Genomic DNA, 144,179 nt, shown 5'->3' on the forward strand with positions numbered 1-144,179 from the left:
TTTTAGGTTAGATGCAAACCATAGGTCACTGAGATCCAGTTTCTGAAGTTCATCCCAATATCTGTGGGTGTTACATTTAACAGTTAAAGCTAACTTAGTTCTATGCCTTCACCAAGAACTGGATTAAAACAATTAATTTTGTGCAATTTCTTTAAGCACGTGTGCATTTCATTCACTGCTGTTCATCCTATAGCCCTACCAATGGTCAGATCATTCACCTGCTTATTGTTTAAGAACATCAGGGACTTATGTAACCCCGAGAATTACAATGAGGACTCTGCCTTTTGATGATACTAAATCAGTCTGATCTGGCATAATGTTAAGGTCCCCATTTATGTATGGGGGTACAAAGAGTTGTCTGGCCCAAATGGGAATGATCCTTACAAGATGCTAATGAAAATGGGCTGGCCAACGATCTCATCATTTTGTGAACATTGGAAACTAGTCACTGGTTTTGAAAGCTGCAAAGCACCATTACATATCTCAAATTTTTAATTTACTGCCTGTTAATATCTTTATCTGGCTAAAGGGATCAGGGGGTATGGAGAGAAGGCAGGTACAGGTTACTGAGCTGGATGATCAGCCATGATCATGTTGAATGGCGGTGCAGGCTCGAAGTGCCGAATGGCCTACTCCTGCACCTATTTTCTATGTTTCTATGTCTATGTTTTAATCTCCAATTGTGCAACTCAAGATAATGAATCTACTGAACTTCAGACAGTGTGTTCCTTCAAATCTATTGAAGTGCCTCAAATTCTTTGGCTATCTGTACAAGAATTCTACTTATTTAAAAATATTTTACAGATCTAAATTGTGCTTGTTAGAAAGATTCAACGGACTTGACTTCCGAGTTTTCATTGCATTCTATATTGTGTGCAAGTATTGCCAACATCACCGCATAGTTCACTGTAATTAAAATACATAATATGTGGCTACTATAATTAGGGTAGAATATAATCATGACTACGTACTAATGGATAAACTGGATGCCTGCAAATGCTGGTGCAGATTATAGAGGAGAATGAAAATAATTGAGCCTTTTGGTATTAGATGACAAGCTTTGCAGAATATCTAAATATTTAACTTTCTTTCATCTTGAGTTTATTCTCATGCTTTCATGACAGAATTTTGCAGCTGATTGATATTTAACCAACTTTGAAGAAATAACCTTCAAAATATGAAGCACAGCTTCAGAAGGTCATCGCAATCTGAAGGGCATTTTGCAATTTTTAAAAAATACTTCTTTTCCATGAAGTAACTAATGTTTATTTTGCATTTAGTGTCTGATGCACCATAAAAGGTGCATGATTCTCTGAAATAAATGTAAGCCATAGCTTCTTCCAGAATTCCAGTTCTGGGCAGAAACATAAAATGCTTCAATTGAAATATTTTACATTCTCTCAGAACCAAATAAGGTGTGGCAGGATTCTGAATGTCATTCCAGCAACAGGTCATCAGAGATGCTTTGATGACTCCACTGTAAATATAGGATCAGGGTTTAACCATTAAAGGTAAAAGCCATTTAGGAACCTTTTCCGCACACTAGAAAATATTGAATGCTTCTGACAAAACCCCTTGGGCTGCACAATAAATGCTGAATGATGAGACACATGCTTGTGGTAGCAAGTAATAATAGTCAGCAGCAAGGAGCAAGTTTCATAATGGAAGAGGAAAAAATAATTTAAAAGGCAAATGAAAACCAATGTTATTCCTGCACGAGTCATTGAAATAAAAATCAAATAGCATTGAGATGACTCTGAGTGGGAATGAAGAGCCTCAACATCCTGTGAAAGGGGGATGTAGAAGGGATGGAAAAAAAATGTTTCTTGTGTTCAGTGGAGTGAGAACAGATGGACCAGGTGTTGCTTGAGCATGAAGGTGCCATTTACAGGCAGTGATGGTGTTGACACTCTACCAGACCTGGCATCTGGTACTGCAACATATGGTAAATGTACTTAAATAAAGTAAGTGCAAAGTATCTGTAAAATAGAACACACAATGAGGGATTGTAGGTTCCTTGGCCTCTGTTCAAATTGCCCCTAGTGTGTTGGGAATGGATGAGAAAGTGGAATAACATAGATCTAATATGGATGGATCATCAATTGATGGTCGGCATGCAATAAGTGAGACAAAGGGCCTGTTTCCATGCCGTGTCTTTCAATTCAACTAAGCTGAGCAAAAAGAATTTATCCCAGAAAATCAGAATGCAGAATCAGTATGGTGGAACTACGAAATAACCATGTTAATACTTATTTATTCACAAAATGCTGGAGTAACTCAGCAGGTCAGGCAGCATCTCAGGAGAGAAGGAATGGGCGACGTTTCGGGTCGAGACCCTTCTTCGGACTGATGTCAGGGGGGTTGTCAAAGGAAGGATATAGGTGGTGACAGGAAGACAGTGGGAGATCTGGGAAGGGGGAGGGGAAGAGAGGGACAGAGGAACTATCTAAAGTTGGAGAAGTGAATGTTCATACCACTGGGCTGCAAGCTGCCCAGGCGAAATATGAGGTGCTGTTCCTCCAATTTCTCCCTGACAGAAAGGTCAGACTGGGGATGGGAGGGGGAGTTGGAGTGCTCAGCCACCGGGAGATCAGATTGGTTAATGCGGACTGAGCGCAGGTGTTGAGCGAAGCGATCGCCGAGCCTGCGTTTGGTTTCGCCGATGTAAATAAATTGACATCTGGAGAAGCAGATGCAACAGATGAGGTTGGAGGAGGTGCAGGTGAACCTCTGACTCACCTGGAAAGACTGTTTGGGTCCTTGGAAGGAGTTAAGGGGGGAGGTAAAGGGACAGGTGTTGCATCTCTTGCGGTTGCAGGTGAAGGTGCCCGGGAATGGGGTGGTTTGGGTAGGAAGGGACAAGTGGACCAGGGACTCACTATGGAAGAGGGGAAGCCCCGTTTCCTGAAGAAGGAGGTCCTCATTCACCTCTTCCCCTCTTCCATTCACAATGGTCAATTAACCTGCTAACACTCATGTCTTTGGGATGTAGGAAAAAAACCAGAGCATCTGGAGTATACTCTTGTAGTCACAGAGAGAATGTGTAGACTCCACACAGACCTGCAGTAGAAATCATGACTTGAACTGGGTTATTGGAATTGTGAGGCAGCAGCTTTACTGGCTGAGCAATGGTGTCTTTAAAGCAGTCAGCATTGTAATGATCCTGCAGCTGTCGTGTGTAGAATGCACCAGTGAACTTTCTTACATAATGCTGATCAATTGAAGTGTGATGCTGGCAAATGCTGAGCACAGGAAACTGAAGTCAAAGTTTTAACTTTTAAATTTTCTTCTCAATAATGATCCTTGCATGATGTGCCTCTAGTTTCTCCGTGAGAGAAGAAGGAAGGTGGTAGGTCGTACATAAAATGTTCAATTTCTGTCACTGGTGGAGAAAATGTGGACTACACGACCTGTGACATAATTTGGTGAATAACTTATACCAGGCAGGTATTAGCTGTGCTATAGTGAGTTATGACGCAGAAGTAATCAAGTTAGTCTTTTGAACTGAAAAATTGCATCCAGAAGTGAATATTGGATGGATAAAACTGCTTTTATGAATGATTTGCATCTGAGAAACATGCTTTGTTAGTCCTATTTCCAAGCTCAGCTATTTAAAGACGAATTAGTGATTTTATGGTAAAAGATGCTCCCAGGAAGAGTATCCATTGTACGTGGTCTTGAAACCCTGATGTCTGAAACCAGGGTAATGAACATATTAGCGGAGGGAAACTTGGAATTTAAATTACATTGGCATAAATAAATGGCAAATACTAAAAAAGATATTTCAAAATTAACAATGAATGTTCATTCCTTTGAGGAGTTGCGTTCAGGTCTCTGAAGTCAAAAGTGTTTTAAAGCAAAATTCAAAGTAAAATATAAGGCTTGCAATATTCTCAATAAAAGTGTAGTTAGCATAAGGATCAAAGGCTTGTATTGATGAGCAAAGGATGACCAAGAAAGTGACCATGAGGGGATAAGGAAATGGCAGAGATGTTAAACAAATTTTTTTTTCTGTCTTCACAGTGGAAGACACGCAAAACATATTGGGAATTGTGATGAACTAGGGCTCTAATGAGAGTGAAGAATTTAATGTCTTTAATATTAGTAGAGAAAATGTCCTGGAGAAATCAAAGGGATTAAAAGTGGATATACTCCCTGGAGCTGAAAGCTTAGACATACGTTTTAAAAGAGATGGGTGCAGTGGAAAAGAATGCATTGCTTTATGACTTTCAGAATTCACTAGATTATACATGGTCTTCTTTGGGCATAACATAGCAATTGTAATGGCACTGTTTGAGACAAAGAGAGAAAACATGAAACAAATAGTCTTGTTTGTCTTCATTAATTTGGAAATTGCTAGACTTTTATGAACATAGTCAAAGACAATTCAGACACCCATAATATAATTCAATAGATTTATTGTGCGTTATGAAAACTAAATTGAATTTTAGTGTGTAACTTGTACTGAGTTAAGGAAATACCAAGTATCAAAAAAATATTCATTCGAAGGTGAAAAATTACACGAGTATAGATGGGAGATTGTGTTTCAGGGAATAACGAGGAAAACAGGGATAATCAGGCAACATCGCAAGGTTTCACTAAGAGAATGCTGCAAGGATCAGTAATTGGATCTCTGATATTTAAAAATCTTTATTCATAATTTAGATGAGAGAACCAAGTGCAATGTGTGAACATAGAGTCACAGAGTCTTCAAGCATTCAAGAGAGAGCTAGATAGAGCTCTTAAGGATAGCAGAGTCAGGGGGTATGGGGAGAAGGCAGGAACGGGGTACTGATTGAGAATGATTAGCCATGATCACATTGAATGGCGATGCTGGCTCGAAGGGCCGAATGGCCTCCTCCTGCACCTATTGTCTATTGTCTATTGTCTTATAGCAAAGAAACACCCCCCCCCCCCCCATTACAACTTGTCCATGCTGCACAAGATGCCCCATCCAAGCTAATCCCATTTGCAAGTGTCTGCCTCATATCCCTCCAAACCTTTCTTATCCATGTGGCCAAATACAACAGAGTATGATACTATTGAATATTGGGACACTGAGAATGTATGAAGAATTGTTGCACCGTTTTTTGTTCTGTATGTGTTTTTTTATTCTCAATAAGGTTTAATTTGAGGGGTGGGGGGGGAGTGTATTTTAAACAATACAAAGCTTGGAATGAAAGTCAATTCTCAACGACTGGTGATTCTCCCAGCCTCTAAAAATAACAAACTTATGCTCAAATCATCTTTTCCTTTCCCATCATAAATATTCATCATCTGTAGACCCTTGTCTAGGTGCATTTTCTCTCAATGTCTCTCAATTTTATGAATTTATTAAAGCTATTTTCAACACGCAGCTCGGAATAGAGGCACAATCAGTGCCTTGATATCCTTTCCAGAGTTTGGACAAATGGTGGAGTGCAGATTTGGCTAAACAGTGCATGAAACAACAAAAGAGCATGCTTCATGATTTAGTGAAAAGGGACAAGGACAGCAAATTCTAAGGATTTATTTTTTAAAATGTCAGTCAGCTATCTCATGCATCCGTGGCATTTAAATAATGTCTTGGAGCATTTTGATCTTGACTGCCAGTCTGTGGAATTCTGTGCATGTATTTCAATGCACATTTTGAAACTACCACTTTACCTGAACAAAATGGTGAAGGAATGGCATTGTAGCAAAATACTATTCACTTGCTTAGAATATAACTCGTGGTGTATCTTCTGTACCGTAAACTAAATTACCAGCTAAGCTCTTTATTCAAGTTTGCTGGTGATTTTTGAAATAAATGCATAATGTTTTGTATGATACTATATTCAACTAATAAAAAATAAATATTTTTAATGTTGGTTTATGCTGAAATGTCCTCAGCTGGAAAGACAACAGAATTCTATACCTATTCTTGGTCCCTTCCCACGATAAAGGTCGAGCCTGTGTTTCCATCCCTTTTGCTCTGCAGAAAATTACTGCAAAGTGAACAAGTGACAATCACGTTTATCTGAGAAGATGACCAAAGGCAACAACACACCAATAGTCATTACTCAGTTTGACAAGGTTGGTATATCAGAGGACTTTACCTAACCCCAACTACTGCAGCAGTAATCAGTGCCTAAAGGAGATGAAAGGAAAAAAATAGAAAATTCATGCTCTGCAATAGTACATTGTAGTAGCTCAGTGGTAGAGTTGCTGCCTTACATGGTCCGAAACCCGGGGTCGATCCTGACTGTGATTGTGTGGGTTTTCTCCGGGTGCTCCTGTTTCCTCCCACACTCCAATGACGTACACATTTGTAGGTTAATTGGCTTCTGTAAATTGTAAAATGTCTCTAGTGTGTAGGATGGGGCATATGGGCTGATTACCGGTCGGCGAAGACTCGGTGGGCCGAAGGCCCTGTTTCCACGCTGTATCTCTTAAGTCTGAAGATCTAAAAATAAAGTTAACAGCATGATTCATAAACATAATCTGAGTAAATCTTTTCTGGCGCTTAGCCTTAATAATAGATAATGACTTGTAGTGGCTGTTTTTTTTAAGAATGGCAGATTAATTCATTACGCATGGGTGAAGCCTATGCCACTATACTAACATATGGTTGGTTGCGTTTTGAATCCAGAATTTGCTTTACTCGGTCTTTCCAGATTTCCAAACCTTTGACTGGTCTGAAACTGAAAGGGAAACCTTTTTACTGGATCTCTGGATGCTGACCATCCATGTGATTATGGCATCTACCAATATCCAGTTCAATTGTGTAAGAAAATAACTGCAGATGCTGATACAAATCAAAGGTATTTACTCACAAAATGCTGGAGTAACTCAGCAGGGCAGGCAGCATCTCAGGAGAGAAGGAATGGGTGACGTTTCGGGTCAAGACCCTTCTTCAGACTCTAGAAGGGTCTCGACCTGAAACGGCACCCATTCCTTCTCTCCTGAGATGCTGCCTGACCTGCTGAGTTACTCCAGCATTTTGTGAATAAATACCTTTCAGTTCAATTGTGATTAGGTGACAGCCTTCATTTAGGTTTGAATAGGTAGACTTGGATTGTCCATTGCAGTGTCTTTGGTATCGATCAAATTGTTGGAAAATTGCTGACTGAGTAAACAGAATGTTCTGAGATGTGCTTCAATATGCAGCAGGAGGGTTGAAGTAAAAGAAAATCTAGATGACTGCAATAACCCAATCAGTGCAATATGTGAAATAGGTTGGGCAGGGTGCAGACTCAGGCTCAATTTCTGAGTTCTCTTTGCCGGTTATTAATGCAAAATAGGTTATTAATGCAAGATATCTGATATCATAACATGAAAATACAGAGAAATGTAAAGAGAGTTATCATTAAATGCTGCACCTTGCACAACACTGATAAAGTTTAATTCCCTTTAACTCAATCCACAGATTTTTGACAATCCGTTCACAATAGATTTCCACAAGGTTTCCACAAATCTGCCGCAATTTGGTAGAAAACCAACTGTTTGTTTCCTGATTTCTGTTGCGGAAGTTACCTTAAAAAATCCTATCCTATATTTTATGCATTTTCCAGGTAATTTTAAAGACAAGATCTAAGATATTCCTAAACCAATTAGAACATTATATGTTCCACTCTTGTGATCAAATATTTGACAGTAGCTCAAAGATACTGAAAATTTGAATGCCCGAATGAATCACAGGTTTACTTTTACACAGAAATTTCTTAAGGGCTTCAGAGAAAGACAATGCGGTGAACTATTTTAAAACTTTGTTTAAGGATAAAGCAGCATCATTCAATGAAAACTCATCTAATCAAAGCATTTTTTTAAACAACTTGAGCAATTCTTTTCATGGCAATGTTTATACCAGTGTCTTTAATTTGATAAAAGAATTGAAAAACATTTAGTGCTGATGTAAATTATGCTGAGTGTGATTACAAAGGTTGCATTGAATGAATGTGGTGTTATAGCACCTCTACAGTCAGTATTCTGAACTGAAGCCAACTCTGTTCAAAGTGTTTGCAATGCAGAGAGATGGGAAATAAAACTGAGATTTACTGACTGGCAGGCACAGAATGCAAATTGTAGCTTTGAAAAGAGTGAGAGAATGGAGAAAAATGAGGACTACCTGTCCAAATCGAAATAACACAATGTGGACACACAATGAACAGCAGCTGCTGGAATCTTGAGTATAATACAAAGTGCTGGACTTAAGGGCTTGTCCCAGTTATGCGATTTTTAAGGCGACTGACGGCGACTGTCAAAGTCGTAGCAGATCGCCGAAATACTTTAATTTTTTTTACCCTACAACAATGTTTACGACAATGACCATGACAATGCCCACGACAAGCTACAATAACCTACCACCTAGGCGACGGCAAGCTGCCAACAACCGGCGATCCAGTCTTCGCAACCTAGGACGTCCACTACGACAGGGACTGCGACAAGCTAAAACAACCAACGTCAACCTGCACTTACTACAACTCTGAACTAGGCAGAGTACTATGGCAGAATGACATTACCTGAAGACCAGCAGCAATCAGCCCACTCCACAAGCAGAGGTCCACCACTCCAGGAAAAGAGCCCCTAAAAGACCACAACCCAAGTCCCTTTTCAGTGCCCCCCACACCCTCCCAAAGGAGTTTATTTTTCGATGCAGTGCATTGGTTGTGTTGGTTTTGTTTCAATGATCTAAATAAATGAAAAGGTTTGCCTTTCAATGCAGTGAATTGCTTGTCTTTGTGTTTGCTTCATTGATCTAAATAAATGAAAATTGTTCTCTTTTAAATGCAGTGCAATGCCTGTGTCAGTGTTTATTTCATTGGTCAAAATAAATGAAACTTGAATATTTGAAAGAGATGCCGTGAGAAAGTACTTAGAAATGCAATAACTTCAGACTCCAATTTTTTTTTTTAAATGTCCAAAATCTACTTTATTCAAACTATATTCCTATGAAAGATGGATAACTACATGCAAAAATCTTTTTAAAAAAATAAACTTCAAACAATGACAAAATATACCTAAAAGGTGGTCTGGCTGGACCTTGCTGTCGGTATGGTCAGGTGTCCATCCCCCTTTAACAGCATCGCGGTCTCTGCCCCCTTTCCACAGCTGGCTGTTGCAGCTGACCCTCTGTGGACAGGTTTTGACAGTTCCTGTCGCAACTTGTCTTCCGATCCCGGTACCTGTCGCCGGTTGACGTTGGTAGTCGCCAATGAAATTCATCCGTCCTGAGTACCGGCGACAACCTACCACACCTGGCGACAACCTGCGACAGCGCCCACGATAAGCTACGATCATTGGCGTCAAGCCAGCTGTCGCCAAAAATTTTTGAGCAGAATCAATTTTCCGCGATGACCCGAGATCTCCTACGACTCATTTGAGACTACTCACGATCATGCCCGTGACATCACGACGAATGTGCAGCGACAGCCTAGTTGCCGGCAGTTGCCTTAAAAATCGCCTAACTGGGACAGACCCTTAACTCAATGGGTCAGGCAGGAATGGGTATTGGGGGAATGGACAGGTGATATTTTGGGTTGGGGCCCTTCGGTCTGCAGAAGGGTCCTGACTAAACGTCGCCTCTCCATTCCCTTTGGATATCTTGCCTGACCTACTGAGTTACTCTAGAAATTTGTATGTTATTAAGAAAAAAATGTTTTAGTTCTTCCTTTATGAAGCAAGCTTCTGCCTGCAAATTGATTTTTTTTTCTTGGCATAACACGATTGAAAATCCATTTTTAATGTATGTAATACAATAGTGACTATTTTTGGTTTTGTCTATGCTTTTCTTATGCTTATGGGTCTGGGAATTTCTTATTTTGTATCTTCCTTGCAATCCACTGCCCCAGGGTGCAAGGTGTAACTTCATCCTTTTTGCACCATTTCTTTGGGAATATTTTGAACACACAAACATTAAAATAGGAGCAAGAACAGACCATTTGGCCTTTCAAGCCTTCTCTGCCATTTAAGAAGTTCATGGCTGATTTGATTGTAACCGAGGGTTCACCTAGAGGTGCTCATTGTTGGGAATACTAGGAATAATGAGATCTTATGAACACAGCACCAGATTGAGACACATGTAACTAAACCCTAGACTGATCCCCTCCCCTACATTTTCCCACCATCTCTCGGAAACCCAATGATTCCACAATCCTCTCCCTGACCGTCTTTCCCCCCACCCATCATCTCATCCCATCCCCCTCGCTACACCTGCCACACCATTGTCAGTGATCCCTAATCCCGCCAACTTCAAAGCATCCCTGATTGCTCCTTCTCCCTCCCTCAGCACCTTTCTACACACACAAAAATGCCATTATTTCCCAAAACCATCACATTTCAATCCCCTACACTCTCGCTAACAGACCTCATTGAGTCTATTGTCAACTTTAATGAGCCTGATGTTGGGAGAGAATGACTGAGTGTCAGAGCGTAGTAAAATGTGCAACTAAATGCTGACGTGGTGGGATATGGTTCAATGGTTTCTTTATTATCACGTGTACTAAGGTACAGAGACATACCTTTATTTGTGTACAGATCAGCAAGACTATCCCCAGAGAGCAATAAATCTATTGATCCATTTGTTCACCAGAATTAATAAGCATTCATTTCTTAATATTGTTACATAGACAATAGACAATAGACAATAGGTGCAGGAGGAGGCCATTCAGCCCTTCGAGCCAGCACCGCCATTCAATGTGATCATGGCTGATCATTCTCAATCAAGTGGTACATGATCATTATGACAGTATATCACTTTCATTCATTCCCACGCAGTTGAAGATTAACCTTGTCTGATTGTACTATTCCCGTTTATGACTAAATCTGAAATTTGCAGATGCAGTTCTCTTTCTTTATTTGACCCATAAATTTGATACAACCATGTTGTAGCACACATCTAATCTGAGGGGCAATTTTCAATGGCCAGTTAATCTACAAACCTGTTCTTTTTGTGATGTGGGAGGAACACCCAGAAGAAAACTACAGGGATACAGAGGGTGGAGGAAGGAACTGCAGGTGCTGGTTTACACCAAAGATAGACACAAAATGCTGGAGTAACTCAACGCGACAGGCAGCATCTCTGGAGCGACGGAATGGGTGATGTTTCGAGTTGAGACCCTTCTTCAGAAGAGTCTCAACCCGAAACATCACCCATTCGTTCTGTTCAGAGATGCAGCCTGTTCCGCTGAGTTACTTCAGCACTTTGTGCCTATCTTAGGGATACAGAGGGAATTGACAAACTCTGTTTACCATATATATTAATGATTTGGAAGAGGGAATTAGAAGCAACACTAGCAAGTTGTGGATGACACAAAGCTGGGTGGCAGTGTAAACTGTGAAGAGGATGTTAGGAGGTTGCAGGGTGACCTGGACAGGTTGAGTGAGTGGGCAGATGCGTGGCAGATGCAGTATAATATAGATAAATGTGAGGTTATCCACTTTGGCGGCAGAAACAAGGAGGCAGATTATTATCTCAATGGAGTTAGGTTAGGTAAGGGGGAGGTTCAGCGAGACCTGGGGGTCCTTGTACACCAGTCACTGAAAGTTGGCGTGCAGGTACAGCAGGCAGTGAAGAAAGCTAATGGAATGTTGGCCTTCATAACAAGAGGATTTCAGTATATGAGTAAAGAGGTTCTTCTGCAGTTGTATAGGGCCCTGGTAAGACCACATCTGGAGTATTGTGTACAGTTTTGGTCTCCTAATTTGAGTAAGGACATCCTTGTAATTGAGGCAGTGCAGCGTAGGTACACGAGATTGATCCCTGGGATGGCGGGACTGACATGTAAGGAAAGATTGAAAAGACTAGGCTTGTATTCACTGGAGTTTAGAAGGATGAGAGGAAACATATAAAATTGTAAAAGGACTGGACAAGCTAGATGCAGGAAAATGTTCCCAATGTGGGGGGAGTCCAGAACCAGGGGCCACAGTCTTAGAATAAAGGGGAGGCCATTTAAAACTGAGGTGAGAAAAAACCTTTTCACCCAGAGAGTTGTGAATTTGTGGAATTCTCTGCCACAGAGGGCAAATCACTGGATGGATTTAAGAGAGAGTTAGATAGAGCTCTAGGGGCTAGTGGAATCAAGGGATATGGGGAGAAGGCAGGCACGGGGTATTGATTGGGGACGATCAGCCATGATCACAATGAATGGCGGTGCTGTCTCAAAGGGCCGAATGGCCTCCTCCTGCACCTATTTTCTATGTTTCTATGTTTCTAGAATAGAAGTTCAGTGGGATATATTAATTTGCGGGGATGAGGGTTGGGTGAGAATCTGCTGAAGACAGAATCTCAGAGATTCAGTTTTCTCGTTTATGATGGTAAAGTCTGCAGATCTGGGAGATACCGCCAAAATACCTCAGATGAGTAACCACGGTGTATTTTGTCGTTGGTCACAGTTCAAAGACAAAGAGAGTTAATGCTGAGGATGGCTGATGGAAGACAATCAAAGACGCTGCTTTATCCTAGATGGGGTTGAGGCTTCTGAGTTGTATTGGATCAGAGTCCTTTTCATTTTGTGTTCACAAAATTAGCTTTAATTTAAAGTTTCCAGTATCTAATTACCGTAGCTATTTTTGACTATGTCAGTATGACTAATTAGAATTCTATGAAATGCATAAGATGAACATTGCTTTCTAATGAGTTCATTGGCAGTTAGATTTTAGTTGCACCTTTGGCATCTCTACCAGTTGCATTTGGATCTTCTTAATATATGGAATTATTAATGTATAGTCTGTCAAATCAGACTCTCAGCCTAAGCCCATTGTCTTTGTAATACATCATAAGAAAAAATAAACATTCAATGCCTCAATTGCCAACTTATTTTAATGGCTGGACAGTATCAAATTATTGTGCCAATCTACAGTCTTTGCTTGGCACAGAGAACTGTAGTTGAATAAATCCAAGGTAATTTTGACTTTTCTTTTCTTTTTTTGGTGAATTTAAAGTGACAGGGAAATTAACCCACATTTAAAAGGCTGCACTCAAAACAGAGGCTTGCAGAAACAGCCTGCATCATTAATTCAGACAGTTTTTTATGTCTCATGGCAATGGCCAAGAAACTACTAATCATTTTCCTTTTTTTCTACAGAGAAAAAATAATAGTGCACGATTATTTTTTAATACATTTGCTGTTTTTACTGAACTTTTGCCGAATTCTTGAGTCTAGTTCCATGAACTGCCTTCTAATAAATGAATTAGGCCAAATGGAAATATAGTACAATGCAAAAGCATATATGGTCTTTAATAATTGATGTGGGAAAAGAGAGGGATACATCATTAGAAATTATGCCTTATACATTTGTTCAGAATTGAAGGCCATGAGATGCGATGCTATTCACCGATGGTGTCTAAATAAAAGTACTGTTTGTCAATCAGAATTTAAGATTTGCATTTTATTTATATTTACGTAAACTATACACTATCAGTGCATGCTAAACAGTTAACTCTGACAAATTATAATAGGAATAACTGCTTGGACCAGTATCTAGGAGTGAATAGCTACTAATTTATGTGTGGTGGTTAAAAATCTGACCCCCATATACAGTACATGCTTTTTTGCAACGGTCCATCAAATAGCTTGTGGGCCACTTTTATGCAATCTTCATTTAACCCATGATCCTTGGCAAACCACCCTCTCCATCACCTTGGGGGTTTCATGGAGAGTTCATCCAACCGCGATTCTATCACAAAGAGGATAGATTAAGGTTTACTCTTTCAACTTGCTGGGAAATAAAGAAGATAAATCAGTGAAATGAATACGTTTAGCAATGAAGAATGCCATATTACAATTACATGCTGAGGAATTTGGCCTCATCATGCAAGGATCTTCTACAATTTGCCTGTAAAAGACATTTATGCATATTTGAGTGCAGAAGAAATCATTTCTTGGTCAATTAGCAACGTTGGAGAAATTAGCCAGAGCACTTCTGGGCATGATTAACATTGGAATGCCTGATGTTGATCTAGCAACAGATATACATCTAATGATGACATCCAAAGCACACAACTATTTCCAAGTTTACAGATAGATACTGACTTTGAAAGGTACAACCTATGACCCAAAATTTTCACGGATAGTTAAATAAAAAGCAAAGTCTTCAGCGAGCCGGCAGAGATGAAAATGGGATCCAGAGTCATGAGTTAAGAGTGTTTAATTGTCATTCTCATTGAAAGTTTTCCAGCAGGTACTATGGCATCACTGGGGTGGCACTTCATGAGCATACTTGGAAGATTACACTTGGGCCTTGTTTTCTTGTCTGACCTGAGTTCCGACCTGAAACATTACCTATTCCTTTTCTGCGGAGATGCTCCTGCATTTTGTGTCTATTCCAGGATTGCAGAAGCTTGATTCATTGACAGTATATTTCATAAAATCATAAGATCATAAGTGATAGTAGAATTAGGCCATTCGACCATCAATTCTACTTTGCCATTTTTTATCATGCTAATCTATCTCTCCCTCCCCACCCCATTCTCCTGCCTTCTCCACATAACTGACACCAACATATTTAGAATGTTTTGATACATAAATTGAAATTAAGTATTTATTTTGTGTTGTGTTTTGTTTTCCAGAGAGAGTTGGATTTAGTTCATCAGGCTAAGGGAATCAAGTGATATGGGGAAAAAGCCGGAACAGGGTACTGATTTTGGATGATCAGCCATGATCATATTGAATGGTGGTGCTGAGCTCGAAGAGCCAAATGGCCTACTCCTGCACCTATTTTCTATATTTCTATGTTTCTATGCTTTGTTGTTGGCCAAGCAAAAGGCATGATGGTCAGCAAGAGAGTAAGTTGTGGACCATGTGTGAATGAAAAGTTCTATTTAGTGGGTGAGGCTGCCTACAAACAGCCCAGTCAAACAATGACCATGTGAGTTTCCTACTTTTTTCTATGTCCACCTCATCCAACCTGTTTTTTCTCTTGTTCTTTTTCTTCAATATCTTCCTTCTGCTTAATTACATGATTATTGTGCAGAGTGCACAAATAATTAGGATAATTTCGAACCAATTAATATATTTTGACAAATTAATTTTCTGTATCTGTGGCTATAGATCCAAATCTGATGTTTGCTTGAAGCATAACGATTGAGGGCATTCTTAAGATTGCTCTTCAAGCAAGAGTCAATATATCTATGTAATCTTAACAATCAGCAGCCTTGAAATTTCTCTCTATAGTCTCTTGGAAATGTTCACATCCCTCCTTGATATAAAGAGAAACAACAAGGGAATACAATTACATTAGAGAGAACCTAACCTCTTTTTGTTGGCCAGATATTCTGTGTCTTTCTCCGAAGGGTTGACCTGTTATTGCACTTGCATCAACGATTATCAAGCTGTCCGGTTGAAAAACGATTGGAAGGGATGTTTCCAATCTTCCTGCTTTACCTTCTTTACTCAGCAAATAAGAGGAGCTCAATTGCAGCTTGGCCTGAAAGGTAATAGATGCTGCCAAGTTCAAGGCCAATTGGACCCAACTGATCTGAGAAGTGTTTGCAAAGGGGAAAGAAATACTGGAAGGAAGAAAATTATAAGATATTCTAGATCATATTTGCCCACTAAATGCTCTCTTACTGAAATCCCCTGGGTTGGGAGCCACCCGAACACTGAAGGCAACTGAGGCTTGGGATTTGTTTGTGTTTAGTTTATTGTCACTTAACCGAGGTACAGTGAAAAGCTTTTGTTGCATGCTATCCAGTCAATAGAAAGACAGTGCATGATTACAATCGAGTCATGGAAAGAGTGCAAATACACGATAAAAGGAATAACGTGAACAACGTTTAGTGCAAGATAAAGTCCAGCAAGGTCCGATAAAAGATAGTCCGAGGGTCTCCAATGAGGCAGATAGTAGCTCAGGACGTTCTCTAATTGTTGGTAGGATGGTTCAGTTGCCTGGTAACAGCTGGGAAGAAACTGTCCCTGAATCTGGATGTGTGCTTTTACATACTTCTATACCTCTTGCCTGATGGGAGAGAAAAGGGTGTGGCCAGGGTGCGACTCGTCCTTGATTATGCTGCTGGCCTTGCCCCATGATTAATGAATCTAAAAATAGCTCTGATTTCACATGAATGGACAGTCTCACCAACGTTTAATTCCATGAGATCTGGACAGGTGGAGTCCACTGTGATGTATATTTCCTGAACAGTATTTAGACAGATGGCAAGGAATGAACCATAGTACATCATACACAGAGCACATCTACCACAATACACCAACCAATTTCCTGTTGATAAATGCTAGATTCTCATGCTGGTTTTGTCAGAGTGCTTCATTAATTTTTGGTGAGGTTTCTTAACAATCTGGTTAACACATTGCTTGTTCGGTTGTTTTATCTTCTCTGGATCAGTGTTTTCTGTTATGGTGTTACTATAGTTCAATGTGCATTATGGTAGATGGTGGTTAAGGAAGGAAAGACAATTAATACTTTGATACCTATTTTTGTATCAGTCAGGAAAGGTAATTGTCCAGGTATACAATATCATAGGGAGACATAACCTGCCATTCACGCTTTCAAATGACAACATTCAAACTGCAGTGTAAGCTTTTGTTTTACAATGGCTGTCTGTTTGCCAAGCAGTAGAGACTTTTATTGCAATCTGTATGCACTGTCCCAATATTAATGCACATATACTGTAACTCCAAATGGTGACTCAAATAATTAAATTCCTTGGAGCTGTTCTACATTGCATAAAATCCTAAATATAAACTAAATGACTGTGCATTTCTTACATATAATTTATATTAAAAACTTTAACTGAAAAGGTGCCTCATGTGATAAAATGGTGAATTATATTGCTTGCGTGCGATTCAGATTAGCACTGCTATGTAGATTTATATCTATTCTGCCTTCCAGTCTTCTTCTTCTTGCGTTTGAGGCAGCAGAAGTTATGAAGCTGCTTCTGCTTCTGGTGTCTCTGTTTGTTGTCGTTCGCCTGACTGAGGTCAGTTGACAGGGCTCACCACGGGGAGGTCGACAACATGAGCCCCTGCCTTCCAGTTAATGAAGAGTTCAACTGAAAAGCATGCTCAAAGGACTTAGCCAGATTAAATGAAAAGAGCAAAAGTTATATTTATAACTGGACTTCACTCTGTAAAATTAAAGGAATTATTGTGATATGAATGTTAAGAAGATATCAAATTTTACCAACACCTCAGTTTTATCCCTATAAAAACAAAAGTAAAAGCATAACCTTGCAAATATGCCATGATATTGGTCTAAAAGGTGAAGGAATCATGCTCAAAGAAAGACTGATAACCAGTTCAAACAATAAACCAATAGAAGAACCGTCAATATTTAAATTCCTTGGATTTTGCTGAGGAATTTACTTTGCATTAAGGTTTCTAAAATTATATGAAAGTAATCAACAATGCCATACATATGACCTCAAATACATGATAAAAATAATACGACAGTAGCAAGCATTAAAAACAAAAGAAAGTTATTTTGGAGAAGAGGTGAAATCAGCACCAAATGTTGAACTGACTAACTATGCCTTTTTAATAGTTAGATTCAATACTTCAATGCCATGGCTATTGGTGATTAGTAACATTTAAACATGTCAGAAGAAGCGAACTTAAAGATCAAAGTCCTGATAGGGAGGAATTTTCCAAACATGCCCCAACTTCTTCTGAAATGTGTTCAGTGCACAGTGCACAATAGCTTTAGCAGTTGATCAGAGTCTAAGAGTAATAATATAATAGTAATATAATATAATATAATAGTAATATAATATAATATAATAGTAATAATATAATAATGAAATAAATAGTAATAAATAATAGTAAGTAGTAATAATAATAATAATAATAATAATAATAATAATAATAATAATAATAATAATAATAATAATAATAATAATAATAATAATAATAATAATAATAATAATAATAATAATAATAATAATAATAATAATAATAATAATAATAATAATATAAGAATAAGTAACAAATGTCCCATGGTGTAGACATGAACTGCAGATGCTGGAATCTGAAGCAAAACTCAAAGTGTTGGAGGAACTCAGTTGGTCAGGCAGCATCTGTGGAGGGAATAGACGGGCAACATTTTGGGTTGGATCCCTTCAGACCATTAGCTTAAATCATCAAGGAATCATGGAACACTGAATCTCGGACGGATCTCTGTTGGAAACATCCCTGCTCTCTCTCTGCCACCCCTTTCCCTTCCAATTATCTATCAATCAGGCAGCGCAGACTGTTCAAGCCCAGGTAGAGTTGAGACCACGTGATGTGAGGCCTTCACTGCACACAGTTTCATAATGCATCACTGGACAATGTCTGAACAATATTCTTCAGCAGGCACTTTAGACAACATTACAACATGGAAACAAACCTTTCAGCCCACCACATCTGTGCTGACCAACCACCCAATTTCCCTAATCGCATTTTGTTCTCCCTTCATTCCCATCGTCCCCTAGACTGTTTCACTCATCAACACACTAGCAGTAGCATATTAGCCTCATAACCCACCTGCCTTTGGAGTATGGAAAGAAATGGAAGGCGTCCATGAATGAACCCCGCAAAGAGAAAATGTGAGCTTCACATAGACAGCACTGAAGGTTGGGATTGAACATGAATTGTTAGAGTTGTGAGGCAGTGACTCTACTTGCCCTTCTTCAGTGCAAGTCTCTGTTATTCAAGTGGCAACAGGATTAGAGCATCACAATATTTGCAACTGAACCTGTAGAGTTCTGCCCATCAGATATGATTTAAGACTTGTTAAGTGCTGCTGGATATTTTAACAGTTTTATTGTGGGGGGTTTTCAGTTAAAGACTGATTCTGTTAATCTGGCAGCAGTTGAACGTCTTTTATCAGGTTCTCCTCGGGGAAGTAGTTAAAAAGAATTAGTAGGGATAGTGGCCTGTACTGTTATAGTGGAGAACTTGTTTCAAAGGTGGTCTTTACAGACAGCAGTGTGCATCCTCTCAGTTGTTGGTCACTTGGCTCCCTTTTGCCCCTTTCATCTTCCTTAATCTGCTTGAGCTTCTTTCCTCACTGTCCTGCTCCTCTTGTGGCTCTGAATTTAACCCTTAGACACAGTTACTGAGTTTCCCGTGATCACCAGATTGTGAATTATGCAGCTTCAGGAATGAACCCAGTCTCCTGGTCCTATCTCTGTTGTTCCTCCTCTCTTGTTGATGTTTGTCTGTGAAGCTCCAACCACAGGGGGTTGCCTAACACAATCCTGAACCTTTTCAGCATTGAACCTTTAGAAAGTATAAACCTTTTGATGCCTCTAGTTTTCCTGCCCCCCAAATTTCAGTCTGAAGAAACATTTCGATCCAAAATGTCACCTATTCCTTATCTCCAGATATGCTGCCTGACCCACTGAGTTACTCCAGAATTTTGTGTCTACCTTCAGTGTAAACAGCATCTTCAGTTCCTTCCTACACATAATCCCCATCACCAAGCACTCTGCTTTTTTCCATTCACTGTTGTAATATACTACTGGTAAGACAAGTCTTTTAGTTTAGTTTACTTTAGAGATACAGCGCGGAAACAGGCCCTTCGGACTACCGAATCCGTGCCGACCAGCGATCCCCGCACACTAACATTATCCTACAGAACACAAACTATGGACAATTTACAATTTTACCAAGCCAATTAGCTTACAAACCTGTATGTCTTTGGAATGTGGAAGGAAACCAGAGCACCCGGAGAAAACTCACGCAGGCCACGGGGAGAACGTGCAAACTCCATACAGACAGCACCCGTAGTCAGGATCGAACCTGGGTCTCTGGCGCTGTAAAGCAGCAACTCTACCGCTGCACTACTGTACGCTTAAAGGAAAAGTCAGTTCCAGAAATGCTCTTCTTAGCAAGCTGAGTACCTCAAAATGGGGAGCTAATTCTAAAACCATTCGATCAACAGCTCTGGCTCTCCGCTTCTACACTGCTGAGTAAGCCTGTGCAGTATGGGAGCGCTCAGCTCATGCAAGGAAGATTGATCCTGTGCTAAACACAAGGTGTCGCTGCATCAGTGGATGCATGAAACCTACCAAGACTGACAACATCTACCTACTCTTTGGCATTGCACCTCCTGGAATCAGAAGTGCTGTAGCCTGTCAAAACGAACACTTCAGAAAATCAGAGGATGAAAGACACCCCCTACATGACCACCCTTTACTACCTCAGCGTTTGAAATCACGCAGGTTTCCTCTCCTCTGTCCATCCCCTGGACTGCAGTGCATCGTCCAGAAGGCTCAAACACTGGGAAGAGAGACTAGAGAAATCTCCGGAAGTTATTCACATGGCAATCGATCACTCTGAGAAATTCCCACCAGGTTCCAACCAACTGTGGATAACCTGACGCAGTCTCAACAGACTGCTGACAGGCATGGGGAGGAGCAAATCGAACATGCTGAAGTGGGGATGTACTAAAGATGCGGCAGACTGCGAGTGCGGACGGGGCCTCCAGACTATGGAACATCTCCTGAGCTGTGACATGCTGCATGACACATGCACTGTAAAGGATCTTGCAGAGGCCAATGACGTGGCACTAAAATTTGCTCGCTTTTGGCAAAACAGTTGTGTGATGACATGAAATAAAATAAAACCACCGTACTGCCCAGTCCTTGAACAATTTCCGGATAGAATGTTGGCAAAGTCTTGACTAAGCTTCACAGGGCGTCTCCAGTGTGCCTGAGAAGTTCTCTTCAAATGCAATGTTTTCAGTCTATTTCCAGCTGCATGCCAACAGCAAAAGCTGTGGCCTGACTTTGAGAAGCACTTACAACGCTCATCAGTGAATTATTTACACTCGCAATCAACCAGTGACTATTAAGAAATGTTATTAATTACTATTCTGGCATGCAAAAATGGCACACCACCTCTTTAATGATGCTAGTAGATGATTTAATTATCAGGGGCTTTATGGCTCCCAGGCAGCTTATGGGCTTAGACAGTGTTGAAATGGAAGATTCCATCCTGGAGGCTCTTTCGCACTTAAATTATGCCAAGAAACATAGAAACATAGAAAATAGGTGCAGGAGTAGGCCATTCACCTCTACAAGCCAGCACCACCATTCAATATAATCATGGCTGATCATTCAAAATTAGTACTCTGTAATGTTTGATGGACAGTGTGGGGTGGGAGGACCCGTTGCTCCTCCCGTGCAGCAGGTGGCATTGCACAAGACAAAGGGAGATGTTTTGTACATAGTTATCTTGGCTGTACACAGTGTGGAGTGTGCGGTCAGATTGTGTGGTTGCAGCCATTTTAGTTGTCTTGATGCCAGCACTCGCCCAGAAGATGTGTTTGGTCACTATGACCCATCAAAGCCAATCTTGCTGGCCGCCGTTGCATCGCCGTATGGTCATGGAGCTGTAATCCCACAAACGGCGCTGAACGGCAAGGAAGAACTAATCGCATTTGCATCCAAAACGCTGAAAAACGACAGTCAAGTCGAGAAAGAAGCACTGGAGATCGTGTTTGGTGTCTGGATGTTCCACCAATATTTGAGTGGGTGACATTTCCTGCTCATCACCGACCACAAGCCGCTGCTGACTATTTTCAGTCCGGAGAAAAGTTTGCCTGTCATGACGTTGCAGCGTCTACAACGTTGGGCCCTGATCATGATGGGATATGATCACCGCATCATTTACCGACAGTCTGCCGAGCCTGCCAATGCTGATGCACTGTCTCGTCTATCGTTTGGACCTGACCTGACGTTTGATAAAGAGGAGGCAATTATGGAAATTGAGACGGACGTGAACTTGCTCAACACGCGGGTCATCACCGATTTCCCCGTCTGGCCGAGCACAGACCCCGTTTTGTCGAAGGTACAACATTTTGTCACTCAGGGCTGGCCGAACAGTCCCAAGCTGAACAAGGAATTCCACTCATTCCAGAATGCGCAAACAGAAATCTCCTCAAAGGATGGCACTCTGCTTCGCAACTGTTAAGTGATCATTCCGACGGAACTGCGATGGCCAATTCTGAAAATGTTGCACAAGACACAAATTGGAATTGTGCGAATGAAGGCGCTCGCCCGCATGCATGTGTGGTGGCCGAATATCGAGGCCGATATAGCCGACCACTGCAAGGACTGCACACCATGTGCCGAAACAGCGCCGAATCCACCGGAAAATATCTCCCCGTGGCCCGTCCCCGACCAACCATGGCAGCGAATCCACATAGATTTTGCCGGACCATTCCTGGAGGACATGTGGCTGGTTGTCATGGACGCTATTCGAAATGGCCACATGTTATCCAAATTAATAAATATCCAACCACCAAAACAACTACTTCTGCGCTCGACGATTTGTTCGCCATTTGGGGATTGCCCTTAACAATCGTAACTGTCAATGGACCCCAATTTGCCTCGCACATGTTCAGTGACTGGTGCAAACATCACTCAATCATGCATCTGACATCAGCACCTTTTCATCCACCCTCAAATGGAGAGGTAGAGCGGCTCATCGGCGTTTTCAAGCAAGCCATGAAATGTGTTGTAGAAATGGAAAAGAAATCGAAACAATTGGCATTGCGCGATTTCTTACAGCAGTATCGTACCGTTCCAAACTCACTCCCGGTCGAACGCCAGTGGAGATGATGCTTGGATGTCAAGTGCGCTCTCCCCTATCAGTTTTGAACCCGACCCGTAACTCTTACATGGCGCTCACTCAGCCAACCAATCCAAATTCGACATTGGCGACTGTGTATATTACCGCAATTATACGACCAAGCGAAACAAATGGTATGCTGGCAAGATCATGGCTCACATTGGAATCAAAATGTATACCGTCCAAGAACAAGAAGGACAGTGCCGACAGCATGATGACCAATTAAGAAGCCGCGTTCCTCCAACGAAGACTGCGCAGAGCCTGACCAGAACCAAGCATTCGGACACCCCGGTGCCGAATCGTGTGGACACTGGAGTGCCTAATTTGCCCCTCCCCTGGCTTGATAAAGTTCCACCAGATGAACTCCCCGCCGATCTGCCTGTGACCCTTCATCGATCGACACGTTGCAATCGTGGTACTCCCCCAAGGCGACTCATTCAGGAATAGAGACGTTCAAACTGGAAAGGAGGAGTGTGATGTTTGATTGACTGTGAGGGGTGGGAGGACCCGTTGCTCCTCCCATGCAGCAGATGGTGCAGCACAGGACAAAGGGAGATGTTTTGTACATAGTTATCTTGGCTGTACACAGTGTGGAGTGTGCGGTCAGATCGTGGGGTTGTAGCCATTTTAGTTGTCTTGCTACCAGCATTGAGTTACTGTAATAAAGACTTCTGTTGTACCTTGAAGACTCGCAAAGTTTCATACAGACATAGAACAAGAACACAAAATACTCCATTCCTGTTTTCTCCCCATATCTCTTGAATTTGTTAGCCCTAAGACCTATATCTAACTCTCTCTTGAAGATTTATCACCTACCTCAGGTTTACATTTCTGGCCTTGTTTCATGGGCTGTGAAATGGTAAAGTGATTAGCCTTTCCATTAAAGAATCTTTAAACTGCAAATAAAACTAGGCATGGTCTTTGTGTGGTTTACGCATCCAGACGGGTTAGAGCCCATGCAGAGAGGACAATGGAAATCTAATAATTCCTCCAAGCCAAACAATGTGAAGTCCGGTTTTCCACTACATATTGATCCACACTCCATGCATCATGCAGGATCATTGACAATAATAAATTTGTTCATCAATTTGCATTTCCAAGCCTCTGTCGGTCTTCCCTGTGAGTGTATAGGACCCTGCTGTTGTGGAGCCTTGAGGCATCCAGTCCTGACTAAATTCCATGTTAGAATCCATTGGAGTTCAACTACACAACTTGGGAGTAGCTGAGGAAATTGCTCTTACACAAGGGTCTAATTATCAACACATTACCAGGCAAAGTCAATTTCACACAGATTATCAGCATTTTTACCTTAAGATTAATGGCTGAATGAAGGGGATACACTTGGAATTGGTGCTTTGCAGCATTCTTCTTTGAATTGATTCTCTGCTCTGAGGTCTACACGTAACTCCCCAACTAAGAAACGTAGCAGAAATCTTAGGGAATAGTTGGAATGATGCTTTCCTGGTAGTTGAGAAAATGAAAGAAGGCATGGAGGTTACCAACTGTGACAAACTATAAGAGTGCCTGCCAAAGATATTATATCGTATGCAATGTTCTTTGCAGAATTTTCACATATTACATTGTTCCCTGAAAAATCTGCAGCCTGTTCCATATCACTGATACATTGGCCCAAGTCTAAAATATCTGAACACAAGAACACCAGCTGGGAAATTTGACTCATTTCATAATCATTGTAGTTCTAGGCCTGTGTCTATTTAGCCTACCAACGGAAGAATGAATGTACTTAAAGAAATGGATACAATGTGTCACTGTGAATCATGCATGCTGCCTTATGGTCAAGTGTAACCTTCCAATCAGTAGAATGTGAGATATTTCACATCAGAATGGGTGACAGTTTGGGGCTCTTGCCTCTCGGTCACCACACTCAAAATTCTTCTCCAGCAAAGTAAGAGAACAATTTAGAACTACGTCTTGTATTATAAGGATTTCACTTTCACTTAATTGAAACAAAAAATAACAATACATGCAGTGATAACTAACTTTCACGTGGAAGCAGTATTAACAGCCTACAGTACTGTTTTTGTCAATGGAAATATGCAGTATGAATTGGTTAAAGTCCATGCCAAGCTAAATCTAAGCATTCTCCTTTGCTCATCATCAGGAATTGGAAGACGGAGAGTAGGTCACATAGCATATCCTTCAGTCTCTGTTCTCCCAGCTGATCTGTTACATGTTATTCATCACAAAAGAGACGTAGCTGATGATAATGATACTGAGAAATGAAGCCAAGTGCCCTACTGACTGCATATTTCTGAGAATCTTACAATTGATATAATACGGGGCATGGGGGAGAGATCAAGGAGGATCCGGTGCGGGATACTTTGTAACTTTGTCAGCGCCATTTCTGTGGTGACTATTGCATACATTGACTATGCAATCAAAGAATTTCACTGTGCCTTGTCACATGTGACAATAAAGTATTCCATTCCATTCCTTACTTGTTGGAAATGATAACAGGTTTGTTGATTAAGTCCAAGTAATTTTTATAGAAAAAATGCATTCAAATATAAAAACCGCAATACTCCAATAGGATATTTATATACTACAATTCTCGTTTGTTTGTTTCTTTGTTCCTGAACTGTAGCCAAAATAGTACACGATAGCGCGACAATTTTAGGTTCACATTACTCACCGTTGTCCCTTTGGTGCTAATGGAAGAAGTTTCATTGAAATCGGTGTTATATTTTTAAAGTTATTCACATTTTAAAGTTTAAATCTATCTCCTAGGGAGGGAGGGAGGAGGGTGGATGGAGGGGGAGGAGGGAGGATAAGGTGGGTTGAGGGGGATGGAGTGGGGGGAGGGGAAAGGGGAGGGGAAGGGGAGGAGTAGGGGAGGGGGAGGATGGGGAGGGGAGGGAGGAGGGAGGGGAAGGGGAGGGGTAGGGGAGGGGGAGGATGGGGAGGGGAGGGGGAGGGTGGGGAGGGGAGGGAGGAGGGAGGGGGATGGAGGGGGGGAGGGGAGGGGAGGGGAGGGGGAGGGAGAAGGAAGGGGGGGAGGAGAGGGTGCTGCACCAATGCAGGAGACGTTTGGGCCGAATGGGTCCACTTGGTCTAGTATTTAATATAGCCATCATCTATCTAAGGACTCTCTTTACATATTTTGTCTTTAAGTTACATTGGTCTGGATCGGGTCCACCTGTATAAGATCCCATTATTGCACATACATTTTTGCAGCGGTATGACTTCCAATGCCTTGGAGGTTTCACTGTTACAGCCATTTCTGTCAAGGAGCAAGCTGTGATGGGTGATCGAACCTCAGGCAGTGAAAGCTTCCCTTGGACCACCCTGATAGTCTGTTACATTTTATACTGCATTGTCTGCATTGCCTTTTCCATTGTCTGAAAAAGTGTACAATAATCAGAGATATATAGAGACAATTGGAATACATCTAAATACTTTTAAAAAGTAAAATTATTTAAAAAGAATTAAAGAAAAACATAAATTCAATGAATATATCTACAATGTATGCAAAAACATGGTAAAATTAAATAAAATAAGGTATAATCATGTAAAATAGAATTTAAAAAGAACACGTCAATGGAGACACAAGATGCTGGAATTTTGCATACAACACAAAGTTCTGGAGTATCTTAACAGGTCAGGCAGCATCACTATAGGACACGGATAGGTGACATTTTGGGTTCAATGAAGAGTCCGGATCCAAAACTTTGCCTATCCATGTCCTCCTGAGATGCTGCCTGACCCGCTGATTTACTACAGCATTTTATGTCTGATACTTTATTGAACATTTTAAAGACTGAGCCCATTCAAATGAATAGGACTGCATTAGAAGCACAAACATAGCTGAGTACCTTGTGAGACTACTCCTTGACCTAGTGCTGACAAAGAAATAAGGAACATGCTGAAGCAAGCAGTGAAGTTTCTAATACGCACAATGCAGCCCAATGTTTCTATTACTTTTAACTTTCATTATGTTAATTACAAATCGAAAGAAATATTTTTTTGACCTAAATAAATGTTCAACTGATAGCTTGGCTTCATATTTTTTTAACTTTATAGTGAGGATTTAGTATTAGATATTTTCAAAATTTATTTACATAATCTTAAATTGGTATTAACTAACATTTGTTAAAATCAACTGCATTTAGGACTAAAGTATCTTCTCCAACATTGACCTGAATTAGTTTTCATGATGTTACATATACTGTAATACTATTACTTAGCTCTAACATCTTTGACGTATCTATTTTATAAATAACACATGGGCTAATCCAACACCACTACTTATTTATCTGCAGTTTAACAACATCTATTCACACCAGATAAGATTTAGCATTACCTATGACCACGAAACAGAAAGTAACATTCCTCACTGTCATTAATCCATTTCATTAGATAAAAGGTTTCAGTTTGTAGCTTAATGGTAATAGTGGATAATGCATCACATCAGAGAAATTATTTCACTTAACAAATGGAAAACAAACCATTGGATCTTTTAACCAGTCTCTGTAAATATTTATATTCCACCTTCAAAGTTTCCTCCTTGCTGCTCTTTGTTCAATACTAGATAAACACACTGGTGCAATTTTGTTTTGATGAGACATTAAAAATTGAGTGACTGCAAATCTTTAGGCAATTCCTCACTATTTTTTCAGAAATACAATTGAGAAACTTGAAGCCATACTTGAGAGCATAGAGCACCTTGAATAAGCAAAGCAAAGAACCTATCACCTCCCAAACTATCCACTTCCCCTTCAGTCACTTCCTGCTGATCAGTAGAGGAGTCTGTGATTCTAAAGGGCCAGTCCCACTTAGGCAATTATTTAGGCGACTGCCGGCGACTGTCATAGTCGTAGCAAGTCGCCGAAAAAACGGCAAAGCTACAACAACCTACCACCGAGTTGACGTCAAGTTACGGCAAGCTACTGACAACCGGCGACCCAATCGTCGCGAATAGGACGTCCACCTACGACCGCACCTACGACCACGCAGGCGACAACCGAAGACAACCAAAAACAACCGAAGACAACCTATGTCCACCCGTGACAAGCTACGACAAGCTACGACCCTGTCGGCGACAACTGAAGACAATTCACGTCATTTTTGCCTCCCGTTTTGATGCCGGTACCTGTCGCTGGTTGACATAGGTTGACGTAGGTAGTCCCTCTTGGAATTCACCGAAGTCAGCACTGACGACAACCTACGTCACCTGGCGACAACCTGGCGACAAGATACAACAGCACCTACCTCAGGAGACGTCAAACTACGCTCATTGGCGTCAAACCCACAATCGCTGAAAATGTTTCAACATTCTGAAAATCCAGCGGCGACCAGAAAAATGCAACGACTCTTTGGAGACTACTCACGATCATACAGGCGACACCTTGGCGACCGTGTGGTGACAGCCTAGTTGCCTGTAGTCGACTAAAAAATCGCCTAAGTGGGACAGGCCCTTGACATTAGCCACTTCAGAATCTAAACAACAGTAGTGGAAGCAAAATTCTTTGATCTGAAGAAACTGAAGATTTTTAATTTTGCTAGGATTTACAATTGATCATCTTAACTGATGAAAAGTTATCGCACAGTCCCTTTTCTACATAATCGATGAATAGCAGTGAGGAGCACAGATGCTATACTTAGCCTAATACTGATGGTAAATCTGAATGATAAGAGTCGGATCTTTTTTTCTCTCTGGATAACAAATCAGGGATTAACGTGGAGCCTTCTCTGTCTTGGACAATGCATTTACTCGACAAGCTCTTTTAGATGTTGTTTATTTTAATTTTCTCTAATTTTGGTGATATTTTTACATCTTGGGCGAAGTCAAGGGCATTATTTATTGCTGATCTCTAATTACACAACAAAGTGTTGAGGAACCACCTACTTGAACCACTGCAGTCCCATGTATTTAAGATAATCATACAATTTTGTTAGGTAGGAACGTCTAGCACTTTAACCCAACAAAATGAAGAACTGGTGAAAAAATTCCAAGTCAAGACAGCATGTAATTTGGAAAGGAACTGAATGATGTGTCTGCTGCCTATATCTTTCTGGATGACCGAGGTCATATGCTTGTACCATCATTAGGAGATGAGTGAAAGGATCATATTGCAATGGGATAACATGTCACGATTCCTAAATTTGTGGGCTGGACTAACGTACATTATGTTGATTAGGGTGAAGAACAGTGGCAGGAAGCTTGGGTGAAGTGTAAACACGGACATGGATCTTTTGGATTGAGTGACGTGCTTCTGAGCTATAAATATTTCATCACTGTAATGCATTCTCAAAAGAGAGACACACTGTTCCTCCAGGTGACTTTAAAACCATGGTGGGAATAGTCACAATCCTGTAACAAGGTGTGATCAGCAAGGAAGGAGCAGAGAAGGCTAATTCTACCAGGATCGACCTCTTGGCAAAAGGCTTGGAGAATGGCCAAATCATAACAAACATCCTCCTTTGTCAGTCTGACAAGCACAAAGTCCACAACTTATGGACAGCCCTGCCCACCATCATGGTTGGCACTTGTGAAGTGACTCTTAGGTTCTCTGCAATGAAAAACCAGAACCTGTTTGCTGAGAATGTGTTATGGAGTCATAGAGTCATAGAGCCACAGAGCAGGGAAATAGACTCTTCGGCCCAACATGCCCACGCTGACTGTGATGCCCCATCTATGCTAGTCCCATTTACCCACTTTGACCCATATCCCTCTAAACCTTTTTTATTTATGTACCGGTCTAAATGTCTTTTAAATGTTAGTACGCCTCAACTACCTCCTCTGGCAGCTCATTCCATACACCCACCACCATCTGTGTGAAAAAGTTGCATAGATTCAGATTCCTACTAAATCTTTCCCCTCTCACCTTAAACCTATGTCCTCTGGCTCTTGATTCCCCTGCTCAGTTGTCATATCATTTAACAGGATCAACATAAAATTAGGATTGAAAATTAATGGCATATTCCAATTGCTTAACTCATCCACAGTCAATGGTTAAAAAAACGGCAGACAGTAGATGTACAGTTTAAATTATGCACCAAATGTGACCAAGGTTCCCTACCATCTTTATGTATGCATTAAGTTAACCACATGAGTCAAATAGAATGCTGTAGGCTTCGGCCTTATTAAGTGATTTATATTTACTAATAATAAACAAACAGAAACGACGCCTATTCTCATTCTCTCTGTTTTGTTTTGTGTGTGTGTGTGCGCGTGTGTGTGTGCCAGGACCTACAGCATAGAGCAAAATGGTTATTTGCATATTATGACTCCTTCTGGACCCATTACTAATTGGCCTAGAATAAAACACAAGGAGAGAGGCCATGCACAGTAGGCAGGGATTCAATTAAATGCAGTTTTACTACCTCACCTGTACCAAAAGTATAAACCAAGAAATTACCATGAGGAAAGGTTTCCTGTGAAATTAATGCTGCCATGTGAAATTACTGCCTTTGTGGTTTTTAAAAGCAATTGGTTAATTAATAATTTCTGATAAATGAGCAAACAAGGATATGATGTGAACAGATGAAGCATTTATAAAATAACCTTGTAATTATGAGCCTCTGGTTGTTCTGTGCCAATGAGCAAATTTTCCCTTTGTTGTGCCTAATTTGTCTATGTATAAAAAGATCACTGACATGGATTGCAGTAAAAAGTGGTTTATCCGCTAAATACAGAATGAAACAAATCCAAACAATTGAACACGTTGATTGAAATGTGATATTTTGAGAAGATTAGTTATTTTCAGCAAGATTAAAGGTCGTTTTCCAGTCCACCTTGTTGACCACAGGTGATCAAATGTTAAAACTAGTGTGAATTTTTTTTTCTTCATATTTCTTTATGACATAGGTAGAGACCATTCAGCCTATTGAGTTTATGTAAGTTTTCAGAACAATCACATCAATCGAAGATGTACATAAAATGTTGGAGTAACTTAGCAGGGGCAGGCAGCATCTCTGGATCGAAGGAATGGGTGACATATCGGGTCGAAACCTTTCTTCAGTGAGTCTGGGTAGGGGAAGATACAGAGATAAGGTAGCGTAAGGTGTGAAAATGAGACATAAGGGATGGTGCTCAAGGAAAATGTAGAATAGATCATTGTTAGCTAGGAGAAGGTAACAACAAAGCAAAGAAAGATAAAATGTAAACGAGGACAGTCAGACTAGTCGGAGAACCGGGAAGGGGGAGAAATGGAGAGAGAGCGAAAGCAAGGGTTATTTCATCCCATCAATCCCTTTCCTCCACTTATTTTCTTGCAACTGATTTTCTCTCATATGTCCATCAGCACTCTTTCCACAAATTCACCCTAACTAGCAGCAACTTACCTAATTTCATTGAAGACATACTTGCTCCAGTGGTCTTCAACAGCAAATCACAATGGTCCATGTCCCCCCTACCCCCGTCCCCACCCCTACTCCCCCCCACTACCCTCCCCCCACCCCCACTCCACTCCCCCATCCCACCCTACCTCCATTCCCCCCACCCCTCCCCCCTCTTCTTCCCCCTTCTCTCCTCCCCTCCCCCCCTTTCCCCCCATTCACCCACCCCATCACCTCTCAACATCAACGGGCCTCATGCTAGGCAGCGAGCAGGCCAGCGGTGAGGCCAAGGCAGGCCAGCGGCCAGCGAGCAGGCCAGCAGTGAGGACCGGCCAGGCCAGCGGCGAGGACTGACTGGTGGTGAGGCCAGGCCAGGCCAGCGGGGAGTCCAGGCCAGGCCAGCGGCGAGCGGCGAGGGCAGTGGCGAGGCCAGGCCAGTGGTAAGGACCAGCCAGGCCAACGGCGAGGACTGACCGGTGGTGAGGCGAGGCCAGCGGCCAGGCCAGCAGCGAGGCCAGTGGGGAGGCCAGGCCAGGGCAGGCCAGGCCAGCGGTGAGCGGCAAGGGCAGCGGCGAGGCCAGGCCAGTGGCGAGCAGCGGGGCGGGGCAAGGGGCAGGGCGAGTGGCGAGGCATGTGTTTTGCGGAAAAATGTGAGGCGAAATCGGAATGGCGGAAATGAAATAAGAAAGAGGAAACTTTCCGCCAAATTCGGAAGGGTTGGGAGGTCTGCATACCCTCTGCGAGAATGATGTACCTCCATTTTAAATGACAGTCCTCTTATCTTACAGACAAGTCCTTTTGTGCAAGACTCTCCAACCAGTGGAAACATCTCAACATCTATCCTGTCATATGTGGATAAATGTGAGATTATCCACTTTGGTGGCAAGAACAGGAAAGCAGATTATTATCTGAATAGTGTCAGATTAGGAAAACGGAAGGTGCAACGAGACCTGGGTGTGCTTGTACATCAGTCACTGAGAGTAAGCAAGCGGGTACAGCAGGCAGTGAAGAAAGCTATTGGCATGTTGGCCTTCATTGTGAGAGGATTTGAGTTTAGGAGCAAGGAAGTCCTACTGCATTTGCACAGAGTCCTGGTGAGACCACACATGGAGTATTGTGTGCAATTTTGGTCTCCAAATTTGAGGAAGAATACTATTGCTATTGAGGGAGTGCAGTGTAGGTTCACCAGGTTAATTCCCGGGATGGTTGGACTGACATATGATGAAAGAATGGGTCGCCTGGGCTTGTATTCACTGGAATTTAGAAGGGTGAGAGGGGATCTTACAGAAACATATACAATTCTTAAAGGATTAGACAGGCTTGATGCAGGAAAAATGTTTCTGATTTTGGGGGAGGTCAGAACCAGGGGTCACAATCTAAGAATAAGGAGTAGGCCATTTAGGACTGAGATGAGGAAAAACTTTTTCACCCAGTGAGTTGTGAATTTGTGGAATTCTCTGCCACAGAAGACAGTGGAGGCCAATTCAGGATGTTTTCAAGAGGGAATTAGATTTAGCTCTATGGGCTAAAGGAATCAAGGGATATGCGGTAAAAGCAGGAATGGAGTATTGATTTTAGATGATTAGCCATGATCATATTGAACGGAGTTGCTGGCTCGAAGGGCCGAATTGCCTACTCCTGCACCTATTTTTCTATGTTTCTATGTTTCTATCCCCCTTCGGGATATAACATATCATAACATAACAAAACAGGATATAAGGTCACACCTCATTCTTCTAAACTCCCAATAATACAGATCAACCTTTTTCACTATGTGTGATAGGACAACATTCTCACCACAGGAAGGGATCCAGTAAATTCTTGGCAAAGATCCTAACTGATATGAACTGTTTGTTTGCTGCATTTGTTATACTAACTGGCTCTACTTCGTGGAGGAAGATGGTTGTGTTGAGCCCAGACGAAGGGAGATTACTAGGATTTTGAATTTCATAAAACACCACTTAATACACAGCCCAGCAGCACACAACATTAAGGAAATTGAACAATTGAAGACACTTCTGAAAACTTAGTATGATCTTTGCAAGTACATTTTACATCAGCCTGAGATTTCTCAGAATGATTCCCTGCCAATGAATTAGTGTTGAAATGTACCACTGCAATCTAGGAAGTGCAGCAATCAATTCACAGCAATTAATTTTCACGTAATAAGTTCTCACAGACAGTAATTGGTAATGATGTGATAATGGGGTAGAAACTTGGCCCCAGATGCTTGCATTTAATTACCATATAGAAGTAGCTGTGAATTGTAGTCATTTTCTAAAATTCTGTCGCATTGATGCCAAAGTAGCACTAATGTTTGTACCCACACATCTTATTCCATTCAAATCCGTTAAACTGAATTTCTCAGAAGTGAGCATTACCAATGGGCAATTATCTGCATACATTTTGCACTGGGGAGTGAAAAAAAAATCTTCGTATCTTGTATAAGAATGTTGTAAATTCAGATTAGAGAGTTATTGAAGTATTTTGCTCTGTAGGTAATGATAAACTATTATAGTTACAATAGTATGTGGTAGTTGCAAATCTCATGGACAATCATAACCACGATACAGAAACAAGGTACTGCAAAAAAAAGCACAAAGTGCTGGAGTAACTCAGCAGGTCAAGTGGCATCTCAGGATAACATGGATAGGTCACATTTCAGGTCGGTACCCTTCTTCAGATTTGCTAAGTTTGACAGAAATGTGACATAAATGTTTCAAGAGTAAATCAAGCATCGCAGATGGTATGCGAGTGTGGATGGGATTTTTTTAAATTTCCATTCCTTTCATATACATATTCCCCAACAAAATTGAAAGAGCCCATTTTGCTCCAATCTATACTGTCTCACAGCAATCCCACCAATTTCCCTCCCCCAACCAACCCCTGCCCTCTCCATTTCTCTGTAACCTATTGTCTTATGTCCATTTACATCCAATAGCCCCTCCCTGAACATCACCTACACATGGAGTAATTTACAGAAGCCTTATTAAACAACTATCCATCAGTTCTTTGATGTGGGAGAAAACGCAGACCATCCAGCAAAAATACACACAGCCACAGGGAGAATGGACAAATCACACATGGGTAGCACCAGATGTCAGGACTGAACCCAGATCACTAAAGAGATAAAATAACTAAAATATCTGTATAGCGCAGCGGTAGAGTTGCTGCTTTACAGCGAATGCAGCGCCGGAGACTCAGGTTCGATCCTGACTACGGGTGCTGCACTGTAAGGAGTTTGTACGTTCTCCCCGTGACCTGCGTGGGTTTTCTCCGAGATCTTCGGTTTCCTCCCACACTCCAAAGACGTACAGGTATGTAGGTTAATTGGCTGGGTAAATGTAAAAATTGTCCCTAGTGGGTGTAGGATAGTGTTAATGTACGGGGATCACTGGGCGGCACGGACTTGGAGGGCCGAAAAGGCCTGTTTCCGGCTGTATATATATGATATGATATGATACCACGGTACAGCACATAATGAACCAGGCATGTTCCTGCTGAGATTTTCCAGCTGAACTTTGAGTTGCTAACCTTACTAAAAGCTTATGTCTGCACCAATATAGGCAAACGTTTATCAGGATAAATATTTATCCACTTTTCTGAAGAAGGGTCTTGACCCAAAACATCACCCATTCCTTCTCTCCAGAGATGCTGTCTGTCCCGCTGAGTTATTCCAGCTTTTTGTGTCTCTCTTTGGTTTAAACCAGCGTCTGCAGTTCATTCTTATGGAATACCTGACTGGGCATCTTTGTGGATGTGCAAGATAAAATAATCAGTGGGAGATTAGCCCCTTTGCTGCAGTTATAAATCCCTTCCTACATCCACATTTCTGTCATAAACCTGTTGTGGGTGGAAAGTAAACATGATTCTAAATCACAACTGGAGTTTACCTTTGATTTGCACCAATCCCCAAACAACAGGAGATGCCAGTGTGAAAACATGACATCACTGCCATCTGTCTTTCACAGCTGGTTTCTAGACAATTGGAACAACATTTGCATTAAACCTATAGAATTACTCAGTGTCTCCCAAGGGTGACAACAGAATGGAATCTATCTGGAAGAAGCACAAATACAGCTTGTTTGTTATTTGCAATGTAGAGAAATGGAACGGACGCTTCTCAAAATAAGAGAAGGGATTTCATGCCAGTGGGCCACACGAGTGCCACGGGTGTGGGGTAAAATTGTGATTTGGGTAAACAGTATTGCTGTTTGTGCAGCCTCCGAGAATGTTGGATGAATTTTCTCGCACGGTTCCTGTATTGTATATATTTATTTACTTGAATAAAATCTATTTTGAAATTTTGAAAAAAGATTGTCAATCCCCTTCTAAATTACTGTTTGTTTAACCTCTGAAAGTCAACTACCATTGCAGATCATTACTTTGTACATTTGTAGTAAGTCACTTCGCCCTGCTGGTCAATATATTTGGTACGTTATGAACACAAAGGTGGAGGGATAAGAGGCACAATGGGAAGTTTTCCAGAAAACTATTTCAATGGTATCTTATGCTTAAATCTTCAGAAAAATATATAATATTCCTTGCAAAAATCTATGTACTTAAATCTTGGATATCAGAATAATTCTTTATAATGAATTGAGGTGCATTGCCATATGAAACGGGTCATTATTGGAGAAGCAATTATGGAATGAGTGATGGAAGATACTGAACAGGGGGCAAGGGAAATTACCATGAATAAGTTGTGTTCAGAAATACATTTGGCACCGACATGTTGCAAAGAACAAAATGATGGGAATACCATTGACCTTGAAGATACTTCCAAAGATCTACCAATCTGTGTCGCAAAATCTATTTTCCTGATATCAGGACACTGGGCACCGTGTTATAGGAAAGATGTTATCAAGGTGGAAAGGGTACAGAGAAGATATACAAGGATATTGCCAGGGCTAGAGGGTCTAAGCTATAGGAAGAGGTTGAGTAGGCTGGGACTCTAATCCTTGGAGTGCAGGAGGATGAGGGGTGATATTATTGAGGTGTATAAAATCATGAGTGGAATAGATGCACACAGTCTCTTGCCCAGAATGGATGAATCGAGGACCAGAGGACATAGGTTTAAGGTGAAGAGGAAAAGATATAATAGGAATGTAAGGGACAAAGGGTAGTGGGTGCATGGAACAAGCTGCCAGGGGAGGTAGTTGAGGCTGGGACTATCCCAACATTTAAGAAACAGTTGGACAGGTACATAGATAGGACAAGTTTAGAGGGATATGAACTAAGCACAGGCAGGTGGGACGAGTATAGCTGGGACATGTTGGCCGGTGTGGGCAAGTTAAGCAGAAGGCCTGTTTCCACACTGTACCATTCTATGACTCCACTACTCATACACTGTCAGGCATCGGTAAAATGCATCCACCAACAATTATATCATCAAGTTGAATGGGCAATTAAATACTATTCTCACAATTAGCAAATTCAGGAGTGAAAAGCAAAATATATAACTAGTGTTTAACAGTAACATTTTAAATGCTGCAAAATAAAAGATGGGAGCATATACACTAGATGAAGGCAGAATTTGGGATATCATACATTTCTAAAATAATGTTTTATAAAAACATTAGAAAATAATGTTTTTTTAAAATTCCAATACATATTTTGAAATACTTATTGGGGTGAATTACAATTTCCATCAATATATTTAGGATAAAACACAAAGTGCAGGGAGACCTCAACAAATCAGCAACATCTGTAGAGGAAATGGATAAATTATATCTCAGAGCGGGAGCCTTCTTCATTACACAGGGAAAAGCTGAAAAACAGTACAAGTTCTGGTGGCTAATATAATGATGAAAATAACCTTCTGAACCTTAGTGGGGAACAAAAACACTGGAACGCCAATACGAAGGCTGAAAAGTCACTGACATCCTTTAATTGCCCTTCATAATAATGCTTGTAATCAACAAATTCACTCGTTGATGTCTTGAAATTCCAACATTTGTATGATGTCAGGATAATGTTAAATCATGGAATCACAATTATATATCTGTAATCATAGCATTTGCAAACATTGTGAGGAGATGTCGCCATTTACATTTATCTTTGAAAAAACGCAAAGTGCTGAGTAACAGCGGTCGGGCAGCAACTCTGAAAGACATGGGTAGGTGATATTTCAAGTTGGGCTCCTTCATTCATGAATGGGTTCTCTTTCACTCCCTTCATTGTAAATTTCAGGGCAGATTCATCCTGTGTTGGTTGTGGTGATGCAAAGAAATGTCAAAGTCATAGAGCCCTGCCTTTGGCCTAACTTGCCCACACAAACTAACATGTCTCATCTACACTAGTCTCATCTGCCTGCATTTGGCCCAAATCCCTCTAAACCTGTCTTATCCATGTACATTTTTAAGATAAAACACAAAGTGTTGGAAAAACTTGACGTCATGCAACATCCATGGAGGAAATGGAGAGATGACATCTCTGATTGGGACCCTGCTTCATTACACTGGGGAAACCTGAAAAACAGTCCCAGTTCTGTTGGATAAAATGTAAATAAAATGGATAATGTAACACATTTTTAGAAGTTTGTGAGAAAAGTGGATCAAAGATTAATTTGATCACCAAAACCTGGTATATTTGTGAATCCAAAGCAACATATTGCAGATGCAATAAATCTGAAAACCAGAACAAACAAAATATATTAGAATTACTTAGCAGTTGGGCAACATCGTAGAGTGAGAAACCAAGATAACTTTTCGGATTGATGACATTTCAGAAATGAAACAAGTAAAAAATTGAGAAAGAATGGAGGAGGGTGGAGAGAGCAAACAGAAAGGTCTGTGATAAGGGGAAATCAGAAGAAATTGAATGACACAAGTAGCGATAGATGTGGCTGAAAAAGACTGGTAAGACTGAAGCTATTTCTAGAGGAGGTGGAAATAGGAGAGGAATGAAATCTGAACGATCAGAAAAGAAAGACATATATTCAGTGTAAATGATATCCTCTACCCCGGTGCAGATAGGGTGACCACTTTGAAGGATAATATATTCAGTCTACAAGGATGACCCAGAGCTTCCATGTGCCTGACACTGTAACTCTCCGTCCCTCATCTACATTGACGTCCCTGGATTTTTGGTCCCCTACACTGTTCCAATGAACCTCAGCATCAGCTTTAAAAACAGCACTGCTTCTGATGAGACAATTACATCTTCACGACTCAACAGTTTCACATAGTCAGCTGCTCAAGTTTTTATTTTCATCTCATATTTACAGCATTCTTTCCTCTTCAGGCCTTACAGATTTCATTAATTTCTCCCATTTTCTGTCTATTTTGTTGTCTATCCCATTTTGTTTTCTCTGTCCCTCTCTTTACTGCAAATTTTAACTTTTCATTTTTAGCATTGTCCAGATATGATGTGATGTCAAGTCCCTGAAAGTTTAACTCTTTCAATATCTCTCCACAAAAGCTACTTGGCTGGCTGAGTGTTCCCTGCATTTTCCACTTTCATTTGTTTATCCATTCTGCTTATTTCTTGGTAACCTTGAATTTCTGTTTACAGTGCATATTATGTTTTACTGCCATCAAAATATGGAATGCATAGAAAAATAAATAGAAGTCCTAACAATGATCATGTCATATCATTTAATATTGTAACAAACCCCCCGATCTACTCCAAATGAAAGCTTTCAAAGTGCCCCACTCTCTAAATAGGCAGAGCTGGGACAAGTATCCAAGGACAGGCATCAATTTATTTCAACTCATTTCTTTATAGGACTTTTTGTGGAACCTGACAGACCTGACATTAGTCAGGAAATGGTGTTAGGTAAATTGTTGGGACTGAAGGCAGATAAATCCCCAGGGCCTGATAGTCTGCACCCCAGAGTACTCAAGGAGGTGGCCCTAGAAATCATGGATGCATTGGTGATCATTTTCCAATGTTCTGTCGACTCTGGGTCAGTTTTGAGGGTAGCTAACGTAACTCTACTTTTTAAGAAAGGAGGGGGGAGAAAATGGGAAATTATAGATCAGTTAGCTTACATCGGTAGTGGAGAAGATGCTTTAGTCGATTATTAAAGATGTAATAGCTGCGCATTTGGAAAGCAGTGACAGGATTGGTCAAAGTCAGCATGGATTTATGAAGGGGAAATCATGCTTGACTAATCTTATGGAATTTTTTTGAGGATGTAACAAGTAGAATGGATAAGGGAGAGCCAGTGGATGTGGTGTATTTGGACTTTCAAAAAGCCTTTGACTAGGTCCCACACAAGAGATTATTGTGCAGAATTAGAGTACATGGGGTATTGACATGGATAGAGAACTGGTTGGCAGACAGGAAGCAAAGAGTAGAAATTAGCGGGTCCTTTCAGAATGGCAGACAGTGACTAGTGGTGCTGGGACCCCAGTTATTTACAATATATATTAACAATTTAGGCGAGGGAATTAAATGTAACATCTCCAAGTTTGCGGAAGACTCAAAGTTGGGTGGCAGTGTGAGCTGTGAGGAGGATGCAATGAGGCTGCAGGGTGACTTGGATAGGTTGTGTAAGTGGGCAGAGGCATGTTAAATGAAGTATTAAATAATGTGGATAATTGTGAGGTTATCCACTTGGTGGCAAGAACAGGAAGGTAGATTATTATCTGAATGGTGTCAGATTAGGAAAGGGGGAGGTGCACTGAGACCTGGGTGTGCTTGTACATCAGTCACTGAAAGTAAGCATGCAGGTACAGCAGGCAGTGAAGAAAGCTAATGGTATGTTGGCCTTCATTGCAAGAGGATTTGAGTTTTGGAGTAAGGAGGTCCTACTGTCATTGTACAGGGCCCTGGTGACACCGCACCTGGGGTATTGTGTGCAGTTTTGGTCTTCTAATTTGAGGAAGGACATTATTACTATTGAGGTAGTGCAGCTTAGTTTCACCAGGTTAATTCCCAGGATGGCAGGACTGACATATAATGAAACAATGGGTCGACTGGGCTTGTAATCACTGTAATTTGGGTGAGAGGGGGTCATTGAGACATATAAAATTCTTAAAGGATTGGACAAGCTAGATGCAGGTAAAATGTTCCCAATGTTGGGGGAGTCCAGAAGTAGGTGTCACAATCTAAGAATAAGGGGTTGGCCATTTAAGACTGAGATGAGAAAAAACATTTTCACCCAGAGAGTTGTGAATCTGTGGAATTCTTTGCCACAGAAGGCAGTGGAGGCCAATTCACTGGATGTTTTCAAGAGAGTGTTAGACTTAGCTCTTAGGGCTAAAGGAATCAAGGGATATAGGGAAAAAGCTGGAACGGGGTACTGATTTTAGATGATCAGCAATGATCATATTGAATGGCGGTGCTGGCTCTAAGGGTGAATGGCCTACTCCTGCACCTATTTTTTCTGAGTTCTATGTTTCTATGTTTCTTTCCACCAAGAATAAAATTATTGTAGAATGGCAATCAAAAGTTGTAGAACCTTTTTGTTTCAGAATAATGTTACAACAACAAAAAAAATCAATAGCTGCAGACAATAATGACAAAAATCCATTTTAGTCTTGCCTAACACTTTGCAACAACCTAAAAAGCCAGTCCAAGCCTTGATTCGGAGCTTTAGTGCTTTGAAGTTTGATTATCATTGAAAAATAGTCCATAATTCTTATGAGGCATCCCTACATGTTTGATGCACATCAATTTTATGAACACAAAATACATCTAGATTTATTTATGAGTAACACTGCTTGATTCATGAATGAAGGAGAAGTCAAAAGAATGAACAATATTTTTCAAAAATATTCCCATTAGGATTTTGAAATTGAAAAATGCACATTGCTTCAGAGCAGAAATTTTATGTTGAGATAAATAATATTTCTTATAAATCAAACGTATGCACATTAGAAAAAAGGCTAAACTGCTATTGACCTTGCTGGAAGCAAATCTAAATTGAATTATTATATCGTACACACATACGGGAGATTTATATTCCAGTGCAAAATATAATGTTTCAGGAAAACAAGCTTTCAGTCAGCTGATTCTGTTCTCGATACTAACTTGTGCCATAATACAACTCACCAAACCTTTTCTGCCATTGAATCCAACTCACAACAAGTTTTAGAGACTCTGACAGTAAGCAAAAAAATATAAGAAATTGAAAATTGCTTGTATAATTATCAATGAATGACTGCATTTTTACAAGACTGTAACACAATTTAGTTTAAATAATGTATGCAAGTAATCTTAACCTGTTGGTTGTGTAATAGATTGCGTATGCCATGAGTTGGCATTCACCCAATTTTTGTTAAGTTAAATAAGGATGAAGGGGTCCAAGTCCAGAGATAGAATTAGCATTGCTGGAGGTTTAGGAAGTAAGTATACATGAGGAATAGAAAGAACAGTAGACATTTGACCTTCTATGTATACTCTGCATTTCAAGAAGTCCATCTTTTATCTCAGTGCCACTAGGAGTGCTAACTACATACACTTGATTCTTTTAATATCTAAAAGTTAGATGAGTTGAAGCTGACCATTCAAGTGTCAAGACCAATCACCAAAGCATGTCCAAACAACAGTTCAATATTTAGAGTACGTTGAAAGACCATGTTTATGTTGAGTAGGATACGGAAAGGGGAAATTAATCACTTTGCCCAACTAAAATGCTGTGTGAATCACTATGACACTTTTGGTTCAATTCCCTGCTAATTAAAGTGAACTCACTCTCAAACTGGTTGTCATATTCCGCACTAGATATTTGATGTTATTTTTGATACAATCTAAAATAATTTCAATTGCTGAATACATTTTTTAACATGCAATGCTATTCCAATTCAAGTGATCAAATCTTGTCAGCATTAAAGTAAATGGAAAACGTAATTATGGGCCATTCTTACTCCCTTGAAGGCAGACACAGGTGAAATTATTATGGGTAACAAGGGAAATGGCAGAAGAGTTGAACAGCTACTTCGGATCTGTCTTCACAAAGGAAAACACAAACAATCTCCCAGATGTACTAGAGGACAGAGGACCTAGCGGGGTAGGAGAACTGAAAGAAATTTGCATTAAGCAACAAATAGTATTGGGTAGACTAATGGGACTGAAGGATGATAAATCCCCTGGGCCTGATGGTCTGCATCCCAGGGTCCTCAGGGAGGTGGCTCTAGAAATAGTGGACGCATTGGTGATCATTTTCCAATGTTCAATAGATTCAGGATCAGTTCCTGTGGACTGGAGGACAACTAATGTTATCCCACTTTCCAAGAAAGGAGCGAGAGAGAAAACGGGGAATTACAGACCAGTTAGCCTGACTTCGGTGGTGGGAAAGATGCTGGAGTCAATTATTAAAGAGGTAATAACGGTGTATTTGGATAGCAGTAAAAGGATAAGTCCAAGTCAACGTGGATTTATGAAAGAGAAATAAAGCTTGACTAATCTTCTGGAATATTTTGAGGATATGACAAGTAAAATGCATGAAGGGGAGCCAGTGGATGTAGTGTATCTAGACTTTCAGAAAGCCTTTGATAAGGTCCCACACGGGATATTGGTGAGCAAAATTAGAGCACATGGTATTGGGGGTAGGGTGTTGACATGGATAGAAAATTGGTTGGCAGACAGGAAGCAAAGTGTAGGAGTAAACGGGTCCTTTTCAGAATTAGTGGCGAGTGGAGGGCCGCAAGGCTCGGTGTTGGGGCCTCAAATACTTACAATATATATTAATGATTTGGAAGAGGGAATTAGAAGCAACACTCGCAAGTTTGCGGTTGACACAAAGCTGGTTGACAGTTTGAACTGTGAAGAGGATGTTAGGAGGTTGCAGGGTGACCTGGACAGGTTGAGTGAGTGGGCAGATGCGTGGCAGATGCAGTATAATATAGATAAATGTGAGGTTATCCACTTTGGCGCCAAAAACAAGGAGGCAGATTATTATCTCAATTGTGTTAGGTTAGGTAAGGGGAGGTGCAGCGAGACCTGGGTGTCCTTGTACACCAGTCACTGAACGTTGGCATGCAGGTACAGCAGGCAGTGAAGAAAGCTAATGGCATGTTGGCCTTCATAACGAGAGAATTTCAGTATAGGAGTAAAGAGGTTCTTCTGCAGTTGTATAGGGCCCTGGTAAGACCACATCTGGAGTATTGTGTACAGTTTTGGTCTCCTAATTTGAGAAAGGATGTCCTTGTAATTGAGGCAGTGCAGTGTAGGTTCACAAGATTGATCCCTGAGATGGCGGGACTGTCATATGAGGAAAATTTGAAAAGACTGGGCTTGTTTTCACTGATGTTTAGAAGGATGAGAAGGGATCTTATAGAAACATATAAAATTATAAAAGGACTGGACAAGCTAGATGCAGGAAAAATGTTCCCAATGTTGGGGGTGTCCAGAACCAGAGGCCACGGTCTTAGAATAAAGGGGAGGCCATTTAAAAATGTGGTGAGAAGGAACTTTTTCACCCAAAGAGTTGTGAATTTGTGGAATTCTCTGCCACAGTGGACGCCAAATCACTGGATGGATTTAAGAGAGAGTTAGATAGAACTCTAGGGGCTAGTGGAATCAAGGGATATGGGGAGAAGGCAGGCATGGGTTATTGATTGTGGACGATCAGCCATGATCAAAATGAATGGCGGTGCTGGCATGAAGGGCCGAATGGCCTCCTCCTGCACCTATTTTTTATGTTTCTGTGTTACTCACATGTGTGACCAAAAATGTGAAAAATTATGGAATACATCTCTTCTAATTCAAAGCATTACAGGTATATTTTTTAGTACTGTATATATGACTTATATATGCCGAAGTTTATTCGGTGATATTTTGATATGTTATGCTGACAATGTTTGTTTAGGGTCAGAGGTCAAACATGACTGGTCACATTAATTAGTAAGATTACAGACTTGATAATCGGACACGGTGGGTAAATTCAATGAGGTAAATTCAATATTGAATCTTGTGGAGGTAGTTAAGTACAAAGGGAAAGAAATAACAGATATTTAAAGTCTAAAAATCAAAGTTAATAGTCAGAAAATAATTTAGATGTTACAATTGTGAAAGTTTCCAAAATAATTCACAAACAAAATAATTCACAATTCATATACTTTCTTACACCTGCACATATTTACTTTATGAACAATAGATTTGAACTGGTATGTAATGATTAACAATTATCATGTTGGGAAGAGGTGTGACAAGACTTCAGGAGTTTAATGGGCAATTACTGATGTCTTCATCTCTCGGATGTTTTCTAGGGGTTGAGGATAATTTGCTTCAGATCAGTGGCTTCTGAATGGTTGATGAAGCCATCGTGGGACCCATCGACTCTATTACAAGAGGAGCTTGACAGGACAGATAGTTTATAAGCTGGTGTGCTTCTTCTGCCATTTACAGTGATCTTCAGTGTGCCACATACAAATGGATCAAAGGTCCTCAATGCCATTTTGAATGCTCCATCTCCACTTTGAACAATGATTATCAAGTAAAACCCATCAGAGGGAATGTTATACTTTTCCCAAGGAAGCTTTGAGAAAATCCTTGAATTATTTCTGGCATCCTCCTGATAATCTCTTGCTGTGTAGGATTCAGAGTAAATTCTCTGTTTTGAGAGTTTGGTGATGGATATGGCTGGCCTATCAAAGTCAATTGAGTATAATTGCATCTCTGTACTGACCTAATGGATTTAGGGGAGGATACTGATGTTGGTTTATTTTAGTGAATTTGGAGGATTTTGCAGAGACAGCTTCTGTTGTATATCTCCAGTGCTTCGAGGTGGCTCCTAAAGGTAGTTCATGTCTCCGTACATTACAGGACAACAGGGTGCACTGTGGCCCAGTAGACCAATTGCTTTGTACTGGATTGACCTTTTGATGATCTTTAACCAACAGAAGCTATATTGTTTGGAAGATTTGCAGAGTCGTGAAGTTTACCATAATCAAATCTAATGTTTCCAGTTGAGGGATTAATATTTGTCAATTAAGTATAAAAGTGTGGAATTGCCATTATGTTGAACAGCAATAGGGATTAGTCAAATGAAATTCAGTTTCCCCAACTTTTGTTGCTAGTTTGTAAAACATTGTGCAGGAATCTGGACTGACCCTCAAATTTGTAGCAGTGAACAGACTCTTGGTTTCTCCACCAGAATAAGTTTAGTTTAGTTTAGAGATACAGCACGGAAACAGTCCCATCGGCCCACCGATCCGTGCCGACCAGCGATCCCCACACATTAACACTATTCTACACACACTAGGGACAATTTACATTTTTTTACCAAGCCAATTAGCCTACACACCTGTACGTCTTTGGAGTGTGGGAGGAAACCGGAGATCCCGGAGAAAACCCACACAGGTCGAGGGGAGAACATACAAACTCCGTACATATGGGATAGTCAAGATCGAACCCAGGTCTCTGGCGCTGTAAGTCAGCAACTCTATCGCTGCTGCACCGAGAATGACCAAGATACCTCAAAGCTACTTAACTGGAAATAGCAGGCATTCTTGGATTGAAAGCACAATGACAGTAGGCATGATGGTGAAATCCAGCATTACCTTCAATGTACTACTGCCTTTAGCCATCTGAAGGTAAATAATGTGCACACAACAACATGTAAAAAAAAACAAGGTGTTTTTGCAAAGGCAAATACAGTACGAATTGAAATTACAATAGTTGCTTTATCACTTGCATCCTGATAAATTTGAGAAAGACTTGGATTTTGTTCCACCTTTCATGATCTCAGGACTCTTAACTTGCAGTTGACAATTATGCAGTGATCACTGTGTGTTACTCACCATTATTTTTACAGGCAAAACTGGCTTCATGTATATTTTACAACTGCTCTGGATCTGTGCGTGGATTCAGATTCCTGCAGTATTTCACCAATTAGCTGAGAAAATTGTGCAACCTGAATTTAGATACATATTTTTCTTATATGATTTAGAATTTTGCACTGCTTTTGCCAATGTTGGGTAAACAACACTGGAAGCACTACTCAACCACATGAAAATTCCAGCCCCTTGTATTTAACTGGCCAATATTGATCCCTCAGAGACACACTTGATTTAAAAGGACAGTATTGGAGATGTTGTAAATCTGACAAACAATGCTGAAAATGTTGAGTAGGTGATGCAGCATCTATAGATGGAGCATCCAAGTTTAGTCTACAACCTCTCACGAGAATGAGAAAAAAATTGAAACAAAGCAAGTATAGGGGAAGGGTAGAAAGGAGAAAATGGACTGTCTGTAATTAGGTGAGAGACCAGGAGATTGAATGTACAAGGAGATGTGTGAGACATGTTTTTTTTTTGTACAGAGGGTTGTGGGTTAATAGGCATTTGGATAGGCCTCGGGATATATAGGAAATGGAGGGGTATGGACGATATGCAGGCAGATAAGATTAGTTTATCTTGGCATCATGTTCAACATAACCATTTTGAGCTGAAGGGCCTGCACCTGCACTGTACCTTTCTCTGTCTGTGATCGAAGTGAAGGTGGTTGGCCAATGACTAATATAATATATAATTGAGGGTTGTCTAAATAGAAGGAGGTGATTGAACTCTGAAATTACTTTAAGAGGGGAAAAAGTGATCTGAAATTGTTAGATTAATGGATATATTCTGCAACCAGAGCCCCAATCTGTATTTGGTTTTCTTAAAAGTCAGGCAGAACCACCAATTGGGAAGAGTGTTTGAATGTCTAGATGGTGGGAAGGAAGGAGGTAAAATGTCAGGTGTTGAATCTGATTTAAATTAATTTTGATGGTCCAACTTCAGAAAATGTCACAACACAAAATTCAATAACTCAAATAATTATTCTCCATGTACGAAAATTTTAAATGGTAATACAAGTGCAAATACTCTCAGGGCACTTGCTGGTGTTAAGCTAAATTTATCAAAGAAGAGATAACATGGGAAAGAAATGGGACAAAAAACACACTTCTTTTAGCGATCTGCAATGTTGCATAATCCTTAACTACCATTCTAACTCCATGCACTCCTAAACAATTTAATTCAATCCACAATGCAGGAAATCTTACATTTTACAACCCTTATCACAATTACACTGATCAATAAATTCAAAAGAAAAATTGCAACCTTTTACATTTTTATCATCCCCATTTTGTATTTTCCATAAAAGTGCTACTCATGAATTAATTCACAAATTTAACACTAACATCAAAGAATATTGAAAAAAGTCACATAAATATCTTACTGTCCTTACTGCTGTCACGCCAACTTCAACCATCCTTAGTGATCACTCAAAAAACAGTCAAGACTAGATGACAATGGTAACATCATAGATTGCTCAACAATCAGGCTAATATCACATGTTCTGAATTCAGTCAATCCACCAAGGCTGCTTTTGTTTATTTAAAGAGCTATTCTCTCTGCTTTCTCTCACCTTTTTCACATTGAATTGGGAATCAGTTTTTTTCCCCTCAAGATATGCTGCCTCCATTATATGTTCAGAAATTGAGAGTTCAAATATCCATGTTAAAAAAAACCTGTTGATTCTTAATTGGATAGTTTAACGCACAGCCAAATCAGAGATTGCATTTTTCATCTCATCATTTCCTGGAACATTAACTTGTTTACGGTATGAACTACGGCCTACAGGCAAAGAATAGTGTGTCTGCTGTTATCAACACAACTGAGGAGCACAAGCTCCAACAGACTTTTCCATGTCTCACTGCAATTAACACAATTATTCCAGCATCAGACTGACATTATTACAGAGACAAAATAGGCATTCACTGAACTTTTAATGAATAGCACTTTAAATCCATGATTGTAAACAATTGTATCATTATTCTGTACTGCCTGTTGAACTAACCCAGATGATTGCCATGTTGCATTATATTTATTTCAGGTTGTAAAGTTTTGCTGACTATTTAAGCACGTATAAACTACTACAGTGTGGATAGAATAATAATGTATTACAGTTTTTTTTATTGACAATAAACTGTTTCAACAATGTGAGAAAAATACAACATCCATTTGTTCATAATATTTTATTTTTTTTAAAGTCAATTTTTCCCAATTTTCACCTCAACCTGTTTTCTTTTTTTTAATTCTAAAAAAGTTAAATTTGGTAGCTTAAAATAGGGGTTTGTTTAAATAGTTTATCTGACCAAAAATCAAAAAGAAGTGACCCTTGTAGAATATAAAAGAGCTGGCTAACGGTAGATTACTCCACTCAAAGGCATGATCTTCGGGTTCCAATGTGGTGATTAACCCTGGAACTATAGTCTATGGGGCTCGGTCTCTTCACCTGAATGATAGTGAAGAAGACATCACAAGGGAGGGATCTATAGATTACACATACAAGATAAGAGAAAACGATCTTCTCTGCTTTCTGCCAGAATTTTGGTCCCTCCTTGGGATTCAGATCAATTACTCATAATGAAAAAATACCTGGTAGGTAACTCAAAATGGTTTAATGGCAGGAGGGAACGAAAACAAAAAAGTTAAGTATTTTATTTAAATGATGGCTTCAAGAGTTATCAGTAACCGTTCTAAAATTCTTCTTTGTTTGTGGTTTTAATCATTCTTGGAAGTTAAAGAAGCTACGGATAAGTAGATACTTGGAATTATTGATCTTCCAGATTGTTAAACCATCCCCTTACTGATACCACCACTTCCAGGAAGGAAGGAAAATAAAGGAATACATTTCATTTTACTTAGCAGTTTCAAAAGAGTACAGTAAACACATTTGCAAGTAACACTGTGTATAAACTACATAATGTTGCTGAACTGAGGAGCTCTGATTATTGTAGGTCTGTGACTTGTCACTGGAAAGACCTAGTGGTGGGCGCAAAGAACACAGTCACAGTTTTGAAAAGTTGGTGCAATCTGGGGAACACTCCATCACAAAAAATAGAAAAAACAGTCACATCTAAAACAGTGATATTGCATCTGTAATGCACATTTGTTTGATTCTGTACAATTGGCTTCTTTTGGTGCCGATCTGTGTGGTCGGAGATTAAAGAACGAGCTGCGAGCTCAGTAGGTGTTATTGAGTGCTGTAAACAGGCACACACGGGTCATGGTTGTCACCAGACCAGTCATTTCCAAAAAGTCTCCAAATCGCATCAGTCTCAGACCTGCTGAGAGCTTCGATTCCATCATTAGCAAGATTGTCTCCAATATTATAGGAACCGATTATATTATGCACATCTTGATGGCCAGGACGATAGACTAGGAAGTTGGTTTTTTTAAAGTCGTTGGCTTGTGCAAAATCATGCTGCAACAACAGAAGGGATTAGCAAATTCTCTTCCGTGCTGTGGAAAAAAAACAGACAGAAGCAAGAAATTAGCCTTGGTGCTGACAATTGCCAACATATCATTTCTGTAACTGCCAAAATGAATGCCATCTTTTAAAATTCATAACATGGAAGTTTATATAATATTTCTATGTCAAATCGCTTTCTCATTTCCTTGGGCAATTCTCAGGATCAAACCACCTTTGTCAACCACCCCACCTCAACCTTTCTGGAATTTCACCTATATTAGAACTCTGTAGTCTAAGTCATCTCTGCCAGAGGTTCCATATATCTGTCACTCCTGTTAATGCCAGACTCTATGGACTAAAGCGAGTCAACCAAGAAAAAAATCTTTGTCTTCCAATTTCTTATGTTGTAGCTAAAATTGTACTTCAGTTTTACCCAATAGCTGCAAATACTCCATTTCATCCATTCTATTTTTAGTGGCCTACATTTCAGCCACATATTCATTGCTTTGACTGTGGTCCTTCCCAACATTAAAAGGCTCCAAAAACTTAGACTTAGTTAAGCACTCAGAAGAAGACCAACATAAATATATCCCTTTGTTCTTGATGTTTCATAATTTTTCCACATTGCCTCAAATGTCTTTGGTTAAAATGATCTCCAAAGTATATGAGGCCTAGAAAGGTAGACAGTCATTTTCCCCAGAGTGGAAATGTCAAAAACTAGAGGGCATAGCCATAAGGTGAGAGGTGCAAAATTTAGAGAACGTGTGAGGAACCTTTTTTATTACACTGAGTGTGCTGGGTGCCTGCAATGTGCTGCCAGGGGTGGTGGGGGAGGCAGATATGCCAGTGGCATTTAAGCTTTTAAACAGGCACATGGATATGCGGAGAATGGAAGAGTGTGGATCATGTGCAAGCAGTGGATGTCAGTTTAACCTGACATCATGCTTGGCATGGACATTGTGGGCCGAAGGGCCTGTTTCTATGATGTACTGTTTTCTACATTCCAATCTGTCCATTGCCTATAGCTAGAAATTATCTTGAGCTTACCAGTCAGTAATATAGAAAGGAAATGTGTGTTATGTTGCCCTACAAATGTATTTTCCTGCAGGAAAGCACCTCTAAAGAGTTCTTATCCTGGAATAGTACATTTGGATTTTGGAATGTGGGATTCTTTGTGGTGATCTGTTCCACGTGGTTCTGTGCCAGCAGGCTACTGTGTTATCCTTTCTCTATTTAGCAATGTCAATAAAGCAGAACCATGTGTGGTATTGGTTAGCAGGAATCAAAACAAGGGCACATTCTGAAACTGTCTAATGAAGCCTTGAATAGTATGCAGTCCTCCCCCACACTCGCCTCTCTCCACCTCCTCCCCCAACATACATACACAGAGACGTTTCTACATAAGAAGTGAACTTAACAGCATTTTGTTGGAATTATATTAGTTGGATTATAATACTTTGCAGAAATAATTTAAACATGTTAGCATTCTATTTTGAACAATGTTGAGGGGAAAAAATCCGCTTTAAAGTACATAATAAAGTATCACATATGCTATTTTACTGATTGCGTTTAGATTTGTATCAGAGCTGCAACAGGAAAAGCAGACACATGAAATACTGCGTTAACTACTAACTTGCCAGGCACACACATGGATGGAGAGTCAAGACGTGAATGATATATGTGGAATATTTTATCAATTAATGAATGTATGCATGCCATAAGCAGTGAATAGGCACACACATTTATACTAAGTGCCAGTGAAGCAAGTCACAATGGAATCCAAAGCACTAAACTATTTTCATTCTCTTACACAAAGCTGGCATGTGACAAGCTATTTCCATTCATGCTCATTTAAAAGAATTTCAATGTCCAAATCATTTCCTATTCATCTCTATTTAACACATTTCTACTGGGTTGCATCAAGTGAAATGATGCTGCTTGCCAATTTTTCTTTACTACCTTTATCTCTCCCTTCCTCAAATTTACATGGTTGAAAACTAGCTTTGCATTTTGACCAGCCTTTTTCATGGCAATATTTTCATGCCTGACTGTCCTGCATTTGGATGCAAACTCAGGATTTTTTCTCTCCTGAATCCTTTTTATATTGAATCCTTCAGTTCATCGGCTGATTTGTCTTTATTTACGTTTAAGTCTAGATCACGCATACTAGGTTTTCATAGCCAAACCCAATCCTTCCTTTACACAACAGCCATGCAGGTATTTTCAACAAAAATGAACAGAAAGTGATTAGTAGTAGACTTGCTGGTTGATCTTCCTCTCCCAATCCGTAAACTGTGTTGGTGCGAGAAAATATACTATCCCTCAGCTACTTCTCCAGTTAGTCAAAGTCAAAATTGAAACTATTAACATCCAACACACTTTTCCTTAATTAAAGTCAGATTAGCAATGATCGTCTTAATTCATAAGTATATTTTACAAATGCTACAAGAATGGAAGTTGGTCTGTTATTAAGTTGTGGATAATGGAAGGAAGAAAAATAAAGAATGTGTAAGATAACAAATTTTGGTCAGAATATGTTGAGATAAATGTGGAATAAATTGGAAAATAAAAAAAGGAAATAGAGAATAACTGAAAACCACATTCAATTTGTTTCCTATTTTCTTACTTGTTACAACATAGTTTTATGCCAACCAACAGTGGAAATCCATCAGTCCCTTGGGCACTTTGAGTGGAGGCAGACAGGAAGCTAGCAGAGCCTGGTTAGCACCAATGGGGAAATCTAATGTGATATCACAAGCTTGGTAAGATGGGTGGAGGAGGTGGTTGCATTTGGAGATCAGAGCTAGTGAAGGATTGTGAGTGGAGACCATAACTAGGACGAAAGAAAGAAAAGATGTGGATCAGAGCCTTGAGAAAAGGAGGAAGTAGTTTGAAATTGGAGGCTGTCGCAGCTGAGAGCCCGGTTAGATGATGAGGTGCCATCAGGTGGTTTGGGGAAAGCAGCCCAACGAGAGCAGGTAAGATGGAAAAATCATGGATCTGGATCCTGCACAGGTTCCTCAAAGAGCGCAACAAAAGCATAGTTCTGAGATCATTCAAGAAAAGTGTCTGAAAATATTGTTTTTGGAATTGCTCTAATAAGGTGCCTTGAAGGCAAAGTGATCTAATTGTCCAGGCCCCAAATTGCAAGCCAAAAGTAACTTCAGGTCTTCAAAGGTAAATCACAATCAGAAATGCCAGGTCGAATTTCCAGAGAGGTATAACTCAATCCAGAGATGGCCTTTATTGCATTCCGCTTCAGAAATAAACAACTTTCAGAAAGTTAACATGAAAAAGGAACATGTGGATTTGTGGGGTCTGTGTCATGAAATGTGTTTGTTGATTTTGTGGGAGTTAGCTGTGTACACAATGGGTGTTGTTTCTTGGATGAAAACTGCAGCCCCGATGTTGGATGCCTTCATGTTGTTTAATCAGTGGAATCGGATTCAATATGGACTGTTAAAACAAAAAGATTCAGCTGCAATGTTTTGTCGTATTCAATGCTGTGCTGTAAATTATGCCAAGTACCTCAGACTGTGTTTCACTCTTGACATGATCATATCAAACTTCAATGTTGTCACTTTGAAAGCAATGTTGGAACAATGCAAGGAATTGAATCGTGCTGTTCTAGGAAGCAACAATTTATTTTGTAGTCAATGTAAACTCATGAAACATGTTTTTAAAAATCTGTACTAGTAGGAACTGCTATGCATGTCTGCCTAGATTTCTTTGCATCCAGGTTTATCTCAATTCTTAATAATCAATTTAACTGATAATCGTGCACTTTTTCAGAGTGAAGGGCAAAGCAGGTGGGTGTAAGGAAGCTTGGATGACAAGAGAAATTGAGAGGCTCTGGTCACAGTTAAGGATACGGCACGGGGCAGGTACCAGCAGCTGGTATCAAGTGTATCTCTGGAGGTGTTGAGAACTGAGGAGTAAGCTAAAAAAGGAAATCAGAAGGGCAAAATCGGATGACTCTGGAAGATACCATAGGATAATCCCAAGAGATGTTATAAGTACATGAGCGAAAAAGGTTAAACAGAGAGAGAATGGGATTCCTCAGGAATCAAAGTGATTAAATCTGTGTGGAGCCACAGGAGATGGGTAAGGTGCTTAATGAGTATTTTTCCTCTGTTTTTACCGTGGAGAAAGACATGAGGATAGGGAAATTTGGGGAAGTGAATGGTAACATCTTGAGAGCAATCAGTATTACAGTCGAGGAGATTCTGAAGGCCCTAACGCATGAGGATAGATCAAATCTCCTGGACTTGATCAGTTATATCCGTGGACACTGTGGGAAGCAAGAGAGGAAATTGTAGGTGCCCTGGCTGAGAATTATGAGTCATCATTAAATATGGGTGAAGTGCCAGAAGACTGGAGGGTGGCAAATGTTATGCCTCTATTTAAGAAGGGCTGTGGGGTAAAGTCTAGGAACTACAGGCCAGTGAGCCTAACATCTGTGGTCAGAGAGCTCCAAGCGAGTATTCTGAGGGATAAGATATACACGCATTTAGAAGGACAAGGGCTGAAGTCAGTGCGGTTTTGTACATGGGCAGTTGTCTCACGAATCAGATTGAGGTTTTTGAAGATGTGACCCAAATAGTTGATGAGGGCAGAGCTTTAGACAATGTATATATGGATTTCAGCATGACATTTGACAAGGTTCCGCATGGTAGGTTGCTCTGGAAGGTTAGATCGCATGGGAACCAAGGATAGCTGAATGGATAGAACATTGGCTTCCTGGAAGGAAAGAGCATGATGCTGGAAGGCTGTTTATCGGACTGCAGGGCTATGACTAATGGTGTGCCTCAGGGTTCGGTGCTGGGCCTATTGCTGTTTGTCATCTATATCAATGATTTGGATGAGAACTACAAGGCATGATTAGCAAGTTTGCAGATGACACTAAAATGGGTAGTCTTGTAGATAGTGAAGATAGTTGCCAAACATTGCAGCAGGATCTTAATCAGTTGGGCAGGTAGGCTGAGGAATAGTTAATAGTATTTAATACGGAGAAATGTGAGATGTTGCATTTTGGTAAATCAAAGAAGGGTAGGACCTACACAGTGAATGGTATGGCTCTGATGAGCATTGTAGAGCAGAGGGATATAGGAATGCAGGTACATAGTTCCTTGAAAGTGGCATCACAGAATGATAGGGTGATCAAAAAGGATTTGGGGACATTGCCCTTTATCAGTCAGACTACTGAGTATAGAAGTTGGGAGATTATATAAGACATTGGTGAGGGCACGTTTAGAGTATTGTGTTCAGTTTTGGTCACCATGTTATAGGATAGATGTCAAGCTGGAAAGGGTGCAGAGAAGATTTAAGAGGATGTTGTCAAGACTCGGAGACTTGAACAGTAGGGAGAGGTTGAGTAGGCTGGGACTTTATTCCTTGGAGCACAGTAAATGAGGGGTACAAAATCATGAGAGAAATAGATCAGGTAAATGCACTGAGTCTTTTGCCCAGAATAGGAGCATCGAGAACTGGAGGACATAGGTTTAAGGTGAGGTGGGGGGGAGATTTCTTAGGAACCTGAGGGGTAACTTTTATTTACAGAAAGGGTGGTGGGTGTATGGAACAAGCTGCCAGAAGAGGCAGTTGATACAGGTACTATTGCAGCATTTAAGATACATTTAGACAGGTACATGGATAGGACGGAGCGGGCCAAATGCAGACAGGTGGGACTAGTCTAGATGAAGCATATTGGTCGGCATGGAAAAATTGGGCCGAAGGGCCTGTTTCCATGTTGTGTAACTTTATGATTCCGTCTCTTGATCAACCAGGACTTCTGGTCATTTGCTCTGACTCCAGTCATGAACCCTTGACTTCTAATCATCACCCAACCCCCAAGCTCAATCACAAAACGTGGTTGATCAACTGCCAGCCAGCCTGAGTTCCATACATCACATTTACTCAACTCATGATAATACAACCGACCCCAATCACAACACTGTCCTTGTCACTAAGGTCTGGCTCACACCCAAGGCTCTGATCCCAATTCTGAACCATATTCAATTATCTCCTCTCTGCCCCACAAGCTATAGCCTCTGAGACCCTAACCATTCAGATCAGCCTGCCTGCCATCTCGCCCTCTTAATAACTTGCATTTACCACAATGTTTCATCCTTCTGGAGGTCATCCTGCATCTTTGATGACAGTCATTGAATCATGGAGTCATTCTGCACAAAAATATGCCCTTTGGCCCCACCATCAATATTAAACACATTTACACACATTTGGCTCATATGCCTCATATGTTTATGCCTTAAACCAGCTACAATTTAGTTTATGGTCACGTGTACCGAGGTACAGTGAACAGCTTTCGTTGCATGCTATCCAGTCAGTGAAAAGGCAATGCATGCTTATAATCTAGCTATTTACACCGTATAGAAACCTAATAAGGGAATAACATTGGGAATAACGTCGTGCTTGTCTTGATGTTTCTTAAGTGTTGTGAGAGTATCCATCTCCACACCCTCTCAGGGAGAGCATTTCAAGTTTGAACTACTCTGTATTTATAAAATCCCATCAGATCCTTTCTAAACCTCCTATTCTTCACCTGAATAGTCACAGTATACCACATTTTAGACACCCACATCATGGGGGAAAAAAAAGATTCTTGCTATCTAACCCATCCCCCCACCCACCCATTCAAAAGTTGGCATACCTCAGCTTCCTTCACTCCAGAAAAATAAATCCAGGCTATCCAATCTCTCCTGCTAACTGAAATGCTCCAGTCCAAGCAATGTTCAATGGTGCTTTTATTGTCACATGTGCGAAGTGCAAACCAGTGAAATTATTTTCTTACAAACAGTCCGCAGAGTATTGCCAGACCTAAACACATCCCCGATTAGCTGATTGTACACAAATAGCCTACTGAGCCCGCATGCAAGAGGCTCGATGTTTTGGTGCAATTTTTAATTCCAGTCCACGCTCTAGGTATTGTGAGTGGTGCCCATTCCAGGCAAGTCCCATGCTGCTGTGAGCCTCCAGCCATCAGTTTCCTTGGACGTGCGGGTTGACCTGCGCACTATCCCGGCGAATCTCCCTTGCACCCGATTACCACTGTTATCTCCCCCTCCCTAACTGTTGCTATTATCAATAACCATGAAGCTGACACTTCTAGGTCCCAAATGGTCCTGGGAGCATTGGCACTCTCCAACAGTCACAGAAGATGGCACATTTGCCACTTATCAAAAACACACAATGTCTTTTGTATCACACTGCCGATCCAAGGTCTTCAACATGACCAAATATTATTTTCATGTTATTCTGTTTCTACCTGACAACAGCTTTCTTCCAATACTTAGATTTACCCTTCATGTGCTATATTGTGCCAGGGTATATTCTAATAGGGTCATACTATGGTTAATAGTATACATAATCATACTATAGTTAATAGGGTCAATGGTTTACTGTCAACCATTTACTGTTTATTGTTTATTGTCAACCATTTACGCCGGACCCTGATGTGAGAGGATGCTGGCGCTGTTTGTTCGCCGCTTCTCCGTCTGGATAAATCTTTTGTTTGTTTGTTTGTTTTTATGTCTTGTTTGCTCTGTAAAGCGTCTTTGAGTTTCCAGAAAAGCGCTATATAAATTAAATGTATTATTATTATTATTATTATTATTATAAAAAGTGCCAGATAATGTGTTTTTTTTGTCTTATGAAAGGTCTTTGAACATTTCAGGAGTTAAAGAAGAGGAGATTTTTTTATTTTGTTGTTAATACTCGCAAGCTATGAAAGCCTTCTGCATGGTTACGTCACTGCATGGCTTCAGTCACACCAGTGGAAAAAGGTTTGCCTTTTTTGTTTCTGCAGCTGATGCCTCTCTTAAATGTGTAAGAAAGAAGGAGCAAAACAAAGTATGAGATCAATCACTCAGGATGGAGTGAATCTATTTTTGTTGTTGAGTGCACCAACTTAATTTATTTTGGCAGTGGGAGATTGGAATTCGAAATTAGGTGCTGGGCACTGGAGAAAAGAATAGAAATAGCAAGTACTGACAAAATAGAGATGGGAGGTAAGAAACAGTAAAGAGGTAAAGCAAACCCATATAATAAATAAAAGCACAGAAGGAAAACAATGTACCACAGAATGTGCAACTTTAGACAGAATCGTTTGCATTAGATCATAAAGACAGGTTGATGGTAGACCATCAAATTAGTAGAAGATATAGGACTGAGCCATTGGCCTAACACGTCACATTCATCCGTGTGTTCTTGTATTATTTCAGGGTTAATTTGTGATCTCCAAGTTTGGCCATACACACTATATTAATGTCCGTTTTCTGATGATACAAACATTATTCTTTATTTTTCTGAATCCCGTTGTACAAGATAGGAAATTCAGCCGGAAAGACCATTCAGCTCAGTTCTGTTTCATTTCACTCAGTCCGAAAGCAAATATGGCACATAACATGCGTTTAATGTTGGCCATGATATTATTTATTGTCATTCCTTTTAAATAGTACGCCATCACTTCTCTCATAGTTCCTTACGATATAGGAAGAAGGCATTCAGTTGAATCAATCTCTTAGAACATTCCCAACGACCCCATTCCCCATAAGTTCCCTGTGACCGGTTCTCCACCACAAGCCTATGAACCCTACTGAATCTTCTCTGATCCACTAAACCTGGGGATAATTAAATCTACCAAACATCACATCTTTGGAATATGGAGAAAACTGGAACAACCAGGGGAATCCCATGCAATCACAAGGAGAATGTGCAAACTTCACATGGACAACAAATAAAATCAGGATTGAACTGTGTCGCTGGATCTGTGACAAAATGTAAAAGAGCTGCTGCATGACAGTGTAATTTAAGACTTTATCTTGTTAGTTTACTCCTATACTCTGTAACAATTAAGTTCAAAAGCTTGCAGAAATTCCATTTATTATTCTTATTATATTTTTATTATTATTATGAACTGTGACTTTAGCCTTGAACATATTCTCTCTTTTGCATTTGTCCTCTTGTCATGGTATTAAAAGAGCATTTCACATCATCTACTCTACTGTCTTAGAGTCATAGTGTGGAAACAGGTTCTTCGGCCCAACATGTCCCACCTACCTGCATTTGGCCCATATCCCTCCAAACCTGTCCTATCCATACACCTTTTAATTTGTGGCTAAACTTACTTATTTTAAATTTGCTTTAGACTAGCCTTGTGCTTTGCCCAAGGTTAACAAATTCTGTCATCCACAAACTTTCCCAATTTTCAAATATGATTTTCTGCTTCATTTTTTAATTTCACACACAAACTTGAAGAAAAACAGCAGACTAATTTATTGGCTATAATCAGCAGTCAATTTAGACTTAGAAAAGTGATGAATCATGCTTGTAAATTCCAACAGACAATGGCTGGTAGCAAGATAAAATATATGTGAATTTTCAGAAAGTGAAAATAATAAAGTCCAGCTGCAGCTGGAAGGAAAGGTGATCCAACAAGCTGGCATAAACATAATTACTTGCATTAGTTCACATTACACTTACAGCACAGAAAATTCAGCCAAATAGTCATATTGATTCCTTCTCGCATGTTTGCACTGCATCCTCCTCTTCTTCTTATGCCTCCTTGGGCTGGAGGTTGTCTTGTTTATGCTCTAGCTCTAACCTGGCTGATGAGGCCAATGTTATGCCTCAGATGAGGCGAAAGTTGCTTGGCAAGACAGGAAAACAGGTAGCTTGGGAGGTGATGTACTCCCTTACTTTGAAGGAACTCCCAAGCATCAGCTTTGGTATTGTGAAGTTGGGAATCTGATGAATGCAAGCTACCATTAAAGTTGACTGAGTCCAATTAGAGCACAATGCTGGAGGTGTTGGCTTGGAAGAGGATGCAGACAACAGTTTGCTTATACATTCAGTGGATTTGGAAGATTTTTAGAGACAGCCTTATTAGTATTACTTCAGTGCCTGGAGGTGTGTACCCATCTCAGCAATGTAGAGGGCAGGGATCAATGTGAGACTTTTGCGGGGTTGTAGTTTTGATTTTATTTGAATTGCCTCTTTCAGTGCTACAACTTTAATGAAATTCTGTACAGTAAAGGTCAAACCCAAAAGCTTGCAAGCCCTTATTTCAGTTGCTTTCTAAAAAATACCCTAGGTTGCATCATTATTGCTTTTGAAAAATCCTCATTAATTATATTTGGCATGTACACTTGGAACGTGGTGGGAAGTTGGCTGGCTTTGATTCTTAACTACAACTCCCACATCTGGGAAGAGCAGAGCACGCCAGGGAATCTCTGGAACACCTTAATCACAAGCAACGTCAGGATAGGAGATGTCTGATAATGGATATTAGAGAGGAACCTCGCTGAAGTTTGACAATGGGAAACTCAAAGCAAGAATCACATTCAATCGTTTTCCATCAGTGGCAAAGAGCTTGACCTGGTATAGCATTGTAGGCAAATCCAAACAGAGAGCAGGGAGCAGCTCCAAACACACTACATGACTTTTTTAACCTTGGAGAAATCTCTACAATGTAGACTCTACAGTCTACACTCCAACAGTGTCGAAAACATATGGAGCATCCTTCCTATATTCGCATGGTCCCCAATGTGAACCTTTTCCTAAATCTCAGGATGAGCGCTTGGCAGCACTGGGCAGAATCGTGAAAGGCTTGGATAGAGTGGATGCGGAGAGGATGTTTCCACTTGTAGGAGAGTCTAGGACTAATTCATAGCCTCAGAATTAAAGGACATTCGTTTAAGAAGGAGATGAGGAGGAATTTCATCAGTGTGAGGGTGGTGAATTCTTTAGTCAGAGGGTGGTGAATCTGTGGAATTCTTTGAGACAGAAACACTGTGGAGGCTAAATAGGTGGATATATTTAAGGCAGAGATAGATAGATTCTTGATTAGCACGGGTGTCAGAGGTTATGGGGAGAAGGCAGGAGAATGGGGTTAGGAGGGAGAGATAGATCAGCCATGATTGACAGGCGGAATAGACTTAATGGGCCAAATGGCCTAATTCTGATCCTATCACTTATGATCTTATGAGTCTCCTCTCATCATAACCAGACATCAATAACAATATCCATTACAGTCTTTCACTGACTGTAAAGATGACTGTGTGGAGCCCAAGACTCCAAATTTTGCACCAATCTCATGGTTAACCACCCACTTTATGGGCCAGCGATTCTGATGTTTTAATACTGTGGGCATCAGACACTTCAAAGCACTGAAGGATTATTACCAGGATATATTGTAATCCACTGGTAAAATAGACAAACTGCTCAGTCAGCATCCTTTCCCAGAGCAACAACCCAGCATGGAGGCTGCGATCATACTCAAGAAGCACCAATGGGCAGGACACAAAGTCTACATGCCTGATGCCACATTCCTGAAGTGAGCGTACTGTTCTGAACTCCATGACAACAGTTCATTGGCATGAGGAAAGAGAAAATGCAAGGAAGTTTCCAAAATCTACATGCCTGATGCCACATTCCTGAAGTGAGCCACATTACAGAGATGTCACAGCCTCACTGAAGCATAGTAATCCCTGAATGAAAAATCTCAAGCTGGTTCAGAAGATTTAAGGAACTTTCAAGTCACCTCATAAGCACACATGGATGGCCAATGCTTCAAACACTTCCTAAACTTTTCATGCAGTGCAATGGAGCTGATGGCTTTGGTATATCAGGTGCAGGCAGACTTTAATGGCCCAAACCAGTCAATGGTTCCACAATACTAAAACCGGTACATTTTGACATAACCCCTGATTCACTCATTAACTTTCGTAGCATATTCTATAATCTCAAAAAAATTGTGTGAAAGGTTTCTCCTCTTTTCATTTTAATTCCTTTGATTTTATCTCCTTTCCGTGTACAGCAGGGCCTGTGGGATGATTTGGGGACAGGCTATTCGCTCCAGAGATGCTGCCTGGCTTGGAAAGATCCTCCAGCAGTTTGTGTTTTGTTTGCTCAGATCTTTATAGAAATGCAGCAGGCGCTGTTAGATTTTACATAGAAAGTGAGCTAAATAACCACTTAAACCCGCAGGAAATATGAATTTTGCGCAGAAGGAAAATGCATGTCCGATCTGCAGCTGTCACCTCCCCACTCCCCAGCTCCCGGGGGTGAGTGGAAGCTACGCCCATATCTGGCCATGCGGTGACACGGGCGGGGAGGGGCCGGCGTGGGGAAGGTGGGGAGTCTCAGCATTGTGGATACCGGGAAGTGCTTGGGCTGCCACCACAGAGACCGCCACCATGTACCTGAGACCCAGGTGAGTGCGTGGATAGAGACTGGTGGGAAGTCACCGCACTATGAATGGGGCCGCAGCCAGCGATCCAAAATCTGAGCTGCACTCCAGGACGGGGGCTCTGGGTTTGGGTTAAGGCTAGGTGGGATGTGAAGACGTGCTGGTAGCTATGCGGGAATAGGGAAGAGAAGGAAGAAGGTGGTGGTAAAGGAAGGGGAGGGGGAGCAGATGAGGGAAGGGAGGGTTTTTAGGGATGAGGAAGGGAAGAAAGGGTGTTGAGGGAGGGGAGTGGGGGAGCGGGTGGTAAAGAAAGGAAGTAGGGAGGGAGGGGGTGAGGAAGGGAGCAGATGAGTGAAGGAAAGGTGTTTAGGGATGAGGGAAGGGAAGGGAGTTAGGGACAAGGTAAGGAAAGAGAGAGGATAAAGTAAGGGAGGGGGTAGTTGGAAGGAAGGAAGTGGGGATGAGAGAAGGGATAGGCTAAGGAAAGGGGAGGCCAGGTGAGGGAGAAGGTGAGGGTGGAGTAGGACATGAGAGGCGAGGGGAGAGGATGTGAGGGGAAGGAAGAAAGACATAAGGAGAAGGATGGGGAGCGGGGCCTTCAGGAGAGATGAGGCGATCGTTCACCATGCCAGGTAGCTGCAGTTTGGCTGTTCACCACCCAGCCAGCCCATTGTGGGCAAAACATAAACACTGTAGGAAGACTATAAGACGGGAACAGAATTAGGCCATTTAGCCCATCAAGTCTACTTTGCCATTTAACCACGGCTGATCTATTTTCTCTCTCAACCACATTCTATCGTCTTCTTTCTCCCTGTAACCTAATCAAGACCTGTCAATCTCTGCCTCAAAAATACCCAATGTCGGCCTCCCCAACTGTCTGTAGCACTGAATTCCGCAGACTCACCACCCATCCATTCCTCCTCATCTCCATTTCAAATGTATGACCTTTTATTCTGATGCTGTGACCTCTGGTCCTAGACTCTCCTATTACTGGAAACATTATTTCCACATCCACTCCATCTAGGGCCTAGATACCAATCATAAAAGTAATGCTAGCTAGCCAATCTTCTTCACAAGAAACAAAATTCGTAAAGTGAAACACTTTATACTTATAGCAGAGACTGAGACACATGAGAGCAGGTTGAAAAAACGAAGCCAACGAAAGCTGGGGGAGTACGCGAGCGTGCGTTCGTGCGAGCACAACTGATCTGGGCCGCATGAAGTCGCATTTTGCCCATTCTGGCCCGTGGCCTAAAATGAGTTTGACACCCCAGATGTACAGTATTATCATTCTCGAGATGACCAAAGTGCCTGTGTTCTGATGTACTCTTGAGTACACCAAAACTAATCTTGCCTAGAAATTAGATTTCCACATTTGTGGGCACTATGAGATTCAATTTATCGGGAAAAATAGTAAATGAAAATCAAGGACTTACAAGCGCGATTCACAACATGATCCACATTTCCTTCCTGGGATAAGTAAAGTTCTATCATATCATAAATTGCATCGCATAAATGAGCCCAGATGTACAGTGGCATGCAGCAATATACAGTAAAAACTTGGACTCCGTTTCTGGGATTTTTATTTTTATTTGCCTTGGAGTAAACTGTGCAATCCACAATGCGTTCCTCATTGGGGACTCAATTTATGTATATTTTATTTTTATTCTTTACTAAATCTTCTACAACCCCACCCCCCTCCCCCAACAAGCCTTGTCTCTGCAGTACCAATGCCTACCCACATCCTATGTTCCTTGAATATAGTAAAGGCATTTTAAAAGGTTCCTTTCCAACAACATTCAAATATATGATCAAAACTGAAGGACCAAGTTTAAAAAATGGCATGAATCTTTCAGCAAAGGGAAAATAAAAACAGTAGCAAATAAACATGTAAAGTAACATCAATAAGAAAAAAAAATACTAGGTGGACAGGAATTGCATTTTATTGTGATTCACTGGATATCTGATCTGTGTAATATTGCTGCCGATTAGTACTGGGTACATCTGGAAGATATTTAAGTTCAAGTAAAATATAGTCATAGAGTCATAGAGTGTGAAAATAGGCCCTTTGGCCCAATTTGCCCACACCGGCCAACATGTCCCAGCTACACTAGTTCCACTTGCCTGCGCTTGGTCCATATCTCTCCAAACCTGTCCTATCTGTGTACCTGTCTAACTGTTTCTTAAACGTTGGGATAGTCCCAGCCTCAACTACCTCATCTGGCAGCTTCGAAGGTAGACACAAAATGCTGGAGTAACTCAGCGGGTCAGGCAGCATCTCAGGAGAGAAGGAATGGGTGACGTTTCGGGTTGAGACCCTTCTTCAGACCGATGTCAGGGGAGGGGGCGGGACAAAGATAGGATGAAGTTGAAGACAGGAAGACAGTGGGAGAACTAGGAAGGGGGAGGGGAAAGAGAGGGACAGAGGAACTATCTGAAGTTAGAGAAGTCAATGTTCATACCGCTGGGGTGTAAACTGCCCAAGCAAAATTTGCACTGGGCCTCACTATGAAAATGGAGGAAAGCCCATGACAGAAAGGTCAGACTGGGAGTGGGAGAGGAAGTTGAAGTGCTGAGCCACTGGGAGATCAGGTTGGTTAAGGCGGACTGAGCGAAGGTGTTGAGCGAAACAATCGCCGTGCCTGCGTTTGGTCTCACCGATGTAGAGAAGTTGACAGCTGGAGCAGCGGATACAATAGATAAGTTTGGAAGAGGTGCAGGTAAACCTCTGCCTTACCTGGAAAGATGCAGGTGGACCTCTGCCTCATCTGGCAGCTTGTTCCATAAACCCACCATCCTTTGGGTGACTATCTAAATGTGTATCTGACCATCTAAAACCAAGATCTGTACTGTCTGGGCAACATAACTTCAAAAGAACACAGCATCATTTGAGAATTAATGACCAGCAAGGATATGTGAAAATGCTTTCATTGGAGAAAATTACATTAAGTAAATAATGTAATGAAAATAACATTTGAATGAATTTGGGCAGATTACTTTGACTGTATTCACACTAATAGCGCAATTAGTGGCACAATGTTGCCAAGCTTCAAAGAAGACCTGAAGTTTGAAGGTATTTATTAGTAAAAGATATCTGGAATAGAAGCTTGTCAAATGCCATTAGTACGGCAATTTATTAACCCTTCGAGAAAGGTTACTGGTGCCTGGTTAACAATAGAATCAAAGATTAAAGAAATGCACAAAAGGATACATGATTAAATACTTTGTAGAACACAATTGTGCTGTGGCTGAGTCATCTATGAAAAGCAATTGCTCATTGTAGTGCAGAGCAAATTGTAAGAATGGATTAATATCTTGGTGTTTGGTTTGATTTATCATTTAGAACTGAGAGAAATGCCAAACTTTGATTGCCTTCCCCAGGAGACAGAGTGGGTGTGCAAATTTCAATCAGAGAAAATCCTACTCATTCTGAGGAGTGACAGGATTAAGGTGGTGAATGCATATCTCACGTTCCATGTATTTCTTGTATGTTTCAGGAGGAATTTTACATTTTGAAATTGATGATGTCAATTCAGCTATCTGTTGTTACATTCCTCCACCAATTTCAATTTACACTGTAAATCAAAACTACAGCCCCACTTGTTTGATGCCAGCAACAGCCATGATTACAACACAAAGGAATATCAAGCCACACTGAGCCAGTTTGTGCTTAATTCTGCCCTCTTTGCCTGATAACCCATTTGCTTTTCCTTCAGCCACACTTATTGTTGGGTGTTCCGTGGTTCCAAGTTGAACCATCTCACAAACAGCAGCATTCCATAAACAGAGAGCAGACCTCAAATAGTGGAACCAGAGGCCCTGCCCCGAAAATACGCTGATAATCTTTTTGACAACTTGCTGCTGGTAAAGACAGACTTTTGAGATACAGCATGGAAACAGGACCTTTGGACCACCGAGTCTGTGCCAACCAGTGATCACTCTGTGCACTAACACTATCTTACACATTAGAGACAATTTAAAACTTACCACAGCCAATTAACCTACAAACCGGGAAGTCTCTGGAATGGGGGAGAAGGCCGGAGCACCCAGAAGAAACTCGTGTTGTCACAGGGAGAATTTACAAACTATAATCAAAGGACAGAGAAGGGGATAGAGCACAAAACTATAGGCCAGTTAAATAAGCATTTGTCATTACAAATATCAAAAGCTATTATCAATGATTTTAGAATAGGTCACTTTTAAAATTTCAAAATTAGCAAGCTCAGTCAATATAGTTTGATGAAAAGCAAATAATTTAATGACCAATTTAATGGTTCTGAAATAAAGTGCTGTAGATAAAGAAGAATTAGTTAATGTTCAAAGATTTGTAGATGACATATATTACAGTGGCACAGAGGCTATTGTGGAAAAAAATTGCGCAGAAGAGTAACATATTTCTGTGAAAAAAAGGACTAGATGGGCTATCAAAAACCATAAGCATAAATGGGTTTTCTTGTAGGTAAGATGTAACAAGAGATTTGCACTGCGATTGATACTGGGCATGAGCATTTTAAAATTGGCATAAATGATGTGGATGAAGACAATCAAGTTATGGTTGAGAAATTTGCTGATGACCTATAAATAGCTAGAAAAGTAGGTTGTGACAATAATGTAAGAAGACCACTAAGGAGTATAGGGTGGTTAAGTGAATGCACAAAGAACTGGCAGAATGTGGATGATGTGGAAAAAAACTGAAATTATCCATTTTGACAAGGGAAACAAGAATCAGCAAAACAACAAACTGATGACCGTAAGCAAAGCTCAGAGATGCAGAGGGATCTGGGTGTCCCAGTCTACGATTCACAAAGTTCTATTATTCAGAGGGTACGAGTAATCAGGTATGCTAACAAAATGGTATTCTTTATTGTAAGGGGAATTAAATGCAGAATTTGGGATATTATGGTTCAGTTGTGAAAGACGTTGGTGAGACCACATCTGCAGTTTTGAGCATAGTATTGGTTTTCTTATTTACAGAACATAGAACAGTATAGCACGGAAACAGATCCTTCGGCCCATAATGTTTATGCCAAACACGATCTTATCTGCCTCTACATGATCCATATCGCTCCACTCTGTGTGTTTCAATGTGCATATCTAAATGCCACTATCATATCTGCTTCCCAAATCACCCCTGGCAATGCATTCCAGGCCCCCATCACTGTCTCTGTAAAAAACCTCCCTTGCACATCTCATGCCTCTCATAATTGTATATACTTCTATCAAGTCTCCCCTCAATCTCCAGAAATTCCAGAGAAAAGAAAACAAGTCTATTGAAACTCTCCCTGTAGCTGAAACACTCTAATCGAGGCAGCATTCTGGTAAATCTCCTCTGCACCCTCTCCAAAGCCTCCACATCTTTCCTGTAATGGGGCATCCAGAAATGCACGGAATACTCCAAATGCAGCTTGACCAAAGTCCTTTAGAGCAGCATCATGATTGCCTGACTCTTATATTCAATGCCTCCAACAATAAAGACAAGCATACTATACGCCTTCTGTACCACCCATTCTACTTGTGCTGCCACCATAAGGAGCTATTTACAGAACGGTGTTAATGTATTGCATTTTTGTTTATTATATATGATCTTTGTATATTGCGTTTACAGGCCTGTTATACTACTACAAGTAAGAATTTAATTATTTTTTTGTTGGTACATATGATGATTAAATACACTTGATGCTTGTATTGGAAGCATTTACATTGGAAACATATTGAAAGGCTGAGTAGGATAACACCTGCAATGAAGAATGAGGGGGGACCTCATTGAAACATACAGAATAGTTAAAGGCTTGGATAGAGTGGATGTCGAGAGGATGATTCCACCAGTGGGAGAGTCTAGGACTAGAGGTCATAGCCTCAGAATTAAAGGACATTCCTTTAGGAAGATGAGGAGAAGTGTCTTTAGTCAGAGGATGGTGAATCTGTGGAATTCTTCACCACAGAAGGCTGTGGAGGCCGTCAGTGGATATTTTTAAGGCAGAGATAGATTATTGATCTCTCTCTTGTGTATGGCATGCACAGCCTAAAGTTGTAGGTCAAGGGTAGACATCCAGGCCAGGGCAGCATCAGTTGCTGGGTGGATGGCCTTGATGCCATCAGGGAAAAGCCTGAGTGAGCAGTCATTCACGATCTGTGGGATGGTCTGGTCTGGATATCCGCAGTCGCAAGCAGGGCTGTCTGTCACCCCCCCCCCCCCCCCTTGTGCAGGTGATGGGCTGTTCTTGCATGGAGGGTGTGGATCCTGTTCAGGTTTAGCCATTGCCCGATGATGGAGGTCAAATCCTGAGGGTTTCACTGTGGGGTTCTGTGATGACCTCTCCGTTATTGGTGTTGACATCTTTCCAGGCTCTGCGACACTAAGTCTTTGTGTCAAAGTCTTCCAGGGATTTGGCTGAAGACCAGAAGGGTTTGCGGGACTTCAGGCGCATGTTGGGCAGATTGTTCGTCAGCATGGATGGGAACGTCAGGGTTAGCCTCGATGGTGCACCAATCTTTCAACATCCTCTCCCTTCTGCGTATGCTGGGAGGGGCGATGTGAGAGAGGACAGGGAGCCACTGCAAAGGAGTTGACTTAAGCGTCCCTGTGATGACCCGCATTGCAGAGTTAAGGACAGTGTCAACTCGTTTGGTGTAGCAGCTATTAGCCCAAGATGTTGAGCAAACCTCGATTGTTGAGTAGACTAAGGCTAAGCTTGCGGATCCCCAGCTGTTGCCTGCAAGTTTCCTGATGATGTTGACCCTTACTTTCAGTTTATCAGCCACCCTCTTCAGGTGTTCACGACAGGTGAGGTTATGGTCCAGGGTGACTCCAAGGTACTTGGGGAATTCCTCATTCTTCACCAGCTTACCACAAAAGGACACTCAGAGCTTTGCATTGGCAAGCCGATTGCTGAGGTGAAAGGCAGTGACAGTTGTCTTGGATGAGTTGGGGCGAAGTCGCCAGAAGATGAAGTACTCCTCCATCCCCTTCAAGTCTTGGGTTAGCACTGCTGATATCCTCAAGGGCAGCTCCCTGGTAGGCAAGGGCAAGGTCATCTGCATATGCAAACTTCCTGGGCGAGGTAGTTGGCACGTCACTCACATAGATGTTGAAGAGTAGGGGAGCTAGGACAGAGCCCTGGGGAAGGCCATCATTCAGGGTCCTGACAGAGCTGGTCTGATCCCCAAGTGAGACCCTAAATCTACGGTTGCCGAGGATGGATGAGAGGGCACGCATGGTGGTTTGGCACTTCAAGATTCTGGAAGTTTCAGCAACAGACCATGTCTCCACACGGTGTCATAAGCTGATGACAGATCGATGAGAGCACACCAGCTTTCAGGGCACGTTGGAAGCCAGCCTCTATGTTGGTAGTGAGGGCAAGGACTTGATCTGCGCAGCTTCTACGCAGATTATTGATTCGTACAGGTGTCAGAGGTTATGGGGAGAAGGCAGGAGAATGGGGTTCGGAGGGAAGGATATATCAGCCATGATTAAATGTTGGAGTAGACTTGATGGGCCAAATGGCCTAATTCTACTCCTATCCCTTATGACCTTATGAATGAGGTCTCGTAAGAGAAAAGGACAGGAATTTGGAGGTGAAATGAGACTTCATTGAAAGGAAGGAACACGTGAGAGTTTTGACCGTGTGATTGAGGAGAAGATATTTTCTTTTGCGAAAGAATCTAGAGCTAGAACTGTTTAAAAATAAGAGATAAAACCACTGAAGAAAAGAGAGAGTTTATTTTCTTTGAGAAAGTAATGTCTTTGGAACTCCTTTTCTCACAGGAGAGTATAGGAAATCTTTGAAAAAATTTATGAAAGAGATAAATAGATTCTTGATAAACATGTGGGTGAAATGTTACTAGAGGAAGATAAGCATACAAAGTTAAGATTATAATGACCAATCACAATATTTTTAGAGTGGATAGTGTGATCTACTTTTACTGTTAATATGTATGGCTATTCTTTTACAGGCATTAATGCTCTGGTGTTTTCTTTAATGTTGAATTTTAGCCAAGTTTTGGATTATCGTTAAGGAAAGATCTTTCCTCAACCAATGACATGGTGGTGCAGCGGTAGAGTTGCTGCCTTACAGCACCAGAGACCCGGGTTCGATCAGTTCAGTTTATTGTCACATGTGCAGTGAAAAAATTCCTGACTATAGGTGCTGTCTGTATAGAGTTTGTACGTTCTTCCCGTGACCGCATGGGTTTTCTCTGGGTGCTCTGATTTCCTATCACACTCCAAAAGACATACATGTTTATAGTTAATTGGTTTTGGTAAAAATTGTAAATTGCCCCTAGTGTGTAGGATAGTCCTAGTGTATGGGGATCGCTGGTCGGCACAGATCCAGTGGGCCAAAGGGCCCGTTTCCATTCTGTATCTCTAAATTAAACTAAACTTTACTGAACCTGCGCCATTTCCATCAAGGGAGAAGTGGATGCTTACATTTATCCCAAAAAGAGGGAAAAAAGGATGGGTATACAGGAAATAGTCAGGAAATTTGTTTAATCACAATTACTGCTGATCTTTCATTTAACAACCATCTTAGATAAGTTTGAACTCTTGTGGGTTAATACTTGATCATACTGCACTACCAGTCATCCACTTGCAACTGAATACAGCATTCCTTCCAATCATGTACATTTCTCTGTAAGAACAGAGGTTGATTAAAGCATTAGAGGAAGGCACGTTTACGTGGAAAATGTGGAAGATAGACACAAAATGCTGGAGTAACTCAGCGAGACAGGCAGCATCAGCTATGTGCATGTTCTGCCATTCATCTAGATTGTGGCTATCTTACCTGCCTTTGCTAGGTGATCCTTTCAAAAGCTTACTAAACAAAAATGCAGCAAACTCAGACATGAAACCTTTTGTTGACCCAGCATTCATAGCCATTTTCAGGCCAGCATTCCAGACTTCCCTACACTTAGTGTGAAAATGCAATCCGTTACACTGATAAGTGATGGCCTCGTATATTTTAAGATTAGGCTCACTGGATTTCCCAGGAGAGAAAATAAGATATTTTTATCCGTCCTCTGAAATCCTTATATTATTTTAAGACACTTAATTTTTGCTAATGGCATGGGTTTATTATTGTCACACACACTGAGATAGTGAAAAGCTTTTATTGTGTGTGATCCTGGCAATTTATACCATAAATGAGTACATCAGTTAATGCAAAGGAGAGTGTATATATAGTGTTACAGTTACAGAGAGAGTCCAAATAAAAGAAAGCAAGTAGATAGAAGAGGTAGTTTGGAAGATCGGGAAATTCACCCCGAGCATATAATACGTCTGTTCCAGAGCCTAATAACAGTAGGGAAGAAGCTGTTCCTGAATTTGATGGTATGTGCTTTCACGCTTTTGTACCTTCTGCCTTACGGGAAAGGGAAGAGAGAATGGTGAGGGTATGAGTAGTCCTGAATTGTGTTGGCTGCTTTCGTGAGGCAGCATGAAGGATAGATGTTGTCGGTGAGGGACATTTATGTGATGGTTTGGGCTACATTCACAATTCTCTGCAATTTCTTACAGTCCTGGGCGCCCTTGACCACTTGTAACTCTAGAGAATATGAAACAGGTTCTCACAATATGTCTTCAAATTTGGTTCTTTCACACCGTGCAATTTGAGTAAATCTGTATGGAACCTCTTCCAATGCCAATAAACTGTTGATGACTCATGGCAGCTGAAATTAAATGCAGTGCATTGGATGATAATTGACCAAAGGTCTATACAGATGAAGCAATGCTTCTTTCAATTCTATCTTCTAATCGCTGGAGACAAGGCACACATTAATTATGTGTAGGAAAGAACTGCAGATGCTGGTTTAAATCAAAGATCGATACAAAATGCTAGAGTAACACAGCGAGACAGGCAGCATATCTGGGTGACGTTTCAGGTCGATACCCTTCTTCAGAATGATTCAGGGGAGTGGGCGGGACAGAGATAGAATGTAGTCGGAGACAGTAAGACTGGTGGGAGAACTAGGAAGGGGGAAGGGATGAAGGGAGAGGGAAACCAAGGGCTAATTGAAGTGAGAGAAGTCAATGTCCATACCGCTGGGGTGTCAGCTACCCAAGCTAAATATGAGGTGCTGTTCCTCCAATTTGCACTGGGCCTCACTCTGACAATGGAGGAGGCCCAGGACAGAAAGGTCAGGTTGGGAATGGGAGGGGGAATTAAAGTGCTGAGTAACTGGGAGATCAGGTAGGTCAAGGCGGACTGAGCGGATGTGTTCAACTAAACGATCGTTGAGCCTGCGCTTGGTCTCGCCGATGTACAGAGGTTGACACCTGGAACAGCGGATACAATAGATGAGGTTGGAGTAGGTGCAAGTGAACCTCTGCCTCACCTGAAAAGACGGTCGGGGTCCTTGGATGGAATCAAGGGGGGAGGTAAAGAGACAGATGTTGCAACTCCTGCAGTTGCTGGGGAAAGTACCTGGGGAGGGGGTGGTTTGGGTGCGAAGGGACAAGTTGACCAGGGAGTTGTGGAGGGGACGGTCTCTGCGGAAAGCAGAAAGGGGTGGAGATGTGGCCAGTAGTGGGATCCTGTTGGAGGTGGCGAAAGTGTTGGAGGATTATGTGCTCTATGCGACGGCTGATGGGGTGGAAGGTGAGGACAAGGGGGAGTCTGTCCTTGTTGCGAATGGGGGAGGAGAAGCAAGAGTGGAGCTGCGGGATATCGAGTAGATCCTAGTGAGAGCCTCATCTATAATGGAAGAGGGGAACCCGTTAGAGGCAGGAAACATGTTCCCAATGTTGGGTGAGTCACGAACCAGGGGCCACAGTTTAAGAATAAGGGGTAAGCCATTTCGAACACAGATGAGGAAAAACTTTTTCAGTCAGAGAGTTGTGAATCTGTGGAATTCTCTGCCTCAGAAGGCAGTGGAGGCCAATTCTCTGGATGCTTTCAAGAGAGAGCTAGATAGAGCTCTTAAAGATAGCGGAGTCAAGGGATATGGGGAGAAGGCAGGAACGGGGTACTGATTGTGAATGATCAGCCATGATCACATTGAATGGCGGTGCTGGCTCGAAGGGCCGAATGGCCTACTCCTGCATCTATTGTCTGATGTCTACCCCCTTTTCCCCCAAAGAATGAGGACATCTCCGATGATCTAGCATGGAAAACCTCATCCTGGGCGCAGATGCGGTGTAGACGGAGGAATTGGGAGTAAGGGATAGAGTCTTGACAGGAACCAGGAAGTGTAGTCTAGGTAGCTATGGGAGTCAGTAGGTTTGTATTAGAAGTCGGTCAATAGTCTGTCTCCTGTGATGAAGACGGCGAGATCCAGAAATAGTATGGAGATGTCGGAGATGGTCCAAGTGAATTTGAGTGCAGGGTGGAAATTATCATGAAGCTGCAGGAGGCAACACCGATCCAGTCGTCAATGCAGCAGAGGTAGAGTTCGAGAATAGGGCCAGTGTACGCCTGGAACAGTGATTGTTCGACGTACCCAACAAAGAGGCAGGCATAGCTGGGTTCTATGCGAGTGCCCATAGCTACGCCTGGGATTTGGAGGAATTGGGAGTAGTCAAAGGAGAAGTTGTTGAGAGAATGGACCAGCTCTGCTAGGCAGAGGAGAGTATTAGTAGACGGAAATTGGCTGGATTCTGCGGTCGAGAAAGAAACGGAGGGCTTTAAGACCTTCCTGGTGGGGGATGGAGGTGTACAGTGACTGGACATCCATGGTAAAGATGAGGGAGTGGGGGCCTGGAAAATGGAAGTCGTTGAAGAGACAAAGAGGTGTGAGTTGTCTTGGACATCGGTAGGGAGGGATTGGACCAGGGGGGATAGGATGGAGTCGAGGTATGTGGAAATTAATTTGGTGGGACATGGGTCAATGGGTCTGCCAGGACAGGAGGAGGGGAACAAAGGTGAGGCCTCTGCTGAGGACAGACCATTGAGGTGGGGGCAGAGGAGACAAAGGTGAGGACTGCTGAGGACAGACCTCATTAATTACACATTAATTAGCCCTTTTCACAAGTGAGCATTATATTTTAGTAATTTGTGTTCTTGATAGGCAAATCCCTTTGCTTCTCCACAGTGCCTCAGCAGCTAAATCTGAAGGACCCCAAAAACAGGAACATAGATTCTAATGAGCAGTTCGCTCACACAAAGGAAGACAGAGGGATCTTGGATGCCTTGCATACAAAGCAATTGAAGTTAATGTGTGGATTCAGCAAACAATTGGGGAGACAAATGGTATGGTGGCCTTTATTGAAAAGTATTTAGTACAGGGGCAGAGACATCTTGTTCCAATTATGTAGAGGCCTAGTGAGAATGCATCTGAAAATGTTGGGCAGGTCAGTTGTTCCTCCCAATGGGAGAATGTATTTGTGACAGAGGGAGTGCAGCAAAGGTTCAGCAGATTAAATCTTGGGATGGCAGGTTTGTCACATGAAGAAATGTTAACTGGACCTGGCTTATCCTTTTGAGTTCAGAGGAATGAGAGTTAACTGCATTGAAATGTACAAAATCCTTAAGAAGCTTTACAGGGCAAATGTGGAGTCGATATTTTCCCAGGGTAAGGTGCCTAGACCCAGGTATCACAGTCCCAATATAGGGATTGGCCATTCAGTGGCAGAGAAGAAATGCCTTTATCAAAGGGAATGAAAGTTTTAGAATTCTCTTCAGGTAAGAACTTCAAGGGTTCAGTCGTGGTATATTTGAGAAAGCATTTGGTTCCCTTAATCTCAGAAAATCTAAGGAGGTGAGATTAGCCCACGAAAATTGAAATTTAGGTGGAATTCTGGCAAAAAGCAAAAGCCTGAGCCTGAAACCAGTGGCACCCCATTTGTTACAGCCTCACAGACAAAAACATGGATTCGACATTACTCCTTGCTTTCTGCCGCTGTTAATTTTGGATCAGGTTTGTTAGTCTCTCTTAGATCCCATGTGGGTTTAATTTTTGACCAGCCTGCCATGTAACATTTTGTCAAAAGCCTCGCTAAAATCCATACAATCTACAACGAATGCACTGCTCTCATTGACCCTCCTTGTTACCTCCTCAAAAAAATTCAATTAGGTTAGTTAGACATGACTTTCCCTCAACAAATCCATGCTTCCCCTGATTAATTTGAGCCTTTCTAAACAAAGGTTTATACCTTCAAAATGGATTCCAATAATTTGCTCACCACTCAAGTTAATTTAAGTTGCCAGTAATTACTTGGTTTATCCCTTCTTCCCTTTTAAATAGTAATATATCAGTAGTCGTCCAAGTTTCTGGCATCACTCCTGTAGACAGGAAGAATTTAAAAATTACAGACTGCAATTTCCTTGCTAGCATTTTTTTTTTTTTAATTAAAAATTCGGTTGATTTAATATTTTTGCCATCAGCTCAAATATCGAAACCAAGCAATTGATGGATTTTCAATGTGGATTAATATGGTGAGTTGTTGGAGACAGGTGGACTGCAGCTGGACAGTGGGAAGGAACAGTGCACTGGCCAGCTCACCACGGGATAGGTTCTGCCATCGGTTATGCTGCAGACTCAAGCGACGGGAAGCCCCAATAGGTTGCTAATGTATAAGTACAATGAAATATCGGCATCCATCCAGAAAACGTGTGTGCAATGTGAAGGAACACGAATGTCCAGCACTATCCTTTCATAGGATCTTGCGGATAGCTTGTTGGTCATCTTTTCAAACTAGGATATGGTGAGCAACTCCATTAGCACATTGTAGGAAAAAAGGAAATGCAGATGCTGGTTTACAAACAAAAAGGCACAAAGTGCGGGAGTAACTCAGAATATGAATAGGTGATGTTTTAGGTTGGGGAACCATTCTTCGGACTGGATAGCTGATGTTTTAGGTCGGGACTGTCTGAAGAAGGGTTCTGACCCAAAATGTCACATTTCCTTGTCCTCCCGGGATGCTGCCTGACCCCTTAGTTACTCCAGCATTTTATTTCCATTGGCACATTCCTGAATGACACCAACACACAACAACTAATGCCATCATATTTTACAGCACAGGCAGAATTCACCCAAATTCTGGGTGCTGCTTTGGAAATGTGGAATTATGTCCGAAAAATACAGCTTCCGAACTGCTCAACTTTCTACCATATTATTGGAGCTACAGCATCAGTGTTCAAAGAGTGTCATGAAATTCAGCAATATATCTTCTAACTCAGATTGCCAAGGCTTTACCCCATGAAGTGGCATTGGCTCCATGGAGCAAACTGTTCTGTTGCATTTCATGAATCACCATTATTTTCACTGTACGTACAATTGTAATGTACAAATGTATTACACAGCAAAAAATTATGTTTCATTCACCTATAACCTTTACCTCGTTTGCCAACCTTTGCTTTCCCATGGTAGCTGTGATGCAGGTAGCACAATAGACTGATGCAGAACACAAGAATCTTGACCAGTGCAAGGATGTAGCCAGTGGTGTCTGCATGCCCACATTTACAGCTAAGATATTAAAGGAATGGAATCACTTTATGATTACTGCACATGTGGATTAACAAGTAGCATCCACAAAATAGTATGAATGCAATCAAAACCATCCTGCACAATGGAGAATGATGCTCTGGGTCTAAATTGCATATATCATCTTTATTTGCTATTGGTCTGATACATTTAGTTCACTTGGAAAATAATATGTTCGTGATTGGTGAATCAGTGATGGTAAATTGCAAAATACTGTAGATATACCCAGGTTCACTGGAAGAAAATCCATCTTATAAAAAATTGAGACAAAAGTCATTTTGAAAGATGTTGCCAAACCATCTCTCAGGCTGTACAGTGCCTGGGGTTGTGGGTGGTTCAGGTGGCAATTTTCAATGAGAATATGTCTTCTCAAGTAATAATGGCATGTAGTGTGGTACTTTAACATCTGTTCTGGATGCTTGTGAGTCATTTTCCCAGATGTTCTATAATATCTCATTAACCTCAGCTATTTTTTTTTACTTGCTTCTGTTCCACGATGACCGCATCTGCAGAATTGTGCAGGGGCGGCACAATGGCGCAGAGGAAGAGTTGCTGCCTTACAGTGCCAGAGAGCCGGATTTGATCCTGACTACCGGTGCTGCCTGTATGGAGTTTGCACATTCTCCCTGTGACTGCGTGGGTTTTCTTTGATACTCCAAAGATGTGCAGGTCTGTAGGCTAATTGGCTTCAGTAAAAATTGTCCCTAGTGTGTCGGATAGTGCCAGTGTACGGTGTGATCGCTGGTCTGCGTGGACCCGATGGGCAAGGCATCTCTAAAGTCTAAAAGTAAAGTCTAATTGTGCTTCTGTCCATCATCAGTTCAATCTTCTCTGGCAATAGCAAATGGCCTGAATGAACTTTTCTGCATCTGCCATTGACTCATGAGACATCATTCTGAGCCGCAGGTACTTCTGCGATGGGTCCACTGTCTCATTGCAGGTGTTACACCTGCCCAGAAGATCCCGGCACCCTCACTTGATAGCCCATTTTGAACTTTTCCTGCTTGCATACTGGCAGCAATCCCCCTGTGCTCCTCTTCCCTTCCTTTTAAGTTAATATTGCTCAAAATATATTGCTCCCCGTCAGCTTCTCTTGTGCTAGAATGAGATGTCATCCACTACATAAGGAGGGGCCCTGAAAACTGCTGGTGATAAACCAATAGTTGTTTTGACAAATTTATCTTTCCTAATGTGAACAGCCTCCTTCCTTTATGGAAGCTAGATGATATGAGTCATTACAATGTGTATAGTTGGGGCGCATCAAACTGATCCATTTGGAACCGTTAGCTAGTGTCCAGAACCAGAAGCCTAATAATTGCAAAACAATCCCCATGATCCACAACTGTTTGGCCCATGGCAGAAAAATTGGGGCCTGAAGTCACTTTAAATGACTGTGTACCACAATGAGGAGGTAATCAGACCTTTCTTGAAGAAAAGTCAATGTGCACTAACTGAAAAACTTGAGCTGACTATCTCTTTCTTTTGACCAAATTCTCAAAATCCTGAGACACAAAGTGCTGGAGTAACTCAGCGGGTCAGGTAGCAGCTTTAGAGATCATGGATAGGTAATGCTTCAGGTCAGGGGCCTTGTTTAGCATATTTGAACAGTGTAGGTAGTAATCCAGCAGGATTAGAATGAATGGTTGTGCATCACAGATGGCCTATAGAGGATTTTGAATTATGACCAAGGTGAAGAATTCTCACAATTAAATTTGTAAATGTGGATAACACGAGAAATAATAGCTAGTTTTTCCTCTAACTGTGCATATAATTTGTCACAATCATTAGTGGCTGATTCTCATTGCTTTTGGTGCAAATTATACATTATTTCTCCAAGAGTCGTAGAGTCATATGGCATGGAAACTGGCCCTTTGGCCCAACTTGCCCACTACCCACCAACACGTCCCATCTACACTAGCCACACCTGCTTGCATTTGGCCCATATCCCTCTAAACCTGTCCAATCCACGTACTTGTCTATTTGTTTCTTAAACATTGCGATAGTCCCTGCCTCAACTACCTCTTCTGACAGCTTGTTCCATAGACCCACCAACCTTTGTGAAAAAGTTACCTCTCAGATTCCTATTAAATCATTCCCCCATCTTAGGGGGAATCTTCAGTGCTCCCCAAATGTGTGAGGTTTGCGCTGTATTGGCTGGGTAAATGTAAAAATTGTCCCTAGTGGGTGTAGGATAGTGTTAATGTGCGGGGATCGCTGGGCGGCACGGACTTGGAGGGCCGAAAAGGCCTGTTTCCGGCTGTATATATATGATATGATATGATATGATATGATATGATATGGTCAATAATGGTTGTCTCTATAGTTCAGGTCTCTCTGAGCAATCTGCTGCTGTATCAATCCCCATCTCTAATTCATGATCATTGAGCACAACAGTAGTCTCAAGAACACAGCGCTAAGACTGGATTGATTCCATTGAGCATACAAGCTTCATGGTCCTGGCTCATCACTGACATATTAAGAGTATCTCTGCATAATCGGAGCACGTTTACCTTCCTGCCTTAGGAATATTCCTGGTATAAGTATCCATATTTTTAAAACCCCTGCCTGCTTTTCTTGAACAGCACAATGTGTTCCAGTTTTGACAGCACATTATTCTGGAGGTAACTGCTAAGAACAAGGCATTCAGACTTGGATTGTTTTCTCTGGAATGTTGAAGGTTGTAGGGAAACTTGATAGAAGTATATAAAAGCGCTATTTAAATGTAATGCATTATTATTATTATAAAGTTATGAGAGATATTGGTTGGGCAGACAGTTGCAACCTCTTTCCCAGGAAGAAAAAAAAAATACTAGTGGACACAGCTTTAAGGTGAGATAGGCATTTTTTTTTTACACAGGGGGTGATGAGTGCCTGGAACATGCTGCCAGGGTTGGTGGTTGGAACAGATACGATAGTGGCATTTAAAAAGTTTTTGTGTAGGAATAAGAATATGCAAGGAATGGAGCAATATGCATTACTTAGAAAATAGAAAATAGGTGCAGGAGGCAGCCATTTCGCCCTTTGCACATGCACATTGCATGGTTTTGGCATTACATTTGACACCTGCATTGTGGGCCGAATAGCCTGTTCTTTGCTGTATTATTCTAGTTCAGTTCAGTTCAGTTTAATGAGGTATAGTGAAAAACTGTTTGTTGCTTGTTAACCAGTCAGCAGAAAGACAATACATGATTATAATGAATCCATTTACAGTGTACAGATATAAGAGTATGGAGCGATTGTAATGTGAATTTGCAAATCTACATCTGTGGCTAGCCCACAAATAGTCGCCTGTGTTGGGCGCCATCTTGGGTGTACCATGTTTTCTATCTTCCAAGTTCATGACCATGGGATTTGCCACCAAATATTTATTGTACTTTCTGCCATACACATACAATGCTCCATTGCACACGGTGAGGACCATACCTCCCCTGTGCCCCTTAACTCCAGATTCACTGTGATCTTTTCTGCAACTATTTTCAAAATCACTCACAAATGAAGGCACCCTGTCTGAATATCTTTGCCTGTGAGGATCCTCGCAAAAAGGGATCGTGCAGTGCATGCTCCGGAAATGTCCCAAACGGACCATGTTACAAAGAGCTCTGAATATCAGTCATAGAGTTACACAGCATAGAGACAGGCCCAAGGCCTAACTTGTCCAGGCTGACCAAGGTGCAGATCCTTTTTGCCTGCAATGGACCCATATGAGAGGTAGAACTCCCTCTCCCCTGATGCTCAATGTGAAGAAGGGTCTCGACCTGAAACATCACACATTTCTATCCAGAGATCCTGCCTGAGTTACTCCAACATTTTGTGTCAATCTTTGAGGTTAGACAAACTTGGATTGTTTTCTCTTGAGTGTTGAAGCAGATGGGAGACCTGATAGAATTATACAAAATTATGAGAGGCAAAGATATAGTCAGAACCGGATCCCCAGAGTGGAAATGTCAAATAATAGACGGCATAGCTTTAAATGTGAGAGGGGAAATGGTTCAAGGAGATGCGTGGCTTTTTTTTACTCAGAGAGTGGTAGGTACCCAAAACACACTGCCAGGGGTAGTGGTTGAAGCAGATACTTAGTGGCATTTAAGAGGCTTTTAGATAGGCACATGAATAGGCAGGGATGGAGGGATACGGATCAGGTGTAGACAGAAAGGGTCAGATTAATTTGGCATGTTAATGGTGGAAAAGGGCTGTTCGTGTGCTATAATGTACACTTCAAACTTGGCTTCATCAGCTTACAACCCAGCAGTATGAATATTGATTTCTCTAAATTCAAGTAACCTCTCTCTCCGTGCCTTCCCCACCCTAGTCTTCCTACTAGTTTAACTATTCATATCCATGAATTATCACCTCCTCCACAGCCACCAATGGACCATTGTGGGCTCTAACTTTACTGGGTCATCGATACCAGCTCTGATCTGTCCTGTACTTTTCATACTTTTAGTTTCCTTCTCCTCTGAAGAAGAGTCTCGACTCAAAACGTCACCTATTCTTTTTCTCAAGGGATGCTGCCTGACCCACTGAGTTACTCCTGCATTTTGCGTCTATCTTCGGTGTAAACCAGTATCTGCAGTTCTTTCCTACACTATTACTGCTCTATGTTCTATGCTTTCTTCTCCTCCTGAGGCACTCTGAGAGAATAGCAACTATAGACCCTCATGTCTAGACACAATGTTTTTTTCAAAGGCTTGAAGAAAAACGCCAAATCCTTTAACAAAAGACAAAGTGCTGGCAATCAGAGGGTCAGACAGATCTGTGGAGGGAATGGGCAGATGACTTTTCGGGCTGAGATCCTTCTTTGGAATGACTGATCTGAAACATTGTCTGTTCATTCCCTCCACAAATGCTGCCTGACCACCAGCACTTTGTTTATACTCAAGATTCTATCATCTGCAGATTATTACAACAGGTTGTATAACTTAATCTGCAGTTAACTATTTGATAATTGATGATTCCTTTAAATCGTGCTGTGTTAATGGGATGAGGGGCAGTGAGCTAAAGGTCTGATGAATCTGATCATGTTGATGAACATACGTTCAAGTTAAGCGATAATTAAAATCAGGCACTAGTTTTCATCACTAGAATTTTAACATAAAGGTAACAGTAATGCAAAACTCAATACAGCGTATTTGCCATGTGCTTTCCTCCAATCACTGATTGTTGTCACAACATGTCTGCTCTGCACAGTCCTGGAGAGTATTGCCTCAACATCAGCTAACTCCATGATCAATATGGTCCATGGCATTAGTCAGTGTAAAGGGGCCAATTGAGCTCCCTGGCCCTGATCTCAGCACTTCAAAAATATTCTGATATTTTTGGATATTGACTTCAGCAACAATATGGTACAGTGCGCGAAAATGGCCAGATTCCTTGTAAAAATCAAACTGTACTGTTTTGAAAGGCTTAAAAGCCATGGACAATTTGGGGTTGGGAATTGTGGAGCAACCTAAAGAATTCCTGTAATCCATTTAACAATCCAGTCACTTTAATGTAGACAACGATATTTAAATTTACTTTCATACAAGATGCTTTTAAGCAAAAACACTGGGACAGTTATTCATAGGTGGTTTAAAAATATTTAGTCAAGCATTGCTTCTAGCTGTGAGGGAAGATTGCTTGGATTAGTGTGAATGTTAAGATGTAACTGCTGTCTGCCTGGCATCAATTTGTATCTCAGGGTTAAGCACATGTGAATTTGTGATCACAAATGCGACTGACAACCTGTCTATATTTTAGAACATTAAAGAGTTGGTTCTTTCTTAGGCAATGGTTTATTTAGTAACAGATTTCTCATTCACTGGAATTTAATGCCTTCTTAACGATACAGGAATTAGAACAAATGCTTTACACAATGACAAAAAGGACTTTAATGTTATATTACTACCTCAGAATAACAATTATCCAGTTCTGGTTAACTGGTTCTATCCCACTGGGAAAACCCAATGATGAGCAATATCCAGATTGCTTGATAATTCTTAGTCTATAACCTGCTCAACCTCTTCCACTCTCCTTTTCATAATTCAGACTTAATTACTCCCAGTGCAGATGCTTAAAATCTAAGGAGGAATGTGGTAATATCCAGAGGATGTCATTTTTGATAGTTCCTTTCATTCCAAGGTCTCTGCACTGAAACTAGGATACCATTTGTCTGTTAGTCAGTTTTCCCCCAATAATTGCTCACTGTTCTTGTTTTCAGAAAATAAATTAATGACCCTGTGAATCAGCAAATAGCTTGTCACTTTTTATGCCATTCAGCAGGTAATTGAATAGAAGGAATATAATTGGATGATTCTCCAAGATTCGTGCTTAAGCGTATCATAAGCAAAACACTTGCATACATAGTTTAACACTCACCAAATATGTTAGATTCTACTCTTCTGTGCTTACACATAACCACCAAAAATTGCAATCCAAAACTGCAATACTCACTTCCATGGTGTTTTTCTGTTCATTACAAGTTTTCATTTGTCAACATCTTCAAAATTTTCTCATTTCTGCTTCTCCAGATGTGTATTTTGACACATGTCCTGGTTGTTTTTTTAATGCATTTCTATTCTCTGTTTCCCACAGCTGGTTTTTTTTGCACTCATTAGCTGACTTTATCTGATAATGAATAAACTGCCCTGATCAAAGCCCATATTTTATTGTGGGTAAATAGTTTCCTAAAATCTACATTAAACATCTCTAAATCCACTCTGCCCCATTTATTCATCAATTCCAGGTTCACTCTCCAAAGACCATTAGCTTTGTGCCATTTTAATTTTATACAACGACCATTTTGAGAAATGATTCTTTGCCAAATTAAGCACGGTTTTATGTTGGTGTTACAATACACAGTCATATGGGGTCTTTATAGACAGAATACAAAGGATAAATTGAAAATTGATAATCTAATCTGGATTTTATCTCGGATCCAAAAGATAAAAGTATATCTCACAATTTCTTCTCCATTTTCATGTTATATTAATATCAATCAATGTAAACTGGTGTACTTAGAACAGTTTAGGTTTGTCTGATATATTAAAGTTTCATTTTAAATGTTTAGTTTCAAATATGTATTCTTCTTCAATTTCCTCATGAAATATATTCAATGACTTTGCTTCCAGGTAGAGACTTCCAAATATTCATGCCTCAGAAGAAATTCCTCATCATCACCACCTGAAACTATGTCTCCTTATTCTTAATAGTCCCTCCAGAGGAAACGTCTTCTCAGAATCCATTTTGCCATTTCCCCACAGTATTTATCTTTCAATAAGATCACCTATAATTCTTCGACCGAGATCCGGCTCAACCTTTCTTCATACATTGGCCTCTTCATCCCGGGAATCAATCTGGTGAAGCTTCTCTGCATGCCTCCAACGCAAGCACATTCTTCCTTAAATATGGAGACAAAAATACATGCAGAATTCTTGGTGCAACATCACCAGCGCCTTGTAAAGTCGCATCACATCTTCCCTGCTCTAGCCTTGCAATAAAGGCCAATATTCCACTCGGCTTCTCAATAACTTATTTCATCCACTAGGATCCCGATATTCCTTTGTGAAGCAACATTTTACAGTTTTGCTCACATTCATTCAACCTATGTTTACCTTTTAAGTCTCTATGTTCTCCTCACAATCGATTTTTATAGTACTGACAAACATTTCAGCAGTAAACTTGATTCCCTTATCCAAGTTATCAAAATTGATTGTAAATATTAAGGCCCCTGCAATGATCCCAAGCAACCCACTAATTAATGATTTCAAATCAAAAAGATTGATTTAACGTGACTGCTTTCTGGTAGCCACAGACCCATGGCCATGAAAAATATTACTATCCCTACCATGGAGCATTATTTGCTAAATAGATTAAAGAAACGGGCTCCAAAATCAAAAACACATAATACAAAAGATTAATCCATCTGATTGAAATATGTAGCATTGTCATTTAAGTACACAATTTTAAATGAACTTAACAAACATGAATTACAAAGCATTTTATAATATCTGTAAACAGGAAGATATTAATTTTAATATAATTAGCTTCAAAGAAAACATTTGCAAGATTATGGGATCCACAATTCGACAGGAATACAAAGCTCATTAGTGAAGAAGGCACTGAATCCACAGGGACGTCGCCATATACTCAGCATCCTCAATAATGTAAAAAGCAAACTGCAAGTTTCACAAATTGAAGGGCACATCAACTTTCAAACTGCTCAACACCGTATGGAACATTTCAAGAAACTGCTGTCTGCTGATGTTTTCAACCACAAGTGCAAACACATTAGCCTTTGAACACCAAATAACAAATATATAAATGGGCCCTTTTGTAATTGCATGAATATAAAAATCTCAGATGTCTGTACCTTATTGACCATACACTACAAAATGGCAATGCAATCTTTATCAAAAAATCCCAGTGCTTCACTTGCATGTGATGCATCCTGGTGAAAATTGCATAACCCTGACTGTTCATACCTGTCATAACAACAAAAGGATAAATTGTTGTCAGTGGTTGTTTTTTTCTTCTTCATTCCTTGCTATGAGCTCATGACACACAAAGCCAATACCAATAAAGATGAAAAGTGCTCTTTTAGAGTGGGATTATCGTGATGATGTGTATTTTCAATAGGGTAGTTTTAACTTAAAACTTTGCCACACCAGTAGGTTTAACCATCAGACCATCTACAAAAGATAAATTCACACCACTTCAGCTTCACCCGTTGCAGTATAATTGGAAGCTGTGAAGTAAACTTTCCAGATTTTCATAGTTACATTAAAATAATTCACCACTAATCCACTAAACAATTTTTTACCTATTTCTTAAAATTTATACATCATGTTTCTCTCAGTGCCATTGATTCCTTTCTCAGTATGGTTTCACAGGCTCCAGGTGATATCTTGCCTCGGTAGACATTCTTCCTGAATGAGCCTTGAGAAGTAATATCACCTGGCTTTAGGCCATAAAGCATAGCAACCATGCACAATTATGTACTCAGATATCTGCAAGCTTCTAGGAATTGCTGGGAAGAATGTAGGAGTGAAAATCCAGACTTATTTTCCTTAGGGGCATAATAGTGATTATAGCACCAGGCTAGCTTCTCAATTTAGATCAGTAATATCCGCACACTCCAAAAACCCAATCTTGGGCATGCCTCAGTGTGCCCAAAAGCATAAAATTCAGCTACCTCTGTCTTTGCAGGCAGACTCATTCCGAAAGCCCAGTTTCAATGCTGCTAAAGACTCACGAGCACAGTCAGCTCATAACAAACATCAGCAATGGTACTTGGACATCAATAATTGCTGTTAAAAAATCCACGTCTAATTCAGGTCTCATCTTGATTTCAGATCAATAAAATGGCGATCAGTTTTCACAACTGCAGAAATTCTACGGGGAATCACAACATAAAGACGTTGTTGATTTATGCCTGGAAAATTCACAATGAATCTCAGGGACTTGCATATATTAAGCTCAAAATTGAGCTTCTCATTCTGATAATACCTGTTTTATTTTGGAACTGTATATAAAGCTCATTCTAATCAGCACAAACAAAAACCAATTGTGAAGTAAACCACGACAGCTGCAGTACAACTCCAGAGAGAGGCTCTTTATGACTCAAAGGCACAAAATCAAGAGAACACTATAAGGATGAAATCTCAATCTGTTTAACTCTGATAACACAGTTCCATTGGTAAGTCACATCATATTTGCGACTTCCAATGTCCTTTGCTACAATTGAGTAATTTTAAATGTAGTCGGAATTAACACAAATTTTTTTGAACAGCTATCTGCACTTTTGATCCACTTGCTAGTTGACTTAACCCAAACTAATTTAAATACAGGTGATTTTACTTTCTGTTCATTTTAGTCTCGATGATCAACCATAACATATTAGGCTCAATTAAAACTATTAATCTACATCCTATTTAAAGAAATACAAAGAATTTGTTGCAAGAAAAATATAAATTCTAAGATGTTATTTCCCAAATTCATTATAGATACACTAAACCCAAGTCAAATTCCCAATAGATTTTTCACTTTCAAATAAAAAGCAAGGTAAATGGATTTGGTAGCAATAATTTTATAGGATACTCACTTAAATACGGTGGCTTGTAAGGCGCACGTGTGTTGGGCAGAAGTGCATCATATTCTTTCTTTTCCAAATTTGCTGGATGCATTTTTTCTTTTCCAAATGTAGAGAAGGATTTCTCTCCAGGCTGTTCTGGAACTTCATAGACTTCAGTGTCTGGCACTGAGTCCATGCCTGGGACATGCAAATTACTACGATAATCCGGACCTTGGCGGTTGTCTGTGGGTACAAAGCTGGGCATCCAGCAACGGTCCGAGTGTCCCAGTGCTTTACACTCTTCTGTGCAATTGGAAAAGAGGTCAGCTCCTACAGAAATAAATCAGGATAAAATGCATTATATTATGATACCAGAAACATTACCTTCCAGCTTGGAATGTAGGAAATAATTTACGTATTGTTTGGGTTTATGACAGGTCCTAGGATGCCTGTCAATATTTCACTGGAATCGCTACATATCTGCACCCACCTCAACTCACTCCTGCAGACCTTGCGGCAATCCTCCACAACATGTCTTGAATTCAGTACACTGACAGAAACACTGAATGGGAAGGGTCCACAAAGTGATTTTCCCTCCAGCTTAATCTTTCTCCCCATGGTACAATGAACAAAAGTCTCCCAAATGCAACACTCCACTCCGAAGTGATGGGCCAAGGGCATTTTAACATTCTAATGAATCCTTCCTCTCAATAACACCACTCAGACTTTCCTATTGTGAATCTTTGCAGAACTTAAACATACATTTTTAAAGGGTACGTCTATTCCGCTTGTTGAAATAAATTGACAAAAAGGTCACATCTGTGTCCTGTTCATTGGCAATACTTTTGGAATATGTTTCACTACATTTCTCGTGTATGCGCAATAATGGATTTGGAGTTTCTGTGATACAGATATTGCAGGCAAACGTTGTAAAGCACAGATACAGGATAATTTCTAATTACCAGAATGGCTGCTTACAGCTTTAAGTTATATAACGCTCATGAGATGACATCAAGCAGTGGTGAAACTGCCTTGTTAGCTTATCTGTTTGAAGACAAGCTGAAAGAAACCATGCAAAACAGATTCCAAAGTCACTTTGGACAAAGATTTGCCCTCCTCCAAATGCAACCTCACATGTATATAACACTTAGCCTTTAATTAATTATTTTAAGTTTGAAAACAATAATTATTCTCACCGTGGTGACTGATGTCAATAGCAGAAATATTTTCTATTTTAACTGTGTAGAATGGCATCAATTCCATAAAATGTTGCTGAACTATTTTTACTGAAGAGCGCCAGACTGATACACGTTATGTCAACATTTTTTAATGAAATATTGTTACCATACACCAATAGTCAATCATGTTATGGCTTTATGGAGCTGAAATTCAACTTTCAGTGTGATTACATTGCAACAGATCAGTTGGATAGTGTGCATCATGTTCAATTTCATTTTCTATTGGAGTGTACAATAACTAGACAATTTGTTTTCAACCAGTTCTGTGTTCTGTCAAATATGAATATTACTCCTTGTGGCTTTGCAATTTCCAACAACGTTTAAGATGCTATGGAGACTACTGTGGTGTGCAGGAACCAATGTTGAATGGACCTGTGGTTGACGTCATTTTCTTCTGAACAGCAGTACACATGGATTGCTTCAGAATCTAGGGCTTTACTAATTTGCTACTAAATTTTGTATCCATAATTCTTTTCATTTATTGCCTACTTCAAAGTACAACTCCACCAAAAATAGCTGAGCAGATTGCATTGAGATAAACTGGGTTAAGACTATCCAAATTAGTTTCAGCTTTGAGTATTCAAAATGGCCAAAGAATTAAGAAGCAAAGTAAGTAACTCATTATGGTAATTGGCTGAGCTGAACTTATGCATCACTTTGAACTTGAAAGGTTTTACTACAACATTGAAACAGTGACAAGATAACTATGTGCAATTTAAAATGACTGGGTTGAAATTATTTTATGTTACTTCCCAAAGAAGACCAAATCATTTTAACAATCATTGGGGAAACATTATTTACACGAGGAACAAGTTGACAATAGACTCAAAGGCAATGTCGCAATTCAGATTGTCTATTCCCATAGAGAAATAAAACAATGATGCAGTGTGATCTGCTGCAACAACTTTGAGAAATTGTGCAGTGATCGCTCTTCCCTCTATAACCACTAAACTTCCTCCTTCAAATTTTTAACCAATAATTTACAGGGTTATAAGGATAAGCAAGAGGAGTGAGACTGGCTAGATTGCTTTTACTTTGAACTAAGATTATTTCTAAAGAACAAATGGCTCCCTTCTTTCCATTTTGTGACTAATATTTGAACTCTTTTTCTCCAACAGAATATAAAAGCACTAAACAAATGTACAGTATAATTGAAATGAAAACTCAAGCCCTTTTTTGACCACTGTTGGTGACATCAAATCTGACCGCTTGCATTAGTAAGTTATGGTCCATATCTACCACAAGATCATAAATGGTTTAAATATAAAATATTACATTTAAATCTTCAAGTATTTTCACCTGAATTGGATATTGAACAAATTATATGATAATTTTGTTGACCGTAACAATTTACATTTATATATGTTGCACGTATAAAACCACACATCACTATATCTCACAGATGTGTGAAGAAAAGATAAACAGCAAAATACCTGGAGAAATTCAGCGGGTCCTGCAGCATCTCTGGAGAAAAAGGATGGGTGACGTTTCGGGTCGAGACCCTTCTTGGGACTGAAACATCACCCATCTTTTTACTCAAGAGATGCTGCCTGACCCGCTGAGTTACTCCAGTACATTATGTCTATTTATATACTAAAACTTGGTTTTTTGTTTGTTTGTCCCTGAACTACAGCCAAAATGGTACACGATAGCGCAACAATTTTAGGCCCACCTTACTCACCGCCGTCCCTTTGGTGCTGATGGAAGTTTCAATGAAATTGGTGTTCTATTTTTAGTTATTCAGATTTTACAGTTTAAATCTATCTCCTAGGGAGGGAGGGAGGGGGTGAAATGGGGATTTGAGGGGGATGGAGTGGGGGGGGGGTGGAGGGGAAGGGGGAGGGGTGGAGGGAGGGAGGGAGGAAGGGGGAGGAGGGAGATAAGGAGGGTTGAGGGGGATGGAGTGGGGGGGGAGGGGAGGGGAAGGGGAAGGGAGAGGGGAGGGGGAAGTGGGAGAGGAGAGGGTGCTGCACCAATGCAGGAAAGGTTTGGGCCCAATAGTTGCACTTGGTCTAGTCTTTGATATAAACTAGCAACTGCAGCTCTTTGTTTCTATATTTATTCCTACCTTCGTTGCTAATTAATTAATTCAACCTGGTACAGGATACTACATGAGGGCTTGGACTACAAAGAGTAAAGATCAGCCAGAATGCCACTTTTAGTTATTATCCAGTTATGCTTACAGGAAAGTATGTTTGCATGTTTACATTGGATAAAGTGAAGTCTAAACTGGACAAATCTGTACTTTAAGTGTGAACCAAAACAATTAGTTGGGCGATACATCACAACATCAATCTACAATAAACCAAAACATTTTCCAGTGTCCAATAGGAATTGTAACCACATTTCAGTGTTCCCCTACATCCTCTTCAGTTTTACCCATCCAGCAAAAAAGTTGGCAATGTACGTAAATAGGAATCAAAGGCCAGCCATTACATTCATGAGCACCCGTTCTCCATGCGTAAAATAAAACACATCTCATGACTATGGAGTTATCCATTGCTAAAGTCTGCATGTGTGTACACTGTTGGTGATCAAAAATGAAAATCTTGGCCTGACTGTTCACCACTTTGCAGGAATTTACTGTACACAGACTGAGAGCTGTGTGTCCTATACCTCTACAATTAAAAAGTGCATCTTTGCAATGAAGCATATTTGAATATTCTAATGAGGAGTTAAAAAGTGTCACTTAAATTAAAGCTTTATCTTTAGCCCAGAAGCACTGAGACAAATTGAAGAACTATTTCAAATACAGCTAATAAATGCTCGAAATTTTGATCTTCTCTATTATTTGGGTTTTGATGGTTGATGTGTTCAGGCGGTTCACAGTTCTGTACCAAATGGGATGCATGATCATCATCATGTGCAGCCGTAAACAGGAAAGTGAGCTGCAGAATCCAAACTAGTGCCTGGGCTGAGATCACAACCCAGCTCAGCACACACACCATTAGACTTGGGATGAATTAGGTTTTCATGAATTTTAATTCTGAATCACATGATGCATCTACATTATGATTCAAAATAAGACTTCTAACCAGTGTTACATCTATTATGCATTTCGTCTTCGATTTAAGACATCGATATCCTGAAAATTTGGGGACCTACTTTCTTTAAATACATCTCTTAGAACACAGCACAGTAAGCTTTAAAAGTACAAAGTAACTTTATTAGCTTAACAGCTTTCGACTTGACAAAAAAGCATAGAAACAGTGCAAGATTAGTCTCAATTATTGGTGTGGATTTCCACTAAACACACAATATAAGGAACAACGTGGTAAAGGGAGGAAGTAAATGTGTGGATACATGAAAGGTTATGTATTTCTATTTTTATCTCAAACGTCATATTTTTTCATTCGGCTCACCTGCACCATACAACATGCTTCAAGGGCAAGGGGCCAAAAAAGCTCCCAATTGAATGCTTGATCCAGTCACTGGGAGGCAAACAATCGTAACCAGTGATTTAGATTCGGATATTACGTGCTCCTTGCACGTCATTGTGGAGCATTTGGGATTTTACCAGGTTCCTACCTCATTTCTTAATCACTACTTTCAATGGCATAAATTATTTCTCTTGAGGTTATATGTTCTCCAGTTCAATGAAAAAAAATGAAGATATGCTTTTAGAACAGCATCAGGCAGCAAGTGGTGATCTTTGAAGGCATGTAAACTATCCAGTGCAAACTAGAATATAATTGATCTTGCTGAATAAGTGAAAGCATTTTTAATGCAGTCCATAGTATTGCTTTGTTGCTAAGGACCGTGTGAAGGATAAAATGAAGAGTGTTGATTTGGTTGTAAACAAACCAGCTACATTCAAATTATTGGCAGCTTGTGGACATGGTCAATAGTGAGATTACTGCCTTCATCCTTTTCACTGAAATGTCATCCTTCCAAGCTCCAAAGAGAACTCTTTGTCAAAGGATTTCAGTGGAAGAAAGGAAAGACATTTTAAAAATAAAGCGGCAGAATACTTAAATCTCAAGCCATTGAGATCATTTTACAGGTTTTTACATGAAAGTATGCACACCTATAATTACCGTTTGCCTTAATTCTCACATGTAATCCTACAGTTACTTCCTCCTTTGCTGCCTTGGTCTATATAGTAACTTATACTCAGGCTATTTAACTCAACATTTACCATATCCTTTGGTTATAATACAGTAATAACATTTAACTCTATTTACTATTCCCTTTAGGTACTTTACAATGAAAGTCCTGTCATTTTGTACACGGAAAATCAAGAACAGTTGCATTTTCTCAATGAAGCAGGGTTAGACATGTCTGGTAATTGGACCAGGGTGGAGAGACAACATCCTGCTCCAATTTTCCAATTGCACATTTGGTCCTTATCACATATTTCTATATATTTTCAGTAAATACTGACCGAAAACTCATCACACTTTAATTACACCCACAAGGGAAGGGGTACAACTACAAGGATTATTTTGAAATTAAGAAGTTGTATATTATAGGAAAACTCTTCTCTCAAAAACCGAGTGAAGATCCACTGGATGTTTAAGAATAAGAAGGGGTTTTATAAAGGAGAATTGCAAAGGGTGTTCCTACTCGCCAGCAAGTCCAGAAAATGAGTTAATTTACAGTATATACAATTGGGAATGTAGAAGGAATCTCTTAACTCAGGGATTTACAACACAGTTATCACTACCACAGGGTATAATGGAAAACAAGTAGAATACATACATTCAAGAGAAGACAAAGTAAACATTTGAACGGCAAAGAAGGAAATCTCGATGGGTGAGGCAAAAAGTAGGTTTGTGTGGACTGTGAACACATTCACGGACCTTTTAGCTTAAATAACCAGTTTTAATGTTATAATTACTTCATAATACTTTGTAGTTTAACATTTTATGTTCTAAGAGCCATTTCCAACATAAATGTGGTATACAGCAATCTAAAAGAATTCTGCACAGACATCAAATCTTTAATATATTATTGATTCAGCCGAACGTTCCAGTACTTTACAATGACAATCCTGAACATAACAAATCTTTCTGCTTTGTCAAAAATTTAGACCATCAGAAGTGAGGAAATTGCAGGGGAAAAAAATCTGGTTTGCTTTTACAAGGAGCTTTCTCTCAAATTACACTGCTCGCTATCAAAAACATTTTGACCCAAATTTTACAAATGTACACTCATTTTATACATAAAGGTGGAAAATGCATAAATTCGCTATTTTAAAAAAATGACTATAGATGGAAAACCTTACCCATATAATTCATAAAAATATGAATAATAACTTAAAACTGTTCCAGAGAAAGATTGATTTCAATACATATGGAAATGTATGCGGTGGGTTTTGTTTTAGTTGCTCCAGATTCTTGAAGATTAAAACTGTTGCCTTTTTCTAAAATCTACACATCCTTCAGAGGTTTGGAGATGGATTCTGACTTCGACCTTCAGTACATTCAAAGTTTGATAACAACTTTAACTGATATTCACTATCTGTAGCACCATTCAAAATCATTGTATAGCACTGTAATTCCTAAAGGAACTAACAGCATCTAATGACAGATTGTAACACTGCAACAAAATGCCATAATAATTAATAATACCATAATAATACAATTCTAAAAATTGTCAATACATTTCTAGTTTGTGTTCAAATATCTTATTCATGAAATAAGACTAATACTAATTACCGATAGTGATTTCCCTTGAGTTCTCTTATCTTTTTTATATAATATTGACAATTCAACATTTTCTAAAAATCATTGGGAGTTTCACTTAATAGATCTAATTCATATTTTGGAACAACTCACTCAAAAAATTCGACCACATTAGTATATTTTCATGAGATGAAATGATCTGATACCATTAATACTACATTTTTTTCCCCTTGGTTTGTTGTTGAAACACAGAACTGGGTGAGGCAATGTCAGTGTGGACCATAAAATATAGGCACTTCACCCCAGACACCTGGGTTCAATCGAACCCAGACCTAATGAGAGAAAATCTACTCTGGCTACAGGAATCCATACAATTATTGTATGCAACTTCTAACAATCCACAGTGAGCAACAACCCACAGAAGAAAACTGTACTAATTTGGCAATCATATTCAGAGAAATGCAAAGATAAAAAAGCTTTGATTTGATGATGAGTGATTGCTTTTCAAAGTTGAAGATAATGCATGCCGTTGATGACATTGGAAGGTGATCACTTTGCCTTTCATTATGGTGAACTTGATCTGTGATAACACAATAGAGTGCCCAAAATCAAACTGTTCCATTCCCAAGTATAAGCTTTGCTTGCTTTGAAGACAAAGGTCACACAGATGGGTTGACTTCCTCCTTCCTAAGTTGGTTACGCTGTTGCCCAGTGCCTTACAAAGAAAATGCCAGCCTTGACTCTTGGTGAGTGATAAATGCTGAATGAGATTATCTCAATCAGAAGACCAAAGTGAGCATTCCAACTGGCATTAGCAAAGCTGACCTTCAAAGGTTAACTAAATCAGATAGCATTCCTCCATTGATTGCTATCCCATAACAGTAGTAAGGTGTGTTCTGGGAACCTTAGGAAAGGGCATTATTGGTTTCAGGTCTGATATTCTCCCATGCTCAAACAGTTTCTCTGCTGTTATTTGCAGTCAAGGATCACACACGGTAACCAGCATGGTGAGACACCAGTAGCAGTTAATTCCACTTCAGCATCTGAGAGCATCAATTCATAAGCAGGAATTAGAGATTTTGAAGAGGACACGCAAAAAATATAAAAAGGATGAAAAATATCCAGTAGTTGGCAAATGTTATCACTGTCTCACTAATAATACTGTGTGTACAACCTGAATTGTAAGTCACCAATGTTTCATTTTCTATGCTAGCAATATGATTGTCATGTGAGAGCTTCTTCTGCATCTCATACTTGGGGTAATCACTGCTTTGATAATATTCGTTCCTTTGGCCGATATAAATAACCTTAAGAGTACTCCATTGTAAAGCCGTAAGGAACCTTTCAGTTTATAGGGTGATGCTGTCCTTTACAGTTAGCAAGGACAGCTCAAGCAGCTTTCACGCTTCATCCCCAACCAAAGTTTCACTTGTTCCGAGTCCCAGGACAGCCTGTCACTCAAAATCAGTTGCCATAGTTGGTTGAGCTTCCACAGTTCTTGACCAGACCCCTAGAGGAAGCGCAATGTGGAAGTGAGGGTTTCCATTCTCTGGGAAGGTGTGTGGAAGGAGGGGAATGAGGGAGAAGTGTCATTGTCCAACGCACCCTTCTCAAATCGCACCTCCTGCCAGCCGCTCACAGAGCTGCATTGACGGCAGTCGTGGAGAAGTCTGCATCCTGGACCGTCCTGCTCTCCCCCAGATGGAGGAGGATGCATCTCGGTGAACGGCCTACAAGGGGAGAAAGACAGGAAAAAGATGGAAAGAACATTTTAAATAACTGGGGGCACCTTATTATTGGGATCAATTTAAAATTTTAAAATCACAGTGGAATTCACTAATCAATGCTCATTAAAATTAAGTCTTCAGAGGCACAACCAAAGAAGACGGATATGTTCACTGGTAGGTCAGACTTGACGATCGTTCACTTTTAAGGCATTTCGAGAAAACGATGGAAGTAGAAAATTAGAGACAATGTAAGTATTTCTGTGGCTTCATTGGTGCATTTTGATTTGTTTCTGTTTATTTAGATTTAAAAGATTGGTGGTGACTGCATCATTGACAGACTTCACAGGAGGGACTGATGTTTCCTGACAACGTAAGGAAATTGCAATGATGTGCATGCAGTTGCCATGACAGAATGTTTTAACATGCTGATGTTATTCAGCTGTAATTCACTGTGTGAAATTTACTCCAAGAGGAGTACAAAGACCTAATAAAGATGTTTGTTGTGCACTTTCCAAGTGCTAGAATCTTGCTTAATTCATTTTTAATAATAGACAGTCCATTTACAAAGTGACAGCAAATGAATATGGTGATATAAAATATACATCCGTACAGGTATTCCACCATTTTGTGTATCCCGCTGTATATTTCCACTGTCATGGCAGAAGTTGAATTAAAATAGATCTCCAGCAGTTTGGAGCTACAAGAACCAGAACTTGATAAAATTATGAAGTCACTTCTGCATAAGAACTACTATGAAACAATTTAACCATTTAAAGACTTTAACCATTAACGTTTAGCCACTTAAACCATTAAATCACTTTAACCACAATGACACCTCTCCCTCTTTCCCTGCCCTCCACACACCCTCCCAAAGAATGAAATCCCTCACTTCCACATTAAATTTAACTCATTTACCACCAAGACCAAGGAGCTGATCATCAACTTCCGTAGGTCACATAACGGGGAATATGCCCCGATCTCTATCAACGGGGACAGTGTGGAGAGAGTGTCCAGCTTCAAGTTTCTGGGCACTCACATTTCGGAGGACCTAACATGGTCCAATAACACTGCTGCGCTGGTCAAGAAGGCACAACAAAGACTGTTCTACTTAAGAACACTGAAAAAGTCTGGTCTACCCTAACAGCTGCTGACGACCTTCTACCGCTGCACCATAGAGAGCATCCTAACGCATGGCATCCCTGTGTGGTACCTCAGCTGCACGGAGGCAGAAAGGAAAGCTCTACAGCGGGTAGTCCATAGAGCTCAGAGGGCCATCGGAACACAGCTACCAGACTTGGAGGGCATCTACAACACACGATGCCTCAGAAAAGCCACCAGCATCCACAAAGACTCTTCACACCCCTGCAACAGTCTGTTCGAACTCCTTCCATCGGGCAGACGATACAAGGCCTTCTATGCCCGCACCTCCAGACTCAGGAACAGCTTCATCCCCAGGGCCATAGCTGCTATGAACCGGTCCTGCTGAGCCGGATGGCCACAACGCATAGATCAACTTGCACTTTACCCTGTCCAAAACTGTTACAACTGTTTCGTTTCGTTGGGTTGCTGCTGTCTAAATTACCTAAATTATTGCATCGTATGGGAGGCGCATTCCCAATCTCGTTGTACCCCTGGGTACAATGACAATAAAGATATATTGTATTGTATTGTATTGTATTGTATTGTATTGTATTGTATTGTAAATGAGTAAAAAATGCAGGTCATAACAAAAATTATATTTTAAAATATGAAAAATCTTGTCAAAAAGTACTCTGGTACCTACATGATCAGGCAATTGCCGTTCAGAAATATTAAAAAATAATAACAAAACACAATTTAACACTGTATCAGGTATCTCCTGACAATGAAAAATGAAAATTACTCATAAAATTCAATACCGACAGAAAGGTTTGCCATCAAACAAAACTGATCACATCTTGGGTGATCATAACATTGATCCATTTTTCCTGCTAAATTACGAATTTAATACAAGTAAAGGAAATGAACAGATGTATGTAATATAATTTCACACCAACTAAAGTGGTTCTGTCACCAAACCACCGCTGCTCCTGCAACTGAAGCACCTAGAGCCTTGTAATTAAGCCTAGCTCTCTATTTACAACCTGCCTCTTCTCTCCTTGGGGACATCTGCTGAAGAGATTTATCAAGCACAATAAAAAAATAAACTCCGTGCCTACAGAAGCAGGTGAAGTACTTACTCCGCTTACAACCTTGTTTCAGATATCACAGGTGTGTCACCAAAAACAAGGACAGTGGCACGAGGAAAAAGGCTTGATGGAGAAATGAAGCCATGAAAACTGAGCCACACTACCATATGGCTTATGGATGCAAGGAAAATAGATGACAGCAGGCAACTCTAGAGATCGAAGAGTTTTGTTACTGGAATGCATCCTTTCAATTATAAATTTTACACTTTATGTGTGACTAATAAGTTGTTCATCATATGGAGGCATAGAGGTCAAGTATCCGCATTGTACAAAGGGAAGTTGGCTGGGAAAATAGCTAAAGTATAATCTGAAAGGCAAGTAGTAAAAGTGATACCACACAGCTTGTAAATTATCAAATTTCATAGAATATAATCGTGGAGTTAAATAGTGCACACAAAATTCATTACCTGGAGCAGTTTTTGTTTTGAGCGAGATCTGCATGTGAAACTAAATCACACTAATTAAATTAATAAACAAAAAAATCACCAAGAATAATGCTAAAAGTCACTTAAAGAAGTGACTTTAAAGAATAAAGGTATACCTGAAATTCCTGTGGGAAAACAATTATGGAGGGCCAAATACAAACCATTCGATAAAAAATGAATGGAATTTGAGTTATTTTGGAAATATACCATTGCCAATGTCTCAACAGTCCTGTTGCAAACTGGCTGTCTGCACAGAGGGGGGGGGAAATTGTTCTCTTTAATCATTTTTCATTTCTAACAATTTGCATACTTCAACAGAAGTGGATAGCAAGTCTATGACTGCTGTTTGCCTATGGCAAATTTATATATAAAGTAGAGCAATTGGTAATCTAATAGTAGATGTATGAATGTGGCCTAAAGTCTGGGAAACTAATGAGCGAGCAGTAGACTTTGTCTTGGAGAGAGCTCTGCTATTTAGCTTCTGATGGTGGTTCGTACAGACAGTTCTGTTTAATTCAATGAATGCAGCTCAAAATAACAATGAACCGACCGGGTCTGCATCATTCCACAATACCATCTGAACCTGAAACATTCAAGACCCAAATCAACATGAACTTTTAAGAACATGCATTCTTCCCAATAGAAATATAGTGATTATTTTATCTCTGTGACATTCTGTCTGTAATGTATTGATCAGTATCTAATGCTGCACACAATTCTTCCATCTACGATTCTAGGTTAACATAATTTTACATTTGCAGACTGACAACATTATGCTGAAAATTTAACAAAAATTATAACTATTTTCAATATACATTCCTTTCTCATTCAAGGAAAGTACATTTATACCGTTTAACATTTCCGTCACCTACAACGGGACCCCACTACTGGCCACATCTTCGCATCCCCTCCCCTTTCTGCATTCCGCAGAGACCGTTCCCACCTCCTCCAACCTCATCTATTGTATCCGCTGCTCTAGATGTCAACTTCTTTACATCGACGAAACCAAACGCAGGCTCGGCGAATGTTTCGCTCAACACCTTCACTCAGTCCGCCTTAACCAACCTGATCTCCAGGTGGCTGAGCACTTCAACTCCCCCTCCCACTCCCAGTCTGACCATTCTGTCATGGGCCTCCACCAGTGCCATAGTGAGGCCCACCGGAAATTGGAGGAACAGTACCTCATATTTCACTTGGGCAGCTTGCAGCCCAGCGGTATGAACATTGACTTCTCCAACTTTGGATAGTTCCTCTGACCCTCTCTTCCCCTCCCCTTTCCCAGTTCTCCCTCTATTTTTCTGCCTCCACCTATATCCTTCCTTTGTCCCGCCCCCCTGACATCAGTCTGAAGGGTCTCGACCCGAAACGTCACCCATTCCTTCTCTCCTGAGATGCTGCCTGACCTGCAGAGTTACTCCAGCATTTTGTGAATAAATACCTTCAATTTGTACCAGCATCTGCAGTTATTTTCTTACACTCTTTATATCATTGACAAAGAAACTGGATTCAGTCAGCACAGCAATCAAAGAAAATCCAGAATAGCATAATTAGCTCAACAAAATGGATTGGCCAATTAGAACATTTATTTGGCTACATGGAATGGACTGGTGTGATTTTTATCACTTTAGTAAAACTGGATAAATTGTCCCACAATTTGTACCAGCAAGTGGAAATTCCACACCTTCATCGTGGACGGCATGCTTATATATTCAAAGTGTAGTTGTTCACAACGTCTACCTATAGCTTAGTACCTCCTCTGCATAAAAAAAAGAAATAAATCAGGAGAAAAAGGAAAATAATAATAAAGAAGAAAAGGAGAATCAAAGCAAAGAAGGATAATGAGAATCAAAGCAAAGTGGGATAAAAAAGCAAAGCCCGCTCTGCTATTTGTTTTCATTGTTGCTGAGCTCCCCCTGGCTATTAACATCAGTTTGTATTTAAGGATGTGTACTCAACCAAAGAAATAAGGGACATTCGTTTTAATGAAAAGAGCGTATAAATCTGCAGCCCAGTAACAAAGTGTTGAGGTTTTAAAATTAATACATAAAATCTTTAAAGTAAAATTAAGCATACTTTTCCAATTATAAAATACCACATTCTTAAAAAGAAATATTGTTAGCTAACTCTTTCAAACTGTATTACTTTATATTGCATGTTAATTAGTGATAATTATTTTGCAGAATTCAATCCAGAAACCTAGAATGTATGGTGTATCAAAAAAGGCACAAACTATGATTTTATGCAGTAATTGATTTACTGAATATTTTCATAGGATCCATTTCTTTAAAATTATCATTACATCTTCATACAGGAATCTATTTTTAACTGCTGCCATATTAAAGTCAATGTTTGAATGCAACTCATTACTATTGTCTTCGAGGACAGGGAACTGCTCTCTGTAGGCGTGTAAGAAGGAACTGCAGATGCTGGTTTGAACTGAAGATAGACACAAACAGCTGGAGTAAATCAGCAGGACTGGCAGCATCTCTGGAGAGGAATGGGTGACGTTTTGGGTCGAGACCCTTTTTCCAGGTGATCCCCACAGAATAAAGCCATTGTGTATTTAAAAAAGACTTAAATAAACTCTAAGAATCGCCCAACATGCCATGTTTAAGCCACAGATTGCGACTGGAGAATTTATGGAAAAATAAATCATAATTCATTGGAGTATTCACCAGCCCTTTGGGTTTATGCACATATCTGACATCACTGGGTGATGTTGTTTTCATTTAAGGTACTCTGTCTATTGTACCATTGTGTATTTATACACATCATTACATATAGCATTTATAATGAGAAACTCAAATCTGACTGACCGACTCAAAATAAGCTGTTATCATCATTAATAATTGCAATTATTTAATTATCAATTCTCTACATTTCTGTTTGATACAGAGACAGATGTGATTGAGACACAAGGAAATGCAGATACTAGAATCATCAGCAAAAGACATCATGCTGGAGTAACCACAAGGGGAGGGAATGGGTGGGCAATGTTTCAGTTTGGGACCTACATCAGACTGATTGTGGTGGGTTTGATTGACAAATGGACAGTGACAAAGGCTAGAAGAAACAAAAGGGTATCAGATAAAGGATGAAGAGTGCAATCTAAAAGCAGAGAGAGGGATATAGGTGGATGGGGAAGGGGGAAAGGACGAGAGGGGAAATGGGAGAGAGGGGAGGGAGAAAAGGAGGAGGGAGGAAAGGGGAAGGGGAAGGGGGAACGGGGGAGGGTGGGAACGATGTGCACTTGCTACTGCATGCTCTAGTTGGTTGTCTATGTATCTATGCTCTAGTTGGTTGTTTGTGTGTATGTGGAAAATGGTGGCACTGCGCAGCAGCTGCGGCTCACCTGCAGTCCGTTTGTCTTTTGTGTTTTTTGTCTTAAGTGTAGTGTTTAGATGTGATGTAGTGTTTTTTGTAGTTGTGTACTATGTGTGTTGGGGGGGGGGGAACTGTAAAATTGTCTCTTCCGAACGGAGACGCTTTTTTTTCTGGGTCGTGTCTCCATTCCCGCTGCGGCCTACCATCGCCAAACACCTGGAACTGGCGGCCTCCAGCTGGGACCACCTGGGGCTCTGGTTCGCAGAGCCCGCGGACTGTACTCACCACCTGCGGAGCTGGCCGCCTTCGGAGGTTGTGGTGGCGTTGCGAGTGCGGCTGCGACTAGCCTTCGGAGGCTTTGGCCGCGGGCCGCATGGACATCGGAAGCTCGCAGGCCCCTGGGTGGGGGCCGACATAGGGAGCTCCGGCAACGGCAGCATCTTCGCCCGCCCCGAATCGCAGGGCTTGGGTCGGCACACTGCGGACCTTTCACCGTCCAGCGTGGCCCGAAATAGGCCGCGGGATTTTTCTCCGCCCGGCGGGGGCTTCAATGTCGGGAGCCCTGACCGCCCCGACGTGGCAACTTCAACAGCCTGACCGCGGGAGAAGACGGCAGGAATTAGAAAAGACATTCTGGCCTTCCATCACAGTGAGGAGGTGACTGGAGGAGACTCACTGTGATGGATGTTTCTTTTTTTTTGTTTTGTGTTGGTTTGTGATTGTGTGTGTTATTGCTTATTTTTATTGCTTCTTATTGTTGGACTGTGGATAACGGAATTTCGTCCAAAAGACTTGTTTTTTTGGATGACAATAAAGGTTATTCGGATTCTGATATACAAATGGTTTCTTACAGCAAGTTGTAATCCAAGAGGTCTTCCATAAAGAGAGCGATTGGCAGTGATATTTTGATTCATTCATTTTTCAGGATGTATGTGTCAATGATAAGTTGAGCATTTATTGCCCTCCCCCTTCCCTCCATTGACCTTGTGAAGATCTCCCTCCGAACTGCTGCAATCATTCTGCTGAGAGTTCCTGGACATAGACCCAACAACAAAGAAGGAACAGTAACATATATTACTAATATTCATACCACTGGGCTGTAAGCTGCCCAAGCGAAATACTCCAAAGACGTACAGGTATGTAGGTTAATTGGCTGGGTAAATGTAAAAATTGTCCCTAGTGGGTGTAGGATAGTGTTAATGTATGGGGATCACTGGGCGGCACGGACTTGGAGGGCCGAAAAGGCCTGTTTCCGGCTGTAGATATATGATATGATATGATGATGATAAGTCCAATTTGGGTTTTGCCTCACTCTGACAATGGAGGAGACAGAGGACAGAAAGGTATGTGTAGGAATGGGAAGGGGATTTCAAGTGTCCAGCAATTGGAAGATCAGGTTGGTTCACAGTTTATAGCCCAGTCGTATCAATATTGATTTCTCTCACTTCAGGTAGCCCCGGCATTCCCTCTCTCTCTATCCGTCCCCCACCCAAGTCACATTAGCTTCTCATTTTCACCCTAAAAATAGCTTACAATGGCCTGTTTCCTTTATTATAGTTTTTATTTGCATATCTTTCAATCATTGTTCTTTATCTCTCCACATCACCGTCTATATCCCTTCTTTCCCTTATCCCTAACCAGTCTGAAGAAGGGTCTTGACCCAAAATGTCACCCATCCCTTCTCTCCAGAGATGTTGCCTGTCCCACTGAGTTACTCCAGCTTTTTGTGTCTATCTTCGGTTTAAACCAGCATCTGCAGTTCCTTTTTACACATATATTACGAAGTCAGGAAAGAGTGTGACTTAGAGGTGAACCTACAGTTGGTGATTTTCCTGTGCAGTTGCTTCCTTTATTGGTGGTCGAAGTCCTAGTTTTGGATTTGCTTTCAAAGTAACCTACACTGGTTCCATTTTGTACATAGTGCACATGATAGTCTTGATGCCTAGTGGCAGAGGGAATTAATGTGTATTGCGGTAGATGGAGTTCCAATCATGTACCTGAATGTTACTAAGCTATTTTTTTCTCTGAGGTGCATGTTTTCTTGGAGTAAATGAAGGGTATTCTATCACGCTCCTGCTATCCCTGTGTTTTGGGTGCCAAAAGGGTGAGTAACCAAATCATCCAGGTTCTGACTTGCTCTTGAAGGCCGTCTTTATGCATCCGGTTTTGGTGGCCAACCCAAAGACAATGGCTTGCCAATATTTGCAAAGCATAATCCATTCGGATAAAGTGAAAGCTGAAAGAGCATTCACCCCTTTTCACTTTAGTATGTCACACATGTACATGCATATGCGGATCAACCCACACAGGTACACATGGCACGTTTAAACTTGAAATGGGGATCTGTACAAGATGCCAATCAATTTCATGTTAGCAGAAAACAACAAGACAGGAAAGGTCAGAAAGCATCTAATTTATACCAAATTGACATACAAGGCCTTCAAATGCCAGCGTAGCCAAATGCCTTTGCACTGATGCAGTTGTTTAGTCGAGTAGGAACCAGATCAGTGGCAATACCGGGACTCAGAAGTTCTGAAGGAAGAAACCGAGTATAGGAAAGACAGGAGAATTGACACACTATTTGCAATGCACCCGCAGTGTTAAACCAGCCGGGAACATCACGAGGCCCGATTCTTTTCATCTTTGCCGGCGTTGCGCCAGTTAACTAACTAGTGTGAGGTCGTAGACAGTTAAATTAACGTGCCGAGGAAAGGAAACGATGGGGCTCCAATCGTAGATTAATCTTGCTTCAATATGACTTTTTATATATGTTAAATTAAAGAAGCTCGTGCGATACAAATGCAGCGCTTCGATCACAGCCCCACATCAGTAATTGCTATGCAGAGGTTTGAAAGCAAATTACTGATCAGTGAACTGTTGCAGACTGCGGACGTGAACTGGAAACCGGATCGCCAGGCGCGAATCCTTTAATGGGAAATGAAAAGACTGTCGACGTGCAGGGTTTTGGCGGGGACTGGGGAATCTCCAGTCATTCGATTTTGAATTTTATTTCAGAGCTCGTCAAACAATGTAAAAGCAAGTCGACGTCGGGCTGGTATTTAAAATGCAACGCTCAGGCACGGTGACATTTACTAAAACTGTTCCAAGTTGACTTATGTTTACCCTGCAAAAGCCGACTGCTAGTCAATCGCTGCGACGCAGTCTTTTCGCAACCCTTTTCGCTGCAATTTGTAAAGCTGAATGCCTACTGACTTGTAAAATAAATAAACACCATTTTCTGTTCTGAAAGGCAATTGCAGTCGGCGGGGGTGGCGTTGGGGGTTGGGTGTACTCTCTGCTTTGCTCAGCACTGTCTGTACTATCTGTGAGTGTGCCTCTGAAAGGGGGTGCATTCTGTTCTGTTGCCTGGTTCCGCAAAAACTTTGTTTGTTCACTGCTGTACAGTGGGCTTTCTATTTTTGTCTTCTAGATTTTTGTTTAAGCAGCTCAGAACATTCCCATAAATTAACCAGTAGATCAAGTCTTCTCACTTCCGGGTTGGTTAACTATAATTTTATGGCCCATTTGATATCGGTTCTTGCTTTCGGATCCAATTGCATTGAGGGCTCGTTTATTTCACCTTTATTTCAAAGTTGGCATGCGATATATATCCTGATATCTTTATATATTTAAATTAATAATACATTTAATTATCTCGATATATTAGGATTTGCCCTACACAGGTCAATAATCCAACATTGATAGCTAATGAACCCTTTGAATGTGTTGACAGACATCAAAGCAACGATGTGCGTAAAGATTTAACGCACCTTCCTTTCAGGGATCTGGAATTCATCAAGCTTTCTCATCCTTTGCCACATACTTTAGTCGTCGTGGGTTCCGCCGCCCCCTCCCCTTGCATTTCATTAAGGCAATGTCCAAACTAAGGCAATGTCGAGGAGGAATGACAAAGTTGTCTCCATATTTCTATATTTAGATCTGGTAATTGCTTGCCTCATGTCAGTATACAATAGAAACATAATTACGAGTCGTGCGATGATTTCTAACTTTTTCTGATACCAAATTCTCCAACGAGTGGAAATAATGTTTCTTACTCTGCCATTTTGGTGAACTTCAATACAGAAGACTGATCTCGAGGAATCCCACAGTATACGATTTGTAAGTAGACACAAAATGCTGGAGTAACTCAGCGGGAAAGGCAGCATCTCTGGAGAGAAGGAATGGGTAACGTTTCGTGTCGAGACCCTTCTGTTCAGGCACCATAGTCTGAAGAAGGGTCTCGACCCGAAACGTCACCCATTCATGTTTCCAGAGATGCTGCCTGTCCCGCCGTTACTCCAGCATTTTGGGTCGTCTTTCCTTGACAATTTGTAAGTGTTCTTTATGGACACGTGTAGCAAAGACCTGTTTTTTCCCTTGTATTACTTGTTTATGAGAACATAAAAGCTATTATAGATTAGGAGTACGAGCTATTTATTGTATCTCCAGCTGCCATCTCCACCTGGATCAAGCACATGCCCGGTCTTGAGAATGAACTGATTCTTTCCTTGGAGTTTTCCCATGTATTCCTATCTAATTGTAGCTCTATTTAATCGCACTGTGTTCTAGATCTATGGGTCGCCGCTTTAAAAGCATTAATCGCGACTACAGTGTGCTAAACCAGGAGATTCTGAGCTTTTATCGGTCACAGGACATTAAAAATGAATCAGATAATGACGAGACGAGGGCTTGTAACGTTGTGTATCATTTACGGAATATTATGAATGGAGTGTGGGTATTTTCAATTTGTCACCCAGCTTCCTTACCACTGCCTCTAGAACAGAAAAGTATAGCACGGGAATGCTATTCTTCGGCTATTCTTCGACCTCTTCAGGGAACCAAGGGTGGGGCGGGGAGGCGGGGGTGGGTATGGATCATGTGCCGACAGATGAGATTAATTTAACCTGCATCATATTCAGCACTGAATAGCATTCTTCGACCTCTTCGGCCCACGAGGTCAGTGCCCATGATGCAGGTTAAATTAATCTCATCTGTCGGCACATGATCCATACCCCCCCCCCCCCCCGCCCGCCCCACCCTCCGTTCCCTGCATATCCATGTACCTATCTAAAAGTATTTTAAACGCCCGCCACTGCCTTATTTGCCTTCACTATCGCCCCCGCCACCCTCTGAACAAACTTGCCCCGCGCAACTTCTTTAAACTTTGTCACTCTCACCTTGCTGTCGTTGACATTTCCACCCCGAGACGAGGTTCTCACTGTCTACGCCCTCTATAAGTACCTCTATCAGCAATTATACATTTCCTTTGTTTGACAACAAAAAAATGAAAAGTTACTATGAGTAAGTAATCAAATGCATAAGAATTAGTTCAAATGGTAATTGGGAATTTGGCTTCTGGGAACTTGACAAATAAAACTATTTTCATACCACTGCGATAGTTATATTTTTAAATTGGTATTAACTCCATTGGGTATGTTCTATAACTTGGTGTGCTGTATTTGATCCACTTTTGTTGCGCGTACTGTCATTACTAATACCCATTGCGTCTCTTGGATCCTGCATCCACCCATCCCTACCCTTTCCTTTGCTTCACCTTTGACGATGGGTTCTTCGAGGATCCTACACATCTCAAATACTTCCAATACCGACACTCAATTAAACTGTCAAAAACGTACGCTGGAAATCTAAAAAAATACAAAATAATTCTGGAATGCAAGAATGCAATGGACCTTTCCAGTTTTTTTCACTTTGTATCACAGTAATGCTCATATCTTTAACAAATCTATTTATTAACTAATCTAATCTTCCCATTTTGCCTGATGGTGGCTTGCATAATAGGTCTTTCTCAAATGCAAATGCACAACGTTGCATTTCAGTGGATGGTTTGGCACCAACATTTAAATATCCAAGGTCACTTGATAGAATTTGTTTCTGTAAATTCTCATAACAGTACTAAGGATCAATATAACTGAGAAACGAGGACTGTGAAAGAAACGTAAGAAAGAAATACCATAAATCGCATTAGATAATCGCAATTACACCAAGAATATATGCACTTTTCCAAAATATTTTGCATTGCATTAGATGGAAATTTTTGTACCCAAGCACTTCGACATTGGAAGATACTGGGACATAGATTGGGATGTGTAAAGCAGAAGATCCAATGTTTTCAAGCAAGCTAGCTATATACACGAGTCCAACATCCCAGTACCATTTAGGTCGTCTGTCCATCTGAAGGGGTGATGTTGTAAATCTGTTCCAGATATTCAACGTTTCGACATTTATACAGTTAAGCCATTGAAACAAACAGATTTGAAATTGTTGCGGAATTAAACGTATATGATCCAAACTGTCTCCTGCTAAGTAAAACAGTTCTCTACTCCCTTAATCCAGATACAGCTAACGTTGATCTGATTTCCAGAAACACTTGCCAATCTAATGAAGGTCACTTAAGTATTTCAGTTTTGTCGTTTTTATTACTGCTAGGTTTAAATTTCAGGTCGCTGATAGCCATTGGCATCTAACTCACTCACCATGTCACATTATTTGTACCTCATTTTCTCCTGCAACCGTTTTTATTCCTAATTCTAGATGATACTCTGTGTAGTAGAGAGTTATGTTAACCTTAGAATTGTAATTTCCTTACTACAAAGTGCATGAATGCTGTAAAGCTTTGCATTACTGCCATCTTCTGTGGTGTCGGTGTATTTAATAACCCTCCATTTTGAAAGAGAAATAGGATGATGTACAAAAGAAGAACACTTTCACCAAAAACACGATCACAACTATTCAGACCACAAAGTTTGTCAATCTTTCAATCAGAAGGTTGAAAACTATATGAAGGGGAACAAAGGTTATTTAATCCCCTCAGCAATAACAGATGTTCAAACATCTGACAAAGCCTTCTGCTTTGTACACTTATAAATTCCCAGACACTTGTAATTTTTTTCCAAATTCCATCACATCCAACAATGAAGGACATAAATGCCAGCGCTAGAAGCCTCGTTTAAAAAGGTATATTCATCAACAACAGGATAAATAAAGGAGCCATTGAGCGATTGCTAGTGTCAAACGTGTTTTCCATAATGAACAGTAGCGCATGGGTCGGATGGAACCAATCCAGGACCCGAAAGGAAAGGGGGAATTAAACTTTGTTCAAGGGCAGCTTGTACACGGGATACATTACAAAGAAACAGGATTCACCGCAACACGATGAGCGCTAAACAACGTCACGCCCCTTGTACCATCTAGCTCAACAGTACATCACACAATTCGTTCAAAGCCCATGACTCAAGAATAATTTGCATGAAACACCACACCATGAGGTGAAATTCGAGCCCCTGAGTTAACCGCACAGTATTCTTAATTGAATCCTACCACATGTGCATTCTGCGCCGACAAGCCCATTTGTTCACGTATTTGAACAGTTTGGTGAATTACTGAGACACCCAACATAGACAAAAGGAAGCGTGAATTAAACACTATAGCTCGCTACTCAAACAAAACAGTAAACTGAAGGCGTCCGTATCGTATTACATTTTCTATTAAGTGTGCAAAAGGCATGCATTTCTTTCGCTTTCTCCCATTCTCTCAAACACGTTAAGGGGAAAAAAATTGGAACATTATTTTAGCAGACTTACCAGAGTTGTGAGCTCGGTTGGTTGCATCGTGGTCACTGTCGCCTTGTTCACTGTCACCGTGACCACTGTCCTTTGAACTCACGATATCCGCTTCCTGGAAAGCAGAACTGCAAAAAAACAAACAAAAAGCATGCCAGCATTATCACCTGACGCCGAACATCAATAGAACTGTGAAAACTGGTGAGCGCTTTGGATTAGTGAGTTTCTTACCTGTTAACTCGGCGGGGTCTGTCCACAAGAAAATTGAGTTCGGTCCGTTGATGTTTTGTCTGGAAGGAGGGGTAAAACATCGAGTCAACAATCGTGACAGAACATGCAGATAAATGTGCCATGCTGCGGGCAAAGATTAGGAAGGAATCGGACCAGAGTTTCAGTTGAAGATATCTCAGAGATTCAAAAACTTAATTACCGTTGCTCATATCACATTGGAGCTCATAATGACCATACAATTTCAGAGCTGAAAATAGTTCACAGCTCCAAGAGGCGAAGGAACGGGGCTGCATCAAGTTCAACCCGCATTGTGATTTCAATAATGAACATTACAAACAGTATTTTAGACTTGTTGCCCTTGTGAACGTTTAGTCAATTCTTGTGCCTCTGCCTTTTCATTTGGTACAGTACGTCTGAAAGTCTTAAGGACTTGATATCCAGAGGTGTTAAGAATGGGCAATAATGTAATTTTAAAAAACCGGTTTCATTTCTCCGACAGTTAATAACTGGAGTGATGTCTCTAGGACTCTTTCTTCTCTATATTAACTTTATTTATATGCTGTAACTGTAATTCTTTTTTGTGCACAATCCGCAGGCATTGCCACTTTCATTTCACTGCACATCGTGTATGTGTGACAAATAAATTTGACTTGACTTGACTAGTTTAGAGTCATAGAGTCATAGAGTCCTACAGCACAGAAAGAGGCCCTTCGGCCCATCATGTCCGTGCCGCCTGGCCGTCCGTTACTGGTCGACATATTACGTAAAGACCAGTCGTTCAATTTTTACTCTAATCTGGTGCCGGAAGTCACGGATTATTTAATCAAATCACAGAAGACAATTGGTGCCGTTTGGCTGCATTTACAACATTTCACATTATGACGCCCGTCCTTGCTCTAAAGACAGTGCGGCATCCGAAAATAACTTCACACGGCTTTCAGCTGAGAAAAGCCAAGTTAGCAGATCTGGAATTATGAGCTAGGGAGAGGGAAGGCAATTTAGGAGCGCATGAAAGGTAGGATGGGAAGGAGTGAGATGGCCACAATTAGTGGGGGAGAGGTCATCTGGCGATTTGGAGTAGATGCGGCAGAAGCCTTACCTCGTTTGATAATATACTCCCATTGGAAATGATGTCAGGCTGCTGGTCGGTGTAGCCCGTAATAATGGCCCCGCAGGGGTTATGTTCAGCGTCTGTACTCCTGACCGGGCTACACGGTTTCAAGAACATGAGATCTGTTTTGGCCGATTCTGGAGTCAGGCAAACTTGGTAACAGTAATTCTGACTATGGTGTCCAAAGCCCCCTTCCTCCACCGACACCTGGGCCGCGTTGGTGTTGGTTGTCTGCACCAGCATGATGTCCGACTTGCTGAGCTTTTTCTTCCTGTTCCTCGCCTGGCGGCAGCAGGTACAACACTCGCTGGCCAGGCAGCTGTAGATGTTCACCTTTTTGTCCTTCTGGCAGCGGATGGCCAGCACGATCATGGCCAGCAGGAAGACGAAGGATACCGAGCCCAGGGCGATAATCAAGATCAGGGTCAAATCCAGCGAGTTTTCCTTCGGGCTACCAGCTCGGTTGCCCCGTTCTCCCTGTCGGTCCACGGGACTGTCCACTATAACCACAAGGATGATGGCCGTGGCTGACAGGGGCGGTTGTCCATGGTCCCTGACCTCGATCAGGAGCTCGTAAGGGGCGCTGGAGGCCTTCTTGTTAGCGGGCAACCTCCTGACGGTCTTGAGCTCTCCACTCCTCCAGTCCATCCTGAAGAGACCCAGCTCGTTGCCCTTGGCGATGTAATATGTGAGCCGAGCGTTGTCACCATCGTCTGCGTCCACTGCCACCAGTCTGGCCACCAGATAGCCCGGCTCAGCCGAGCGGGGAACCACCTCCTTGGCGCTGCCGTTCCTTGACACGGGCGATACGATGGACGGCGCGTTGTCATTCTGGTCCACTATGATGATGTTGATGGTGGTGTTACTGCTTAGAGGAGGGTTCCCCGCGTCCCTGGCCTGCACCGTGAAACTGAACTCCTTCAGCTGCTCGTAGTCGAAAGAGCGCAAGGCGTACAGATAGCCATTCTCGGAGTTTATGGAAACGTAGGTAAAGACCGACATGCCCTGTATATCGCACTCTAATATGGAGTAAGAGATGTACGCGTTCTGCCCCAAGTCGGGGTCCACAGCAGTCACTGCGTAAATATAAGCCCCGGGAACATTGTTCTCTGAAACGTGCACGTCGTAGGAAGACCGGGAGAAGCGGGGAGCATTGTCGTTCTCGTCCGCCACTTGCACCTTGATGGACTTGCTGGACGCCAGAGGGGGCGAACCCCGGTCCTTCGCCATGATGGTCACAGTGTAGGAGTCGGTGATCTCTCGGTCCAGCGGCCCGTCGGTCACGATGGTGTAGTAATTCTTGAAGGAGGGCTTCAGTTTGAAAGGCACCTGCCCCAAGATCTCGCAGTGGAGCTGCCCGTTGTCACCAGAGTCGCGGTCGGTCACACTCAGTAAGGCAACCACAGTGCCCAACGTTGCGCTCTCGTTGACAGAGTCAGAAACGGTGCTGAAACTGATCTCCGGCGCGTTGTCGTTCACGTCGGTAACTTTCACCAGCACTTTGCAGTGAGCCGGCACCGCGTTGGGTCCCAGGTCCTTCGCTTGGACGAACAGCTGGTACAGGCTGCTCTCCTCGTAATCGATGGCCCCCTTCACCTCGATCCAGCCAGTCCTAGACTCGATGCTGAACAGCTCCTTCACCCTGGGCGAGACGTGGTTGCTGAACGAGTACACCACCTCGCCGTTCTTGCCTTCGTCGCGGTCGGTAGCGTTGAGCTGAATGACCAGGGTGCCGACGGGCGCGTTTTCGGGCAGGCTCACTGTGTAGACGGACTGCTCGAAGACGGGCACGTTGTCGTTGGAGTCCAGTACCTTGATGGTGAGCAGTGCGGTGCCTGTGCGCTGGGGCATTCCTCCATCCACCGCCGTCAGCACATAGCGGTGGAGAGCCTGCTGCTCCCGGTCCAGGTTCTTCTCCAACACCAGCTCGGCGAACTTGTTGCCGTCTCCTTGGGTCTGCACGTCGAGGTAAAAGTAGCTATTGGGGGTGATCTCGTAGGTGCGGAGCGAGTTGGTGCCCACGTCCGGGTCGAAGGCGCTCTCCAGCGGCAGCCGAGTGCCAGCACCAGCGCTCTCAGAGATGTCCACCGTGATGTCCGCCTCCGGGAAACTCGGCGGGTTGTCGTTAATATCCACGATCTCGATCTCCACGCGGAAAAGTTCCAGCGGGTTCTCCAGGAAGACCTCGATGTGTAGCAGGCAGCTGGGGCTTTGCTTGCATATCTGCTCGCGGTCCATCTTCTCGTTGACGAACAGCACCCCGTTCTCCAGGTTCACCTCCAGGTGCGGGCTCCGGGAACTCGGCACCGTCTGGAACCGTCTGGCCGCCAGCTTGGTCACGTCCAAGCCCAAATCCTCGGCGATATTCCCCACCAACGTGCCATGTTCCTGCTCCTCGGGAACGGAATAACGGATCTGACAGGAAACGCGTTGGATCAGGATGAAAAGCAAAAAGAATAGGAAGGTCATGTCCACAGACCACACCGAGCGGCGTCCCTTGTTAAGTTGAATGGCGGTGTTTCTTTTAGTTTAGGAGGAGAGAAAAAAAAACCCCAACAAATATTACTAATCACTCTCGACTTGGCGATCCGTCTTGCTTGTCTTCTCCATCACATCTCTCCGCAAACGCCAGCTACGTGAAGCCGACTCGTCGCATCCGAAGCGTGAACTTCTTCTGCCTTGTTAATGAGTGAAATGGTCGTTTGATCTCCCACTGCTCAGTGGTGGCCTGGAAGAAGCGAATCCCGCGGGCATTGGCTGAGCATCGAACCCTTTGACACAGCGGCCGGTCAAATCCTCGGTGCAAAACGCGAACAACTGGGTCTGGAGTTTATCGTCTAACACTTTCTAGAGTTCTGCTTGCTAATCCGAACTTCACTTGAGTATTTATATATATACACACACACATATATAGATAGACAGCCATATATATATCTATATATACATATATTCCTTTTCGTCCTTTTGTATGTGCGTGTTCCTGCCTTGCTGCCGTTAGCTTTCCCTGCTCCCCGCGGTTTGCAGTCCCTGGTTCCTGTGCTCTTGCCTCTCCTGACAGATTGCAGCTCTCTGGGCTCAGCGCTCTGCTTTTGCGTAGCGCCTACATCGGGCCAACCAATGGTCAGGGTGGGCAGTCGGAGCTGCGCTGTGATTGGCTGGCAGCCGGGCACCTAGCTGTCGTGCGTAAGGCAGAGCGGGGCCAGTCAGCGGCAGAGTGGGGCGGGGCGGGGAGGGCCGGGTCGGTTTCACTCTCCGAGCCTCGCATATAACGTTGCAATCCCCGGACTTGCTCTGAGTTCGTGCGATGCACTCGCACAGGTGCTTGTTGTAATCAGATCACAACAAACCCCCACACACACAAAGGGATAGTCCATCCACTGTGAATGTAAGGCTTTCTGAACTCATCCCACATTCCACACCCTCCCCCCCCCTCCCTCCCTCCCTCCCTCCCATAACAATATTGTTTTATTCTAATTGCATCTTTCAGCAGAGTTTCTGCAAACACGCAAGACATTACCATATATGTAATCAAAACAAATCATAGCAGCAGTGTATTTAGTTACAGATTTGCTTCGCCGTGAAGGTTTATGTGAAAGATAAATCCCACCGCGCCAGTGCCGACAGTTAGTCAGTACAAGCTACTAGACGCTGTTCATTACAACGCCGTGCCGATCATTTCCGCAAAACGGTGCACTTTTTAGCTTGAATATGCGGCACCGCGAACCGAAGCGGCATATTGTGGCGAATCTAGTGGTATGTCAGGGTCCTGTCACACGTGCCGCATGTTGTGGGGATGTCGCTGACGGGCGGCCGCTGTGGAAACTGACTGACTGTCTTGGTACGAGCAGGGTGTTCGTGATGTTACCGCAGGGATTGTACATACCAAGTTAAGGCTTTGGGCGTTGCTGGCAGTTGACTTATTGGGGGTGTATGTGAGCGTGGAGGCAATTTGGGTGGAGGAAGGGGGTTTGCTGGCGGGCTGTGGTGGACGCTATCCATTTCCCCCAATCTTGTGTAGCCCGTCGCCTCTGTAATCATGCGCTACATGTTAGACGAAGGAGATGGTTTAACAGTGACATCGAAAATCCATTAAGTAAAAATCAAAGGTGGGATAGTCCTGAGATATGTTCCATCGTGTAACCAGCACTGCCGTTTGCATCAGGTTTGTACACTGGTCCGTCTGACAGGACACATATGCGCGTGTTTGTTTTAGTGTGAACAAATATTAATAAATATAAATTCATCTCAAGGTAATACGGTTTATAATAAGCAGTCCAAAATTACACGCGGTGTTGGGACGCGCATCGCCGCAGTCAGAGAAAAAAAATGCTTTAAGTCGATCCCGATGTCAGCACAATAAACATTACCCATCTCTGGGAGGTGACCCAAGGGGTAAATACCAGCAAGGGAGAGCGTGGGTTCCTCGCTGAGAGGAGCCGGGTAGCGCCCTGCACGAAATAAATAATGCTGTCGACGGCCAGATGATAGATATGGATAAATTGAAAGAAAATTAGGTAAAAAAATATCCTCCGGGCTTTTCACAGACAATGCATTTGCGTTATTTCTGCAGAAGATAGAAAACTATTTTTGCGGGTTTTTTTGTTCAATCTCATGGGCAACGGTGGTGATTGCGAGGGGAAGGAGCAATGGACTCGCAAAGCTAATTTCATTTCAGTTGCACGTACGAGATGCAGGGAGCCGGGACAGTTTATAAAATAATGGGCTGATCAATAAAAAGTAGATTATGGTCTATCCGAATATTAATGCGCCCGTCTAATCAATACGTGCTTCATGGTTCCTTTTACATTCACAGTCGGAAATAGAGTCTGGACATCTTGATCCAGGAATGAATCTTCCTTTTTTCGTGTGTGTATAAAGGCGGCTGGGATAGCTCTTTAGCTGACATTCTTTTTGAATGAATATACACTAATTGACCTTTATTCTCGGAGTCACATCAAAGCCCCTCCTATAATGAGGTCTTATCAACTGCCTTTTGTAGAATGAGCTGAAAGCGTTCATTGGTAAAGATAGTGCAGGAATCAGCATGTCCTCAGTGTCTGCTAAATCTCTGCATGTGGCGCGATCTGCTGGGTATACATGCCTCCTATCTGCCGTTTCCATAATAGCATTTTCTCATTCGGCCGTGTAATAGGAGACCGCGGAGGAACACGCAGCACAGATGCAATGGACTAACCTTTCCTAATAGTTGGTAAACGGGCACAGTCATTCAAAGTACTGCCGGTGCCGAAATATTACATTCGATGCCGCTCTTACCGATTTAGTTTTAGTTTAAAGATTCAGCGGGGAAACCAGCCCTTTGGTCCACCGTCCGTAGATCACACGTCCCCATTAGTTCTGTATTATTCCCACGTTCCCTTCCACTCCATACACTCAAGGGATAGTTTTACAGAGGCCAATTAACCCAACAACCCGCAGGTTTTTAGGATGTGGGACAAAATCGGAGGAAACCGCGCTCGGTCGCAGGGAGAATATGCAAACTCCACACAGACAGCACCCGAGGTCAGGATCGAACCCGGGTCTCTGACGCAATGAGGCAGCAGCTCTACCAGGTGCGCCACTGTGCTGCCCTCTTGTTGGCGAATTCGATACAGTTTAATTTTAATTTGAGAGAACTAGAATATAAAAGCAAGGATGTCATGCTGAGGCTTTGTAAGGCACTGGTCAGATAGCATTTGGAGCATTGTGCGCAGTTTGGGTCCCTATCTGAAGAAGGATGTGCTGGTGTTGGAGAGGTTCCAGGGGAGGTTTATGAGAATGACCCCAGGGTTGATTGGGTTATCATATGATAAGCGTTTGAAGGCACCGGGCCTGTACTCCCTGAAGTTTAGAAGGATGGGATGGGGGGGGGGGGGGACCTCATTGAAACTTACCAATAGTGAAAGGCCTGGATAGAGTGGGTGTGGAGAGGATGTTGGACCAGAGGTCATAGCCTCCGAAAAAAGGATGTACCTTTAGAAAGGAGATGTGGAAGAATTTCTTTAGTCAGAGGGTGGTGAATCTGTCGAATTCATTGCCACAGATGGCTGTAGAGGCCAAGTAAATGAATATCTTTAGGGCGGAGATTTGCATATTTCTTCATTTATGGGTGTCAGGGGTTATGGGGATAAGGCTGGAGATCAGGGTTGAGAGAGAAAGAGAGATCAGCCATGATTGAATGGTGGAGTAGACTCGATGGACCAAATGGCCTAACTCTGCTCTGATAGCAATATATTTCCCAGCACAGATCCTGGTGGCACTGGGAATGGAGGGTTTCTTTATTGTGCACAAGTATATTCTGAAGGGGATATTTTCTGGATCATGTGAATGGTAACATAAAGGCAAAATAGAGGGGCTAGTGTTCATTTTAGAATGGCTCTTCTCAGAAACATCCAGCTGATGTGAATAATTGTGGTAATGAATGCAATGGATCACCCTCATCACATAAAGAATGATGGTGTGAACTGTGGATATGTATTATTTCTCCATGTTCCTCAATTTAATTGTCCATTTCCCCATAAATGGTTAAACGGGGGAGTTGTTGGTGCTCTACTCATTTAAGACCTGATTAGTCTTATATAGATATTGTAAAGGAGGCGAGACACTCATCATTGGATATATACCCAGCTTCCAACCAGTTTTTTTTTGCCATGATATTTATACGGCTCCTCCAGTTGAATATCTGGTCAATTGTGACCCCCATGTACATTGATGGTTGAGGACATTGAATGGCAGAGTTTATGGTCTCTTTTGTTGGAGACTGTCATCTGCTGGTTCTTTTGTGACACAAATGTTACTGGCAAGTTAAGATGCAAAAATGTAGGAGTAACTCAGCGGGTCAGACAGCATACCTGGAGTACATGAATATGTGACATTTTGAGTTGGGACCCTTCTTCAGACACTCTATCAACACATTAATTAGATTTTGTTGCACAATGTTTAATTTGCTGAGACGTTTGATGGAATTGAATAGTGCACAATCATCAATGAACAATCTGACCTGATGAAGCAGCTGAATATGGTTGGGTCAAGGATGTTGCTCGGAGGAACTCCCACATTGGAGTTGTGGGCCAACTATGTTCGACTTCCAGCAATCATCCCATCTTCCTTTGTGCAAGATATGATTTGAACTACAGATTTTTTCCTTTTCATTCCCATTGATTTCAGTTTTACTAGTACATCTTGATGCCGCGTTCAGTAAGTTACGGCCTTGAAGTTAAGGGCAATCAATATCATCTCACCTCAAATTCAGCTCTTGGTCCCTGTTTAGACCAAGGATGTGGTGAGGGCTTGAGCCTAGTGGTCCTCACAGAAACGAAATGGTTCAATGGTTCTTTATTGTCACGTATGTACAGCACAATGAAATTGTTTTGATTATGCAAAAAGCAGGTTTTAAATGTGACTACTCTTCAATAGCAGATTTTATGGCATTTTCCATCACTTCACTGATGATTGAATGTAGATCAGGTGGTAATGAGTCAAATGGAATTTGTCCCTGCTTTTTGTGTATCGAACATCCATAGGCAATGTTCTTGTTGTTCAGAAAATGCCAGCATTGCAACTTTACTGCAACATCTTAGCTGTATGCTCAGATAGTTTTGGGGTGCAGTGGGAATCTTCTCCAATCCCGTAGACTTTGCTGCATTCAGTGTTCCTACCCATTTCTTGATATCAGGTGGAATGGTTCAAATTAGTTGGGGAATGACTACACTTATAATAATAATAATAATAATATATTTAGTTTATATAGCGCCTTAACACATGCACAAAGCGCTTTACAAATACAATTAACATAGAAACAAACAGACAAACAGACAAACTATCCTGACGGAAAAGCGGCGAATAATCAACGCCAGCGTCCTCTCACGTCAGGGTCCAGCAGTAGACATTAAAGAACACAAGACACACAGATACAATTTTTTACACAAAACAGCCATCACAGTGATTGCTCTAGGCATACCCTCACTGTGATGGAAGGCAAAGTCTTATCTCCTCCTCGTTCTTCTCCCGTGGCGCCACGAGGCGATCGAGGCTCCCAACCCCTTGAAGCCCCCACCGGGCGATGTAAAGTGCTGGGGCCGGGCCACGCAGGGTGATGAAGGGCCTGCGGGTGGGTTGATCGTGCCTCGTGCTTCGGGGCGGTCGAAGCTGCTACGGCTGGAGCTCCCAAAAGCCGGTCGCCAGCCAGGGACCTGCGAACACCCGATGTTGCGGTCTGCAGGGCCCACGGCCGAAGCCTCTGAGATGGTAAGTCCAGGCCCTGCGACCGGAGTCTTCGAGGTCGATCCCAGCTGGAGGCCGCCGACTCCACGATGTTAGGCCGTAGCGCGAACGGAGATACGACACGGTAAAGGTCGCATCTCCGTTGAGGAGGAGATTGAAAAAAAGGTTTCCCCCAACCCCCCCACCACCCCCCTACATACACAGAATTAAAAATAAAACAAAACGTACATTTAACATCAACAATGACAAAAAAACACCAAAAAAAACGGAGAGACTGCCGGTGAGCCGCAGCTGCAGAACACAGCCACGCCCCTTAACCTTATGAGGAAGCCAAGGTACATCATCTACTTGGCTCTACTTGCTGAACATCATTGTGAATACATCAGGCTTTTCACTCACATGCTGGTACAGGTTTTGATCAAATTGTATTATTTTGCCGATGGGAATCCCTTATCTTGCAACATTATTCTGATATCAGGAAGTTATGTCCATCACATATATCAGCAGAAAGAGGTGAAAAATATTGGACTGGAATTGATTTTCATGTGGAAATGTAGTGTACACATGCTGGCACATTTCCTTGGATTCTGTAAAAAAATACTTTGAATTTAAAGTTCCTCTGCCAATATTTCATAAAAATGTACTGAAAACATACATATGTTGAAATTGATTTATGTGCAGTTTTTCTGGTGCAGATCCATTTGATTTCTTAATACACAATGTGAAGGAATTTATCACCGTCAACAGGATTAGATTCTGTTTTAGACTTTAAAAACATCTTCAACTCTATTACAAATGAGTTGAATGAAAGCTTTCTTCTTTTTCTCAGTTTATAACATGTAATATGAATAATTAAAATTTTGATTCAAAAGCATAATTCTGGAAAGGTGAACTAAAAAGAAAACAATGGAAATATTTAGCAGGTCAGGCAGCATCTAAAGGGAGGTAAACATTTGATCAGATGATCTGCTATTGATGAAAGATTACTGGCTTGAAACAATTAACATTTGAACAGCTTAAATTGTTTCTGAATGGGCATTGTCTATCACACAAAATTAACCCTAGCCCTAACTTTGCCATTTTAAATTAAGATAAACTCACAGGGAAGACTGTTGTGGAAAACAGAAACAACCACTCCACTCCACTCCACATTTGGTAATTCAATGTGTATGTTTATTTTATCACACTATCCATCTTTAAGGAATTGGGTTTTTGGTTGTAGGACGATTAGTTAAATGTGAAGGGAATTGATGAGTATGCAAAAATATTCTCTATAATTCTGAAAAGTTGTAGAATATAGTAAGTAGCAATGAGCATGGCAAGATTCAAACCATTAGGAAACAAATGCAGTCGCTGTATGTTTGCACCATTTACAAAGAAAAAGTCCAAAGTTCAAATCCGGTACACATGTTGGAAGTACTGGAGCGTCTCCGATGCAGGTAAGACCAGGCCGCTGCAGGCCCGTGATCCAACGTCCCAATCTTTGCCCGACCACCTGTGTCCTGGGGGGGACACCTCCTGCAGCCACCACTTGAAGGCACTGGCGGTCCCTTTCCTACCGGCTATAAGGGATAGCAAAATAGTAATTTTAGGCAATAAGGAACAACAATAAATAGTTTGAATGACAGTGCCAAGAAGATGAGCTGGAATAAATTTAACTGTGAAAATGATGTGTTAATCTCTGACAGTCTAGTGGTATGAGAAATAAATTGTCACCAAACAGACAGAAATTAAACTCATGAAAAATGACCCGGCCAGTGGTAAACTAACACATTGCGTATGTATAACCACACTGAGTTTGCAAATAAAAGCAAACATTTCGAGTTCTATGCAGCAATCTGGAGTTATTTGGTGTGAACATATTGTGCAGCATTTACATGGAACAGGAGAGTAGTTGCTGACAGCATCGACAATAACAGTCTGAAAAGCAAAACTGAGACAGGATAATAGCACCCCACAAAATGAACAGCATGTACATTTGAAGTAACTTCGCGCAGCAGAAATTTTAATATTGTAAACTAGTCAAGAGTTCAGTTGACAAAAATTCTATGATTAATTTATGGCAATGTGGTTATTCCCACCTATCCATTATTTACCATATTTCCATGTGGTGTAGAGATTTGTGAGCTCGTGTCACAGGGCAGGCTACAATGTCAGATGTCACTATCCGCACTCATTCTGTAGATCCTACATCATTTTGCAACAAGGAGAAAAACATCAAAACAATTGCAGATCTGATGCTGCATCAATACTACTATTGTGTATGGCCATTACCACACTGATGCATACATGAAACTATTCTGTATCAACATAAAAAGCAGTATAAATGGATTCAGAATCAGCACAAGTAACTAACTTCACTGAAAACCATAATGAATCGGCAGACCACCAGCTGGGAAAATATCTCAAAGTTGAATAGAATCTTGTTAAAACTACTATCCTTTTAAGTACTTTGACATTTCAGATTCATGATGACTACAGTAATGCCAACTCTGAAAAAAATCATTTTAATTTCAAATACAGAATAACAAATTCTTGGAGAAAATTTAAATCCAATATGCTAATCCTGGGACCAATACAATCGTGGGGTAATCTTTTTTTTACTCCATGAGAGTTTTTGTTCCTTACCTCTTGAAATTCATATACTACTCCAAATTTACAAACCACGTTACCTCCTCAGTCACACTTCTTTCAATTTGAGGCCATTTAAAACCCATCTTAGAAACACTATTCATGGTGACAGCTAGCAGAGCTGATGCTTGACAACACTGGAAATTTATGTTCAATCCTGACCTTAGATGCTACCTATGTGGAGTTTTCATTTTCCCCTATGATTCTGATGCTTCCTCTGGGGTACTTGGTTTCAACCCAGAGGAAACCAAAAATATTCAATTGATGACCATAAAACTGCCTCCAGTGTATTGATGAGTTTAGAATGTGGGGGGAGTTGATGAGCATGTCATGAGAATAAAAAATGGGGTTAATGTAAAATGACTGTAAATGGTCAGCAACGTTTGGCGCAAACTCAATGGGTCAAAGGGCCTGTTTCACTGCTATATCTCTTTATAGCAGCAGTAAGACTCTATTTCTCAACATTCATTTTCTGCAATGCTTTTGTCCCTGGGCTTTGGCTAAACTTGTGAGAAGGTATTGTCAACATTGCTGATACGCACTTGTGTCTGATTTGGTAGTTAAGTCAGAAAATTTGGGAATTTAACTCCAGAGACACCAAAGCACAAAAAAAATCGACCTTTTATTTCAGTACAGTCAAGAGAATGACACACTAGTGGAGGTGCCATCTGAGTGTAGATCCACATATTCCTGACTTTTTGCCGTGCTGTGCCACAAAACAAAAGTCAAGAACAGGCTGGAGGCCTTGTGAAATTGCATCATACCTCAAGAGCTGTAGCTCACTTATACCATTCAAGTCATAGAGTCATACAACATGGAAATAGGCTCTTCAGCCAAATTCACCCATGCTGAGCAAACGGCACCATCTAAGCTAGTCCCATTTACCCAGATCCAGGGGATAAGGGGAGAAGGTAGGAAAATGGGGCTACATAGAAACATAGAAACTATTTCTAGTTGACAGGGAAAGCTAGATCAGCCATGATTTAATGGCAGAGTAGACTAAATGGGCAAAATATGGTCATTTGGACCATTGTCTACTTCTCTCTCTGAACATTTCCTATCCATGTACTGTCCTAATATCTTTTAAATGCTGTTATTATATCTGCCTCAAATATTTCCTTAGCCAGCAAGTTCCACATACCCACTACCCTCTGTGTGAAATAGTTGCCCCTCAAGTTCCTATTAAATCTTGTGGGGCCTGATGCCCTTTTCATCTTGCCCCTTAGTTTTTGCATTAGCGTTGACTGGCTTATTTACAAAGAATGGAAAAATGTGCTGAAGTAACTGAGGGAGTCTGAAGAAGGGTCTTGACCCGAAAGTCACCCATTCCTTCTCTCCTGAGATGCTGCCTGACCCGCTGAGTTAATCCTGCATTTTGTGTCTACCTTCAAAGTAACTGAGGGGGTCAGGTAGCACTTGGATATGTCTTCCAGAGATGCTGTTGGACATGCTGACTTACTCCAGCAATTTGTGTCTTTTTTTGATGTTTGGAGCTAATTTGGTTCTAAAATATTTAAGTAATTTTAATTGTTTAGTAAAATCTGTTGTAACTGAGTGGAAATATCACAGATTGTTAGACATATTCAGAAACATTTAAAAATAAAGCTTTCTCTGGCAACGACTTATAAAGAAAGCTACTTAAATGTCCTTGGGCAGGACCCCAGAACCCATTTCCCGAGGCCAAGTTGGTCCTCACATGTTGGCCAAAGGAGAAACATCTGTAGAACAGTTAGATCAAAGGTCTGCAGAACACATTTGTAGCTGCACAAGAAGGAGTAGCGGTACAAGAAGGAATCTGAATCAAACACAATCCCATCCATTCCTTCGAGGCACCCTCTGCTATCCAATGTGGATACAATACCACTCTGAAATGGAACATTAGAGGTATCCACAGTGTCTTCACTTTTCTTATTGACTATCATTATTCCTCACCAAAAAATATATGTCTGCCCATTATCACATTTCGGTTTGTGAAAGTTTGCTGCATGCAAATTAATAGCTGTTCATCCTATGTTACATGAGCTGCAAAGAGACTTCAGTCATCTTGAAAGGAATGGGAAATAGGCTATGTCAATACATTTTTCTCTTCTCTTATTAATGTTTGCATTTCATACTGTAATCCATGATGTCATCTCACCCATTCAATTGAAGTCACAGTATTGTAAGCTTTCTAGCCAGATATAATACAGATATGTATCACCTTTTCCCTATCATAATTTTGGATATCTTGAGCCTTTAGTCTCTTTTGTGAATGGTACATGGTTTCATTTAAGTTTGCAGTCACATCACTAAAGAATGTCATGTTTCTTCGCAAACTTCTCAAGAAAGTTGAGAAGCATTATTAAATGTTGTTTAAATAAAAGGAAAGTTAAATAATTAAGGCCCATATATCTGTTTCACCAAATGCAAATATGATAGAGGAAATTAAAAGGAATTATAACACCTCATGTATTTTATAGGTTTGATGTAATCTGTTTAAATCAATCTTATAATTGATAAGGTCATCTGAATGCAGATGCCCCTTAAATTCACTTCCAAAACTATCCAGCACACTAATTTAACCATTCACATTACCATACATAACTGAGTCAAGTAATAATCTAACTCAGGAGTTATTGTATCATAAAACAAAAAATGTTTAGTTTGGAGATAAGGATGGCAACAAGCCCTTCTCCCCACCAAGAACACATTGACCATCGATCGCCCCTTCAGGGTAGTTTTATGTTATCCAACTTTTTAATTCACTCCCTACATACTAAGGGGAATATTACGGAGACCCACTGGCCTACCTGTACATTTTGGGGATGTGAGAGGAAACCGGAGCATCCGAAGGAAACCTACATGGTCACAGGGAGAACGTGCAAGCTCCACACAAACCCACATCGCCTGAGATCAGGATTGAACCCAGGTCTCTGTTGCTGTGAAGCAGCAGCTCTATCAGCTGCACCACTCTGTTGCAACTTTAATTACGTAACCATTATTTTAAAATGGTTTTAATGTATTTATCTCTAATGTAATTAAAAATGGGTAATTTTTGGATACTTTTAAGGCAAATTGCAGAAAATTACTTTAATAAAATTGAAATTAATTTATGAATGCATTTAAACATGTCATCAAAATAAGATGAAAGAGCATCAATGCTGAGTTTGAAAGAAAGTAAGAGTATAACTAAACTGGATGCTTAACGTGATCTGGTACCTGATTCAGCTACAAAAATTCACTTCATGTACACTTTAGGAAGGTCTTTACTTGAGGTAAGTCCATCTTACAATAGTTTCAAAACTGTAGTGGATTATTTCTCAATGATATGTCTTCAATGGATGATCCAATGCAGTATCAATTTCACTGGGCTTTTTGCAGGACTGAAGAGTAAATTAGTGAGAATTGCCCAGAGAAAGCAACCTGTAAATGGTTTATATTTCAACCTGTCTGTTAAATTGTATGAACTAATCAAACAAAACACATTCTTGTTAATGCTTATACTGCATAATCCACATTCACAATAAAGCATTATACAATAGTTAGTACTCTGAAAATCAGCATTCCCATCCTCTGTTTTTATTAAACTTTATAAAATATGAGCAACGATGATCTCATGCATATATCTCTATCACACCCTCTCTCCTTTACACACACATGCAAACATACATATCGTTCGTATTTTATATTCATGCATAGATGGCATTTTGAAGTTGGTTTGACACAAACACGAAGTATTGAAAGTGAAAATGGTTTTACCATTAGCAATAAAAATAAGTTTCCTTTATATAACACTTTTAACATAATGATATGTTTGAAGGCCTTCACAGGAGCTTATCAAACAATATTTGGCATTCAGTCTAAAGAGATATTGTGACAGGTGACTAAAAACCCGACTTTAAGGAGCTTTCTAAAGGAGGAATGAAAACGTTGGAGAGGAAACACCAAAGCCTATTGCCCAGGCGACTGAAAGGTTGGAGCTTACAGCAATGCACAAGAGGTCAGAATTGGAGATCTGAAGATTTGGAAAGGATGAGAATGCTGATCAGAGAGAAGAGGCAATGCCTTGGAGAGAATAGGAAATACGGTTGAGAATTTTAAACTGAGCCATTGCTGGGCTGGCACTGTTTAAAACAGAGTAGTCAGTAATTTGGAGAAGATCATTCACAAACATAAATGCATTTCTTCAAAATGCTACGGTAAACTTAATCCCCAAATCATGAACAAATGTGTAGCATGCAGTCCATATTCAATAGTTTTAAATATGCTAAAGTGGATGATATCAAACTCCTTTTCACATTATTCTAACCCCAAAGATGATGTTGCAGTGATTCTTTTACCAAGGAATCATGAATCTGCAAAGAATGATGTGCAGTGAAATGTCACCCACTGGATTTCTGGATATCTCTAATATGAAAATGCAAAAAAAGTAATAAAACTCTGGTGATTTATTGCTTTGTTTTTTATTGGTCATTGCATCCTGTACGTGATAAGACATAGTTAGTATAACTTTTCAAAAGTGGCATTTTATTCTGTCACAAGAAATCAATCAACTTTTTTCCACAAAATGCTGGAGTAACTCAGCAGGTCAGGCAGCTTCTCAGGAGAGAAGGAATGGGTGATGTTTCAGGTCGAGACCCTTCTTCAGACAATTCTCATTAAGCAGAATTGCCCATAAGATTATACATGTCACCCAATTAAGTCAGTGGGAACTCCTCTACTAATAGAGGCACTTTATGGCCAAACAGGTCAATTAGAAATTGCTTCAAACGCTCAATAATTTCACTCAATATTGAGAAAACCTAAAATAACTATAGCTGAAGGTTTTAAAATAACTTGATAATGTTAATCAATGCAAAGCAACAGTTTAAGTAAACTGCTATTGTTCTTTCAATGCCAGTTTTGCAGAACAAAACTATTGTCTTTAAGATCTGAATGCTGTCTGATTACAAAGCCTTGGGGGTTTGAACCTTTGCCTGGTGAACCATCATAATCTACTTTAGTTTTGCTCAGTGTGAAGTACAGTCCAATTCAGCATCAAATCAACTGGGCATCTTGAACATTATGGTGGAGCAGACTCAATGGGTTGAATGGCCGAATTCTGTCCCTATATCATGGTCTAGAATTAAACGGTATTAAAAATGTATTTAGAGGAAATGCACAATCACATTCTGAGATCCTTCATCAGAATAGAAAATATATCTTCTCCTTTCCCAATTCTGCTGAAGGATTAAGATCTAATACATTTGCTTTGCACTGATGCTGCCTAACTTGTTGTTTCCAAAATTATTCAAAAATTATTTGTTTTTGTAACATATTGGTAGACTTTACTTTAGACTTCAGAGATACAGCGCCCTTTGACCCACTGAGTCCGTGCCGACCAGCGATCCCCATAGACTGGTATCACAAAATGCTGGAGTAACTCAGTGGGTCAAGCAGCATTTCAGGAGAGAAGGAATGGGTGACGTTTCGGGTCGAGACCATTCTTCAGACTGATATCAGGGGAGGGGGCAGGACAAAGATAGGATGCAGTAGTAGACCGGAAGACAGTGGGAGAACTGGGAAGGGGGAGGGGAAAGAGAGGGACAGAGGAACTATCTGAAGTTAGAGAAATCAATGTTCATACTGCTGGGGTGTAAGCTGCCTAAGCGGAATATGAGATGCTGTTCCTCCAATTTGCGATGGGCCTCACTATGGCAATGGACTGGCATTACCCTACATACTAGGGACCATTTACAATTTTAGCAAAGCCAATTAACCTACAAACCTGTTCGTCTTTGGAGTGTGGGGGAAACCGGAGCATCCAGAGAAAACCCACGTGATTATAGGGAGAATGTACAAATTCCTTATAGACAGCACCCCTAGTGAGCATCGAACCCGGGTCTCTGGCGCTCTAAACAGCAGCAGCTCTACCACCAAGTCACTGTGCCGCCCTTGTTCTTGTTTGCCCTAGTCTTAATTTAAGTTTGTTTGCTCATTTCAGAATGTTATTTTATTTCATATTTGAAACTAACTTAAAAAAAACCCTAATAACATTTAGTGATACAGATACAGTTTTCCACTGATATTATCCTTATCTGAATACTGAAACTGAACATTTCTGATCTGATAGTTTACCTAGTTGCTGAAGTATCAAATGGACATGGTAATGAAGAACTCAGCTTTTATTCAGCAGGGAGATGGAAGGGCAGGGAGATTAAGGGCAGATTTTTTACCCAGCCAGTCTGCAAAATTGTCTGTGCATTACTGGCGACTGACATGAAATTACCTGAAAGAGAGAAATAAAATTACGAGAAGCTGAGAAAGGGTAGGCCATCAGAACCTTTCTTCTAGGGTTGAAATATCAAAGAGTAGATGGTATAGCATTAAGGTGAGAAGTTTCAAGGTTTCAAGATCAGTTCATTGTCACATGTACCAATTAAGGTGCAGTGAATTTCGAATTGGGCAATGCTTGGACAGGGCATATTTTTACGCAGAGGGTGGTGGGTGCCTGGAAAGTGCTGGCAGTTATGCTATTGGAGGCAGATACAGTGCATTCAGAAAGTAATCAGACCCCTTCACTGTTTCCACATTTTGTTACGTTACAGCCTTATTTTAAAATGGATTAAATTCATTTAGACAATAGACAATAGGTGCAGGAGTAGGCCATTCGGCCCTTCGAGCCAGCACCACCATTCAATGTGATCATGGCTAATCTTTGCCAATCAGTACCTTGTTCCTGCCTTCTCCCCATACACCCTGACTCAGCTATCCTTAAGAGTTCTATCTAGCTCTCTCTTGAGAGCACTCAGAGAATTGGCCTCCACAACCTTCTGAGGCAGAGAATTCTACAGATTTACAACTCATTTACAACTTTTTTTAAAAATCATCAATCTACACACAATACCCCATAATAAAAAAGCGAAAACAGGTGTTTAGAAATTTTTGCTAAGTAATTAAAAAGAAATAACTGAAATATCACATTTACATAAGTATTCAGACCCTTTGCTATGACACTCAAACTTGAGCTTAGGTTCATCCTGTTTCCATTGATATCCTTGAGATGTTTCTACAACTTGACTGGAGTCCGCCAGTGGTAAATTAAATTGATTGGACATGATTTGAAAAGGCATACACCTGCCTATATATGGTCCCACAGTTGACAGTGCATGTCAGAGCAAAAACCAAGCCATGAAGATGAAGGAATTCTCCGTAGACCTCCGAGACAGAATTGTGTTGAGACACAGATCTGGGGAAGGGTATAAAAGAATTTCTGCAGCATTGCAGGTCTTGAAGAGCAAACTGGCTTCCATCATTCTTAAATGGAAGAACTTTGGAACCTCCAAGACTCCTCATAGAACGGGCCACCTGGCCAAATTGAGCAATCGGGAGAGAAGGGCCTTGGTCAGAGAGGTGACCAAGAACCCGATGGTCACTCTGACAGAGCTCCAGAGTTCCTCTATGGAGATGGGAGAACCTTCCAGAAGGCCAACTATATCTGCAGCACTCCAACAATCAGGCCTTTATGGTAGAGTCGCCAGATGGAAGCCACTCCTCAGTAAAAGGCACATGACAGCCTGCTTGGAGTTTGCCAAAAGGCACCTAAAGGACTCTAAGACCATGAGAAACAAGATTATCTGGTCTGATGAAACCAAGATTGAACTCTTTGGCCTGACTGCCAAGTGTCACGTCTGGAGGAAACCTAGCACCATACCTACGGTGAAGCATGGTGGTGGCAGTATCATGCTGTGGGGATGTTTTTCAGTGGCAGAAACTGGGAGACTAGTTAGGAATGAGGGAAAGATGTACAGAGAGATCCTTGATGAAAACCTGCCCCAGAGCATTCTGGACCTCAGACTGGGGTGGAGGTTCACCTTCCAACAAGAAAATGACCCTAAGCACACAGCCAAGACAACACAGGAGTGGCTTCATGACAAGTCTGTGAATGTCCTTGAGTGGCCCAGCCAGAGCCCGGACTTGAACCCAATCGAACATCTATGGAGGGACCTGAAAATAGCTGTGCATCGACACACCCCATCGAACCTGACAGAGCTTGAGAGGATCTGCAGAGAAGAATGGGAGAAATTGCCCAAATACAGGTGTGTCAAGTTTGTAGCGTCATACCCAAGAAGACTAGAGGCTGTAATTGCTGTCAAAGGTGCCTCAATAAATTACTGAGTAAAGGGTCTGGATACTGGATGGGCGGCACGGTAGCGCAGCGGTAGAGTTGCTGCTTTACAGCGAATGCAGCGCCGGAGACTCAGGTTCGATCCTGACTACGGGTGCTGCACTGTAAGGAGTTTGTACGTTCTCCCCGTGACCTGCGTGGGTTTTCTCCGAGATCTTCGGTTTCCTCCCACACTCCAAAGACGTACAGGTATGTAGGTTAATTGGCTGGGTAAATGTAAAAATTGTCCCTAGTGGGTGTAGGATAGTGTTAATGTACGGGGATCACTGGGCGGCACGGACTTGGTGGGCCGAAAAGGCCTGTTTCCGGCTGTATATATATGATATGATATGATATGATACTTATGTAAATGTGATATTTCAGTTATTCTTTTTTAATTACTTTTCAAAAATTACTAAAACTGTTTTTGCTTTTTTTATTCTGGGGTGTTGTGTGTAGATTGATGATAAAAAAGGATTTGATCCGTTTTAAAATAAGGCTGTAATGTAATAAAATGTGGAAAAAGTGAAGGGGTCTGAATACTTTCTGAATGCACTGTACAATAATGGCATTTAAGAAGATTTTAGATGGGCACATGGATATGCAGGGAGTGGAGGGATATGGAGCACATGCAGGCAGATGTTTAATTTAGCATCATGTTCGGCATAGATATTGTAGGCCGAAGGGCCAGTTCTTTTGCTGTATCTTTCTACTTTCTATATATTAGTTGTGTGCAGACCAATCTCTGCCTGTACATATACTGCCAGTGATGATGATAATCTATATTTACATTACTAAATATTACAGCGTGCTTCAAATATTGCCGTCCGATCACCGAGAATTCCCTTCCAGCCCACACGACTTTAGGATGTTGGAGGAAACTGGAGCACCAGGAGGAAACCCAGGAGGTTGCAGGGAGGATGAGGAAAGTCCAAGTCAACAGGGGGCGTTTGAACTGGGACCGCAGTCGTTTTGAAGCAGCGACTCTCACTGTACGCCCTGGAATTGGGTTGGAATCAGTTTAAACGCCTATAACTTCTGATAATCCCGGTCTACTTCCCAGTATTAAAGCTGTTATTCTACAACACCTGTCCTTGAATGAACATTTGTCATCGGTGCAGTGGAAAGAAGATTGACTTCATTTACACTTCACATTGCCTCAACAAGGCTGTCAGCATTATGAAAAGTAAGTCTCACCCCTTCTTCTCCCATCTCCGATCAAGAAAAAGTTAGCGTGTGGAAAGGCACATCTCCAGATTCAGGGACAGTTTCTTCCCTGCTGTTATCAGGCAACTGAACCATCCTACCAACAACTAGAGACCAGTACTGAGCTACTATCTACCTCACTGGAGATCCTCCAACTCTCTTTAATCGGAGTTTACTGGACTTTATCTTGCACTAATTGTTATTCCCTTTATTATGTATCTGTATACTGTGGATGGCTCGATTGTAATTCTGTATAGTCATTCCATTGTCTCTTTATCATGTAACGAAAGTCTTTCACTGTGTCTCAGTGCACGTGACAATAAACTAATCTAAACCAGGGTTCCACATGGTGATTCATGTCCCACCAGCGCCTGTCCCGACACCTCCAGTCTAACGTAGAAACAAAGAACTGCAGATGCTAGTTTGCAAAATAAAAAGACAATTGCTGGAGTAAAACTGCGGGGTCATGCAGCATCCCTGGAGAACAAGAAAAGGCGATGTTTCGGGTCGGGAGTTTTCTTTGGCCTGCCTCTCATCTTCTAGTCTAACACTCGTCTCAGGAAACGGGGAATCTGAATTCACCTCAGGCCCTTTAAGAGCAATTGGGACGCGAACCAGCTGCACAATGTTCTGCACTCGCACGCACTCCGCAGAACAGCCACTGGTAATGCACTTGGGATGTGGCAGAATGATTGCAGCAGGAATAACAATAAACAAGTGCACCATTCATCACTCAGAAGTGTAATGCGCCGTTTAAGTTAATTACCAAAGGAACGCAAGGTCAGAATATACCCAGCAAATTTTCTAACCCTGTTTATTCGCGCTGCCAGGAGAGAGCACAGCCATTATCATGGAGAATTGCCAGTGCATTAAGCATTTCACCTCTCCCTCCTTACACACACGCATACATATTTAATTCCTGAACTCTGTACATTCATTGCACGTAATAATAATAGTCGTTGTGTTTATATAGCGCTTGTAAAGTGACAACCCCCTCCCCCCCCCACCCCACCCCCCACCTCATCCCCTGGGGGCATAACCAGGCCACAGTTGGGGCTTCCATGCATTCTGTGGGAGTTTTCATTTTGGAAATATTGTCCCTTTAATTGATTCACTTTCACCGCCTTTTAAATGATGTACCTCTAAGCTAAACTGTAGCTTGACTAAAATGATCGCAGCTCCTCAGCTGGGTAGAATTGATCGCGACCTTGTTCAATTTACATTTTACCATTAGTGGATTTGACGAGACGTTTGGGCAATACTTGCAACGACCACTTGGTATCATTCAACGGCAACCGGTTACAGCTCATTTGTTATTCTGTGTACACATATATATATATAGCACCGTTATTTCCAAGCCACCCGCCACTGCGTTCCATCCGAGTACCATTCCCGCGCAAAGTTACAACCAAACGCGGTCTTCCTAACCTCATTTTAATCTACGAGGGAATTGACAATCCCAGGTAGGTGATGAAATTGGTAACATGGTCGACACTTATTCAGTAGCATGACAAGACGCCAGATCAAAAACCATGAAAGCAAAGTTTGCTTGAGTTCATATGAAGGGTGACTTTAACCGGATGCCTCCATTTCAAATTGATCTCCGTCCAGCTTGATTAGGATCATTTATTTTTGATGCAGGTTTTAAGGTGGATCATATAAGTATTGATGCTGTTGAAGGAAAGCAAAAATAATTCCACCAAGCCACTGCTTTCACCTGGAACTGCAATCGAATTGGTATAAAACACGCTAACACCTAAAAATTCCCCCAATAAGTCATAGACTATTTTAACCTGGATATATTTCACTGTCCTTGGGACTACATACTTGAACCACCTGTCAACAGTGCCAGGGGAACACATGCCCTAAGGAAATGACAGTGATTCAAAAATTTAGCTCACCGCCCTCTTCTCAAGGACAATTGGGGACAGTCAGTAAAGTTTGCTCTTGTTAGCCATGTTCAACCCTTACCAATAAACAGGAAAACAGAATATTTGACACAGAAACAGTTAGGCCTCTAGTTCGTGTCTAGATTAATGTCACTGCAAATCTTCCCACCCTTTATCAACTCATTTTATTTGTGAATCCATCTATTCTCCTCTCCAACATTTGTTTACTATTTAACTTTCCATTACAATGTTTCCCTTTAACTACTCTATTATTATGTTAAAATTTCTCAGTGTCTGGATAAATAAATCACCAATATGACTTCTTACTATCTACAATATAATGTTGGAAAAAAAATAAAGTGCTGGATTAACTCAGCAGGCCAGGCAGTCTCTGTGGAGGGAAATGGATGGATGAGGTTTCAGATTGGGACTTCTTCAGACTGAAGTTGGCATCTAGTTTTGCGCTTTCCCCTCAAGTCCACTATATGAAAAGCTGTCAGAATCTCAGACTGCAGTCTGATTGTTTCTCAGATTTTCCTTTTCATGGCAAAAGTGACACTTCCTATTCAACCTTTCAATGGCTATACCCACAGATTTCTGATATTCCGTTGTCCTACTGCAACACTGAACATCTGATAATATCAGATTTGATAAAGTAAAACATTGCTACTTTACCAGGCGATATCATTCTTTGCACACAAGTGGAATGAGCATTGTTTCTAGTAAAATTATAGTTTACTTTGTTTTGCTCGATTTTTTCAAAGGTTCTGAATCTAAATGATTTAGTGAAGCGGTTATGCCCCAATGGTAACATTTTCCACTTATCCTCAGAAGGAGGTGGGTTTAAATTCTACGCCTGATATCTAAAACATGAATCCATCTGATGCCCCAGTATTGAGGGAATTTGGCAGTGTTAGAGGTGTGATCTAGTGTATGAAACATTAATTCTTAGGTTAGACCATGGTATTTTAGCCAAGATGGGAAAGTGGTTTTTTTCCTGATACCCCAGTCAATAATCATTGATGAATCGAAATGTCTAAAGTAGAGGGTTAAAAAGGGAAAGAAGGGTGTCAGCCTAACACTTGCTAATGGGAAATATATGGACTCCATCTTCAGGAGACGCTTAGAAAACCCTAACATGATTGAACGGTCAACATGGATCTATGAAAGGGAAATAATATTTGAAAAAATTATTAGACACTGTTTAATTGTAGATGTTATTACTAAGGTGGATAAAAAAAGTTAATGGATGTAATGTATTTGGATTGCCAAATGACTTTTAAGAAGGTGTAATTTGAAAAAAAATGCTCCACAACATAAACACCATAGTCTTGAAGATAATATAATTCTTGCTTCTGCTAGTTAGCTAATTCTCCATCCATTATGGGTAAAGAATTGGTTATTCAGCAAAAATCACAGTATAGGAATAAAGGGTCCATTTTAAGATTGGCAAACTGCAAGCATAGGGATCAATGCCAGGGGTCAACGATTTATATTTTATATTAACTCAGATGAAGGCACTTGTATTCATGTGTCATTATGAATAAATATGTGGTGGATTGTTATTCAAACTCAATGAGTCTTTTGGGAATAAAATCAGGTTAAGTGAGTGGATGAAACAATGGGAAATGGAGTACAATATGGAATCATGTGAGGTTATCCATTTTGGTCGGAAGAATATGGAAACAGAATTCTTAAATGCAGTGAAGCTATTGAATATCGATACAATGCGATATTTGGGCACTCTTGAGTGACATGATGCCAAAATAAACTAATCTCATCTGCCTGCACATGATCCATTCCACTCCACTCCTTACACGTCCATGTGGCCATCTAAAAGCCTCTTAAATGCCACTATCATATCTGACACCACTCAGGAAGTGTATTGTTGGCAGCCATCACCATTTGTGTAAAAACATACAGCGCCTATCTTCTCCAAACATTACCCCTTTCACTTTATAAGTATGTCCTCTCAGCTTTGAAACTTCTATCCTGTGTTAAAATAAAGCTATTCATATGCCTTTCATAATTTTATATACTTTTATCAGGTCTCCCCTCGGTCTCCAAAGCTCCAGCCTCTCCTTATAGCTGATACCCTCACATCCAGGCAGCACTTTGTTAAAACTTCACTGAACCCTCTGCAATGTCTTCACATCCTTCCTGTGATGGGATGGCAAGAACTGTGCACAATAATCCAAATAAGGCCTAACCAAAGTCCTATAAAGCTGCACCATGACTTCCTGACTTGTATATTCAATGCAGAAGGTTATCCTGTAGGTACAAGTGATGAATCAGGAAAATAAAAAGTGTACTTTATTCTATAGTAGGCAACTCTTTCTAGACCTATATTAGGCTTCAGTGATGCCTCACCATGAATTAAGTGCACATTTTTGGTCCCTTTATTTAAGGAAAAATATGTTAGATAGAATACAGAAAAGATTAATTGGCTTAATTAGTGGGTTGCCTTATGAGGAAAAGTTATGTTTATTCAAGTTACATTCTCGGGGGTTTTGAAGAATAAGAAGTGATTTTATTTAAATGTGTAAATTCTGAGGGGGTTTGACAGGCTAAATATTGTGTGGATGCTTCCCATAGTCAGAAATGTAAGACTGGGAAGTTGGGGAGAGGGAAGGGGGTTAATCTCAGAATAAACTAATGCCGATTTAAAACTGAGAACAAAGAGATATTTATTTTCCTAGATGGATTTGAATCTTTGAAATTTTCCATATAAATTTATTGTAAAATGCACATATGATACACATTGCTGGGGTGTTGGTGAGGGGCAGGATATCTGTTGTATTTCAAGCCTTGAGCAAGAATTCTCCTTCATGGGAGCGAAGGGAATCCTCCCAGACTTAATGGCTGTTCTGCGCTGGACACTTGGATGGTTCTGTGAGGCCAAATTGACATTTGGGCAGAAACATTCTTCTCTCTGCCATACCTCATCCACTGCATTCAGTGCTTCCAATGTGGCCCCCTTTACACCAACAAGACCGAGCGTGGACCATGCGACTGTTTTGCTGAACATTTGTGCAAGGCTTGCTGGATCTCCCAGTTGCTAACCAATTTAACTCCCCTTCTCATTCCCATATTGACCTTTCTGCCCTTGGCCTTTTCCACTGTCAGAGTGAGACATGACCAAACTGGAAGAATAGCACTTCATATTCCACTTGGGTAGTTTACACTGCGTTGGTGCAATTCTACAATTTCAGGTAACTAACCTACCTCTCATTTTCTCCCTTTCACCCTCCCCCCCATCTATTCCTTGTACCCCATATGGATGTGCACCCATTTCTCCCTTTACGCCTTCCCCATCCCCCCACCTATATTCCCTTTTCTGGCTTCACATTTCTCATCTCTTTTATCCTTATCTCCTTATGTCACACATTTTGTTTTTCATCTCTGGGCTTTTTCCAACCATCTGCCAATCAAGAATAAAAACATCTGAATCCACCTATCACTTGTTAGGCATTGTCCCTCCCCTACATAGAAACAGAAACATTGAAAAATAGGCGCAGGAGTAGGCCATTCAGCCCTTCGAGCTAGCACCATCATTCAATATGATCATGGCTAATCATATGAAATCAGTACCCCGTTCTTGGTTTTTCCCCATATCCCTTAATTTCTTTAGCCCTACGAGCTAAATATAACGCTCTCTTGAAAACATCCAGTGAATTAGCCTCCACTGCCTTCTGTGGCAGAGAATTCCACAACTCTCTGGGTGAAGAAGTTTTTCCTCATCTCAGTCCTAAATGGCCTCCCCTTATTTTTAAACTGTGACCCCTGGTTCTGGAGTCCCCCAACATCGGGAACATTTTTCCTGCATCTAGCCTGTCCAAGCCTTTACGAATTTTATATGTTTCTTGCAGGTCCCCTCTCATCTTTCCAAATTCCAGAGAATACAAACCCAGTCGACCCATTCTTTCATCATGTGTCAGTCTTGCCATCCCAGGAATTAACCTGGTGAACCTCCGCTGCACTCCCTCAATAGCAATAATGCCCGTCCTCAAATTAGGAGATCAAAATAGCTCACAATACTCCAGGTGCAGTCTCACCAGGGCCCGAACTAGAACGTCGCCTACCTCCAGACCGGCATGGTCTCAAGAAGGCTCTAGACCAGAAAAGTCACCTATTCATTTTCTCCAGTAATGCTGTCTGACCCGCTGAATTACTCCGGCTTTTTGTTGTCTAGCTTCTGGTGTTTTTTTTTTCTCTTTGGGGTTTGTCCAACCATCTGCCAATCAAGAATAAAAACACCTGAATCCACCATTTAGAATTGACTGAACTAAACAGCTCTTTAGTGTTTACGTCTTGGGAGTAAATTGAAGCAGAAATCCTCTTTTTTTTAAAACTCACTTACAGTGGATTTTGCTCCATGTTGCCTTATTCATGATAGCTCATTTTCAACAAAAATAACTTAAATTGGGCCTGGATTCAGATACTCCCTTTAAATGCCCGTGGGTTTTTAGCCAATAGCTGAATTTGCAGGTTTAATTTGTAATCTGACTTTTCCATAATGCTACATCCATGTGAATAGGAAGCTTTTTACTGCCGCGTTTATTTATTCATTCCTCCCCCTTCTAAGTTGTATTTAAAGGGAAAGTCAAAAAACTAATTGTTGGAGCAGCCAAATCCCCCCAAAATTGACACGAGGGAACGTGAGGTGAATTGCAAAGCCGTTACATTTTAGTGTATTGGAGATTCGTTCTGCACAGCGCCGGGTGCATACTCTCAAGATGATTTAAAATTAGGACCCTTTCACAATAAATTACTGTAAGGAGCTTGGAACATATATCTCTTTGAACAATGGTAAATGTTACAAACAACTGAACAGTTAGATCCTGCCTACACTGATTCCGGTCCAAGGATCCCGGTCAGTTCCGTGCGCCGACAGAGACATGATTTCTATTCCATTTTCAAAGGCAGGAAATTACTGCCTCTGTGTACGTTTACGCTAGACAGTTCACAGATATCTTTTAAATCAGTGAATAAATTCAGCATTAAACGCGCTGTCGAGGCGGGGGAAGAAACCATCGAACAGAACGCATTGCCAGTGATAGGAAGTGCATAATCATGCTCTACTATTCTGGTCAGCCCTCGACCTCCAATTTAAATACTGTACACGGAAAAGGAGAGAGAGAGGCTGTAAAGACAACAGAACGCGAATGCCCAGACGCAACTTAGAGACTTGATAGAGACGGAATCTGTCACTGTTTAGGAATTTGTGCAGGAAGGAGCTGCCGATGCTGGTTTACAATTGCCTGTTTTATCGCATTTGTTTTAAATTGCAATATAAATTTAGCCGTAGGTAAGGTCGGCAAGACCACACTAGACGTGCTTGGGATAGAATTTACGAGGCCATATCCAATTACTCAAGATATCACCGGCCAGCCGTCAGAGAAAAAAAAATCTATTAATTGCATTTGATTTATACCGACTGTGTCACGGTTACAAAGCAAACGTTTCACAAGGGAAGGCATTGGTTGAGTGAAAACTGCACAGGAGGGTAATTTAAAGGACAAAAAAACAACTAGTGACTAGAGCGCGGACGGGTTTAAAGTTACTCCATGCGTCTGATCTGGAGCATGTCCACCCCATGCCACAACCACTGTTGCTGAGGACATAATCTGTGTTTTGACACCTTTATGAGCAATCACAGCCTGCCAATCTCTCCTGTGCACTTTTAAGGTGAAGAACGGTGCAAAGGTTGCAAATCAGATTGCATTTTCAAGATTTCCACGGCCGCCCTGGAAAACCTTAACACCCACAGCAACTGGTGGATTGAAATAATAAAGAGAAAACGATGCAATGAAGGGTGGGGTCCATATGGAACAATGTAGAGGGCGAGAAATCAACTGGCTCGACAAACAGAAAATGGGAAAGTGATCCAGCTAAAGTTACATTTGATTGCAATGAAGCAGGTTGGTTGGTAAGATTACTCTCATGTTGCTATCCTTCAATTATTCTCTTTCCCACTTAATTAAGCTTGAAGTCAAGAGATTTAGACATTTTTTAAAAGGCAGGAATTTCATGTTTGGACATGTATTATTTATTGAGATTGAGAATTGATTTCTTTGATTTTATTTTTAAGGAGTGTGTTCAGAGTAGTAGCAGGAAAATAAAAATAACTCTTCTTTTCCCAATGTGCTTGATACCTCGAGTGTCAAGAGTGTTTAATGTATACTGGCAACGGAATAATTACATTTTTACTTGCAGCATTAACAGGTCTGGAAACACAATACACGCAGATACTATACAATTAAAAAATCAGTAGATTAATAACCGTAATGCTAAGTAGCCATAATAGAGTGAAAACTGAAGTTGGTACTGCAACCACATCTGTTGGTAATGCAAACCAAGTCTCCCGACCTGAAACGTCACCAACTCCTTTTTCTCCAGAGATGCTGCCTGACCCACCGAGTTACTCCACCACTTTGTGCCTATCTTCGTGCAACCAAAGACACAGTCCATTGAAGTTCATAGTTGCTGATGCTAGCGTTGTGTAGTGTTCAAGAGCCTGCTGGTTGTTGAGAAGAAGCCATTCTTGAACCTGGTGGTCTCAGTTTTCAGACTTTCAGCCTTCTTCCCAGTGATAAGAGTGAGACGTGAGTGTGGCCAGGATGGTGTGGGTCTTTGATGATATTGGTTGCCTTTTTAGAGGTATTGCCACCTATCCCTTCAATGGTGGGGAGGTCAATACCTGTGATAGACTGGGCTGTGTCTACCAATCTCTATAATCTCCATCATAGGACATTTGAGTTTCCAAAACAGGCTGAAACAGATGAGTACTCGGGATGAACCCATGGTAAATGCTCAGTCAAAAGCACAAAGCAAATTATGCATATTTAGTTGAGATAAATGAAGATATGTAATACTATAATATCTTGTGCGGTCACATAAAATCCAATCTCTGAAGTGAATATATTGTCATTCCTTAACATATGGGATTGTAACTTTGGGTGCTGGAATATTGTGGTCTCCAGATGCAATGCAGCAACTGTGAACCTAATGTTAATTGTCAATTTTGCACAATAATGATGCACAATTGGAGATGTTGTCCTTTACTTACAGGAGAAATTGAGGCCAATTCTAACTATGCAAGTAGTTGTAAAATAATTTGCTAAACTATCAAAAAAAAAAAAAATGTATCGCCCAGCTCCCTTACAGAGCAAAGTTTATCATTTATCTCATGTCTTTGTCGAAACATGTTGACTTTTGCACATTACCATCAAATTAATTAGTTTATCATTAAACACTTTGAATTAACATGTAGTTACAAAATGTGTTGTTTTTGCATGAATGAATGAATAGGTTTATTGGCCAAGTATGTGCTTATACAAGGAATGTGCGCCACTCACAAATGACAACACAAACATACAGTTAACAATTAAGAATAAAGCATAAACACATCAAAACGATAAGGATACAACATTACAGTCTTAACATGTGGGTGAAAATATACCAGAGCAAAAAAGAAACTACAGATTTTGGTTATTGAGTAGAACTACCACTCGTGGAATAAAGCTATTTTAATGTCTGGCTGTGGCTGCTTTGACAGTCCAGAGGGACGTGCTTCAAAGAGTTTGTGACCAGGGTGAGAGGGGTCAGAGATGATCTTGTTCGCTCGCTTCCTGGTCCTTGCAGTGTACAGTTCGTCAATGGGGGGAAGGTTGCAGTCAACAACCTTCTCAGTTGTGCGAACGATCCGTTGCAGTCTCCGGATGTCATGCTTGGTGGCTGAGCCAAACCAGACCATGATGGAGAAGGTGAGGACGGACTCAATGACAGTTGTATAGAACTGGACCATCATTGCCTGTGGCAGAATTGTGTTTCCTCAGCTGCCGGAGGAAGTACATCCTCTGTTGAGCCTTTTTGACTGTGGAGTCGATGGTGGCCCCCCATTTAAGGTCCCTGGAGATGATGGTTTCAAGGAACTTAAATGATTCCACAGTCACACACAAATTGTAAATACATATCATCTGTGGCAAAGGCTACAGTATACTTTTCAACTAGGTTTTGGCCTGATATTATTTATCTGGCTTATTCGACATAGATGCTGCTTGCCCTGATGAATGTTTGCATTCATCATTTTGTTTTTATGAACTGTTTCCTTTCAGAATCAATCCATCTGTGCAAAAAACGACGACATTACAGTTGTTCAGTTATTTGATCCAGCACGCCATTGAGGGTGGCACGATGGTGCAGTGGTTGAATTGCTGCCTTACATGCCAGAGACTTGGGTTTGAACCTGACTACGGGTGTTGTCGGCACAGAATTTTATGTTCTCCCCCTGACCGCATGGGTTTTCCACGTGGCTTTCCTCCCACATTCCAAAGACATACAGGTTAATTGGCTTCAGTAAAAATTGTAAATTGTCCCTAGTGTGGGGGATCGTGCTAGTGTACAGGGATCACTGGTCAGGCCGCGCTGAAGGGCCTGTTTCCCCACTATATCTCCAAACTAAATGAAACTAAATACCAGTATCACTGCTTGTTCCAAGTCACCAGCACAATTGATTCCTTGCTATTTTTCAGCATTCTTTCCTATTATTTCCTTACTAACACTTATCCAATAAGTAACCCATAACACTTATCCTTAAGAGTTTCTGCATCAGCTGGTAAATATTCAGGAAAAAACCCAAAGCTGTAGTCCAATGAACCAAATCACTCTGTTGGTGATAATCCTGAGTAAATTTCCATATTACTGGTTCAACAATCAATGTTAACCATCTTTAAATGTCTTGAAAACCAGTTTCAAATTATTTTTACTTCCTATGTACCACTTTACCTTATGTGCCTACAGAGAGCCTTGCTTCTGGTCACCCAGACCTAACTGTTTATAAAGAATACAGGTGACAATGAATGAGAATGTCAATAAACTCAGTGCATTTGAAATAACCTTGGTATTTGCCACATCTGTCTAAAGAATCCAAGGAACATGAATATTTTCTAGATAAGCTTTGGGACTCATTTTGAGTTATAACCCAACTTTAGGGCTTGTATATTTCAGCTTTTAAGCAGTAGGATCCAAAAAATACTCAAAATCCATCTGATTATTTTACCACCAATGAATATCTGTGATGGCAATTAACTGTATCCATCTGTACACATGCAGTGGGCCAATAAAGTCTGTTTCAATGCTATATAACTATGACCTAAGTGGAAAGTACTATATAATTGCAAGTTTATTTTTCGTTATTGTAGACAAAACTTGGGCTCATTTACTTTGGAAGCAGCTTCCAATACAAAGAATAGTACTATAATCTATATGGAGCATAAAACAATAGTGCATCAAGATTCCCGTGGTGCCAATATGGTACTTGTTTGTATACATTGTTGCTATCTAGCATTGTGAATGTGATAATATTGACGTCTCCTGATAAATTAGATTTATTTTAATTTAAAAGTTCAAGAACTTAAATGAACCAATATAAATAACTACTGAAACTTTGAAGTCAAAACTTAAAATTGAACTCTCTGATAATTTAATCCAATGAATTTAGAGTTTAACTATGCATAAATCTTGCATATCCACAAAAGCTTCTTACTGCTGTACCTCATCTCTGTTTTAAACATAACCAGTAATCAATAATAGAATGCCTCACAATAATGGAAAGATTTCTGATATCTGCATCCGCATGTGCTTAGTGTCCTTGATTTTCTTCCTCCACTCACACAGAGGTTCTAGGTTTGGGAGTTGCTGTTAAAAAACACTGTTGAGTTACTGTGATGTAGATATTATGTTCTGTAATTACGTTGACAATGTCGAAGTGGAAATTATATTTTAGTGTTGTGGATAAATTGTCAATTGGGCTGCTTTGCTGTGTAGGGTGTTGAATTTCTTAAAAGAGCATTAGGGGGTTGGGGGTGGTGACGTAATGGAGGGGGGTACTGAATCCAGTGATAATGCCATTGCATCTCACAGGTAGTAATTGGACATTTTTTGCTGTGGTGGTAGTCCGGCACTTATGTAATATGGTTGTTACTTGCCAATCAGCAGGCCATCTCTGAATATTATCCAGTTTTCATATAACCAGGATTGTTTCATTTCTGTAAATTGCAATTACAACCGTCAATGCATATTCCCACTTCTGACCTTAAAATAAAGGGAAGATCATTGATTTCACAGTTGAAAATAATTGGGTATGTACAGTGCACTGAGAAACTCCTGCAATAAAACCTCTGCAAAAATACATGCTTTTATTAACCACAAACATCTTCCTCTATAAGGAAATGACTCCAGTCAATAGAGAGTTTACACCGGATTCCCACATTACAGTTTTACATGGGCCTTTGATGCTTGTTCAAATGCTATCTTGAGGTCTTGGACAATCCCCATCTGACCTTCTGAATTCAACTTGCAGTTCTCATTTGGACGAAATCTATCATAAGGTTTGCAGCAAAGTGGTCCCAATAATACATAAATTGAGCACAAGGCACGATTATTAATTAGTGTCATTTACAATCACTGCCAAGGACAACTTCCATTATTTTGTGGATGATTCAGAGCAGACTATTTAGGAGCTAGTTAGTTAAATTTGTACCGCATTTCGTGAATATGCCGTTCCCAAGAAACTTTCCGTTCGGTCGGTCAGGCGATAGTGAAGGTGTTGCATTTGAATAGCTTAGCTAGATGCATGGCAAATCCTGGAGCACGTCTTGAATACAGCTGGGGTAAAGTTGTGTCCCACCACATCTGGTTTATCACAAAAAAACAGCTAATTTGTGATTAAAAGTGGGGTGAATTAATAAATGGCAACAGTAATATTTGAAGGGTGGCAAAACAGAATATGAACTGAACAATTGGTGGAAACATAAAATCCTTATAATATACAAGAATTCCATTTGCCTCTTGAACTTTCCCCCATCATTTTAGTCACATTCATATTTCTCCCCTGAGCATCAGAAACATTTCAGTATTGATGGCAGTAACCACTTCAGCTTTAGCTTTTGCAATTACATGATGGACTTTGCAAACATCAAGCATAGAGATACTTTTGGAGCTTTCTCACCATGTTAGTTCTATTATCCAATACCATTCATATCTGGATATGTCTGAACTGCAGAGCTTTGATCTGGACCAATTGCTGAAAGAATTGCTTAATTATGACAACATTTACCTCTGCTACTGAAAAGTCCTTTAAGATGGCACCTGAGACATTTTGCACGAAGCTGAACAATATTGATTGAAAGATGCAGCTGGAAACAGACCCTTTGGCACGCTGAGTCAGCGCCGACCATATATCATTGTTCACACTAGTTCTTTGTTATCCCACTTTCATATTCACTCTATGTACACTAGGGGCAATTTACAGAGGCCAATTAAACTGCAAACCCGCATATCTTTGAGATGTCGTAGGAAATCGAAGCACCCAGAGGAAGCCCACAGTCACAGAGAAAATGTTCAATCTCCTCACAGACAGCACCCAAAGTCACGATTGAACTCCTGGTCTGTGGTGCTTTGAGGCAGCAGTTCTACAAATTGCACACTGTGCTGCCCTATGATCCAAATCGGTTACGTTGTGCTCTACTGTAAACAGGTTATAATCTACTGGTAATTCATCTGAGTCATAGGTGTTCCTAAATTATGGTTGACTTCCAGTCTGATGTTAAACAAGGCAGTGTGAGAAAAATGTCATGCCAAAAGGTTCCAGATGATAATGGATTGAACTCCGCAGCCAGTAACATTTTATTGTTGCCTCGATTTGAGCTGCAGTTATTTTTGGAATCTATACTATTTAGGTGCTCATGACAATGATGAGTGTCTTTAGTGTGAAGAGAGGACTTTGCCTCTGCTTGCACTTTGCAGTTGCCACTCAATGCTACACCTGCCAGATACAACTGGAATTGATTGATGTCTGAAGTTAAAATCACAGATTTCTTTTGAGACAAATGAGACTGCAGATGCTGGAATCTAGAGCAAAAAAACAAACTGCTGGAAGCACTTGGGGTTCAGCCAGTATCGGTGGCAGGAAATCGACAGACATGTTTTGCATCTTAAAAAAGGGTCCCAACCCAAAAGAGTGTCTGTCTATGTCCTTCCACAGATGCTGTCTGACGTGCTGAATTCCTCCAACAGTTTCAACATTCTTCCAAAATTTGGCATAGACTTTTCTCCTTTGTGCTGGTTCTCTCTTATTGCAAGACCTTTAAGATGAAGGTTGAAGTCACTTTTTCAGAGTGCATTAAGTACCTTCACTATCTTTTGTGTGTCTCTTAAGTGGCATTCAACGAAAGTACCAATTCTTTAGATGAAGGAGAGTGGATGATAACACCTTCAAGGTTGTTTCTTTGTCCACACTTGATTTGATTCTATTCATGGGATCTGCATTCAATGGTCCTTCAGACTGTATATGATTCCACAAACACTACCACTGAACCTGGAAGCAAGATCAAATATACTGCCCTTATAGTGATGGAGAAGTTGTGGACATTAGCTGTTGTTTGATTGGTACCTGGGACTGTTCTTCCAGTGTTGGTGCACAGAGCAGGATGAAATGTTAGTGAGGGGATTTTGTTACCTGGACAGGATATGCATTTGTCACATCATTGCTGGATTGTCTGCTAGGTATTTTGTAATAGGTTTTCATAGTGTTTCTGGTGAGACTGCATCATTTAAGGCAGCAGAATCAAGCACAATGCTGAGAAGTGGAGTTACATGGAAGTTCGATCTAGCAAGATGGACAGATTTCTACATCTAAACAAAAGCAGATTGTTCTTTAATGCAACCTGGTAGTTTCATACCCACTGTTACTGCTAATAACTATTCATTCAAGATTCATTTATTTTAGTTTAGTGTTTTAGTTCAGAGATACAGCACGGAAAAAGGCCATTCGGGTCACTGAGCCCACGCCAACCAACGATCCCCATATATTCGCACTATCCTACACACCAGGGACAATTTACAATTTTATCGAAGCCAATTAATCTACAAACCTGTACGTCCTTGGAGTTAAAAAAAATACAAATTAAGTACATTATT

General features: G+C 41.0%; 1 protein-coding gene across 3 annotated transcripts; it reads right to left on the reverse strand.

Moving 5' to 3' along the window:
* Positions 1 to 46,857: 46,857 nt before the first annotated feature.
* On the reverse strand, positions 46,858 to 112,211 carry pcdh10a (protocadherin 10a). 3 transcript variants are annotated; one of them, XM_078404622.1, is made up of 6 exons: positions 109,116 to 112,211; positions 108,017 to 108,075; positions 107,807 to 107,913; positions 85,667 to 85,966; positions 82,850 to 82,963; positions 46,858 to 49,012 (listed from the first exon to the last, which is right to left on the reverse strand). In XM_078404622.1, the coding sequence occupies exons 1-5, from the start codon at positions 111,594 to 111,596 to the stop codon at positions 82,887 to 82,889; spliced, it is 3,024 nt and encodes a 1,007-aa protein (XP_078260748.1). In that variant the 5' UTR covers positions 111,597 to 112,211; the 3' UTR covers positions 46,858 to 49,012; positions 82,850 to 82,886. The 3 variants fall into 3 exon arrangements, with proteins under 3 accessions (XP_078260748.1, XP_078260755.1, XP_078260761.1); XM_078404629.1 differs by lacking the exon at positions 82,850 to 82,963 and having other exon boundaries at positions 46,861 to 49,012; positions 109,116 to 112,210; XM_078404635.1 differs by lacking the exons at positions 46,858 to 49,012; positions 82,850 to 82,963; positions 85,667 to 85,966 and adding an exon at positions 90,048 to 94,231.
* Positions 112,212 to 144,179: the final 31,968 nt, after the last annotated feature.

This window comes from Rhinoraja longicauda, chromosome 1, assembly GCF_053455715.1.
Source record: "Rhinoraja longicauda isolate Sanriku21f chromosome 1, sRhiLon1.1, whole genome shotgun sequence".
Taxonomy (NCBI): domain Eukaryota; kingdom Metazoa; phylum Chordata; class Chondrichthyes; order Rajiformes; family Arhynchobatidae; genus Rhinoraja; species Rhinoraja longicauda.

Excerpts from the sequence above, each read along its gene's own strand:
- pcdh10a (XM_078404622.1), bottom strand. The coding sequence starts at position 111,596 with ATGACCTTCCTATTCTTTTTGCTTTTCATCCTGATCCAACGCGTTTCC. Across the intron at positions 108,076-109,115 it reads GGAGTATATTATCAAACGAG|ACAAAACATCAACGGACCGA; the intron begins GTAAGGCTTCTG and ends CCCTCCTTCCAG. Across the intron at positions 85,967-107,806 it reads CAACCGAGCTCACAACTCTG|GAGCTGACCTCTTTTCCAAT; the intron begins GTAAGTCTGCTA and ends TTATTTCTGTAG.